This window comes from Salmo trutta, chromosome 22, assembly GCF_901001165.1.
Source record: "Salmo trutta chromosome 22, fSalTru1.1, whole genome shotgun sequence".
In the NCBI taxonomy this organism is placed as follows: Eukaryota; Metazoa; Chordata; class Actinopteri; order Salmoniformes; family Salmonidae; genus Salmo; species Salmo trutta.
The window spans coordinates 17,739,738-17,857,221 of NC_042978.1; the positions used below are offsets into that span (position 1 = coordinate 17,739,738).

The following is a 117,484-nucleotide window of genomic DNA, read 5'->3' on the forward strand; positions in this document are numbered from 1 at the left end:
GAGAAGCCACTGCAGGGCGGAGTGATCCGTCCGGACCACAAACGGCAGGCCCCCCAGGTAGTACTTGAAATGGCGTACTGCTGCCACGACAGCCAAAAGCTCTCTCCTTGTCACGCAGTAGCGTTTCTCTGCCTTATCAAAGGTTCTGCTGTAATAAGCTACTACGTGTTCCCCATCAGGACCACGCTGAGCCAGTACAGCCCCCAAACCCTCATTGCTTGCGTCGGTGTCCAGGATGAACGGACGGTTCGGGTCTGGTGAGGCCAGGACAGGAGCCTCCATCAGGGCACGTTTGAGGGCCTCAAACGCCCGCTGGTGCTCTTCGGTCCACTGAAAAACAGTGTCCTCCTTGAGAAGGTGGTTCAAAGGAGCCGCTACCCCCGCAAACCCCTTCACAAACCTACGATAGTAGGATGCCAGCCCCAGGAAGCTCTTAACCTCTTTTTTTCCCCCTGGAACTGGCCACCCCCTCACAGCCTCTACTTTGTCTGGCATCGTGCTGATGCCCTCACCACCCAGCTGATGCCCCAGGAACGCCACCTCCCTTTGCATGAAATGGCACTTTCCCGGATGTAATTTTAGCCCTGCCCCCGAGATCCTCTCCAACACTCGCCTAATTGCCCCCAGTGCCCCCTCAAACGATGTGCCGTGCACCAATATGTCGTCTAGGTACACAACACACTCGTCTCTCGGAACCCCCGCCAGCACTCTGTCCATGAGCCTCTCAAAGGTGGCAGGAGCATTACAGAGCCCGAAGCACAGCACCTTGAACTGCCAATGGCCCCTATCTGTGGAGAAGGCCGTTTTTTCACGTGCCCCTGGCGAGAGGGGCACCTGCCAGTAGCCACTGCGCAGATCAAGGGAGGAGAACCACGAGGACCCTCTCACGTGGTCTAGCGACTCATCAATCCTCGGTAGGGGATAAGAGTCTTTAGTGGTGATAGAATTTAGGCCCCTGTAGTCAACACAAAACCTAAGTTTACCCCCTTTCTTGGGCACCATGACGACCGGCGCGGACCATGGGCTATCTGATGGCTCAATGAAATCAGCCCGCAACATGTCAACAATAGCTGTGTCTGCTGCTTCCCTCCTGGCAAGGGGAATACGACGGGGCCGAATTTTAATGGGTCGGGCATCCCCAGTGTCTATTTCGTGCTGAACTAGGTGCGTTTGTCCTACCTCATCTTCCCCCCAAGCGAAGCTATCTTTAAAGTCCAACAGCAGCTGCTTTAACTGTCTCTGTTGTCCCTCATCCAGACCCTGACAGTTCTTCAGCCACACAGCCTCAACGGCGTCTATAGCTTCCTCCTTCCCCCCGTCGGGCTGATGGGGTGAAGGAGCCAGTGTGTTTTGGGCTACTGAGCTGCCTGTGCTTGCACCATGATGGGGAGTGAAGGCCGTCGCCGCCGGAGACAGCTGCTGGAATGGCACAACGACCAAGGGAGCAGCCGGGATGACCGGTGGAGTTTCTGCAAGCTTGGAGGAAGACGGAGGGACAGCCCTGCCCCCTGCTGGCCCTCCCGAAGTCGACATTCCCACTGTGGGCCCCCCCGACAGCCTCAAAGTGCCCGACGCTAAGTCCAACTGAGCCCCACAGTTTTTCAAAAAGTCCATTCCCAGTATAAAGGGGTCCTGCACCGCTGCTACCCATGCCGGACACCCCACAGTTCTCCCCCCCACAGTCACAGATAGCTGACACTTCCCTAACATGGGGGCTAGCTCCCCCGTGACAGTCCGTAGCTGGACAAGGGTCGGCTCCACCCGCACCCCAACAGGTAGTATGTCTGGTCTCACCAGGGTTACTGTAGAGCCCGTGTCGACCAGGGCCAAACATTCCACCCCCTCCACCTTGACGATGACATTACAGAAGTCCCCAACGGTGGTACGTCCCACCACAACTACCGGACTAGGAAACACGGCGGCAGCTACACCCTGGGGGAGCAGGTCCCCACCCTCTTGTCTGCGCTGCTGGGTACCTCTTTTGCTTACAGTGGGTTTGGGGTCGGGGGGGTGGGTCCGCGCTGCCCCCTGCGCGAGAACCCGCCGTCGTTTCCCTGGTGACGGGGTAATCTGCCACACTCCCGCTGAATGTGGCCAGGCTGGCCACAACCCCAGCATACAATAGGAGTTGAGCTGACACTGCGACGCTGCCTGGAGCCCCTCTCCATGACAAGCGAAGCAGTCTTGACTAGCCCGCACAACTCGTCGGCCCACTCTGGTTTCGTGACCCCTGGCACCCCAGCCACCGCTGCTCTCACCTCTGGTTGACTGGCGACTTCCACTCTCACTCCCTCACCCCAGATCAGCTCCCTCTTCCTGGCTATCTCCACTGCAGCCCGCAGAGATGGTGGGTCCGCCATCTGAACATGCTTACCCAGTTCGGTGGAAGAGAGCGCTCTAATAAAACTGTCCCGTGCCAGCTCGTCTTGCACCCCAATCGGCATAGTTGCATAAGCCCGCCTGGTCAGGCTCAGAATACCACTTGCCAACGCATTTAATGATTCCCCCTGAAGTCTCTTTTTGTTACTCAGTTCAATCCGCAGCATGTTGGGCTGCGTGTCGCTGCCGAAACGGCCCCCCAATGCCTCCACTAGCGCACCGTAGTCGCCCCTCTCGTCCGGGGCTAGCGTTAACAGGCATTCCGACGCCTCCTCTGCCAGGCTCAGGGCAAGCTGTAACGCTTTCGTCTCGTCAGACCACCTCCCGGCTGCAGCCAACAACTCGAATTGAGTGAAAAAAAACTTCCCATTTACCTTGTCCATTGAACTTTGGTAGTTTAGCCGCTACCGTGGCTAATGGCAATAGGCCGCCGCCATCTCTGTTTACATACGCAGGCCCCGCCATTTCCGCACCCGGTGACGTCGATATCCCCGTCGCCGTGACGTCTGCTCTCGAGCGGAGTGAAGGAAAACCCGCCAGTTCTGCCATCTTGCTGACTGACAATTTAACTCCCGCCATGTGGCTCTCCAGCTCATCTACGGCTGTCGCCGCCCGACCCTCCCGACCGGGTACCCCCGAGCCCACAACGGACACTTTGTCCGACTCTTCCTTAATTTTCTGCCTCGCCCCAAGCATCATGACCGTAGATGCGAGTTACGCTAAAGCCAACCCGGCCTATACTGAACAGCTAACTCGCCTAGTCTCGATCCCGTAGTTCGAAAGCACTTCTGACACCAATGTAATGACCCGGCTGGGTCATAAAAGGAAAAGAGACGGACTCCAGGTGTGCAGGTTAGAACACAGGTTTATTCCTAAACTGGGCTATTGTTGTGGCCACAGCCCACGCCGCTAAATACCGAACGTACACAATTACACCATGTCGGGTTAAGGGTCACCCCCATAAGAACAGATCAAGGCCCGAACAGAAAGAGAGAGAGAGATGAGACAGCAATCCCTATTTATGCATTTCCAAATCCCGCGGGATTACCCATCATACCCCCCACCCTTTCCCTCTGTCCTGACACATTCAACCCCTGCTAGTAGCCATGAGAACCATAACACACCCACGAACACAGAACACAATACCGGGTCGTTACATAATATTTAAAAACTCGAGCTTTGATAACAAAATAGATCAGTTGGTGTAGCACTTGCGAGGCATAGCTGAGCCTAAAAGGAAATAATTTGCAAATAATTTGCGTTTTTATTTTACTGGACTGATGGTACCTGCGTCTGATGGTCATGGTGCTTTCACGACAACTGGGAACTCTGAAAAAATGAGGTCAAATCATGACGTCAGTGAACTTCAGCTAGGAAAGTAGGAACTCCAGAAACATACCCGAGTTTCCGAGTTGGATTACAGTTCAAAGCGATTTTCCCAGTCGGTTCTCGTTTTTTCCGAATTCCCAGTTGTGTTGAACCCACTGAAGTCAGTGATTTCCAAATTCGCAGTTCACAGTTGTTTGGAACACGGCATTAGTCTCAAGTGGAGGGAGGGAAGAGAGCAGCAGAGGATCCGTGTCTCATGATACCTGCTCCCTCCTTCCTTTCTTCCGGTGAGACAGACCAGAGAGAGGGGACACAGTCTTCCACCTGATGGCGAAAGTCGACTCGCACTGCATCTGCAGGCACAAATTCATGTTGTTCCTATGACCAGAGAAAGTGAAATACTCCTCGATATTAAAATATACACGAGCTGTTAAAAACACAGGGCTATCGATACACTCGGCTACTCATTCATTGCAGCTGCAGCGCGAGTAGAAGTAGAGAGAAGCACGTTTTATGTTTTGTATTAGTGTTTAATAAAAAAACAGTGTTGAACAAAACTTAGATATTAACTCACTCATAAAAACAGCATCACTTTGCTATATTCTTTGACAGTCACTCGCTGGTAATAGTTTTAAAAGTTATGAAATCTCACATAGGCTAGTATCAAACGTAGCTATGGCCAGGGTCATGGACGCTGGTCTATGTAGGCATGGGTGATTTGAGCTACTCTGTAAAACATTATTTGTTGAATCTACTCAAAATATTAGACAACAAAATTACACATAATATTATTGAGTAGATCTTTTTGCTTGTTTTTATGAGTAGATAAGATGGAGTAAGATGTTTGGATGTGGTCAAATAAATTGAGTGAAGATTATATACATACAAATATTATATTAAGTTGATTGAAGTCAAATAGATGTATGAAATGGTGTTATTTTAACTGAATGATTAATCCATATGATATACTCATTGTTACATGATATATTCATTTAGACCAACTCATATTGGTTCACATTTTTACTTTGGTTTTACTCGATCAGATCACCTAAGAGAAAAGGTATCAGGACACCAGGAATCCTTAAAACCCATTTATTTAAACATCAACGCTTTGCAAAACAGTTCTTATTAAACAGTACAAAAGCAGTACAAAAACAGCAGCTATGATTATCAAATTATTAGTTGACAAATTATTTCAATCAGTAATTGCAGTCAACATTTCAGGTAGGTCCTGATTTCTGCAGGTAGGCAAAAGCGTAACATTAGGAACTAGAACACTAGCAATAATAGGATCTCTGATGGCAGAACCATCGGATTAGAAGAGATAGAATGTAACTCCACAGACTTCATAAGGACCAAAATATTCTCATAGTAACCATGGCTAACTACAAACATGGGGGCTCATGGAGGCTCAAATAGCTCGTGTTTGCACTGTGAGGTATTTTTCCAAATAAAATGTTGCCTACAGGGCAAAAAGAATGAAAGAAAAAGAGATGACAACCCCAATAATCATGTAATCTAAACACTTTTACTACTTTCTTCCTATAACATTTCTCTATTCACAAAAGCTGCAGATGGATTCCACCAATATTACTTTTGTAATATTTTTTTTAAACCATAAATGATCTAGTTTAGAGGCTTTTTTCAAAGTTCCCATAAAAGTTCCCAGTAGAAATCCGTTAAAAATAAACTACAATGCTTTGCAGGTAGATTTCAGTGATGCAGGTAGAATTGTGATGTTATAAGAACCATATCATGTAGACCAGGGGTGGGCAACTCCAGTCCTCAAGGGCATGATTGGTGTCACACTTTTCTCCATCCCTAGCAAACACAGCTGATTAATTAAACTGAAGATCATGATTAGGTGATTATTGGAGTCAGATGTGTTAGATGTGGCTGGGGCAAAACTGTGACACCAATTAGGCCCTCGGGGACTGGAATTGCCCACCCCTGGTGTAGACAGACCCTGGTAGAATTTTCAAAATACATGTGGTAAAATTATGGTACCTTGATGAAATCTCAAAATTGTAAAACTGATTCAAATGTCAGTATTTCAAACATCAACCGTATGGGAACAAAATTGACATGACATTTTACAATGAGATCCTTAATTAAAAACACCTATTTTGTATCTTTGTATACAAAACACAACACTAAATACCGTGGCAGTGAACCTTTAAATCACACTTTGAAGAATAAATGTGTCTTCCTTAACCTCTAACTTATTTAGCCTAGATCATTGCAGAGGACAGATCAGGGACAGGGTCCCAGAACGCAATGTGCTCGAGCCCCGCCTCTCGGTGATCATCCCCCGGTAGGCAGAGGCTGGTCCCAGCACAGATTCTGTGCCCCAGGTAGCTTCAACAACAACAAGAGGCAGGCCTGTGGTAGAGGACACTGTTCCTGACCTACTTCCAGAACAAATGAAGGGAGAGAAGAGTTTCAGAGGCTCCTCAGTGTTTAACTACAAAGGTGTTACAAAGTAACCCTGACATTCAGTCCATGACAATTGTCCTCTGGGCTGTCATTCTGCTTAAGAAAGGAATTTGTTCTTGGCTATCATCTTGACTGGGAGCTTTGATCAGTCCAGCTCCACAAACAGTTTCTGGAATGCCTTGAATGTGTACTTCAGCTTTTTGGGGTAGCTGAGATTCAGAGCATATGTCATGCCAAGAAGAATGGCACAAGCCTTTGCGACACTGCCCAGACCGGTGGTCACTTGGACACCCTCTAGGACGATGCCTATCTCCTCTGGACCATCACTCACCATGGCACCCTCCTTCTTGATCACATTGATTTTCATTACATGTTGTGCAAGGTCCTGCAGGACATCACCCCCTTCAGCTTCCTGTAAAAAAACAAACACAAAAATACAGACACATTCTTCCAATGTTGGGATGACCCTGATCTAGAATAAAATAACTGTTCTCATTAGATTGAATCTGTGCATGTGAAGGAGTGAAATCTATGCATTCACCGATCCAAGTGTCCTATATTACTACAAGGTGTACAGTGCATAGGTAGCAAAGCAGGGCCTGTGGCTTAAATTGCAGCACCAAACATCAGCGAGCTAAATATAAAACAGTGTATTTTTCCTGAAAATACTTTACTTGGAGTAGGACATGCAGCATGACCTGCAATCTGTGTCCAAGTGCTCCTCCCTGGTAATGGAATAAGGAGAGCAACTTACTGGTGTACTTGTCACGTCCTGACCAGTGAAAAGGGTCATTTGCCATAGTAGAATGGTCAGGGCGTGGCAGGGGGGTTGTTTGTGTGTTTTGGGGTTTGTTTGTTTCTAGGGGAATGTGTTCTAGTTTTCATTTTCTATGTTTCATTTTCCAGGTTTGGCCGAGTATGGTTTCCAATCAGAGGCAGGTGTCTTTCGTTGTCTCTGATTGGAAGCCATACTTAGGCAGCCTGTTTTCCTTTGGGTTTTGTGGGTGGTTGTTTTCCGTATAGTCTGTGTACCTTACGGAACTGTTTGTCGTTTGGTTATTTTGTTTAAGTGTTCTCTCAAAATAAATGAAGATGAGCACTATACACGCTGCGCCTTGGTCTAATCCTTTCGACGCCTGTGACAGTACTGGTCCAACATGGCCATAAACCTTGGCTGAAGATTCTTTGTGGTGATCCTCTGATAATCTTAATTTATCTGAAAGACAAATACTGAAATATTGTCAAGCAAGGTTCATAAGAGGTTTTTAATAGTGAAGCTATTTCATTTGATATTGTATTTTTTGACTGCTGACCAACTTAAGAGGTTTCAAACAGAGCAGGCCATCTGTCTTTCATGTCTTTAACACTGGGACACTGGTTGATGACTTCCTGTCTTCGTTGTGCAAATGCCTTGGTCTTTTCATTGATCACATTTGCTTTGTCCATCTTTTTTGCCTCTGTTACTATTTATATTCTCTCTTGTTCCAGACTGTCTGCGTTCTCTCCAGCTCGGTAAAGGGGGAGGTAGGTCACTTCTGCTCTTTTTGGCTTTTTCTTTTTTTTTCTGGCATATTAAATTCAACTTCAGGCACGCCAAAGCCTCCAAAGTTCCTTGAGACAAGCAGGGGTGATTTTTAGCATGTAAATCTTGGTGTGGCAAACTCCACAAAAATGTTTTAGATGCATGCCAACAAGGCCACTACACAACATAACACTAAACAATACATTAATTGCACTATAATGGTGACAAACGGTGCCCACAAACTGTTAGGGCCTACATAAAGCTGTCCCAAAAGCAGAGCTTTCTTTTCAGCACCATGGAGGGAATCCTTACCACCGCTACACCTGGCTATCAGCGGAGCCTTGTCTGGCAGCGAAACAGTTCATTTAGCCCCATTTACTGCCTTTTAAAAAACATAGCTGAAATGGCTGACTGGCTTAAACAAATGTGGTTTCTACTGACAATTGAGATGTTCAAACTATGGCATAAAGGAACGACAAGCGGAGAAGAGGCAATCCGTAATTTCGATTAAGACATTAATGAGCGAGCAAGGACAGACGTAGTCAATATAACTATTTGTTCAGCACTTCTGAAATGTACAGCGACAGAATTCAGAACATGGGCCGTTCTTACAGTATTCTCGATGTACACCAAGTCAGAACCGTAGGATAAATCAAGGGGGCATATACACAGAAAATGAAAGCTCTTACAATATTCAATGATTACATTTCTCTAAAATGGAATATAGTTTACAAGTGCACCACCAAGTCAGAACAGTACGCTAAGTTAAGAGGGAAAAAGGGACCAAATAATTAGGGTGTGGCGCATGGGCTACTAACAGCTTTCTACACAACATACTTAGTATTACTTTCTTAGCTACATTATACATATCTCCCTGTCATATTACATCATTACAGCATACAAGACATTTTTGGACTGGCCTTGTTGTTCTGTACTCACTTGAACAGGAAGGTGGTGCGACAGACCTAGGATAATGTTGTCATAAAATTTGCCATCAAAGTCTTCTAAGGATTTATGGCGCTTTGAAGACAACTGGGAACTCTGTATAAAAAACAGGGTCGAATCATGACGTCAGTGATCTTCAGGTCGGAGCTCTAGAAAGACGTCAGAGTTCCCAGTTGTCTTGAACTCACTGAAGTCTGAGATTTCCCAGTTCTGAGTTTCCAGTTGTTTTGAACGCTACAGAAGTCATGCTGGATTGACAGCATGGCCAATGTATTCAACCTTTTCTGGCCCATGGTGTTATATGTGAATGTTTATCCTTTTAAGCTTGGTAAAGAGACCCTTAAACACAGACTTGGACCACACACCCACACCACTGAATAGCAGGCTAGTGATTGCTTTGCAACGCTTGCAGTTAGCCACTGATTCCTTCCAAACCAGTCATTATTGAATTTGCGATTTCCAATGGCTGATGAGCACCGAAAACTTTATCTATAATTTCATGAAAAGGATTTGCCAGTAGATTGTCGTCTTGATTCATGAAGATGACTGCTTGTCTAGCTTGCTAACTAAGATTTTGAAAGTATGATGTTGGCAAGTCCAATCAAAGCTACGGTAGATATAACGTGATTTGACTTCATTTTATCTTTGGCCAATGACCTTTGAGAATCCTTGGATAGGCATTTCTAATGTAAATCTATGGCAGCACCGAAGGGGCTTGAATTTTAGAGCTCACCCCGTAGATTTTGTGGTGACATAGTGTCCCCATGAGTGACAGAACACTGAGCCAATCACGGCGCAACTAGAGAACATTACCAACTCCTACGCTCCCTATTTTTGGCTGGCTGCTCCACCACCACAGAAAACACTGAGCCAAGCTGAAACACCTGCATTTTGGAGCTGCCTTACTCAAGAAAGCAAAAAAGAGACCATGTTAGTATGCAGCTTTATTAACTCAATGTTGTTGTTTTTTTTATATTGTTTGCAAACTGATATGTGACACATATTAATACCAAAATAACATGCAACACAGCACAAAAAAATTCTATATGCAGACCAGTCAAAAGTTTGAACACACCTACTCATTCCAGGGGTTTTCTTTATTTTTACTATTTCTTCATTGTAGAATAGTAGTGAAGACATCAAAACTATGAAAAAACACTAATGGAATCATGCAGTAACCAAAAAAGTGTTAAACAAATCAAAATATATTTTATATTTGAGATTCTTCAAAGTAGCGAACCTTTGCTTTGATGACAGCTTTGCACACTCTTGGTATTCTCTCAACCAGCTTCACCTGGAATGCTTTTCTAACAGTCTTGACGGAGTTCAACCCTGTCCCTAGGGGTCCACCACCCTGCAGCGCCCCAACCCAACACACCCCACTCAGCTTTAGGATCTTACTGAAATATTAATTTGATTGGTTTTGGGTATGTTAGGCCAAAGATAGAGTGACAGCCCACAGGACAGCAGACCTCCAGGGCCAGGACTGAGCAGCCCAGCAGCTAAGGATTGCCTAAATAGGTATCTCCCCTGACGTGGGCATGTTTCAATACAGACCATATAAGGCATCCAGACCTTATGAAAATTGCTCAGTATACCCTTAATCTTGTAATACATTAAATCTAGTGATACTTAACTTGACATTGTGGGAAGATAACCAACCTTCCAATGAATGGCAATGCATTTGTTAGCCACTTCAAATGCTTGGTTACGCAGTATCTTCAGAGAACAGTCTCCAGTATCAACATTTCCAAGCAAACAAAACAGGGAGAACGGAGAATATGTAGACATGCTGAGAAAAAAGAAGATACTCTGCCAGAATTCAGCCAGCCTTCACAAGACCATAACATATGCAAATATGTCCTCTTTTGTGTTTTACACCTCCAGAAGATAATTACATTTTTGACTGCATGTAATCCAGTTTCACTGGCAGTTTCACTGGCATATGGTAACATTCTGTGGATGGTCTTAAACTGCAGTCATGTATTAGCATTCTAACATATGTGTATGTTAGAATGCTCCTCCAAATAGGATCGGACCTCCATTATGGCATCTGTTGAGGGATTCCTTCGTGCTGCATCCCCAGTTGCTCTCTCGTCAAACAGCATCCAAACAGCAGACGTTTGTGGCACTACTACTGGTGTTTCTGCTCCATCTGCTCCCTCTTCTTCCTGTTGCCCTGGTGCCCGAGCCAGCTGACTGCTGGGGCTGTCCCTCCCTGCTGCTGCGGTTATTCTTTGAAGAGCCTCATCAATCGCTCTGGCATCACTGAAGGCTAACTTCTTAAACCTGGGGTCAAGTGCAGCAGTTTCTGATAGCACATGATTATATTCCATTCTGTGGAACTTTCTGTCCATTGATGAACATAGGGTGTCCATCAACTCTGTCACATGTCCTGTGGTTACATTTTTTTACATTTACATTTTAGTCATTTAGCAGACGCTCTTATCCAGAGCGACTTACAGTAGTGAATGCATACATTTCATACAATTTCATACATTTTTTTTTCTGTGCTGGCCCCCCGTGGGAATCGAACCCACAACCCTGGTGTTGCAAACACCATGCTCTACCAACTGAGCTACAGGGAAGGCTTCTCTCTGGCGGCTGGCTGTGATTCGCTGCAGACCCTTACACAGGAGTATCATTTTTGAGGCTGTCACATAGCTGAAAAGAGAGAACAGTAACTTATTAGTTCAGGTTCATGTTTTGTCTACTGATACTACATTCTCATCTACTGCTCATATACATATATAATACTGGATTAAATAATGATGTAGTAACCACTTTTCCATCTACTTGCCATTCTCTGGCCACTCTCAACAGTTCCTCTGACAAGTTCTCTGAAGTGTGTCTGTCACTGAACTCAAAACAGTCCAGAAGACAGCTAGACATCGAAAAATCTTCAATGAAGTGACATGTAACCAACATGTAAGAAGTGGTTACCCTTGATGTCCAGCAGTCAGTGGTAAGGCAAACTGCAGTAGCTTTTTGGACTCTTTCCCACACTGAAGCCTGTGTGCTCTCGTACAGTTGTGGAATAAGTGATTTTGAAAGGGTTTTCCTGCTTGGAATTGTGTACATTGGATTTAGACTATTGCTATAATTTCTAAAACCTCTGTCCTCCACGATCGAAAATGTCTGGAAATCCCGTGGCAATCATTTTAGCCAATGCAATATCAATTTGGCCCTGTTTTGCTACAGACATAGACTTTGGCATAAACTGGTCCATAGAAGACTGCGTTGCTGTGGGTCGTGGAGTAGGCCTACTTGACTGAGTGGATACGCTAGCTCCACCACTATCACTAGCAGGCCCGCTAGTTTCTGGAAGCTCCCCTACAGCTAGCTTCACAGTTGGGTGCACAGTTCCCATATGCCGGTGTAGGTTGTGCGTAGAACCGGCTTTATATGAGATTTTGTTTTGGCAAATTCTACACTGTGCTCTAACATTGTCTACATTATTAAAATGCATCCAAATGCTACTGTGCTTCCGACTCATTTTCCAGCTGTTGTTTTCACAGCTGTCCTTCCTCTCTCTCCTCGGCTGCTTAGTGTGTGACTGTGAGTGAGTTGGCTCGGCCCTCCCTCACGCGTATTTGGTTCATTGGTTGACACTGCTTGTCTGATTGACAGGAACAACAGGTGAGGCTGTTAGTCTGAGCAGACAGTCAGAACAAATGTGTGTGCGCTTGAGCATTTAGGCCTATATTATTATTATTTATTTTTCATTCTTTGAACTAGTTTATTCTATTCATTTAAATATTTTGATTATTCATATCTTAATAAAAAAAAGAACCGACTCGTTAGCGAACGACCCGTCACTACTGTCAGCGTATTCCCATGCTAAAATTATGGGTGATTGTCGATGGCTGACAGGCACTACAATGAACAGAAATCAATCTCATTTGCCAACAAAAATAACAGCTAACGACCGTGCGAAACAATTTCCAAATGTTTTTGTAAACTAGCGAAAGTCAACAATCAACAGTCACTTCGAATCAGCAAAGCATATGAGAATGTCAGAACAGTTCCCACAGCAGCGGCAGATCACCATGACTTAAGTGGTAACAGGGAAGACTGTAGATAAACTTACCACAAAATCGTTTTGTTGAAATATTTCCAAAAGTTGTGATGATACAGAGCAAGTGCAGTGGCATCCAGGGAAAGTGTTGGGAAAATAATTTGGTGACATCTTGTGGTCTTAATGTGAATTACGGGGGGGGGGGGCTAGTTACCCCCTTCAAATCTCCTCATAGCACGGATATTAATGGTGACATGTGAAACACCATTTCCCCCCCATATTTTTTATTTATTTATTTTTTACCCCTTTCTTCTCCCCAATTTCGTGGTATCCAATTGGTAGTAGTTACAGTCTTGTCTCATCGCTGCAACTCCTGTACGGACTCGGGAGAGGCGAAGATCGAGAGCCATGTGTCCTCCGAAACACAACCCAACCAAGCCACACTGCTTCTTGACACAACGCCCATCCAACCGAGAAGCCCGCCGCACCAATGTGTCGGAGGAAACACCGTACACCTGGTGACCTGGTCAGCGTGCATTGCGCCCGGTCTGCCACAGGAGTCATTAGTGCACAATGAGACAAGGACATCCCTACCGGCCAAACCCTCCCTAACCCGGACGACGCTGGGCCAATTGTGCGCCGCCCCATGGGCCTCCCGGTCGCGGCCGGCTGCGACAGAGCCTGGACTCGAACCCAGAGTCTCTGGTGGCACTACGCCACCCGGGAGGCCCCTTCCCCCCATATTTTATTCAAATAATTAAAATAAGACAACTAGATTTAGCTTTAAAGTATTACTTACTAAATCATTTCTAAATAAAACTGATTAAATATATATTTCTACCCTCTTGTTTAAAACCTTATCCCATTAACTTCTACTGGGGTAACTGGCACCAAATGTTGCTTTTTTGTGTCAGCAATTAGACATTGTTCTTAGAGGGGCTAGTTACCCCCTAGTACCCTATTGATAACCCATTTATTTGTTTCTTTCTGCAAATCGTCCTCCTAAAAGGTAGGCTATATCCTATAGGCCTATGCAAATTGTAGCAAGTGTCTCTGTCATCATTCTTGCTACTTCAAGTTCAGTTGCCATACATGGGGGTCAGGTGAGTGTGTGGTCTCAATTAAATAGAGTAGGCTATAGCTTATGCATGGCGCAGAAGCACGAGGCAGTTATTTTGCCAAGAAATGTACTTCCTAAATACTTTACTGCCTTGCCTAAAAATAGGCCTAAATATTGATCACCCATGTTTCTCTGTCTGAAAATCTTCCCACTCCTAAAAGGTATTCTATAAAAACAGCTCAAGAAAAAGTGCAAGTCTCACCTACTCTGCTCTCTTCAAACTACATCTAGTAGTTTGGCAGATATATTGGCAGATATATATTGGCAGATATAGCTTAATATAAGGACCATGTGAGAATCTCTGGTAATTTCTGAAGTTATTTTTGCGCATTTGATATTGCCTGTAGGTCACAAAATTGCTGGAACCATGGCTGACAAGTGAGCTGCGTCGCATACGCCTAAAATAACACTGCGGGACTGTGGTTGGGTTCGGGACCAGTTTGTGTGGTAGCGGGTGGGAGTCAGACAGAAAACCAGCAGGTGTGGGCTTAGTGGGGTATGAAATGCACATGGAAAGCTGCGGATGAAGGCGGGAGCGGGATGAAGAAACTGTGCACCATGACAGTGGAGCCTGTAACTTTAGAGCTGTTTATTACTGTGTCAGTGTGAAAAGTAGTGAATTAGCTATAGATCAATAATGTTACATTGCCATACTGAGTAATAAAAACTCACATTGCAAAAATAATAGCTAATGTTAGCCAATTTTTGGCCAGCTCTATCTCTCTCTGATGGTACATCAACTGGCTAAAGTTAGCCAATTGCATTTACTTCTGTTAAAACGGGACAAAACAAAGGCTACAAAACATTTCCATACAAACAATTGCTGTTAGATAGTAATAATAGCCACCTCATATTGCTATCTGACAGATAGCTAGAGGCTGGAGCTGACTTGGCTGTGGTAGCTACTAGCTAGAGTATCTAATTCATTCACCTCAGTCGAGAGGGGATGAAAGGGAAAGGGGGATACCTAGTCAGTTGTACAATTGAATGCCTTCAACTGAAATGTATCTTCCGCATTTAACCCAACCCCTCTGAATCAGAGCAGTGCAGGGGGCTGCCTTAATCATCCACGTCTTCAGCACCCGGGGAACAGTGGATTAATTGCCTTGCTCAGGGGCAGCACAAGAGATTTTTACCTTGTCACCTCAGAGATTCAATCCAGCAACCTTTTGGTTACTGGTCCAACTCTCTAACCACTAGGCTACGAAACATTAGCTAATGTTGCATGTCTGCAAAATTAAAGCTGATCTACCCCACACGGTTTTTTGAACAAAAAAGGAATAATATGTTACATGTCAGATACAATACTAGCTCAGCACTGTGAGTAAATACTAGTTTTGTTTTTTTCTGTTTAGTTAAACAGCAGTTACCTTGCCAGCTACATCAGTCAACTAAAGAGTAGCCAGTTTCTGCTCTACTTGCTTTTACAACTCAGTGAAAGAGCTCAACACATACACACTAAACTATGCTCAACTCTCCCGTGCTGGTCCAGCCAGCCTTCCAGAAGCTAAGCCTTCACACAGCCTGCCGTTTGAACACTCCAAACAGGCTACCCGACCGCTCGGAGGCGTCCGCATGATCCTAAAGCACACCGTTGTCGATTTTTGTATCACATTGCAATTACAACACTGGGGGGACAAAAATACAATTTCAGAATGTGGGGGGGGACATGACCCCCCTGTCCCCAGTGAAAGTTGCACCCCTGGATTTCATAAAATATTTGTTTATCCAAACGTTTCGTTATTGTATAAGGATCGATTTACACAAAATGCTGGCTGTACAATATAGTTAGCTGGACAAAATGAAATAGACAGCACTGTTTTATCACGCTAGCTAGCTAGCAACGCGCTAACCAAGCTAGCAACAAACTTGCTAGCTAGTCAGCTCGCGTTGAACAATTTCAGTTGAAACTGGTCAGAGAGAGTTCTGGGTTCACTTATATGTTTTATTTGTGTTTTTTTATGTTTTACTTTTATATATGTTTTACTTCCAAACCATGTACATTAATCTTTACTAGCCCTGATGCCAGTATTTATTTATACAGCTCCCGTTTGGATAATGTCTCTTTGGTCCATTTTGATCATGGTTCTCGCAGCACTGACAGCTGTGTTGTTGACAATGACAACTGGGCCGGAGGTCCGAACCATTGAGGGGATCATGTGAAAAAAGCATTTGTTTTGATTGGTTGTTGCTTGCAACTAGTTGCACAAAGTTTAAAAGTTTAAACTGGATGCAACCAAGTTGCAGATGAGTTGCTTATTAGTTGCAGTGGGTGTTTCACGAAGCAATCAAGAAACAACTCAGTTGCAAGCAAATAAAATTGCAGCATAAGTGAGCTTGATATGTTTTTCTTTGTATTTCATTAGAGATTATGAATAAAAAAAGTGTTAACTTCATCTAACTTCACCATCCTCACATTCTTTATCTTTATCATTTAAATATAGCTATATTACAATGAACTTTGATGACCCCTATGAAAAAGATGTCACAGTAAAAATGACCTAGGTTTTATGGGTGTTATGATGACAACACTGTGACACTCTATCAATGGCTGTATATATGAATGGACAAAGCCATCGATCACGTGACACTATTCATTCCTATGTGAAGACTCAATAGGGGGATGAGGAGGAGAATACCGTGTCCGGAAGCAGATTCACCCTTCATTTTCTGTACTCAGGGTTCACTCATACATCATTTTAAGCTTTGTTTTACTATTGACAGTTACAACTCATTTTTAAATTGTATATCAATTTGCTCTCCTTAAATTTAAGTAATCGGATTTATTAGTTTCAGTCTCTGAATTGTTCAATCAAACTTTTTGCAACCGGCTCCTGATATCAGGACATAAAAACTACAATCTGTCTCCTGAATTAGCCTGACATGCGCACTAGGCCCGGTTTTCCTCGATTTTCCTTGGCTAAACTAGCTGGCTAGCTGAACTATGCTAGTTTTTGTCTTCATTGCCAAACATACTGCACCCCCAACTTCAAAACTCCTTTGCTAGTTATACAATCATATTACTAAGACATTCGCTGGAAAGAAACTTGATAATTCTGTACTGTTTTGTTGAATAGTCATTGATTTATATATTTTTATTTTACCTTTATAGGCAAGTCAGTTAAGAACAAATTCTTATTTACAAAGGCCTGACTGCTCAAAGACCTCTCCACAGTGTCGCCCTCCCAGAATGCAAAGAACCTTGGCGTGACCCTGGACTACACTCTGTCGTTTGCTGCAAACAACAAAGCAGTGACCTGCTCCTGCAGGTTCATGCTCTACAACATCTGTAGAGTATGACCCTCCCTCACACAGGAAGCAGTGCAGGTCCTAATCCAGGCACTTGTCCTCTCCAGTCTGGACTACTGCAACTCGCTGTTGGCCGGGCTCCCCGCTTGTGCCATCAAACCCCTGCAACTTATTCAGAACGCAGCAGTCCGCCTGGTTTTCAACCTTTCCAAGTTCTCTCATGTCACCCGCTCCTCCGCACACTCCACTGGCTTCCAGTTGAAGCTTGCATCCACTTCAAGACCATGGTGCTTACCTACGGAACAGCAAGAGGAACCGCCCCTCCCTACCTTCAGGCTACACTAAACCCTACACCCTAACACCTCGGGTCTCTTGGCCCTGCCACCCTGATGACAGGGAAGCTCCCGCTCAGCCCAGTCCAAGCTCTTCTCTGTCCTGGCACCCCAATGGTGGAACCAGCTTCCCCCTGAAGCTAGGAGAGCAGAGTTCCTCTGAAACCCTACCTCTTCAAACAGCATCTTAGAAATCCTCCTCACCTCGACCCCCCCCCCCCCATAGCGCTGACTCTACTGTACGTAATTGAGGAAAAATGTACTTTCTATGACTGTGATAAGTGGTTGTCCCAGCTAGCTATCTGAGATGAATGCACTTACTGTAAGTCGCACTGCATAAGCGCGTCTACTAAATTACTTAGATGTAAACATTTTAATCTGATGTACCCTTGAGAAACAGACGCCTCAAAAGTCCTCAACTGGCAGTTTCATTAAATAGTACCCGCAAAACATCAGTCTCAATGTCAACAGTGAATAGGCAACTCTGGGATGCTGGCCTTCTAGGCAGAGTTGCAAAGAAAAAGCCATATCTCAGACTGGCCAATAAAAAGAAAAGATTAAGATGGGCAAAAGAACACAGACAGTGGACAGAGGAACTCTGCCTAGAAGGCCAGGATCCCGGAGTCGCCTCTTCACTGTTGACGTTGAGACTGGTGTTTTGTGTGTGCTATTTAACAAAGCTGCCAGTTGAGGACTTGTGAGGCGTCTGTTTCTCAAACTAGACACTCTAATGTATTTGTCCTCTTGCTCAGTTGTGCACCGAGGCCTCCCACTCCTCTTTCTATTCTTGTTAGAGCCAGTTTGCGCTGTTCTGTGAAGGGAGTAGTACACAGCGTTTTACGAGATCTTCAGTTTCTTGGCAATTTCTCGCATGGAATAGCCTTCATTTCACAGAACAAGAAGAGACTGACGAGTTTTAAGAAGAAACTTCTTTGTTTCTAGCCATTTTGAGCCTGTAATCAAACCCACAAATGCTGATGCTCCAGATACTCAACTAGTCTAAAGAAGGCCAATTGAATTGCTTCTTTAATCAGAACAACAGTTTTCAGCTGTGCAAACATAATTGCAAAAGGGTTTTCTAATGATCAATTAGCCTTTTATAACGATAAACTTGGATTAGCTAACACAACGTGCCATTGGAACACAGGAGTGATGGTTGCTGATAATGGGCCTCTGTATGCCTATGTAGATGTTCCATAAATCAGCCATTTCCAGCTACAATAGTCATTTACAACATTAACAATGCCTACACTGTATTTTTGATCAATTTGATTTTTTTGCTTTTCTTTCAAAAACAAGGACATTTCTAAGTGACCCCAAACTTTTGAATGGTAGTGTAGATACAGAACAACAATACTTTTAACAACAGGGTCACGACTCTGGCAACCGAACGGATACGAACGAACGACCAGCGGTTTGGGTAGCAACCTTAGATTTGCATCGGGACTATATCTCGTGGAAGGATGAAATAGTGTGAATAAATTAATCAAAATAAAGTTTTTGATGAAAATATGTCATTATTTGAATATGTTGGTAATCCAGGGGTGCAACTTTGGTTTTAGAAGTGGGGGGGACATATTATATATATATATTTTTATCCAGTCGGATAAACACTCCAAACAGCCTAACCGACCGCATGTTTCTAAAGCATACCGTTGCCTCGTTTTGTATCACATTCCAATGACATAACTGGGGGGCACAAAAATGCAATTTCAGAATGTGGAGGGGATCCCCGTCCCCAGTGAAAGTTGTGCCCCAGTAGTAATCCATTGTATAAAAGTGATAATGCCCTAACAACACCCGTGCCATTATATCCTCCAAACACCGGCTTCTCAGGCACTATCACTTACGATTCCCCACATGGCAGCTTCTTGTCTCTGTATATATCAATGATGTCACTCTTGCTGCTGGTGATTCTCTGATCCACCTCTACGCAGACGACACCATTCTATATACATCTGGCCCTTCTTTGGACACTGTGTTAACAAACCTCTAAACGAGCTTCAATGCCATACAACACTCCTTCCGTGGCCTCCAACTGCTTTTAAATGCTAGTAAAACTAAATGCATGCTCTTCAACCGATTGTTGCCCGCACCCTCCCACCCGACTAGCATCACTACTGGACGGTTCTGACTTAGAATATGTGGACAACTACAAATACCTAAGTGTCTGGTTAGACTGTAAACTCTCCTTCTAGACTCACAATAAGCATCTCCAATCCAAAATTAAATCTAGAATCGGCTTCCTATTTCGCAACAAAGCATCCTTCCCTCATGCTGCCAAACATACCCTCGTAAAACTGACTATCCTAACGATCCTTGACTTCGGCGATTTACAAAATAGCCTCCAACATTCTACTCAGCAAACTGGATGTAGTCTATCACAGTGCCATCCATTTTGTCACCAAAGCCACATATACTACCCACCACTGCGACCTGTATGCTCTCGTTGGCTGGACCTCACTTCATATTCGTTGCCAAACCCACTGGTTCCAGGTCATCTATAAGTCTCTGCTAGGTAAAGCCCCACCTTATCTCAGCTCACTGGTCACCATAGCAACACCCACCCGTAGCACGCGCTCCAGCAGCTATATTTCACTGGTCATCCCCAAAGCCAACACTTACTTTGACCGCCTTTCCTTACAGTTCTCTGCTCCCAATGACTGGAATGAATTGCAAAAATCACTGAAGCTGGAGTCTTATATCTCCCTCTCTAATTTTAAGCATCAGCTGTCAGAGCAGCTTACTGATCACTGTACCTGTACACAGCCAATCTGTAAATAGCACAACCAACTACCTCATCCCCATATTGTTATTTATCTTCTTGCTCTTTTGCACCCCAGTATCTCTACTTGCACATCATCATCTGCACATCTATCATTCCAGTGTTAATTGCTAAATTGTAATTATTTCGCCTCTATGGCCTATTTACTGCCTTACCTCACTACTCTTCTACATTTGCACACACGGTATATAGATTTTTCGACTGTGTTATTGACTGTACGTTTGTTTATGTGTAACTCTGTGTTGTTGTTTTTGTCGCACTGCTTTGCTTTATCTTGGCCAGGTCGCAGTTGTAAATGAGAACTTGTTCTCAACTGGCCTACCTGGTTAAATAAAGGTGAAATAACAAATACAAAAATAAAATTGTTGCGAGCTATCTGACCGTTCAGAATCATAACACGGCCTTTTGCCTCAACCCGTCTATGTAGATAGGTGGCAAATATTTCAAGAGGTACAGGCAATATAGAAAAATACACATAGGCAATATTGTAGGCGTCACATGCTTTATAAACAGTATGCTTTATTTAATAGGGCTATTATATAAACTCAGCAAAAAAAGAAACATCCCTTTTTCAGGACCCTGTCTTTCAAAGATAATTCGTAAAAATCCAGATAACTTCACAGATCTTCATTGTAAAGGGTTTAAACACTGTTTCCCATGCTTGTTCAATGAACCATAAACAATTAATGAACATGCACCTATGAAACGGTCGTCAAGACACTAACAGCTTACAGATGGTATGCAATTAAGGTCACAGCTATGAAAACTTAGGACACTAAAGAGGCCTTTCTACTGACTCTGAAAAACACCAAAAGAAAGATGCCCACGGTCCCTGCTCATCTGCGGGAACGTGCCTTAGGCATGCTGCAAGGAGGCATGAGGACTGCAGATGTGGCCAGGGCAATCAATTGCAATGTCTGTATTGTGGGATGCCTAATAGGCTGACCACACCGCTCATGTCGCGTGCGCGAGCATTGCAAAATAATTTTAGAAATCTATGTTATTCCTATTTCTGACGCAGATCGCGTTGCAAGTCCTGCCTCTCCCATCTCCTCATTGGTTTATAGAAGCAAGTACCCACGTGCCATCTCCTCATTGGTTATACCCACGTGGGTGATTAAAAGACGAACTGTGTTGCCGGCTGTCGTGGTAATACTATGAAAGTTTAGATGCCAATCCCCATATAAGTTAAATGATGAAAAAGCCTGGAAGGAGGAGAGATGACTAGAAACGATTCGGTTGACCGTTTTTATGTGTGGATTAATTGTCGGAGTAGAGGACCTTGTGCATTTCAGGTAAAATAATCTAATGTTTATATTCCAGGACAAATTAGCTAGCAACAGCAAGCTAGCTAAATAGGACAAATTAGCTAGCAAGTGCAAGCTAACTAGCTAAATTGCCATAAAGGTTTAATGCTTTTCGACCTGTCCCCAAATTAAATGTCATTGGTTCAGAGTTTGTTTTGATATTTTAACCTGCGTGTCGTGATCGCGTTTGGTGTAGGGGGACAAAATACATTTATGCACGATAGCGCACGCACGCAGCCGGTTTGGGTTCCGTGTAAGACAGCGCTACAGGGAGACAGGACGGAGAGCTGATCGTCCTCACAGTGGCAGAACACGTGTAACAACACCTGCACAGGATCGGTACATCCGAACATCACACCTGCGGGACAGGTACAGGATGGCAACAACAACTGCCCGAGTTACACCAGGAATGCACAATCCCTCCATCAGTGTTCAGACTGTCCGCAATAGGCTGAGAGAGGCTGGACTGAGGGCTTGTAGGCCTATAGTAAGGCAAGTCCTCACCAGGCATCACCAGCAACAACGTCGCCAATGGGCACAAACCCACTGTTGCTGGACCAGACAGGACTGGCAAAAAGTGCTCTTCACTGAAGTGTCGCAGTTTTGTCTCACCAAGGGTGATGGTCGGATTCACGTTTATCGTCGAAGGAATGAGCGTTACACCGAGGCCTGTACTCTTGATGCCTGATCGATTTGGAGGTGGAGGGTCCGTCATGGTCTAGGGCGGTGTGTCACAGCATCATCGAACTGAGCTTGTTGTCATTGCAGGCAATCTCAACGCTGTGCGTTACAGGGAAGACATCCTCCTCCCTCATGTGGTACCCTTCCTGCGGGCTCATCCTGACATGACCCTCCAGCATGACAATGCCACCAGCCATACGGCTCGTTCTGTGCGTGATTTCCTGCAAGACAGGAATGTCAGTGTTCTGCCATGGCCAGCGAAGAACCCGGATCTCAATCCCATTGAGCACGTCTGGGACCTGTTGGATCGGAGGGTGAGGTGCCTTGGTGGAAGGGTGGGGTAACATCTCACAGCAAGAACTGGCAAATCTGGTGCAGTCCATGAGGAGGAGATGCACTGCAGTACTTAATGCATCTGGTGGCCACACCAGATACTGACTGTTACTTTCGCTTTTGACCCCCCCCCCCTTGTTCAGGGACACATTATTCAATTTCTGTTAGTCACATGTCTGTGGAACTTGTTCAGTTTATGTCTCAGCTGTTGAATCTTATGTTCATACAAATATTTACACAAGTTAAGTTTTCTGAAAATAAACGCAGCTGACAGTGAGAGGACGATTTTTTTTTTGCTGAGTATATATATATATATATATATAGTACCAGTCAAAGTTTGAACACACCTACTCATTCCAGGTTTATTTTTATTTTTACTATTTTCTACATTGTAGAATAATAGTGAAGACATCAAAACTATGAAATAACACACAGTTATTGGTAATGTATATATTATATATATATATATATATATATATATATATATAAATAAAACAGTGTGATACAAAATGTCTGGAACTTCTCTGTGACAATGCTGTAGATTCCTATGCTTCCAGCAGAGGGCAGCAAAGGTAAGCTATTTGGGACTGTTGGCGGTGGTGCATTGAGTGAGGGAACAATCTGTGGCGCCAATGACAGCCAAACCAAAGCTAGAAAGAGAGGCAGATGTAGATAGAAACTAGAATACAATTTTAAAAATGTTACCTTCATTTAACTAGGTAAGTCAGTTAAGAACAAATTCTTATTTACAATGACGGCCTACACCGGCTAAACCCAGACTACGCTGGACCAATTGTGCGCTCCCCAATGGGACTCCCAATCATGGCTGGTTGTATACAGCCTGGAATTGAATGGTGTCTGTAGTGATGCCTCAAGCACTGTGATGCAGTGGCTTAGACCGCTGCGCCACTCGGGATCCCCAAATCGCTGATCATGTTACTGTTCATACATTCTAGCTATACTGGAAATATAGAAATACAACATGACATTTTTATACAAAGTGCATCAATTTCATTAACTGGGAAATGTAATTTCAATTAAATTTAAAACAATTAATATTTTAAGTCAATTCGAATTCAAAATTGTCCAAACAGTCAAATTTCAATTCAATTCTAATTCCATAATTTGAAGATTTTTGAAATTCAAATAGAATTCACTCTAAATCCTCCACTTTATGAGTGAATTCAATATTTTAATTGGAATTTTAAATTAAATTGTAATTGACCCTAACCATGGTTAGCACCCTAAATCCAAATAAGATATTAGGATATACACCAAGCATACATAAACTGACCAGGTGAATCCAGGTGAAAGCTATGATCCCTTATTGATGTCAGTTGTTAAACCCACTTCAATCAGTGTGGATGAAGGAGCAACTCAATATTAGGAAGGTGTTCCTGTTTTGTTCACTCAGTGTATTTTGGGAATTTAAATGCATTTTCTCCTGTGCTGCAGATCGATAATAATAATTATGTGCCAGGCACCTGCACAAAGTGCAGAGGGATGATGATTAAATCATTTTTGCCATTAGCAAGTTTACAAAACTTTAGCAATAACTGCTCTTCCAAAAGATACAATGTACTGCTGTTATAATCAAATTCACATTTTACAAATATTTTAAGAACAGCGTAATCTTCGCTTAGTTTCTGATCATATTCTAATTTATCTGCAGAAAGCAAATGATGTCAGCCTTGTGATTTGGGCAATGAAGGCCCTCTAGCACATCCTGGCTCTGTTCCATTGTGACCTCTCTTCTAGCATCCAAGGTCTCTGTTACATTAGCATTTTCCTGCATATCTGAGACTTGGGTCCTGATGAGAAACATTGTCACTGCTGGCCACCAGGCTTCCCACTGCTTACACAAAATAGGAAACTGATCTGATACACTGCATGCTTGTCCTTCATAAGTTGTTTGGAAAGCACAGAAAGGGCGAATCTCTGCGCCAGGCAATATGTGTCGGCTATGAATTAAATTACTGGCTATTACCAGTTAGGATAATTAGACTTAGAATAATCCACATAAAATCTGCCACAATATGAACAACCACAATAGCTTTTAAAGATTACAAAATGTATGACATCTGATGTATATGTCTATCAATCGATACAGTATGAACACTTGTCTTTGGATGAAGCCATCAGACAATGACGAGTTAACAAAGATTATATAGCAAGTTATTCAGAAAATGAGACAACAAATCTGTACACCCAACAACAACCATACAGTATATACAAAACATTTTGTACACCTTTTCACATGTCAGAGGGGGTGCAGTCTGAGAGCAGGTGTATACTATTTACTGAATACACCAGAACGAGGATATCTGAACCCATAGGAAATTGTGTATGGTTTGTGAGTGATCACTCACCTGTACACAAGGTTTCTATATTTTTCGCTTCGTCATTCATGGTACTTTACATAACAAATCCATAAAAAAAATGTTTAACTAGTCAAATGTGTAGCAGCATTTCATGCTTTTGAATGACAGATGAGGTTGGAAGTATCCTGTAATGTAGTTTGCATTAGAAGTCCTTCTGTACGGTGCCCATTGTTATAGCTTGGCAGTGTAGTTTACAGTATAGACTACTGTTGAGTATCAATGTCTGCTATCTACTGTATGCAAGACCTCTACCTGTGTGGTATTGTGGTAGCTGGATCTCAAATCCGCTATAGTGGGAGAATAGATTCAAATTATATCAATTACATGTCCTCCTATGGGAAAACAAATAATATAATCTGTTTAAACGAGTATTTGCATTCAGCGAGCACCCTGTGATTATGTATTCATCAGTGAGGAGGGAGGGTGCACTGCAGAGAGACCAGTGGAGTTGTGCAGGGGTCATGTCAATAGGATTTTGGGACTTCTTTAACTATCATCCAGACTCTTCTGCACAAGATAGACCAATACACAAATAGCAATTGAGAAAAATTGGACTGTACCAAATCAATTTACTTTTTTGTTGTTGATACAGCCATTTACAGATAAAAAAAACGAAGTCTTAGTAATCTGTCTTGGATGAACCTAGTGAGTTGATTTCTGAACTGACAGGGATCAGTATCAAAAAGTCTGAAGTTATTCTGTCCCCGTTTAAGTCTACAAGTAAACAGAGCGGCCCGTTTTCTGTCTCAAATCATCTTCATGTTGAACTTACGGGCCCCTCCCTGTCCGCCACTGGCAGCAGGGCCATCTACCTTTCTGAAGGAGTACTCTACTGAGAAGTTATTCTTGTGCTGCCCCCGGCCCCGGCTCCATGCGAACAGCATCAGGAAACAGAAGACCACCACCCCAAGGAACAAGCAACACCCCATGGCTGTGGATATCAGGATTGTCTTGAGGTCCAAGGTGAACTTGAGGAAGACCTTGGTGTCGTTCAGATTGGTCTCGTTGAGGTCACCTGTGTAGTATGTGCGGTTGGCCATGAGCGCTGCGTCCAGAGGCAGCGCGCTCACGGTCAGCGTGGCAAAGTAGGTGGCGTTACCCCCGGCATTGCTGGCGATGCAGATGTAGGTGCCGCTGTCGGTCACCTGGGCATAGCGGATCTCCAGCGTTCCCTCAGGTAGGACGATGACACGTCCAGTGCTCTTGGTAGTGATCCGACGGCGCTGTGGAGATACCCAGAAGATGATAGGTGTGGGCTCTCCGTCCGCCCGGCACACAAAGGACACTACCTGGCCCTCCCTGGCAGTCACAGGCTGCAACTTCCTGTTGCGTATCTTGGGCTTCTGGCAGGTAAAGTGGTCAAAGAGGGCAGAGTCTGAGAAGGCGCTGAGGGCCCTGCCCTGCACCTCCATGGGTCCCGCACACACTGGGGACTTCCCTTCAAAGTTGAGGGTCTTCCTGCGCTGGAGGATCCAAAGCAGGCGGCAGTCACAGGACAGAGGGTTCCCATCTACACGCAGCGTCTCCAGGGTGTTGACGGACTGGAAGGCGCCCTCCTCCAGGGTTACCAGGGCATTAGTGGACAGGTTAAGCAGGCGGATCTGCCGAAGGCCGCCAAGGGCGTACGGCTGCACCGTCATCAGGTTAGTGTTGACCAGGTGTAGCTCCTTCAGCCGAACCAGGTCCCTAAGGGCCCAGGACTCCAGCACTGAGATGGGATTGTAGGAGAGATTGAGGCTGGTGAGGTGGGCCAGGCTGCGTAGGGCGGCTGTGGGCACAGAGGTGATGTTAGTGTTGGTGATGGACAGCCAAGACAGGTTGAGGCCCTGGAGGCTGTGGGGGGAGATATGTTCCAGGAAGGGCCAATGGTCGATCTCCAGACCCCGCAGCCCGCCCAGCTTACAGAAGTTCTGGTCATCCAGGGAGGAGATGCTGAGGTAGCGCAGGCGCAGAGTGACCAGGCTGCGGAGGTAGGACAGAGACTGGCTGGAGATGGAGGTCAGGTTGCACCTCTCAATGGTGAGCTGCCTCAGACCCACCAGGCCCAGGAAGGCCTTGTTGGAGATGTAGACCAGGTCATTGTCGCCAACCTCCAGGTTCCTCAGGCTCTTTAGGTCCTGGAAGGTGAAGTCCAAAAGGATGACGATCTTGTTCCCACTCAGGTCTAGTGTGGTAAGGTTAGTGAGGCGTGAGAAGGCGCCCATGGGGACCAGTTTGAGCTGGTTCCCCCTCAGCGACAGCACCCTCAGGTTCTGCAAGCTGGAGAAGGCATTGGGCTCCAGGACACTGATGATGTTCTCACTCAGGTCTAGCTCCTCCAGCCGAGGGTAAGAGAGGAGGTCGCCATGCTCCACCCAGCGAAGCATGTTCCCACTCATGTCCAGCAGGCGTGTGTCTGAGGAGATGCTGTCGGGGAGGGCAGACAGGCGCTTGCCTTGGCAGGCCACAGACTTGAGCTTGGCCATGCACTCACAGCGCTGGGGACAGCCTTGGCTCTGAGTGGAGGCCACAGTAGTCATCAGCAGCAGGAGCAGGCCAGGCCACCCCATGCCTGGACCGGCCGCCATGCCCCGGCTCTACCTCCGCACCACTGTGGCTGGATCAGTGCACCAGACACCTGTCGACAGGGAGAGAAAAAGAGAGAGGGGAGAGAGAGACAGATACAAATTAGTGCATCTCTATTCCCTCCAACAGCTGTGATCAGACACTGTAAATGAGTAAAATTACTATTACAGACTTTAATTACCTCTTTAATTAGCTAGTGCTCTGAGCCAGAGTCTCAGAGGATTACACACCATGGGAAACCTGGCCTAAGTTTCCAGTAAATTATTATTCTGTTTCGAGGCACGACCCCAGAAGATAATGAGTGAGAAGTTAATTTACTCATTATGAGTAGGTGAGAAACTGGCGTGATCTAAACATGAGTCTGTCTCACCGACTCATATTGTACCCTGTTTGTCATGCTCCAACATCAACCACACCGCTGGGCAGAAAATCTAGTGAAAATGACTCTTTAGTGTAGCTCTCAGGCAAGATCACACAAGGCTATGACCCAGCGCACAACACTATAATACTTCCATTACATCTCCACATTGTCTCTGTGAGGCTTGAGAGAACTCTGCCTGGATCTCATATAGCAGACCATATGCATCAGAGCGTTAATCCTTTCCTAAATACATCCTTTTCTCCAATTTACCAGGACAATACCTGTGACATGAAACATCCCAGGAATAACTATTGTTATTTACTGCTGCTCTTTAATCATTTGTTATTCTTATCTCTTACTTTTTTGTAGGTATTTTCTTAAAACGGCATTGTTGGTTAAGGGCTTGTAAGTAAGCATTTCACTGTAAGGTTGTTGTATTTGGCGCATGTGACAAATAACATTTGATAACGTGTTCCATAACATAATATTCATTGAATGTTGGGCTTACAGAGGAGTAAATGTATTAAAAACCCATGAGACCTGTCAATCCCATTAGTTTATGTACGAGGAAGTCCCAGAGCCATGTGCTGTGTGTCACCTGAGCACACAGATACTCGACTTACTACAGGCCATAAATGAACACAGTGAAATAATGAACCGAGCAGCAGATGTATGCCTGAGTATGTTTAAACATAGCAACACCCATGAAATATGAAAGCTAAGGTAACTGAGCTAAATGACTACCGCCCTGTAGCACTCACTTCCGTCATCATGAAGTGCTTTGAGAGACTAGTCAAGGATCATATCACCTCCACCCTACCTGTTACCCTAGACCCACTCCAATTTGCTTACCGCCACAATAGGTCCACAGACGACGCAATCGCCATCACACTGCACACTGCCCTAACCCATCTGGACAAGAGGAATACCTATGTAAGAATGCTGTTCATCGATTACAGCTCAGCATTTAACACCATAGTACCCTCCAAACTCGTCATTAAGCTCGAGACCCTGGGTCTCGACCCCGCCCTGTGCAACTGGATCCTGGACTTCCTGACAGGCCGCCCCCAGTTGGTGAGGGTAGGTAACAACATCTCCACCCCGCTGATCCTCAAAACTGGGTCCCCACAAGGGTGCGTTCTCAGCCCTCTCCTGTACTCCCTGTTCACCCATGACTGCGTGGCCATGCACTCCTCCAACTCAATCATCAAGTTTGCAGATGACACTACAGTGGTAGGCTTGATTACCAACAACGACGAGACAGCCTACAGGGAGAAGGTGAGGGCCCTCAGAGTGTGGTGTCAGGAAAATAACCTCACACTCAATGTCAACAAAACAAAGGAGATGATCGTGGACTTCAGGAAACAGCAGAGGGAACAGCCCCCTATCCACATCGATGGGACAGTAGTGGAGAGGGTGAAGAGTTTTCAGTTCCTCGGTGTACACATCACGGACAAACTGAAATGGTCCACCCACACAGACAGTGTGGTGAAGAAGGCGCAACAGCGTCTCTTCAACCTCAGGAGGCTGAAGAAATTCGGCTTGTCACCAAAAACACTCAAACTTTTACAGATGCACAATCGAGAGCATCCTGTCGGGCTGTATCACCGCCTGGTACGGCAGCTGCTCCGCCCATGACCGGAAGGCTCTCCAGAGGGTAGTGAGGTCTGCACAACACATCACCGGGTGCAAACTACCTGCCCTCCAGGACACCTACACCACCCGATGTCACAGGAAGGCCAAAAAGATCATCAAGGACAACAACCACCCGAGCCACTGCCTGTTCACCCCGCTAACATCCAGAAGGCGAGGTCAGTACAGGTGCATCAAAGCTGGGACCGAGAGACTGAAAAACAGCTTCTATCTCAAGGCCATCAGACTGTTAAACAGCCATCACTAACATTGAGTGGCTGCTGCCAACATACTGACTCAACTCCACCCACTTTAATAATGGAAAAATTGATGTAATCAATTTATCACTAGCCACTTTATATTATATACTTACCCTACATTACTCATCTCTTATGTATATACTGTACCATCTACTGCATCTTGCCATCTGATGTAATTAAATGTACCACTAGCCACTTTAAACAATGCCACTTTATATAATGTTCTCATACCCTACATTACTCATCTCTTATGTATATACTGTACTCTATACCATCTACTGCATCTTGCCATCTTGATGTAATGTATCACTAACCACTTTAAACAATGTCACTTCATATGTTTTCATACCCTACAATACTCATCTCATATGTATATACTGTACTCCATACCATCTATTACATATTGCCTATGCCGTTGGGCCATCACTCATTTATATATTTTTCTGTACATATTTGTATTCATTCCTTTACACTTGTGTGTATAAGGTAGTTGTTGTGGAATTGTTAGGTTATATGACTTGTTAGATATTACTGCATGGTCGGAACTAGAAGCACAAGCATTTCGCTACACTTGCATTAACACCTGCTAACCATGTGTATGTGACAAATAAATTTGATTTGATTTGATATGCACTCAACACACAGTGCTATAAATGTATGAATCAATTATAGACTGAAATGTTTCTACAGTTCCAGTGTAATGTAAAGTCCTTTGGGGGGGTTATTAGTAAGAATTCAGTGAACTCTAACACTGAGTTAGAGTCTCCTCACCTCTGACACAATATCATATGCACACCCAACCCCAACCCCCTCACACATCACACACACCACAGGGAGATGATCAGAGAGGAGCAGTGACACTCGAGAGGAAACAAAAAATGTCTGATGATGTTCAACTCCCACAAGCTGCTGTTTCAGATTACTTAATCATTCTTTTCATGTTCCTAAGATTTACACGCTCTACTTTCAAATGATCTCAAGACGTAGAGAATAAGTATACCCATTAGTCAACCTGTCAGCCTAAAACTGATCACTTATTCTGATCGGTTTAAAGGGAGAAATGTGTTTGTACAGTAGACTATAGCTTTGAAGAGACACAGGAAATAGTTTCAGATTACAGTAATCCTCAAACGCATGTGAACAAAACGACGAGTATAATAGGACATTTTTAGGGCAGCAGTTTGCAAATGCTATCTTGCCAGGCTAAATTATTTTTGGCAGGCTCGGAGGTCCTTTGATTTTCTTTCCTCGGCAACAGGACTTAGAGGCACATCGTTGCCCAAACCAAGTCATCCCAACAAAGCGCTCGGACTCACCTCTGGTTCAAAATAATCCACTTCTCACATATGTTATTGTCATTTCAGCTGAGTAAGAATACTCCCACCTATAGAGCCCCTCCACAGAGCACCCCTCCCAAAAGTCAAGAGTAAATAAACTCACAGGTCACGTGATCATACCTCCTTTGACCCCATATCTGGTGGCACTAACAAGCCCCCACCGACCAGCACATGGACCGACCCTGTACTGTTGTTCTGTAGCAGGTGGTGAGTGTGGGTTCTTACAGGACAATTAGCTCCAACACAGGAGGACTGAGCTGGGAGAGTTAGCTGGTGTGTCCGTCAGGGCTGGTCCCTGCAAGTGTCTCTTACAGAGCAGGTGTCAATTGTTAGAGTGAGGGGGAGTTGTTAGTGCTGTCTTAGGACGTGATTAATGGACTGACTATAACTTCTCCAACTGTCCACACAACACATACCAATTGCCATTTAAATGTTACTGCCTCGTCTTGGGAAGCCCATACACTATGTGTAATTGTGAATTAATAAATGAATGAGGTCCTTTACAGCAAAATAAGATTATGGTGTACTTGTCTTGTTAGCATATCTTTCTGTGTGTATTTACATGGTCCAAGAACATATTTTTTGCTCTGCGAGCAGAACCTTTGAAGTTTTCAAATTCATCAAATTTAAGCTGCACTGGTATGAACAACGGGAGTCTAATATCATAAGTCAATCCTCCGAACGTGGGCCGATGTAAAAACGAATGAATAAGATATGAAATCATTGCACTCATAGGAGGCACACGGCCAGACTGATAGTTCTCCCGTTTCTCCTACAGGGACCATACTATACAGTGCCAGCCAGATAAACACAGACAGACAGACAGCGGAGTGGGTGGACACAGTGACCCTGAACTCATCACTTCTCTGACCGGAGCCCAATTACCCAGCAGCCACTGGAAACACCCAGAGAGACTCCAGCAAAGTGTGACTTCTCAGCTCCAAAGTACCGAGCACAGGTTAGCAACAGAGACAGATTTAGAATATGGAGTGGGTTGTGTAGCGCAGGGGCAGGGCCCACTGTGACTGTGATGTTGCCCCCAACACCGTTCCCATCTTTGCTTCTCCTTGTTCACCTGTGTTTGCGTAATGGCTATTAGTGGACAAAATGGATGGCAAATTAAGCAAATGTGCTGATTAGACGAGCTGTTTCCCAAACAACGTCTGTCCGTCCTTTCTTTCTGATACCAGTTCATAGTTATGGAGTGTGAAGCCTCCACATTTTGAAACATGACAGATATTCAGAGAGGATCCGAGAGAGGGGGCTCTGCCAAATCAAGCACATTACTCACCATGGGTCAGTGAGTCCACTGTAATATAATGTCATGTAATGCAAGCAGCATCAAACCTCTCCACAGGAGAACTGAGGTAGTTGTTTATGTTACTACGGACTCTCATCCTTGACTACAGTAGGTGTTCTGAAAAAATAACAGGAAATTATTTCAGGAAAAAAAATTCAACCCACTCAATATCTCACACCTAACATAACAGGGTTTAATGGAATCAATGTAGTTCAATCCCTGAAACAAAGTTATTTCTCTGAATATCTCTCTCATACATCAGCAACTGGGCCACTGGGTTGAATTGACTTGGTGTGTATAATCCGGGGAGTTGCCGGAGTGATGATGATGATAATGTGTAGGCTGCTTAGCAATAGCTAGAGAGAGGTGTGGGTAGCGCTCTTCAGCAGGCAGCACATCATCATCTAATCTCTCCAGTGTTTCCACTGCAAGTGACGGACTTGTATCGATTTCAGCTCCACCACCATGAACACTCACACTTTACATAAGCATGTCCTCCTCAGTCTGAAACAGCACTCATCTATGAGGTACCATCAGTAGCAGTAATACCAAAGATATTTATAACTAACCCAAGATAGTTCACCTGTGTCGTTTACAGTGGGAGCAAATTAAGCATAGTGGGCAGAACAAAGCCAAGCACGAGCTAGAGAGATCATATTGAAGCATTGTGACCTGTATTTGCATATTTCCGTTAGGGAACGCCTCCTCTGGGAAGTGCGCACGTGCACAAACTCAAGTCGACCTTGCACTCCGACACATCGCAATATTTTGAAAATTTAGCAAAGCGTCAAGTCTATGAAACATTGTGCACTGTGTTCGTAACAGATTCTAGTTTTGGGAACAGAAAATGTATTGAGATCAAATGTTTCATTGATGAGATTATTTGCAGAATGTCGGCACCTGGCATAGCAGGCCAGCCTGAAGATTTATTCTCCGGGTGGGCTCTATTCCCCAGGATGCCACCTCGTAGCCCCATGATAGATCACTTCTGCACAACCAGCCTGGGCCCTGGGCCCCCCACAGCAGGCAAGGACACCCTTCCACCACTGGAGGACAGCAAGCCAGGGGCAGTCTGGGGGCCCAATGTGGACAGTATGGTGACATGGCAGATCGGGGAAAGATGGAAGTGGAGGTAAATAGCAAAAACACGTGTGTTTTTGTCCTCAGGCGATATGCAAAGTAGTGTTACTGATGTCTGCTCAGTCATGGATGTCATCTCATTATGTTCATGAGTCTTCAGGCTTTATAGAGGTACAGCTTTCTATTAAAATCATCAGGGATGACTTTCAATCATGTGGAGAAACCCAATGGCACACAGAGGACAGAGGTAAGACTTTGTCCAACATGCATATTTGATGACGAGGAAACGGTGGGGGCTTATACGTGAGGGGTTCTCAAGACAGCCGCTGAATAATTGAAAAAATCTCACTTTCCAGTCATGACCCACTGACACAGAGACAGTGACCTTACCTGGCTCATTAGACCCCCATCACTACCACCGCTGACACACAATAGATTATAGATGGGTGGATATGGATACTGTATGTATACTAGATCCATAGACAAGACAATGGTCCAGACCAGCCCCTTCACCAGCAACCAGGTGTTGGCTTTCCAATAAGGCCTGGGACTGAGGTTAGACCCTGGGACTGAGGTTAGACCCTGGGACTGAGGTTAGACCATAGTGTCATATGGATATTCTTAGTCTTTTCCTCCATTTCAAAGTTATTTACAATCAGAATATTGTGTAGACGATGATGTTTACATTGACTATAAAGGGGTATAGTTGCAGTAGGCCTACCTCATTGTTGGGTGGCAAAGGGTAAGCTGACACTTTCAATGGGCAGCATATCGCTCTGAGGTAAAGCTGGGACAACATGAGGTCCTTGACAAACACTTCCAAAACAATCTATCCCTCTAAGCAAAGTCAGTTCGAGCTAACACCATAGTTGTTGCTCAAAAGAACATTAAGTTACAGTAAATGTCACTCTCCAATGACCCACACTCCATCACCGTAATGCTACATGACATATCCTCTCGAGTCACACATCATGTCACGCCAATATGACTCAAAACAATAACATTTTCTCTCATGCAATAAGGGGTGTGTTCGTAAATTGCCTTCAGTGTCAGAGGGTGCTCTGGGCCATTTATAAATTCAGAGGGTTGAGACACTTGTGGCTGTGCTCTCCAGATGTGGGTGTAGGCAGGCGGGGTGAGTAGCGTTGCAGTCAGTGACAGAGGGTCGTATAGAGACAGAGGACTGAGCTTTGGTACAGTAAATAAGTCAGCCATGTGTGGCACCCGAGGCATGTGGGCACCGCCGCTGGCAGTAGGACTCTAAAATAAACATCTTCTCCCTAAAGCCCCAAGAGTCTGTCAACCCTCTCTGGGGACAGGCCCAGACCTGTTACACAACATCAACACAGATACAGAGATGGAGGGAGGACGACATGCAGATAATGCAACCCTACATCTTCATCAGAGGAAAAACAAGTAGTAGACTATATGAAATAATGGGGATATAGGTGTGTGTGTAGCTACAGTTGAAGTTGGAAGTTTACATACGCCTTAGCCAAATACATTTAAACTCAGTTTTTCACAATTCCTGACATTTAATCCTAGTAATAATTCCCTGTCTTAGGTCAGTTAGGATCACCACTTTATTTTAAGAATGTGAAATGTCAGAATAATAGTAGAGAGAATTATTTATTTCAGCTTTTATTTCTGTCATTGCATTCCCAGTGGGTCAGAAGTTTACATACACTCAATTAGTATTTGGTAGCATTGCCTTTAAATTGTTTAACTTGGGTCAAACGTTTCGGGTAGCCTTCCACAAGCTTCCCACAATAAGTTGGGTGAATTTTGGCCCATTCCTCCTGACAGAGCTGGTTTAACTGAGTCAGGTTTGTAGGCCTACTTACTCGCACACGCTTTTTCAGTTCTGCCCACATACTTTCTATGGGATTGAGGTCAGGGCTTTGTGATGGCCACTCCAATACCTTGACTTTGTTATCTTTAAGTCATTTTGCCACAACTTTGGAAGTATGCTTGGGGTCATTGTCCCATTCGCGTCCAAGCTTTAATTTCCTGACTGATGTCTTGAGATGTTGCTTCAATATATCCACATAATTTTCCTTCCTCATGATTCCATATATTTTGTGAAGTGCACCAGTCCCTCCTGCTGCAAAGCACCCCCACAACATGATGCTGCCACCCCCGTGTTTCACAGTTGGGATGGTGTTCTTCGGCTTGCAAGCATCCCCCTTTTTCCTCCAAACATAGCGATGGTCATTATGGGCAAACAGTTCTATTTTTGTTCATCAGACCAGAGGACATTTCTCCAAAATGTACGATCTTTGTCCCCATGTGCAGTTGCAAACCATAGTCTGTCTTTTTTATGGCAGTTTTGGAGCAGTGGCTTCTTCCTTGTTGAGCGGCCTTTCAGTTTATGTCTATATAGGACTCGTTTTATTGTGTATATAGATACTTCTGTACCCGTCCCCTCCAGCATCTTCACAAGGTCCTTGTTGTTCTGGGATTGATTTGCACTTTTCTCACCAAAGTACGTTCATCTCTAGGAGACAGAACGCGTCTCCTTCCTGAGCGATATGACGGCTGCGTGGTCCCATGGTGTTTATACCTGCGTACTATTGTTTGTACAGATAAACGTGGTACCTTCAGGCGTTTGGAAATCGCTCCCAAGGATGAACCAGACTTGTGGAGGTTCATAATGTTTTTCCGAAGTCTTGGCTGATTTCTTTTGATTTTTCCATGATGTCAAGCAAAGAGGCACTGAGTTTGAAGGTAGGTCTTGAAATACATCCACAGGTACACCTCCAATTGACTCATATTATGTAAATTAGCCTATCAGAAGCTTCTAAAGCCATGACATAATTTATTGGAATTTTTCAAGCTGTTTAAAGGCACAGTCAACTTAGTGTATGTTAACTTCTGAGCCACTGGAATTGTGATACAGTGAATTATAAGTGAAATAATTTGTCTGTAAACAATTGTTGGAAAAATTACTTGTGTCATGCACAAAGTAGATGTCTTAACCGGCTTGCCAAAACTATAGTTTGTTAACAATAAATTTGTGGAGGGGTTGAAAACAAATTTTAATGACTCCAACCTAAGTGTATGTAAACTTCCAACTTCAACTGAATATAGTGCACGGATATCTGGGAATCTTGCCGTATTAAAGCAGAGAAAATAGAATTTCCTCTTGTAGCCTCTGATTGCTATTAAGTTATAGTAGAACATCATTTGGAAAGTACTCTGTCATTGAAAAGCACTTTCATCAAGTACCAAATGTAATGACTTTGAAACATCCATTACTCCATGGTCCTTTATGATCATAGCAAGTGGCTTTTTGTCAAGCGCTCTGATTGTTTAAGTATTCATGGCATCCGTTCAACCACGCTGAAATACCATCATTCTATTTCCATTTCCTGTCGAGGAATTATAAACTAAAATATATTTAATCGCTTATTACGTGTGGCAGAATAATTGCTAATTATTCCAGGTAACTAAATCTTTAGCCAGAAAAAGACATGATGACATTGAGGATGAAGGAGAGGAGCTTTACAACTGCATAAGGCTGTCCATTGATTTCTATCAGGGGGCCAGAGTGCACTGTACAATGCAGGACTGTATAGATTGCTTGGAGGCAGGATGGTGAAGTGGCTGCCACAGAGTGAAGGTGAGTGTGAGCTGCCATCTTGCTTGGCATTCACCCTTCCTTGGCTGGCCTCACTGCCCTGTCAAGATCCATCCCTTCACCCGGGTTGGGCATTGCCTGTGGGATTCACTTGGCGTAGATGCAGAGATGGGGCATATGAGGCCACTCTAACACTTGATTACACACATTCACAGACTATCAGTCCCATCAACACTCACACTCACATTCACACTCATGCACAAATGCACAGTCCGCACCCTTATGACACACATACACACACACTGTATTTCCCTATGCCTCCATCTCCTGTGCAGTCAGCATGACTGTGACTGTTCCCTCTAAAGGTCAGGAAGAGTCCTTATTTGCAAACACATCCACATTGTTCTAATGAAGGTGGGTCTCTGGAATCCCAGAACGCCACAGAACACTCCCTCTGTGTTTCCTGTGCTCTGATTGGTGCAACAGACAGTGCAGTGACACGTAACAGGCTGTGTAATCCGGATGGGACCTACAGGCGTTCTGTGTCCTTCTCATCACCTCCATTAGGGTTTCTCTGACTCTCCGTCCTTCAGTCTATTGCTTTCACTGCTAGCAAATCAACCAGGGCAATTAAGCACAATTTACAGGAGTCAATGAGCATCCGAGAAGGTTACGGATGGTTCTTCCTTTAGCTTATGTCAGTAAAGTGAGAAATGTGAGTCAGATGGTGAGGAGTCAAACAGAGAGTCAGTAACATGATCTCATAGCTACATGCACATTTCTCAAACATCTATGATGATTGGCAAGCTAGTGTTTAGGCCATCCAATAATGCATTCAAAATCAAAACTCCTTGAGGAAGTGTTCTGCCAGAGGGAGCGATGTGTAAATTGAAAGTAATCCCTTTCCTCTTGCCCGGCCAAATGGATTCAAACTCATTCATCACTCAGAAGTAGTGGGAATGTTTAATAGGCCATGACATCTCCAGAAGAGAAGGTCCAATTAGATGCTGAAGTGAGAAGAGAGAGAATGCTGAGGTAGGTAGTTACAATGAGACAAGGAGACAGCTAAGACAGTGTAGAAATATGTCTGCTACTCATCCATTAGCTTTATCAAGCTCAGCCATCCATGCTGTGTAGGAGAAGACTACCTAACAGAGCAGACTGGTCTCATAGACTAGACGTAGCATAGTAAACGTAAATCCAGGACACTCAAATTACACTGATCAAAAATATAAATGCAACATGTAAAGTGTTGGTCCCATGTTTCCTGAGCTGAAATAAAAGATCCCATCCCTGTTAGTGAGCATTTCTCCTTTGCCAATATAATCCAACCACCTGCGTGCAATTGGCATGTTGACTGCAGGAATGTCCACCAGAGCTGTTGCCAGAGAATGTAATGTTAATTTCTCTACTATAAGCCGCCCCCAACTTAGTTTTAGAGAATTTGGCAGTTCGTCCAACCGGCCTCACAACTACAGACCACCTGTAACCACGCCAGCCCAGGACCTCCACATCTGGCTTCTTCATTTGCGGGATCATCTGAGACCAGCCACCCAGACAGCTGATGAAACTGTGGGTTTGCACAACTGAATAATTTCTGCACAAACTGTCAGAAATCGTCATTTGTGTGCTCGTCGTTCTCACCAGACTCTTGACCTGACTGCAGTTGGCGTCATAACCGACTGTTCCAGTTCCTGCCAATATCCAGAAACTTCGCACAGCCATTGAACCTTCCACAGGCCACAATCAACAGCCTGATCAACTGTATGTGAAGGAGATGTCTCGCGCTGCATGAGGGAAATGGTGGTCAAACTGACTAGTTTTCTGATCTACGCCTCTACTTTTTTTTAAGGTATCTGTGACCAACAGATGCATATCTGTATTCCCATTCATGTGAAATCCATTGATTAGGACCTAATGAATTTATTTAAACTGAACTGTAACTCAGTAAAATCTTTGAAATTGTTGCATGTTGCATTCATGTTGCATTCATGTTGCAAAACTAAAGGAAGGAGGGTGGGTGGTTGGTTGGTTGGGCATATAACGCAAACGTCTAGCTGCGTGTTCGAATCTCATCACGGACAACTTCAGCAGTTTAGCTAATTAGCAACTACTTACTACTTTTTAGGTACTTTGCGACTACTTAGCATGTTAGCGAACCCTTTCCCAGATCCTAGCCCTAACCCTTTTAGCTAACACTAACCTTAATCCTAACCTTAACCACTAACCCCCTACTCATTCCATGGAGTGCCGAGTGTCTGCGGGTTTTCACTCCTCCATTGTACTTGATTGATCAATTAAGGTCACTAATTAGTAAAGAACTCCCCTCACCTGGTTGTCTAGGTCTTAAATGAAAGGAAAAACCGAAAATTCGCAGACACTAGGCCCTCCATGGAATGAGTTTGACACACTTGCCTTAAAGTTGACGTTACCCAGCTACCTAACGTTAGCCACCTAGCCAAAGGTAGCCACCTAGCCAACATTAGGCACAACAAATTAGAATTCGTAACATCATAAGTTTAACAAATTCATTAAATGTTGTACATTTTGCAAATTCATAACATATCATACGAATTGTAATTCATACAAAATGGATGATGGACATTCACAAATTAACATACCATACAAAAAGTAACATATCATACTAAATGGAGTGTTTTGGATTTACATCCAGAATAATGCGAAATGCACTTAATACACGTTGAACAGAGCTATAGGGCATTTCCATCTGAAAGGACCCATGAGAACCAACATGTGAAATTCATAGGAGCATGTCAAATTGGACATCAAATGAAAGTTAAGAGTCTATATTTTGGAGAAATGAAGGTATATATACACATTTCAACCACTTTCCATACTAAATATTTGGAATAAGCAGGCTTTGATTTCTGGTCAAACAGATGGAAAAGGGGTCTTAGACAACATCTTACCAGAAATTCTGGTAATTTTTGTTTCATCAGACCAGAGGACATTTCTCCAAAATGTACCATCTTTGTCCCCATGTGCAGTTGCAAACCGTAGTCTTCCTTGCTGAGCGGCCCTTCAGGTTATGTTGATATAGGACTCGTTTTACTGTGGATATAGATACTTTTGTTCCTGTTTCCTCCAGCATCTTCACAAGGTCCTTTGGTGTTGTTCTGGGATTGATTTGTACTTTTTTCACCAAAGTACGTTCATCTCTAGGAGACATGAACACATCTCCTTCCTGAGCGGTATGATGGCTGCGTGGTCCCATGGTGTTTATACTTGCGTACTATTGTTTGGACAGATGAACGTGGTACCTTCAGGCGTTTGGAAATTGCTCCCAAGGATGAACCTGACTTGTGCAGGTCTACAATTCTTTTCTGAGGTCTTGGCTGATTTATTTTGATTGTCTCATGATGTCAAGCAAAGAGGCACTGAGTTTGAAGGTAGGCCTTGAAATACATCCACAGGTATACCTCCAATCGCCTCAAATGATGTCAATTAGCCTATCAGAAGCTTCTAAAGTCATGACATCATTTTCTGGAATTTTCCAAGCTGTTTAAAGGCACAGTCAACCTAGTGTATGTCAACTTCTGAGCCACTGGAATTGTGATACAGTGAATTATAAGTGAAATAATCTGTCTGTAAACAATTGTTGAAAAAATTACTTGTGTCATGTACAAAGTAGATGTCCTAACCGACCTGCCAAAACTATAGTTTGTTAACAAGCAATGTGTGGAGTTGTTGAAAAACGAATTTTAATGACTCCAACCTAAGTGTATGTAAACTTCCGACTTCAACTGTACATGACACAAGTCCAATTATCAAACTTACGCTTAACTGAGCTCTGAAGGATAATAATTTACTCTCAGTAAGATCTGTATTCCAGTGCTACTTGTACATACAATGCATTCCAACAGTGTAATAGCCTATTATAAGAGGGGAGTGATTTTGTCCTTATAATGAAGCCTCAAGGGGCCTGCGAAGAAAAAGCTAACCTGGCATTTACTATGGTAACCCAACCTGATCAGGTAGACTCTCAGAGTATGAAATTCAAATAATGTATTTGAAATATGACTGATGATGCGTTTCCCTCTTAAGTGACAAAGGATTTCACTCAGATGAATTAAACACAGAAGTTGTAATCCACAAAATCATGGCACATAAGGGAAATACATACTAACACTTCAAAATAAACAATTTACAATATGATCTCACTCACAACAGCCTTCCACATAGATTCTTATATATCTCTACTGAATTAAAAAGCTATTCATTGAGAGAATCGAAGTACCTTTGAAGTTAATGGTCTTACACTGCTCTATTTCCAACTGGCAGAAAGGTTTAATCTCCATAGAGGACCAGATGTCTGATTGGTATCAAGGTCGATTCAAAACAATTTCAAGCAAACTATGTCAAAAACATACTTTATAAAGAAAACCGAAGTGATGTGAAATCAACATCTTGTCCACTGATGGCACGTCTTGGGGAGGGGACTTTGGTTGTCAAGATTGAGTGGTTTGTGGGACACAGTGGTCCTGCAGCAGACTGGCAACCTGCAGCCCTGACCTTGGGTGAGGAGGGTGGGAGGAGGGGGAGAGAAGGAGGAAGGGGTAGAAGGTGGCAGAAGGGCAGAGTGGAGGAGTAAAGGGCAAAAGTAGAGACGGGAGAGAGGGAGTAGAGGAGGTGGGCATGGCCACAGGGGGCCCCAGGGGTCAACACTGCACCAGAGGGGCTTACAAGCTGGGCTCTCATCACCAACAACATAGAGAGCACCCGATATTCCAGCCCTCACCCACCTGAAAAGGTCACTCACAAGCTGCTGGTGCAGTAAGTCTCAAAAAGCAAAGCAGAATAGGTCACCTGATTCCCCTCATGCAGTAGCCTAATGCTTGTTAGCTCAGTGACAGGGCAACAGCATGAGATACAGAAGGCTATTTTAGTATATATTAGATTTTTGCTTGTTATTCTGTTGCACAACAATGATTCCTTATGGAGGATGTTATGGACGTACAACATATTTATTTAGCTTTGTCTTTGCTCTTCAGATAAAAATGTGATCCATAGAAACATTTTTTTGGGAAATAGTGCAGTTCAGACAATAACAACTACTACTACTGACCAATTATAAAAAATTGACACACACAGATCTGAGGCATACTGAGAAGGATTATGATATACTGTTATTGTGATAGAACATAGGACTGTGTTGTCCATATTTCAGCCTGGGTATGTTTGCCTGGTTTACTTCAGTGTACTCTGTTTAATCCTGTGGTGTTCTGGCTGCCCGGCCCACTCTGCCTCCTACACCCCTGGTAATCTCACCGCTTCCAAGACAGATGGCTGTTGGGTACAGCTGGCAGGCTCTCTAGGAAATTGAGACCACACAGAAAGCTGTCTAAACACCGGAACAAAAGGTTAAACATCCCAAATTGTTTCCCTGCTCTGCTGTCTGCAGCCTCCACTGCAAGGCTTTAGTGACAGGACAGTTTGGGAGAATTAAGTTGGAGGCAAAAAAATGTATCCCTCGGGGAGGGAACTCACCTGACCCAATCACAAGAGACATGTAGCACTGTGAGTCTGCGGGGAGATAGGTGTCTGATGTAAACTGTTTGAACTGGGTGGAGCCAAACGCACGTTTGGACTGCTGCTCTGACATTGCTCGTCCATATATTTATACATTGTTAATTTTACTTCGACTTGTGTGTATTGTGAAATTGTTAGATTTTACACCCGCAATAACATCTGCTAAACATGTGTATGTGACCAATAACATCTGCTAAACATGTGTATGTGACCAATAACATCTGCTAAACATGTGTATGTGACCAATAACATCTGCTAAACATGTGTATGTGACCAATAACATCTGCTAAACATGTGTATGTGACCAATAAAGTTTGACACATCCAGTCCAACAGGCAATTATTGTGATATAGTTGTAATAAAAATAGCATTTAGCTTTTTGTTTGTTCACCATAAAAAGAAGAAGAGGGTCCACTTCACAGACCAGCATTGATGTTATATTTTGCTATGAGGTAATGTTGTTGGGAAATTTGTTTGTTTAGTGAGTTATTCTCTGAGTGTTAATAATGTCTATTTCTTGATAAAGCCAAATAATGAGGTTTTCATGCCAATGCTATTTGGCAAGATTACGCTAATTACACTAATTGCTAATGCAATTAAGAGCCACAGAAAACATTGGCAATCTTTTTCACGGCGCATAGGGAGGAACATCTCTCATCACATCATAGATAATGAACTGGTAATACATCCACAGATATAATTACTACCCCATTGCACTGTATCTATAACATTCTTAGCCAAATACACAAACGAGGGGAGACGATATACCAGAGGAGAACCCATCTGATAAAAGGGCTTGAATTCAAATGAAGTATTTTATTTATTTATTAATTTATTTAACTAGGCAAGTCAGTGAAGAATAAATTCTTATTTACAATGACGGCCTACCAAAAGGCAAAAGGCTTCCTGTAGGGACGGGGGCTGGGATTAAATAAAAAATAAAATATAGGACAAAACACACATCACGACAAGAGAGATACCACGACACTACATAGAGAGAGACCTAAGACAACAACATACCGTGGCAGCAACACATGACAACACAGCATGGTAGCAACACAACATGGCGGCAGCAGCACAAAACATGGTACAAACATTATTTTGCACATACAACAGCACAAAGGGCAAGAAGGTAGAGACAACAATACATCACGTAAAGCAGCCACAACTGTCAGTAAGAGTGTCCATGATTGAGTCTTTGAATGAAGAGATGGAGATAAAAATGTCCAGTTTGAGTGTTTTTTGCAGCTCATTCCAGTCGCTAGCTGCAGCGAACTGAAAAGAGGAGCGACCCAGGGATGTGTGCACTTTGGGGACCTTTAACAGAATGTGACTGGCGGGTGTTGTATGTGGAGAATGAGGGCTGCAGTAGGTATCTCCGATAGGGGGGAGTGAGGCATAAGAGGTTTTTATAAATAAGCATCAACCAGTGGGTCTTGCAACGGGTATACAGAGATGACCCGTTTACAGAGTATAGAGTGCAGTGGTGTGTCCTATAAGTGCATTTGTGGCAAGCCTGATGGCCGAATAGTAAAGCACATCTAGCCACTCACGAGCACCTTCCCCTGCTGATCTATAAATTATGTCTCCGTAATCTAGCATGGGTAGGATGGTCATCTGAATCAGGGTTAGTTTGGCAGCTGGGGTGAAAGAGTAGCGATTAACGATAGAGGAAACCAACTCCAGATTTAACCTTAGCCTGCAGCTATGATATATGCTGAGAGAAGGACAGCGTACCGTCTAGCCATACTCCCAAGTACTTGTATGAGTTGACTACCTCAAACTCTAAAAACCTCAGAGGTAGTAATCACACCTGCGGGAAGAGGGGGATTCTTTTTACCAAACCACATGACCTTTGTTTTGGAGGTGTTCAGGACAAGGTTAAGGGCAGAGAAAGCTTGTTGGACACTAAGAAAGCTTTGTTGTAGAGCGTTTAACACAACATCCGGGGAGGGGCCAGCTGAGTATAAGACTATCATCTGCAAATAAATAGATGAAAGAGCTTCCTACTGCCTGAGCTATGTTTTTTATATAAATTGAGAAGAGTGTGGGGCCTAGGATTGAGCTTTGGGGTACTCCCTTGGTGACAGGCAGTGGCTGAGAAAGCAGATGTTCTTACTTTACACACTACAATCTTTGAGAAAGGTAATTAGCAAACCAGGCCAAAGACCCCTCAGAGACACCAATACTCCTTAGCCGGCCCACAAGAATGAAATGGTCTACCGTATCAAAAGCTTTGGCCAAATCAATAAAAATAGCAGCACAACATTGCTTAGAATCAAGGGCAATGGTGACATCATTTAGGACCTTGCAGTGACACATCCATAACCTGAGCGGAAACCAGATTGCATACCAGAGAGAATACTATAGACATCAAGAAAGCCAGTCAGTTGATTATAAAGCAAAGCAGTACGACAAAAACAACAGCACAGAGCTACACATAAACAAATGTACAGTCAATAACACAAAATAAATATACCTGCTGGATTACGTGCTCTGTGTAGAGTGTTGGGGCTATTTTGTAAATTACATCGCCGAAGTCAAGGATCGGTTGGATAGTCAGTTTTACGAGGGTATGTTTGACAGCATGAGTGAAGGAGGCTTTGTTGCGAAATAGGTAGCCAATTCTAGATTTAATTTTGGATTGGAGATGCTTAATGTGAGTCTAGAAGGAGAGTTTACAGTCTAACCAGACACCTAGGTATTTGTAGTTGTCCACAATTTCTAGGTCAGAACCGTCCAGAGTAGTGATGGTGGGAGGGTGCGGGCAGCAATCGGTTGAAGAGCATGCACTTAGTTTTACTAGCATTTAAAAGCAGTTGGAGGCCACGGAAGGAGTGTTGTATGGTGTTGAAGCTCGTTTGGAGGTTTGTTAGCACAGTGTCCAAAGAAGGGCCAGATGTTTACTGAATGGTGTCGTCTGCGTAGAGGTGTATCAGAGAATCACCAGCAGTAAGAGCGACATCATTGATATATGCAGAGAAAAGAGTCGGCCCAAGAATTGAACCCTGTGGCACCCCCATAGAGATTGCCAGAGGTCTGGACAACAGGCCCTCCGATTTGACACACTGAACTCTGAGAAGTAGTTGGTGAACCAGGCGAGGCAGTCATTTGAGAAACCAAGGCTGTTGAGTCTGCCGATAAGAATGCGGTGATTGACAGAGTCGAAAGCCTTGGCCAGGTCGATGAAGACGGATGCACAGTACTGTCTTTTATTGATGGCGGTTATGATATCGTTTAGGATCTTGAGCATGGCTGAGGTGCACCCATGACCAGCTCGGAAACCAGATTGCATAGTGGAGAAGGCACGGTGGGATTTGAAATGGTCGGTGATCTGTTTATTAACTTGGCTTTCGAAGATTTTAGAAAGGCAGGTCAGGATGGATATAGGTCTATAACAGTTTGGGTCTAGAGTGTCTCCCCCTTTGAAGAGGGGGATGACCGCGGCAGCTTTCCAATCTTTGGGGATCTCAGACGATACCAAAGAGAGGTTGAATAGGCTAGTAATAGGGGTTGCAACAATTTCAGCTGATCATTTTAGAAAGAGAGGGTCCAGATTGTCTAGCCCAGCGGATTTGTAGGGATCCAGATTTTGCAGCTCTTTCAGAAGATCAGCTGTCTGGATTTGGGTGAAGGAGAAGCGGGGGGGGGGGGGTTACTGCAGGGGGTGCTGAGATGTTGGCCCGGGGTAGGGGTAGCCAGGTGGAAAAATGCTTATTGAAATGATCGATTATCGTAGATTTATCGGTGGTGACAGTGTTTCCTATCCTCAGTGCAGTGGGCAGCTGGCAGGAGGTGCTCTTATTCTCCATGGACTTTACAGTGTCCCAAAACTTTTTGGAATTAGTGCTACAGGAAGCAAATTTCTGTTTGAAAAAGCTAGACTTAGCTTTCCTAACTGACTGAGTATATTGATTCCTGACTTCCCTGAAAAGTTGCAGGGGCTATTCGATGCTAATGCAGAACGCCACAGGATGTTTTTGTGCTGGTCAAGGGCTGGGGTGGGGTGAACCAAGGGCTATATCTGTTCTTAGTTCTACATTTTTTTAATGGGGCATGCTTATTTAAGATGGAGAGGAAAGCCCTTTTGAAGAGCTCTACTGACGGGACGAGGTCAATATCCTTCCAGGATACCCGGGCCAGGTCGATTAGAAAGGCCTGCTTGCTGAAGTGTTTTAGGGAGCGTTTGAAAGTGATGAGGGGTGGCCGTTTGACCGCAGACCCATTACGCACGCAGACAATGAGGCAGTGATCGCTGATATCCTGGTTGAAGACAGCAGAGGTGTATTTAGAGGGCAAGTTGGTCAGGATGATATCTAAGAGGGTGCCCATATGGTTACGGATTTAGGGTTGTACCTGGTAGGTTCCTTGATAATGTGTGAGATTGAGGGCATCTAGGTTAGATTGTAGGACGGCCGGGGTGTTAAGCATGTCCCAGTTTAGGTCAACTAACAGTACAAACTCTGAAAATAGATGGGGGGCGATCAATTCACATATGGTGTCCAGGGCACAGCTGGGGGCTGAAGGGAGTCTATAACAAGCGGCAACGGTGAGAAACTTGTTTCTGGAAAGATGGATTTTTAAAAGTAGAAGCTTGAATTGTTCGGGCACAGACCTGGATAGTATGACAGAACTCTGTTGGCTGTCTCTGCAGTAGATTGCAACTCCGCCCCCTTTGGCAGTTCTATCTTGTCAGAAAATGTTATAGTTATTTATAAGACTTTTGGTGGCCTTCCTAAGCTAGGATTCAGACACGGCTAGGACATCCGGGTTGGCGGAGTGTGCTAAAGCAGTGAATAAAACAAACTTAGGGAGGAGGCTTCTAATGTTAACATGCATCAAATGAGAGCGCCTGGGGAATGGGAGTGGTGCTGGGGGCTGCAGGGCTGGGGTTAACCTATACATCACCAGAGGAACAGAGGAGAAGTAGGATAAGAGTACGACTAAAGGCTAAAAGAACTGGCCGTCTAGTGCATTCGGAACAGAAAGTAAAATGAGCAGGTTTCTGGGCGTAATGTACAGACAAGGGTAAGGTAGGATGTGAGTACAGTGGAGGTAAGCCTAGGCATTGAGTGACGATGAGAGAGGTTTTGTCTCTAGAGGCACCATTTAAGCCAGGTGCGGTCACCGCATGTGTGAGGGTGGATCAAAAGGGCTAGCTAAGGCATATTGAGCAGGGCTGGAGGCTCTACAGTGAAATAAGACAAAAAATTACAAACCAAAACAGCAATAGACAAGGCATATTGACATTAGGGAGAGGCACGTGTAGCCGATTATTGACAAGTTTTTCCAACACTTTTGATAAGCAGGGGAAAATAGAAGGCCTTTAACAGTTAGAATCAGCTTTAAATAACGGATGCACCGCGACTGCCTTCCAAGCAATGGGAACCTCCCCAGAGAGGAGAGACAGGTTAAAAAGGTCAGAGATAGGCTTGGCGATGATAGGGGCATCAACCTTAAAGAAGAAATGGTCTAAACCATCTGTCATGACGTTGGCCTGTGGGTAAGGTTTATGACCCCCCCCCCATAAATACCTTTCTCCCTTCCCCTCTCTGACCCTACTGAAGGACTTGAATAGCCTGTGTTAAATATAGAGAGTCTGGGAACATCAAACAAATGGGGAAAGGAACCATATTTTGGTAATAAAACCAGTTGGAAATATGCTTGGGAACGTAATGAGTATGTATGTCAGTTCTGTTGTCATCTGAGACATTATGACTGATGACAGGATGACATAAACTGTACCTGAGAAAGTATACACCCTCTAGTTATCAGAGTCACATGGAATTGTTATGCAATTGAAATGTTTGATATTGAAATTGTTTGTTAGGAGATGGAATGTAATTTTAGCTTCCAAATGAGAGATTTGGGTTTTCATAAGGAAAGTGCCCTGCTTGATCAGTGGCCCACCCCTGTGAAGAGGAGGGGTTATAAACGATGAAACACATCCTTCCCCCCTCTCCACTATATAAGCCTTTGACGAAAAGATAACCAGGTTGTTCCAGTACGTAAGGTCTGCAGCCTCTACGTTAGAAGGACACACATGTCAAGAACAGAACTAAGCCAACCTCGGCGTGAGCTTTGGTTGTGAATGGTATGAACTTTGAGCTTATTCACTACAGAAGTGATACTTCCTAGCCGTTGAGTTAGCAGCGGCCGCTGTAGACGTGGGCTAGGAAAGGACGGACGACGGATCCAGTCTAACAAACAGACGAAGATACCACCACGTATCCAATTTACCACCAGAGACATTCTCCCAAGGACAGGAAGATCTGTTGGCCAACCCGGCCAGCATCTACGACCAATCTACCGAAGCGCAGCTCAGAGTAAATATTTATTGCATTTTCCTTTTCCAAATGGGCGGTAATTTAGAATGCATAAGATAATGTATTTACGATAGCATAGCTGCTGTTTCTTCGTTCCTAAGTCTTCCCGCTCTTTCATTCAAGCCCAACCCCCTTTCCTTTGTGTAACCAGCCATGATACAGGTTCCGTCCACCAGGACGTTTTCTGTATGACATCATTGGTATTCTGTGTATATGTAATTCTGTGTGATTAGTTTAGGTATTTAGTAAATAAATAATTAAACCCAATTTTGTATTGCTGATTCAACTTGTTAGCCAGGGTTCGTGAAGATAACCAAGAATTTACAACTTTCATTATGAGACTGAAAATAAGACAAGGGTTAATATTGACTGCTATCGATGTAAAATATTACTAAGTATTTTAAGAGTTTATTCGGAAGATAACGGCTCTATAAACGTTCTTCCGTGGTGCCCCGACTTTCTAGTTAATTACATTTACATGATTAGCTTAATCAGGTAATATTAATTACAGAGAAATAATTTAATAGGTTAGCATGTCATATCACTTAATCCGGCATAGCCAAAGACACATCTGACCCAGATTGTTTTTTGTGGCCAAGTTTAAAGAGCTCCTTTAGCACCTCTGACTCAGTGACCGCCTGCATGGAGAAACTTTGTAGCGGGGCGGGGGGGAAAGAGGGAGGAGCATCAGGGCAAGTCGTATTAGTAGGGGTGGGAGATAAGGAAATGTTGGACGGACAAGGAGGCATGGCTGAGTCAAATAGGAATTCTGACTTAATGAAGTGGTGATTAAAGAGCTCAGCCATGCGCTCCTTGTCAATAACAACCACATCATCAACATTAAAGGAGGAGGGTCTATTCTCCAAGTATTTAACCATTTTCCAGAACTTCTTGGGGTTAGACCCAGAGAGAGAACTGCTCCTTAAAGTAACTAACGTTGACCTTCCGCATAGCCTGAGTACACTTATTTCTCATTTGCCTGAACGAGAGCCAGTCAGGATGAGTATGCCGAGCCTTTTGCCAAATGGAATTCTTGAGGTGGAGTAACTGTCAGATCAGGGTCGAACCAGGGGCTGAACCTGTTTTTAATTCAAATTTTCTTTATGGGGCATGTTTGTTAACAATACCACTGAAAATATATGCTTCTATACCAATTTACAGAGGCCAGGTCATGAAGGAAGCCTTGCTCATTCAAGTGTTTTAGCAAGCATCTATGAATCAGGACAGGTCGTTTCACTGAGCAGCCATTACAAACATAGGCTGTAAAACAGTGATCCCTAAGGTCATTACAGAAAACACCTGACTGATATCTATCAGGATTGTTTGCGAGGATAACATTAAGGAGAGTAGCCTTTTCTGGGTGTTTGGAGTCATACCTTGTGGGATTGGTAGTAATCTGAAAAAGATGTAGGGAGTCCCATTGCTTTAGGACTTGGTCAGGTGGTTTAAGCATGTCCCAGTTTAGGTCACCTAGCAACCAAGCACTGAAGGTGTTCCTTGGTAAAGATTGCCACTCCACCACCTTTGGAAGATCTGTCTAGCCGAAAAAGGTTAAATGCTAACATCAGCGTTCAAAACACTCTTTCTTAACCACGTCTCAGTAATGACCAACACATCTGGATTGGAGCTGTGAACTCACACGTTCAATTGATACATTTTAGGTAATAACCTTCTAGTGTTAACGTGCAGAAAACACAGGCTTTTACAAGAGCAGAAATCAGTGAAGCAGATATCAGAGTCAGAACTGGGGATAGCAACAGTAGATGGGCCAGGGTGTACATGCACATTTCTATATATCAGCAGCAGTATTACAATCAGGGCACGGCAGAGGACAGGGAGAGCTGTCCTCATTTGAATGTGCATTAGATGGCAACAAGATCATATTGTACAGCAGTTTCATCAGGTAACTTGAATACAAAGCCAGCGAGAGGTGGTTAGAATAGGATGGGAGGCCAAGAGTCCGTGTAACCAATAGAGAGTCAGAGTTCCAAGTGTGGGAACGAACATAGTCTGTCCCACAGTTGGGTAAACAAGCAAGTTCATAGTCAACAAAGCACGCAGGCGGCATGAGGCAAATGGCATAAAGCACAATAAAAAATATATAACGACTTGGGGCTAGCCATAACTTCAGAGTCAGTGCAGCAGACAACGGGAGTAGGTGTCACACACACTTGGGAGAAACTTTTTTCGGGACAAGCTACAGAGAAATCAATCTAACACGATCTGATATAGCCTCTTGTTACAGAGGGAGAGAGGGTGAAGAAAATAGAGGTGTGGAGAGACTGAGTGACCATGAAGAGTAAACAGTTGATGAAGGAAAGTCCAAAGGAGGGGAGAATAATTTCAATTACAGTTAAGGAAAAAGAGAAGTCTGCAGGATGATATGGCAGAAATTACAAATTGATGGAGAGGAAGAGAAAAATAACTATTTTTCCTGAAGGAAAGAATGAGAAAAAAAACTAATCAAAAGAAACATAGTAAAGGAGAGAGAGGGTTTAAGGGAAGGTGATGAGGGATTATACAATTTGACAGAACCAGGGAAGAAGAGAGAGCAGAAAAAAGGGTTTTGCCGAAGTTGAGGCGCTGCGGAGAGTGCAGACGTATGTGATTGGATGGGTATTTGACAGGTGCTCTCTCCTGTCTCTCCGGTGTAAATCTCAGCATTAGAGAAATCCTACCCCACTGTGCAGTGGCCTTGCTAAAGTCTGCCTAATGCTCCAGGGAGAGTTCACACTGAACCGTGCAAATGACAGAGGTTCTGAGTTCTCCCTGATGAAAGCTTAGAATGAAAAAAGAGAGGGGAGGAAGGTGGAAGGATTGGAGAGGAGGGAAAGATAGCAGGGGACTCAGCTGCTTTTTTTAGAGCTTATGGGAGAAAGGGAAGGAGAGAGGGATGAAGAGGGACTTAAGAGGAGGGGAAGGAGGACTCAGCTGCTTACTCTCTCTCCCAGTATGTGATTCCTACCCCTGCAAGCTGGGCCGGCCTCCCTACAGGAATAGTACGATGTGAGATGTATCATGCGTTTTTACAATCATATGTCATTTGAATCTACAATATAGATCATTAATTATTGATTATTTGCCTTATAGAAAACGCCACCAAAAGGCCAACAATTGAGTTTCAAATTACAATGGCAACAGTCTGTAGCATGTCTAGCGTAATGACAATCAAAATTGAGTCCCACTAAACCTGTCAATTGAAATCAGAGTTAATTGTAATTTTACTGACCCTGGATTGGGGCAGATGCTAACATAGAGGTCCCATATTCACTTCATAGCTTCCCACAGGCTTGGGTAGGCAGCATGCCATGGTCTGCTCTGTACAATGAGGTCCCTGGGTAATTGGGTGCTGCACATCAAACGCAGATCTCTTCTGACACCACACAGGAACTCACTGGCTTCACTGGAGCTGGGATAAAACAGCATGCTATATAAACGCATGCAGGCAGTTAGTCTCAAAGAAACAGCACAGCCAAGCACAGAAACAAACAACAAACTCCGTGCCGACACACAGATAATAGGCCCCTTAGACAATGTTAACCCAGACACATCCACCAATCAGCCTTCACCACACCATGAAGGAAGAAAGGCCGCTCCTCATCTGAAGGAGAGGGGCAGGGAAGACATGCTAGATAGAGGATTGGAGAGGGAGATAGGTTCTGACAGTTTACTGCCATACAACTGGCCAATCTGTGAATCTGTGATGGTTGTGTATTTATTTCTAAGAAAGCTGAATAATTCATTTCAGCCAAATACATGCTGGAGTGGAGAGAGGCATCGATGCTGCTGCATCCATTTTAACTCCCATGATGAATTCATGAACCAAAGGCGCTCCGTCCTCTTAACCTTAAGAGTGTGGCAACCCAGTGCAGAGAGATGAGTATACCTGTCAAATAGAGAGAACTGTGAATGCCATCCAGAAACACACCCACAATGCATACCAAATGTTCTTCAGCCCTGCTCAAAAAGGCTCTGAGAGAGGAGACATGCACACACACACACTCACCAACAAAGTATTCCCCTCACTCGGTCTGTATACGGCAGTTAAGCTAGCAGTTAAGGGTGTTGGGCCAGTGATCAAAAGGTTGCTGGTTCGAATATCCCCGAGCCGGCTAGGTGAAAAATATGCCCATGTGCCCTTGAGCAAGGCACTTAAAACTATTTGCTCCTATAAATTGCTCTGTATAAGAGTGTGCTAAATGACAATAAAGCTAATGTATAAGCAGCCAGTGAACTCAAATTCTCATGTGAGTTAACATAAATATGCAGTGTGTGCACAGCATATCATAGATTCCAGTGCAGGCCTCAATACAAAGATAAATCCTAACCATATCTTTCAAGTAGTTCAAAGCCTGGATTCTCAGCACTGTATTTCTGATCAAACTTGCTCTGACAGTGAAGCTGAAGGATCTCACCATCAACTGTCACCAACATGTACAGACATTCAATATCTTCGTTCCAAACATCTAGATAAAAATGGAATAGGTCCCTTCCCCTGCAAATGTAAAAAAAAAAAAATATTTAAAAAAGTAGCAAATGACCTAAAAATACACTCCAACTCCTGGGATGCTTTGGGAGAGGAGGAGGAGGAGGCCTTTCTTCTCTTCCTCTTGCCTTCGGCTCTTCACATCACATATATATTAACCCTGCATAATGAAGGAAACAACTGGGTTTACAGTTTATCATTAGCTCCCCTTGATGCCACACTTTGCCACAGCTCTCAGAAATAAAATAGAATTTACCCGACACCCTGCTACTGGATAGCAGTGTCTGCTCTGCTCTCCTTCTGCTGCTGTATCCTCTGCCTCCTCATAAGATGATTTGATGAACTGACTCATTATTATTTAATGCTGAACGGCTAAAATATAGCCTGCTTCTGAACTGATACCATGATCCCCTGCAATAGACAGAGAGGCTGATTGAGGAGAGTGCGGGTGGATGACTGAGCTCCAGCACAATGTGACTGATCACCCATCTACACCTGTCACTCACTCCCCTGCTGAACGTTGCCAGTTCCAAGCTCAGTCGGCCCTGTAAACTATTAACTAACGTGCGTTAAATGCTCCATGTGAAAACCGATTGATCAATCTAATGTTAAATACTCCCATTTGCACAGAGCATCAATCGGTTTAAGGCTGGTTACACAAGACAATAGGGTTCTATTATGACTTATAGCCAGGGTTGGGGCTGTGTGTGGGCACATTTATACAATATAACAGCTATTTTGGGCAAACGCTTATAAATCAATCAAATTAAAGCCACCTGCTGGCAAGTGGTGGGCAGACCCTGGGCGGGGTAATCAAACACCTTGTGGACTCAGATCAAATCACATTATGGCACATTGGAACAACCAGCTCGTGGCTTGTTTGATGACTAGATGATTATTAATCTAATGACATAATTAAAGAGCTGGCCCAAAAAAATAGGTCCACACAGAGAGAGAGAGAGGAACCTGAACCATCGTCCCCAAAGGCCCAAGCAAATAGGTGTGATAAAACAGGAAGGCTATGGCCTATGAGTGATACAGCTACAGTAGTATAGAGCCTGTATAACTCACCCTGCTGCCCCCACAACCCACTCATGTACCATACTGGAGAGAGATCTGTTTTATGGCCAGAAAGTCACACTATTTCAAGTGGAGCTGCCAGGCCCAGAAAATACATCAAATCAAATGAGGTGGAGACTGACAAGTATATAAACTCACAGCCCCCTCCTCGTTAAACTGCCCACTAGGTGATTTAGCGGCTCTGCGGCCACACTCAGTTACACCTAAAGGTTCATGTTTTTAACTGCAAGCCTCTTACGCTTCCATACCTCTATCTTCTGCCATTTTGTTGACCTTCTGAAAATAACAGGATCTAAGTGTTTTATAGAGCTGTTTGGGAAGTGGACGATGTGAAAGAAATACTTGAGTGCCTTTTAGAAAAACGCTAGCAAATATATTGTTGATCAATAATTGAAATGAAATGTGATGGAAAACCAACAACTAATAACCTGAACAAAATGACTTGTTCACTCCTCAATAGATTCCAGGCTGTAGCAGATCACATTGACCATGCTACAGAAATAGCATATAGAAATGATAACCAGCTACAGCGCACATACCACTACTAATGAGAGCGTTCTCTCTCAGCACCCTTGTATAGACATGACTTGTTCATTCTCTTTCATGCCGAAACCCAAAAGACATACAAAGTAATACAAATCCCTGTTTCCGCCTCTCCTCTGTTCTGCCCTGCTATTTTAGTATCTGCGCTGGCAGATGCTCTGGGTGCTACAAAGGGGATACAGGCAAACTCATTAGCTCAGATGCCAAATGTAACTACATGGCAGGTTCAAGGACTCCAGGGAAACAGAGGAAATGCATTAGGGTTGGTGGAGGTGACAATTGGATAGGTGTGATATGATGATAGGATTGATGATAGGTCCACCTCTGATTGAACTGAGGAATATATTTACATTACATTTTAGTAATTTAGCAGACACTCTTATCCAGAGCGACTTACAGTAGTGAATGCATACATTTCATACATTTTTTCTCCGTACTGGTCCCCCGTGGGAATCAAACCCACAACTCTGGTGTTGCAAACACCATGCTCTACCAACTGAGCCACATGGGGAATATTGCCTATTATTGCAGAATAATCTTACTTATTAGCTTTGGTCACCAGCAGGTAGACATCATAGTACAATACTGAATCAAGTTACATAATGGTGCTAATTCCAATTACTACACTTCTATTACTACACTTTCAATTACTACACTTTCATAACAAGGCAATGTAGTATATGAAAGCCCTCACAAAAACGTGTGACAGGCTCTTTCAATGTTATCAATCTGTCTCTTCAATTACTTCTATAAGCTGTGATCCAGGTTTGATGTTCTTAAGGTACAATTGATGTTGCCAAGGACAGCCCTGCAGATTGGCAAGGACAGGTCATTCTGAACATTCATTATGCAACTGAGTGAGTGGGAGGTATATTTCAAGAGTGAACTGTCCAGCTGGACATTTTCACTGTGGCCACTGACATGCCACTAGTAGCCCCTGGGTTGTCCTCTACTTGTTCCCTCGTTCTCTACTGCAGACTGTGATAGTAGCAGTGCACTAAGCCTGATGACAGGGGATGCATGGGTTTTACTGGCCTCGTAAAGCCATGATGGAACACAATGAAGCTCGGCACTGCCAGTGCTGAGGAGATGTAATGTCACATTTGAGCACAGTGGACAGCTTTATATGCAACAGCAGGAGATGGCAAAGGACCGTAGGCATAATGGATACATTGCACTCTGATGCATTCTGGATGCCATAAACATTCATTAGGACATTTCGTTATGGATAGACAGGGTTATACTGTGGCTAGGTGCTGTTAAACACAATTGACTGAGCTGTGTAAGTCCAATAGCTACCAGTGCCCTTCTGTTTCTGAAGAACCAATATCCCATCCAATATCCCAAGTATAATCTCATCTCTCACGTAAAAAACATCAGGAAAACCAATAAAGACAGGCATCATCAGAAATAACTCCAGGCATATAGGCAGGCGAATTGGATAGGAGAACTGAACTGAGTTCCACCAGCAGTTATTGTTCCGCTTGTCTGTCTGTCTGTCTGTCTGCCTGCCTGACTCTCTCTCGGTCTGCGTGTCTAGGGAGGCTGGAAGCCCTAGAGGAGCTCCACAGTCAGTCAGTCCCACTAAGCCAGTCAGTCTGACTGTGGCAGGACAGGGAGTCATACAACACGTCCCCCTCACCGTGATACGCCTGCAGGATCGATCCTGGGGTGCAACCTTCTCTCAGCCCCATGTCCTGGTAATTAAGATCTAATTGTGTGAGGATGAGCATAGACACAGGCCGAGCGGGGCGGCACGGAGGAAGCAAACAGAGAAGACACATTTTAGGGACAAGGAGAGAATATCCACCTACAGAGATAACAAGATCAGATGTCTGTTTTCAAAAGGAGCTAGACAATCTATTGCTATCACTAGCCGGCATCCACCCGGTTACTCAACCTTGCATCTTAGAGGCTGCTGCCCTATACACATAGACTTGGAATCACTGGCCACTTTAATAATGGAACACTAGTCCCTTTCATAATGTTTACATACTGCTTTTTTCATCTCATATGTATGTACTGTATTCTATTCTACTGTATTTTAGTCAATGACACTCCGACATTGCTCGATCTAATATTTATATATTTCTTAATTCCATTATTTTACTTTTAGATGTGTGTGTATTATTGTGAATTGTTAGATATTACTGCACTGCTGGTGCTAGGAACACAAGCATTTCGCTACACCCGCAATAACATCTGCTAAATATGTTTATGTGACCAATAAAATTTGATTTGATTATCTGTTATGACTGCATAACCCCCAAACCTAATTTGACCTGAGGCTGATGTAGAAACAACAAACAGAGCCTCTGAGAGAAATAACAGAAGGGTTGGGATGACACTGATGTGATAGGAAACCGCTCAAAAGTCCACAAGGCAGGGAGTCAAAACAGGATGAAGAGACGGTATCCATTCACGTATCTATGACCTAATCTGTGGTTTGAGAACCTAATTAAATAATGCTTTTATGCCTTCAGTTAATTACAGGTGGGTGTCAGTGTCAGTACCCGTTCTTAGTTCTCTCTGTTCGGTGTCTATACTGGGTGCATGCCTGTGTGTGTGTGGCTTGTGAATCAGAGGAAGTTGGCTTACCCAGGACTGGAACTTGACTGGTGGTCCATCCACATTTGCAAACCTGTTCCTCGCTCAGCGTGTATGTGTCTGTGCGTCTCTGGTTCCGCGGTCTGTCCGTCCGGAGAGTGTGTGTGTGCTGTACTGTGATGTTGCTACTCCAGCTTCCTATAGCAGTCAGTGAGCCTCCAGCTTCCTATAGCAATCAGTGAGCCTCCAGCTTCCTATAGCAATCAGTGAACCTCCAGCTTGTAGCATCAGCAGCTGAGCCTGACTGCAAATCGCTTCGTTCCCCCTCTCCCCCTGCGCTACCTCCCTATCTATAGAGCATCTACTAACTCCCTCTTCCTCTGCAGATAAAAAGGCAACTGTAGTCTCTCTCCTCTCTCTGTTCTTTGTGTTCCAGACCCAGCCCCTGGATCCCAGTAGGCACAGGGCTTTGTGTCTAGGGGAGGATGGAGCTCTGCCACAGTGAAAGCCTGGACTGGTGGCGGTGTGCTCTTTCACTACAGGAGCATGCGAGTAAATGTGTGTATAAGGGAGAGCTACTGCCGCTACGGCTGCTGCTGTTCAGTGGAACTCATTATGCACTGTTGCTGCCGCTCCACTACACTGGCTGTTTAGCTTCACAACTTACTCTGATGGTCAATGAACTGCTTAGGGATCCTCTCAAAAGTCTAGAAAACAGGAGTCAAGGGTTTAGCTCATCCACAAAGCCCCCCCCCCCCCCCCCCCCAGTAAGCTCTGAAGCTGAGAATGAGGAGATAACTTTTGCTTTACCTCCAGGCATTTCACAGATATTTTATACTTAAACCATGCTGTTTAATCACAGAGGAAATTGGAGCCTGAAGCATTGTAGGAGTGTCATATTCAGGTGAACACAGACTGTACCCAATTTCACCCTCTACTGCTGGCTGACTTACTGTCCCTTTATTGTCACTTAGAGACAGCACTTCATGTGCACTGATGGAGAATCTCTATGCAAAATGAAGCAAATGCGAACACAGTTATATTATGTAAGGAACGACCCAATGATAATATGGAAGGGGTGATACTGTTTTTCTGTACTAGCACCACTCCTACTTAAAGTATTGGAATGTAGTTGCCCACCTACATGTTCATAATCATATTTCAGCCTCCATTATAATATTATCATGTTTCTGTTAAAATCTCCTATATTGTTCTGCTGTTTTATGGACTGAGGATGTACAACTGATCCTTAACAGAGTTTAAATGTTGCACTCCAGTCTCCTTTTTTTAGCTGATTTACTTAACAAAAGGTACATCTCAATAGGAGGTCCAGGTATCCTCATGACATGGTACAAGTGGGGGGGGTGGGCCTTTCCTCTTTTGTCCTGTACATGCTTCTCAATAGAGTGGTGAGGAGGTGTCTACCGTGTCTGGAAGAGAATTCATCACAAATGTTGTGTATTCAGTTCACTGAAACATCATTTTAAGCTTTGTTTTACTATTGACAGTACTGCTGATTTCGGAATTGTATACCGATTTTCTGTCCTTAAATATAAGTCATCTGATTTATATGTTTCAGTCTCTGAATTTTTCAATCAAACTTTTCACCGGCAGCACTGATATCAGGGCATAAAAACTACAATCCGACTCCTGAATTACCCAGCTGGCGCACATATGCTCTAGATCCAAGCTCGTTTTCCACGGTTTTCCCTGGCTAAACTAACTGGCTAGCTGAACTATGCTAGTTCTCGTCCTCATTGCCAAACTTCATAAATACTGCACCTTCAACTTCAAAACTCCTTTGCTAATAATACAATCACGTAACTAAGAAATTCGCTGTAAAGAAACTTCAAAATGATGTATTGTTTTGTTGTATAGGTTTGAGATATCTGTCGTAAGATGACGGCGGTGAAGGATATCATTGCTAACACAGATCTAAGTTCAGTTTTCAGATCCACCGGCATCATTGACGTAGGGTTAGCTGGGCGTTTCTGATTGGTCTTGGAACTGTGACAATGGGCACCCTCTCCCCGCTTGGCTCGATGGGATACTGTATGTAGGGATTTTGCCAACACATCCAGATATGGACAGTCTCGTACCCTTAACCTTTTTTCTACTGACTATCATATTTGTTGATTACATCTGACTTGTAATATGATGAGTAATCCAGGAATGTCACGAGTTAATTGACACAAAAAAAAACTCAAGAAAATAGCAACTCTACAGATCCCAATGACTACAATGAATGGGGTATGAGAGAATATTTTCTCCCTGTGCCGCTGACGGCTATTCTTGTCCGCTCATACAGAACTAATAAAAGGCCCAGTGCACTCTTTTTGCGAAAAATAATTATTACAATTCTGACTCATCAGGGTTATGTGTAGATGCATTTATCAACAACAACAGAAATCCATGAGTGTGTTTGTGTTACAAAGACAAAAGATTTTCTACTGTAAATAGGCTATTATATTGATGTGCTTATAAAGACAGTATGCCTACACTTCACCTAGCAAATGAAAATAAGCACAGATAGAACAAGGAGCACAAACATCTTTGGTACAACTTCAGCTGAGCCAGAACTATCATGGCATTCTATTCTATTTCTAAGGTCTATTCTAAGGGTTTGGCTGTCTAACTACACACTGACATGCACTGCTCTCTGGGTGAGGTTCTGTCTTACAGTCTCCAGTGGCTGATGAAGTCCCTTCCATCTATGTCATGTATTACAGGTTATGGACAGATGCAGTCAGGTGGCAGGAGGGGTGGAGTGCATGACACTCCATCCTGGATATGTCCTCCAGGAGGAAGCTTTGAATTGGTCAGTAGCCTACAGAGCAGTATGAGAAGAGTGCAATTGCTGAACTTGTGCTGATATTCTAAACAAAGTGTTCTGATAACTTTCAAGTGTAAGTTCCAAGTAGAATAAACCATACTTCACATAATACTGTAGAAGCAGTGTTCTGCTAATATAACAATGTGCAAATATGACACTTGTCTTTCATCTTCTATTGTCATATTTGCAATATTCACATCCGATATAGATACTGTAGCTATCAGCATTTTGTCTGAGGGTACATGTTAGTCGTCATCCCTTCATATGGTGTCCCATATAAGACAGTCCCCGCCCCCCTACCATTCAATAATAACAAAAGATGACGAAAAGTAATAGATGTGTCTTGTATAATTTTAAAGCTGAGTGCAAGGTCTCTCTCAGTTCAGACATCTGTATCAGCCTGTCTTTTAGTCCGGGGACTCCTTGACAAACCATCTCTCCTGTCCTCCAGCTGTATCAGCCTGTCTTTTAGTCCGGGGACTCCTTGACAAACCATCTCTCCTGTCCTCCAGCTGTATCAGCCTGTCTTTTAGTCCGGGGACTCCTTGACAAACCATCTCTCCTGTCCTCCAGCTGTATCAGCCTGTCTTTTAGTCCGGGGACTCCTTGACAAACCATCTCTCCTGTCCTCCATCTGTAGAAAAACAGGGTAGAGTTGATACACACAGCACTGATTACATTATCAGTGGTTGTTAGGTGAATTCCAGGGCAGACATGTGATAGTATTTTGACCTATGACCAGATCAAACCCGAACACCCTGAAGTAGGACTGAAGCCTGGCCACGTACTTGTTCCCAGTTGTCTTCAAAGTACCATATGCAACCAGCGGTGTAATGTTACTTTGCTGAATGCTTGTTGACATGTTAGCTAAAAAGACTGGTACTCAGGATAGAAAATACACCGATTTTATGAGAACAGGCATGTTGTTTTAACACTAGTAGCAGAGAAATCCCACGAATGCTAGCTAGTGCTAACTAACCTAGCCCTTGATCATGACTCCCAGGTCCGTTACAGTAAAGGCAGAATGCCGCCATGACCTGAGTTATCGAGATCAGGTGCTAACCCAAACAACATGCCTGTTGTCATAAAAGTAGCTAGCTACCTACCTTGCAAATCCGGTTTAGTTAACAATATCTTTGTCCGAGTTGAAATGATTTTGGCTAGCATTCGTTAGCTAGAATAGGGATCTTCTCAGCAAGCTGGCTAAAGTGACATACTATCAAACCTTAGTCAGGTGCAACGTTAGCTATGCAAATCTTCCTCTCTATGACATTACACATTAAGGAGGGGCTATGTATTTAGCTAGTTACATCACAGTATCATAGCTAGCTACTCACCATACACTAGTCACAGCCATCATGTTATACGTTTGTTGTATGCATTAAAACTATGCACCACTTTATGGAAGCCCATTTTCACTCCTATACTAAGCAAGTGTGCGCAGTAGCAGTGCGTGGGTAAAATCACCCGGGGAAGCCAATCCAGGAAAAAAGGCATATTATAACCTGTGTTGTGATAATTGCGTTGTTTGCTCTATAATCTGTTAGTTCATATGCCTTGACACCGCGATATATAGGCCTAAGGCAGAGACAATAAAAAGACAGTGGCAGAATAAATTCAACCACACCTTTGTTTCATTACAAAACCGGAGAGCAACATCTGTCCGGTGAAGTCCACGAAGCATATTGCCTGTAACAAACAGTTACATGACCTACAGCATGGTCAAGGAAGGTAATGTTTCCAACATTTGACTACTAAACAACTATTGATTTAGAACCACAGAGAGTTATCGCAAGTCGCAAAGAAAACAGGAGCTGCCTCCACTATTCCAGCACCATTTCAACATCATCTGATCACCTATGCTTAGTCTAACAACTAAAAGATATCAACAACTATTTAGTCCAATTAACGTAAGCTAAATATGATGTGCCTGTCCATGGTACTGATTTGTGTGTGTGTGTGTGTGTGCAAAAAAAATGTTGCCTCACCCTATTTGTAGAGAAACACTAATGCCATCCTCCTCTTTTATGTTGCCTAAATGGTCTATGACTGTCATACAGAACACACTTTTAGTTTTTGTTGTCCTAGACTACCTGGCTAAAATACTTTCTCGCTAGCATATCTTCCTTTCATGGGCAATGATGCGCCAGTCCAGCTAGTTAAGATTAGCATACCAGATCTATCTACATGTTAAACTTCCATCCTCTCAGGCCAGGGGCACAATGTATGAATTTATGGTTGGATCAGAATCAATGTTATAATCATTGGCCAGTATAGAGAATTAAGTAAAATCACAAGTCCAAACCCTTATTTCCATCCATGGCTAATTTAGGAAAGGGCTAGCTAGCCACTGGAGGACAACAACACAACGAGATGCAACAATTCAAGTTTTTTTCTGTCAATAATGACGTTTGGCTTGTGATATGATTGGTCTGAAGCCAAATCCAAACTGGCATCCTTGACACTTTTTTGGTTTGCCAGGACCATCACAGCTGAGCTCACAAAGTTTAGCTCAACGCTGATTGGCTATTCTTTTTTCATCAAGGGAGGCCAAATGCTTGCTGGCTTCCCTTGCATTCAATACTACGGGCAGCAACAATATCATACTCTTTATGACCATACAGCATCAGATACATTACATTCAGCCTTGTGCAAATTTAAGGACATTTATGAAACACAGACATGAAGGATACATTTTCTTTTTATGTTCTTATATACATTTTTGGGAGAAGCCTGGCTTCTCTTGGCATCCATGAATACACGTCACTGAGTTGCAAAAATAGATCTTTGGCCACGCACACCAGTGGAGGGTTTGGCGTCGAAAAACGGAAGCATATGCAAGACAGTACCTCAACTACATTAAAATATGGCGATGCATCTTTGATGTTATGGGGCTATTTTGCTTCCACTGGTCCTGTGACCCGTTTTAAGGTCAGTGGTATCATAAACTTTATCAAGTACCAGGACATTTTAGCCAAAAACCTGGTTGCCTCTGCCAGGAGGCTGACACTGGAAATGGCCATCTCAGTCTCTGGACTTGAAACCCATTGACAACCTGTGGTTTGAATTGAAGAGGGCAGTCCATAAGCACAGACAAAGGATATCAAGGATCTTGAAAGATTCTGTATGGAGGAATGGTCTATGATCCCTCCCAATGTGTTCTCCAATTACATAAAACATTTAAGAAAAAGGCTCAGTGTGTTTATCCTCGCAAGGGTAGGATGCTGGAGTACTGAAAACGGGTGCCAATAATTTTGAACCTTATCCTTACCCTAAATCTCTTTCTCTGCATTATTATAAAATAATACTTTCAATTTTGGGGGGGGCATACAATACAGCTCAGTATTTGTATCATTTTATACAGTCCTTTTTGCACATCTTTATCAAGGGTGCCCATAATTATGGGCATACAAGCACATTTCACCTTGAGTGAAGGTTTCTAATCAATTCAGTCAACAAGCACATACGGTACGTTCATGCCCGCCCACTCATTATTTTGTAATAGTCTATCTACTGGCCTTGAGCAACTTTAAGTACACTCACTCACAAACATCCTCCCACACCAAATACAAAAGACTGAGAGAAAAAGATGAGACAGAGAGAGAGACTGGTGTGAGAGGAGTGTTTAATAAACTGAGAAAACTCATGGGACTGTATAAGACAGATAGACATAGTGCACAAAAACATCAGAAATAGCCTGGAAATTCTGCTAACCAGACATCAAAAGTGGTGGGTATGAATGATGGTGGATTGCACCCAGATGCCCCTGTAATCACAGATAAGTGCAGCTTTTATAGTAAGATACAAATTCCAGTGCACGTGCCCATGTGTGCGTGCGCACGTTAGCCAAAACAGTGAGACTGCTGTGATCATCTGTATGTCTACCCTAGGGACGGTGCTGCTGTGCTGGGGTGGTAAACCGCTTTTGCGGCCTCACTGCAGCTGTGAAAAGGGCTGAGAAATCCTGCTGCTCTCTCACGCCCTGCGGACCATGCCGATCTGCAGTGGCACACAGCAACACACTCACAGGACTGGGGAGCTGGGTAAATGCTGTTATCCACTAGTGTTTATGTGATAGTTCAAACACTGCCACATCAGGCAGTGTTGGAGGAGATGATTCTCACTATGAGAAAGAAGGTCATGTTAACCCCGGTGTCCTGGCTAAATTCCCAATCTGGCACTCATACCATCATGGCTGTCTAATCATCCCCAGCTTACAATTGGCTCATTCATCCCCCTCCTCTCCCCTGAAACTATTCCCCAGGTCGTTGCTGTAAATGAGAATGTGTTCTCAGTCAACTTACCTGGTTAAATAACGGTAAAATAAAAAATAAAATAAAAAAATCAGGTCAGAGAAACACGTCTGATCAAATGTATGCCAAGACAACCATTCAAATGTTCGGAGCAGAGAGGTGCAGTATCCCACACCTGTGAATTGCCGTTGTCCCCTGCCTCTTGCATGAACTCATATTATACTGAACACATGTGTCTGCTCAACCACAAACCTCCCCTGCAGGTGCTCTGAACCTGGTGATGAATGATGACTTATGATTAAATGCATTTCTATAGCTCCTTGACTCTCAAATGCTCCCAGTTCCCACATCTGTGAGTTCCTCTGCTGCACCTCTGCTGCAGAATACTGCATGACATCACCATAGAGAATGGTGTGCAGAGTCATGGTGACAAACGTGCCAGTGGAGGGTGGGTGAGTGAGTGAGTGAGTGAGTGAGTGAGTGAGTGAGTGAGTGTGCATCACATGGTGGTGATGGGCTCCTGGGCCCGGACATGGTGACTCACACTGGCCTGAGCTGATGCTGGAGACCCTGTGGTCTGTGAGGGGGGAGGGGGGAGAGAAGGAGTGACGAGTGGGTGTACCCTGTAGCCTCCATAGAGACTAGGAGAGGGAGATGATATACGAGAGAAAATGGGAAAGATGGAATACGAGGGAAAGAGGAAAATATATGGAGAGTGGGAGGTGGATTGAAAGCTGAATGAAGTGAGTGCTGGAAGAGAGAGAGAAGATAGAGAGGATAGTCTGTGGGGAGATAGTGGAGTCTATGCAACCTGCAGCATCCACAGAGACTGGTAGCCTGCAGAGAGAACGGAAGGGAGGTCTGTGGATCCTGTACTGGCAGAGCAGGCAGTGCTGTGGAGGGAGACAGACAACGCTAGCTAGATGTACCCGCAGGCCTACACGCTGAAGGAGGGCACTACGTGGGCGGGGGCCATGTTTACTGGTGTAAATACAGATCCCTACTGGGAGACCGTCTCTCTGTGTGTGGATGTGATTGCACACACCGTTTACCAACAGCAAAGCCCTATCATTACTGAATAATTTGTACTGCAACTGGAGCACAGGGAGGATGAATAGGTTATACTGACTATGTTCTTATATTCATAATGAGGGTTTGCATGCAATTAGATGCTATTTTGTTGCAACTTATTATTTTAAATTGGAGTTTCAAATTTGTGAAGACATTGAGAGCAAAATATACTGTTCAACCCTTCAGATACCTTCAGATAGGCTGTTCCTACACAGGCATATAATCACAACTCTCTGCCAGCAGACCACATGTAGCAGCTGCAGATCAATACGCCTTCAGTCCTCTACTCTGTGTGTATGACACTGGGATAACGTCAAGCTTGCTCTTGTGAGACAGTCCCTAGCCTGGAATTGAGGGTCAAAGGCATGCACAAATGGCCCAACCTTATGACAGCAGCATTATGCCCCCATAGCAAGGACACATGGCACACACATTTTGGATTATGTAAAGTGAGTGTGGAAGAGATGAACAAATGATTGCGTCACAAAACTTTCACACATCGGGAAAGTTAACAGGTAAAATATGTGGTTGATGCTTCAGAGGGGGTGGTGTGTATGTGTTGCCTTCCTCAGAGCCTTTATAAGCTCCCTGAAGCACGTGAAGGGTTGTGATTTCCCATTCATGTGTAAATGTAGGCTACCGTACGCCAGTGTTTTCCATTGAGTAAGTGTATGAAAGTCTGAGTGGTTGGCAACAGCATGGAGGCACCATGTGGACTCATCAATCATCTCATAGCTTGATAAGTAAATTATTTCTCATTTAGAGATAATTATGTGCCCTTGCAGGGAAATCAAGTAATGCCAATTAATTAGAAAATACCCTAACATCCGTATGATTTGGTAACAAGGGTATGTGTAGACATGCACATACAGTACATACGTATCTGTGATTTACTGTGGAGTAAACGTGGAGAGAGAATAATTTTTTTTATTTTCCCTGCATTTCAAATTTGACATGGATCCTCACTGCAGACATATATATGATTTTGTTTCAATTATGTATCTAAAACATGACTACAGCTATACATTCACACAACAGCATGAAACATCCATCATCTACAATTTTAGCGGGAAACGGCTGACCCAGCAAATAAAGGTGGAGGTGAATTTCAGTCTGTAGCGCGTCCCCCGATAATGCTGAAATCTACAGAAAAGGAAGAGGAAGGCGAGGGGCTGGTAAATGAACTGCAGCAAATAATACAAACACACTGAGACCACCATGAGAAATAGCCTTGATACCTGGCTATATTGTATTCAACAAGGCTACATAGTAACTACCAGACAACCACTGGCATAAAGACCACATGGGAAATAGGTTGCACTGTTTTGGTCTGTGGTTCTCCAGTCCCTGTGGGTGTCAATAAGAGGGTGGATAGTGGCTGGAGCTTACTGGGTCAGTAACATCATCATCACACCTTGCCCCAGTCAGATACTGCCTGTCCCTTATCCCTGGCTTAAAACACAGCGAAACTTGGCTCTGGCCACTAGGCCAGCAAAGCCCTGTATTAGTAGTGGCTAACCCACTGGATCTCCTGCCCTCCTGCTCTGCTCAAGACAGTAGGGACAGATCCAACCGGACAGCCATGGCATTTAGATGCGCTAACATGGATTCTGTATAATGCCCATAGAGGATACACAGTTTCTCAACAAAGCCCCAGCTAAGGGAATTATACAAGTGGACAGTGCCTTCAGAAAGTATTCACAATCCTTTACTTTTTCCACATCTTGTTGTGTTAGATCCTAAATTAAAAATGAATCAAATTAAGATTTTGTGTCAGTGTCCTACCCTCAATATCCCACAATGTCAAAGTGGAATTTATTTTTTTTGAAATTTTTACAAATTAGTAATGAATGAAAAGCTGAAATGTTCTGACTCAATAAGTATTCAACCACTTTGTTATGGCAAGCTTAAATAAGTTCAGGAGTAAAACTTGCTGAACAAGTCACATAATAAGTTTCATGGACTCTGTGTGCAATAATAATGTTTAACATGATTTATTAATGACAACCTCATCTCTGTATGCCACACAATTAACTGGAAGGTCCCTCAGTAGAGCAGTGAATTTCAAACACAGATTCAACCACAAAGACAGGGAGATGTCCAATGCCTTGCAAAGAAGGGCACCTATTGGTAGATGGGTAAAAAAAAAGCAGACATGTAATATCCCTTTGAGTATGGTGAAGTTACTAATTACAGTTTGGATGGTGTATCAATACACCCAGTCACTACAAAGATATAGGCAAAGATTTATAACTAAAACAAGATAGACCACTGCCTGTTTCCAATGGGAACAAATGAGTCATCGTGGGCAGAACAAGCAAGGAGGTGGGAAGAGCCAAGCACACGCTAGCGAGATCCTATTGGTGCGTTCCAGCATGTATCTGCATATTTCCATTAGGGAACGCCTACTATGCGATGTGTGCATGTCCAATAACTAAATTCACCTTTGCACTCCTACACTGTGTGATTTTTTACAACTTTGGTGAATTGTAAAGTCTACAGAACTTAGTCCACTCTGTTCATAGCAGATTTTTGTTTTGGGAACAGAAAACTTTATTGAGAGCAAATGTTTCATCAATGAGAAAATGTGCAGAATGTCAGACAAAAATCCATCTGGTTCCATTTTCTCCCACTACCCGCCAGTGGGCTTCCTCTCACTGGTAGTGAGTGGAAACGCCAAGCGGATGCTTCACATTTATATATCCAGTGAAATATCTGTATGATTGTTCTATCTGTGATACAGGCGTCCATCCCTCCGGAGAGGAAGGAAACCGTTCAGGGATTTCACCATGAGGCCAATGGTGATTTTAAAACAGTTACAGAGTTTAATGGCTGTGATAGGAGATAACTGAGGATGAAATCAACAACATTGTAGTTACTCCACAATACTAACATAAATGACAGAGTGAAAAGGAAGCCTGAACAGAATAAAAAATATTCAAAACATGCATCCTGTTTGCAACACGGCATAAATTAAAACTGTAAAAAAAATTGGCAAAAAAATCAACTTTATGTCCTGAATACAACGCGTTATGTTTGGAGCAAATCCAAAAGAACACATCCCTGAGTACCACTCAGCATGGTGTTGGCTGCATCATGTTATGGGTATGCTTGTCATTAAAATAAATGGAATAGAGCTAAGTACAGGCAAAATCTTAGAGGAAAACCTGGTTCAGTCTGCTTTCCAACAGACACAAGGCCAAATATAAGCTGAGTATACAAAACATTAAGAACACCTGCTCTTTCCATGACAGACTGACCAGGTGAATCCAGGTGAAAGCTATGACCCTTATTGATGGCACTTGTTAAATACACTTGAATCAGTGTAGATGAAGGGGAGGAGACAGGTTAAAGAAGATTTTAAGGCTTGAGACATGGATTGTGTATGTGCCATTCAGAGGGTGATGCCTTTGAACGGGGGTATGGTAGTAGGTGCCAGGCTCACCGGTTTGTGTCAAGAACTGCAACACTGTTGGGTTTTTCTGTCAAGAATGGTCCACCACCCAAAGGAAATTCAGCCAACTTGGCACACACTACCGGTCAAAAGTTTTAAAACACCGACTCATTCAAGGCTTTTTCTTCATTTGTACTATTTTCAACATTGTAGAATAATAGTGAAGACATCAAAACGATTAAATAACATATGGAATCACGTAGTAACCAAAAAATTGTTAAACAAATCAAAATATATTTTATATTTGAGATTCTTCAAATAGCCACCCTTTGCCTGGATGACAGCTTTACACACTCTTGGCATTTTTCTCAACCAGCTTCATGAAGTAGTCACCTGGAATGCATTTCAATTAACAGGTGGGCCTTAAAAGCTAATTTGTGGAATTTATTTCCTTCTTAATGCGTTTGAGCCATTCAGTTGTGTTGTGACAAGGCAGGGGGGAATACAGAAGATAGCCTTATTTGATAAAAGACCACGTCCATATTATGGCAAGAACAGCTCAAATAAGCAAATAGAAATGACAGTCCACCATCACTTTAAGACACGGTCAGTCAATATGGAAAATGTCAAGTACTTTGAAAGTTTCTTCAAGTTCAGTCGCAAAAACCATCAAGCGCTTTGATGAAACTGGCTCTCATGAGGACCACCACAGGAAAGGAAGACCCAGAGTTACCTCTGCTGCAGAGGATAAGTTCATTAGAGTTACCAGCCTCAGAAATTGCAGCCCAAATAAATGCTTGACAGAGTTCAAGTAACAGACACATCTCAACATCAACTGTTTAGAGGAGACTGAGTGAATCAGGCCTTCATGGTCGAATTGCTGCAAAGAAACCACTACTAAAGGACACCAATAAGAAGAGACTTGCTTGGGCCAAGAAACACAAGCAATGGACATTAGACCTATGGAAATTTGTCCTTTGGTCTGGAGTCCAAACTTGATATTTTTGGTTCCAACCGCCGTGTCTTTGTGAGATGCGGTGTGGGTGAACGGATGATCTCCGCATGTGTGGTTCCCAATGTAAAGCCTGGAGGAGGAGGTGTGGGGGTGCTTTGCTGGTGACACTGTCTGTTATTTATTTAGAATTCAAGGCACACTTAACCAGCATGGCTATCACAGCAATCTGCAGCGATACGCCATCCCATCTGGTTATGGCTTAGTGGGACTATCCTTTGTTTTTCAACAGGACAATGACCCAATAGACCTCCAGGCTGTGTAAGGGCTAGTTTACCAAGAAGGAGAGTGATGGAGTGCTGAATCAGATGACCTGGCCTCCACAATCCCCCGAACTCAACCAAATTGAAATGGTTTGAGATAAGTCAGACAGCAGAGTAAAGGAAAAGCAGCTAACAAGTGCACAGCATATGCGGGAACTCCTTCAAGACTGTTGGAAAAGCATTCCTCATGAAGCTGGTTGAGAGAATGCCAAGAGTGTGCAAAGCTGTCATCAAGGCAAAGGGTGGCTTTGTTCAACACTTTTTTGGTTACTACATCATTCCATGTGTTGTTTCATAGTTTTCATGTCTTCACTATTATTCTACAAAGCAGAAAATAGTAAAAATGAAGAAAAACCCTTGAATGAGTAGGTGTTCTAAACCTTTTGAGTGGTAGTGTAAGTGTGGGAAGCATTGGAGTCAACATGGGCCAGTATCCCTGTGGAATGCTTTCAACACCTTGTAGAGTCCATGCCCCCAATGAATTTGAGACTGTTCTGAGGGAAGGGGGGGGGGTGCAACTCAATATTAGGAATGTGTTCTTAATGTCTTGTACCCTCAGTGTATATATGTAGACTAGAAACACAATAAAGCCATCTTGTCTTGCCCAAGGTTTTATTATGTATAGCAATGCCCACACTAATACCAAAGCAGCCATTGTAAAGTGATTTAGCTGTGCTCTTGGGTGACATGAGAACAGTGTGGACCTGAGCCAGCAACCCTCTGCTTAACGCCACACACCTCATCTGTCCTCATGTCTTGGCTGGAGCACTAACAGGGTTAAATGAAATGTAGCAGTGGAGGGGGGGTCTAGTAATTATTATGTCTAGCAATTATCAACAATGGACTTAACAGAGCTTCCCTGTGGCTCAGTTGGTAGAGCATGGTGTTTGCAACGCCAGCAAGGTGTGTGCAACGCCAGGGTTGTGGGTTCGATTCCCATGAGGGGCCAGTACAAAAAAAATAAAAATGCATGAAATTAAATGTATGCATTCACTACTGCAAGTCGCTCTGGATAAAAGCGTCTGCTAAATTACTAAAATGTAATGTATTTAAAAGATCAATGTGCAAATATTGTACAATCCAGATTTGCAAAGCTCTTAGAGACTTACCCAGAAAGACTCAGCTGTAATAACTGCCAAAGGTGATTTGAACATGTATTGACTTAGGGGGTGTGACTATTTATGTAAATGTGATATTTCATTTTCAATACATTTACAAACATATGTTTTCACTTTGTTATTTTGGGATATTTTGTGTAGATGGGTGAGAAAAAAATTATACTGTATTTAATCAATTTTGAATTCAGGCTGTAACACAACAGAATGTGGAATAAGTCAAGGGGTATGAATACTTTCTGAAGGCACTGTATTTGCCAACTGTACACAGTGTGCAATTCTAGGCAATTCACATTCACACACAGCAATTCTCTATTGAAACGAGAACATTTATTTGAATTCAAAAGGTCATTAAAAGCTCTGTAGTAAAGACTAGGTGTTGTGGGTAGTGTGCTAGATTTGAAGCACCGACAAGGAACAATGGCATACAGAAATGGATTATAATTAAATGAGGGAAAAACAGTCACCTTTCATTGGTTGTTTGTTTGAAATGCAAATTTGCAGCATGTGTATGACAGAATGATTATTGGGCCCCTGGCAGCACAAAACCACAGCATTATTAAAACAAACAAGCTTGACATTCAGCTCTATGGGAACGTTTCACCCCTTTCTCATTCCCTGCAGTTCTGCAACAGCAGTTCATTAAAACCTAATGGGAACAGCGATATCTTGGCAGGCTGGGGAGCACAGGCATGGCACAGTCAACATGAATTAAACTCCACTTACATTAACATAGGAGAACAGGATGAGGACCTCGCCATAGTTGCCAGGGCCCAGCTCACGCTGTCAACGCATGTTGTGATTGATTTGAGAAAAATATGTTGGCTGTACTGTCCTCAGAACTACACAGCTGCTTTGATTTCTTTCACTGGAATTGTAAAAAAGAAAAAAGTAATGGTTTTGAAATATTTTCCCTCAGCTTCTCCATTTTTATGGTTGATTATGTGCTACTGTAGTCTACACATCATCCCTTCAGCAATGTACTTATGACAGAGTTTCCCAAACTCAGTCCTGGGACACCCTGACTGCACGTTTCGTTTTTATCCCTAGCACTACACATCTGATTCAAATAAATCAAAGCTTGATGATTAGCTGATTATTTGAATCAGCTGTGTAGTGCTAGGGCAAAAAACAAAATGTACCAACCAAAGCTGTGTTTGGGAAACCTGTACTATGAGATAGGTGTTAAACCTGCTCATTGTCTCCTCCATGAACTAGGCTGCTGTGCTGAATGACCATGCAAATGAATAATACTCATCTAGCTAGTTATTAGTCCTCATCAGAGGCAGGTGAATCCGACAGGTTCAGGTAGACTAATGAGTGAGGAAGCTCTGATGCAGTCCTGCCGTGTAGAGAGAGAGGGAGGGAGGAGAGGATTTCCTCTTGACAGCTGTGCTGCCTGTCTCTGTTTGCAGCCTGCCTTAGAGTTGGCCTGTGTGCCACTAGGGCATCTAATGAGCAAAGACAAACACGCTGCCCACTACCACATGCTAGAGCAGGCCTCAGGCCAGCGCTCACAAACTGTCTGTCACGGCCACCCAGTTTACGCTCCACGAACAGGCCACGGCTGTGTATACATTGTGTCATCCCATTAAGCGAGAGTGAGTGTGTGTTTAGGCTGTATACACTGGGCTATAGTGTAGTATTTGTTCCCATAGAGACTTCCTAAATCTGAGCCTGGCATAAATCTGTCACTGTTTACACCAGGGGTGGGCAATTCCAGTTCTCGAGGGCCTGATTGCTGTCACAGTTTTGCCCCAGCCACATCTAACACACCTGAGTCCAATAATCACCTAATCGTGATATTCAGTTTAGAATGCAATGTGATTAATCAGCTGTGTTTGCTAGGGATGGAGAAACCGCATGGCACCAATCAGGCCCTGGAGGACTGGAGTTGAGTTGCCCACCGCTGGTCTACAATTTAAACCAACTGTTCCACTAACACCACCAAAGATAGAGTGGCAGGACAAATGGCCATGGCTCTTCCCAGACACGGGTTCTCTTCCTCTTTACCTGCTGTTAATGGGAAGACTGGTTGTAGCCTTCAGAAAGAGAAATAAACCTGCGCAGTGGTGTGTTTCATTCCATGTGTTTCATTCCATTCCATCTACTCCATTCCAGCCATTACTATGAGCCATCCTCCCCTCACCAGCCCCCACCGCACCACCGGTGACTAATCCACCCCCACTGCACCACCAACACCGCAGTCCTCCATCTTAACAGATGAAGTCTTCTCCAAAGACAGCGAGAGGGAGAACAGAGGCATTCGGGTCAGATATTGATAGGGCCCTCAAGGCACATAGGCAAACAGCCAGGAAGAGAGAATGCGAAAATGTGACTTGTGTGTGTTCGGGAAGAGAGCTTAAAGATTGAAGGGGGGAATGAGGGATGGTGTGTAACATGTGATTACAGTTTCAATTTGGAGCTGTCAGGAGTAAATAAGGAGTGCATGGGTGGAAGGAGATAGAGGGTGGGATTAGTGAACCCCGCCTTGCCTTCTGAGGCAGCTCTTTCCTCCCATTACTATCAAAGGAAGATAGCCTTAAAACTGTGTGGAACTGGAAAGAGATAAACACAATACAGATTTTAAAAGGCAAATGTCCAACTGATGGAAACGTATGAGCCAAGTGTGGATTTATGGAAGAAATATATTTCATGAGGACTGTATTGCGTAAAGGCACTCTGCTCAGTCCAGATACAAAGCACTCTCTCTTATTATCAGAGCTATAGGGTGCACAGTTAATGTGTTGTGAAATCTGTCGATGTCTTGTAATGTTTTTAAAATTGTATAATGCCCTTCATTTTGCTGGACCCCAGGAAGAGTAGCTGCTGCATTGGCAGCACCTAATGGCGATCCTTAATAAATACAAATAGCATCATACCTGCAATCAGCTTCTCAATTATACCATTCCTCCTCATTCTCAAGAACTTCTGTAGTCTGTAAAGAATCCTAAAAATTCTGGTCTAATATACTGCTCAAAAAAATAAAGGGAACACTTAAACAACACAATGTAACTCCAAGTCAATCACACTTCTGTGAAATCAAACTGTCCACTTAGGAAGCAACACTGATTGACAATAAATTTCACATGCTGTTGTGCAAATGGAATAGACAACATGTGGAAATTATAGGCAATTAGCAAGACAACCCCAATAAAGGAGTGGTTCTGCAGGTGGGGACCACAGACCACTTCTCAGTTCCTATGCTTCCTGGCTGATGTTTTGGTCACTTTTGAATGCTGGCGGTGCTTTCACTCTAGTGGTAGCATGAGACGGAGTCTACAACCCACACAAGTGGCTCAGGTAGTGCAGCTCATCCAGGATGGCACATCAATGCGAGCTGTGGCAAGAAGGTTTGCTGTGTCTGTCAGCGTAGTGTCCAGAGCATGGAGGCGCTACCAGGAGACAGGCCAGTACATCAGGAGACATGGAGGAGGCCGTAGGAGGGCAACAACCCAGCAGCAGGACCGCTACCTCCACCTTTGTGCAAGGAGGAGCAGGAGAAGCACTGCCAGAGCCCTGCAAAATGACCTACAGCAGGCCACAAATGTGCATGTGTCTGCTCAAACGGTCAGAAACAGACTCCATGAGGGTGGTATGAGGGCCCGACGTCCACAGGTGGGGGTTGTGCTTACAGCCCAACACCGTGCAGGACGTTTGGCATTTGCCAGAGAACACCAAGATTGGCAAATTCGCCACTGGCGCCCTGTGCTCTTCACAGATGAAAGCAGGTTCACACTGAGCACGTGACAGACGTGACAGAGTCTGGAGATGCCGTGGAGAACGTTCTGCTGCCTGCAACATCCTCCAGCATGACCGGTTTGGCGGTAGGTCAGTCATGGTGTGGGGTGGCATTTCTTTGGGGGGGCCGCACAGCCTTCCATGTGCTCGCCAGAGGTAGCCTGACTGCCATTAGGTACCGAGATGAGATCCTCAGACCCCTTGTGAGACCATATGCTGGTGCGTTTGGCCCTGGGTTCCTCCTAATGCAAGACAATGCTAGACCTCATGTGGCTGGAGTGTGTCAGCAGTTCCTGCAAGAGGAAGACATTGATGCTATGGACTGGCCCGCCCGTTCCCCAGACCTGAATCCAATTGAGCACATCTGGGACATCATGTCTCGCTCCATCCACCAACGCCACGTTGCACCACAGACTGTCCAGAAGTTGGCAGATGCTTTAGTCCAGGTCTGGGAGGAGATCCCTCAGGAGACCATCCGCCACCTCATCAGGAGCATGCCCAGGCGTTGTAGGGAGGTCATACAGGCACGTGGAGGCCACACACACTACTGAGCCTCATTTTGACTTGTTTTAAGGACATTACATCAAAGTTGGATCAGCCTGTAGTGTGGTTTTCCACTTTCATTTTGAGTGTGACTCCAAATCCAGACCTCCATGGGTTGATAAATTGGATTTCCATTGATTATTTTTGTGTGATTTTGTTGTCAGCACATTCAACTATGTAAAGAAAAAAGTATTTAATAAGATTATTTCTTTCATTAAGATCTAGGATGTGTTGTTTAAGTGCTCCCTTTATTTTTTTGAGCAGTGTATATTCCAGCAGCAGATGTGTCATAGAGAATTATACTCAGCAGGAAGGTCAAGTCATACAGGAGCTTAGAGAAAAAGGGACATGGGCTATTCCCAGCAACAGTTTTCTACAGAGCCAAAAATATATGGCTGTTTTTTCCGTAATACAAACTTCCTCTCAGCAACATGTGTATCCTTTATTTGAAAATGTTTGGTCAAGTGTCATACTGCAGCTATGGTACGAGATGCAACTAGAGGGTAACAATTGCTCATGCTGCCCACCCCTCCGGGGTTTATTTCAATTGTTAGAATGCTAATATCAATAAGCCTATTATGTTAAAAACTAGCAGAAATATATATATTTTTATTTAACTAGGCAAGTCAGTTAAGAACAAATTCTTATTTTCAATGACGGCCTAGGAACAGTGGGTTAACTGCCTTGTTCAGGGGCAGAACAACAGATTTTTCCTTGTCGGCTCGGGGATTTGATCTAGCAACCTTTTGGTTACTGGCCCAAAGCTTTAACCACTAGGCTACCTGTCCTAAACAGCAATGGTGTTGTGAGTGCCTCAGAACATGTAAACAGAAACATAAAGAATTGTGCTCAATGTGTTTGGGAAATGAATCATTTGAAATTCCAATGTGCTCTTAGAACAATAGACCACAGGCTATCTATATGTACTGCATCAGATAGCCTTAGCCTATGACATTTAAGGCTAAATATGCATGTTCTTTGTTCTGTAAAAGCTGTAATAGAAATGTATCGCCTTGATTATGGCTCCTAGTGTGTGTGTGTGTGTGTGTGTGTGTGGCTATGTGTGAAAATCTACCTGAGAGTAATGTAACGATTTACATGGATCAGCGAGGCCACACAATGGCCACCCACACAGTATGCAGATTGAGGCAGAGCCGAGACAAGAGGATGGTGGGTGGATTAGAAAGCGTCAGTGAGACTCTAATTTCTCTGTGTTTTACAGGAGGATTTCACACAAGGACAGGAATTCAGATGGACACGAAGAAGACACGCTCTACAATCTGCATTTACTAGAGAAATGGTATCACCGGGTGTACAGCTCTGAAATTGGTTTTTAGATTACATTAAAAGTTCTTCAGGATTGGTGGGTCCCCTGCAGTACGGTTGAGCTAACGTAGGCTAATGCGATTAGCATGAGGTTGTAACAAGAACATTTCCCAGGACATAGACATATCTGATATTGGCAGAAAGCTTAAATTCTTGTTAATCTAACTGCACTGTCCAATTTACAGTAGCTATTACAGTGAAATAATACCATGCTATTGTTTGAGGAGAGTGCACAGTTTTGAAGATGAAAAGTTATTAATAAACAAATTAGGCACATTTAGGCAGTCTTGATACAAAATGTAACAAATGCAATGGTTTATTGGATCAGACTAAAAATGTGGACATACACTGCTGCCATATAGTGACCAATATCTAAATTGTACCTGGGCTGGAATAATACATTATGGCCTTTCTCTTGCATTTCGAAGATGGTACAAAAAAAGACAAATAAACTTTTTTGTATTATCTTTTACCAGATCTGTGTTATATTCTCCTACATTCCTTTCACATTTCCACAAACTTCAGTGTTTCCTTTCAAATGGTACCAAGAAAATGCATATCCTTGCTTCAGGGCCTGAGCTACAGGCAGTTAGATTTGGGTATGTCATTTTAGGCGAAAATTGAAAAAAAGGGTACGATACTCAAGAGGATTTATTAAGTAGGCTTCATGAGAATGAGAAACCATCTCACTTGCAGAATGATTATTTTCTCTCTATGAATATACGCTGATACACACACCCATGCATATAACGTGCACTTGTCCTCACACACATGCACACGCTCCCATGCACTCACACATGTGCACTCACATGCAAGGCATGAATATCCCTGACTGGCTTTTTTTGTGAGAGAATGTGTACTGTAGAGCGTGCTGACCACTGCTACATTTCATTTAAGCCTGTTAGTGCTGCAGCCAAGCCATGAGAACAGATGAGGTGGTGTGGCTTTAAGCAGAGGGTTGCTGGCTCAGGTCCACACTGTTCTCACATCATCCATAAGCACAACTAAATCACTTTTCAATGGCTGCTTTGGTATTAGTGTGGGCATTGCTATACATAATAAAACCTTGGGCAAGATGGCTTTGTGTTTCTAGTTTATACACAGTGTACAAGACATTAGTTGTGTCTTGTACACTTGACACAACCATAGTTGTGTCAAGTTGGCTGGATGTCCTTTGGGTGGTGTACCATTCTTGATACGGGAAACTGTATGAAAAACCAAGCAGAGCTGCAGTTCTTGACACAAACCAGTGCGCCTGGCACTTACCATACACCCGTTCAAAAGCACTTAAATATTTTGTCTTGCCCATTCACCCTCTGAATGGCACACATACACAATCCATGTCTCTATTGTCTCAAGGCTTAAAAATGCTTCTTTAACCAGTCTCCTCCCCTTCATCAAAACTGATTTAAGTGGATTTAACAAGTGACATCAATAAGGGATCATAGCTTTCACGTGGATTCACCTGGTCAGTCTATGACATGGAAAGAGCATTCTTAATGTTTTGTACACTCAGTGTATATCAGCTATTGTATTGTTAGAGCACAGTGCTCTGAATGACACCAACCTCAGAAAACTACATTTCATAGAAGAAAAACATGAAAATAGCTGCCATTATGAAACCTCTCATTTCAACATTATTTTCCTTATTTGCAGCTTATGGTTTGTTTTGTTGTGAGTGAAGGTAGTTGGACTCGTTTTCATGACTAGTGGTTCAACAGTCCTGCTCAGAGCCCACTGCCCACGGCTTCTTACGTAAGGACCCTGGCTGAGTTGTCAAGTTCTGTTGGAGTCAGAGCACAGAAAAAGCCAGTCTGATGTCTCAAACTCCTCCTGTCTCTCTATGGGCCACAGTGCTTCAAAAACACACTGCTACACTCACCCTGATAGCTCCCTGGTTCTGAAGTCTGTAGTTTAAGTCTTAGTATCTGTCATCATTTTCCCATTCCAAAACAAATAGCACGACTGGCAGAGCATTAATTCTTTTCAAGATGACAAATACCAATATTGGGAGCACACAAGCATAGAGATAACATAGATTGTCTTGGCCTTCCAGAGTATATATCCATCACGCTTTTAGGGAGCCATAAATTCTCTCTTGGCTGCACAATGAAATAAATAGCTGTTATGTCAACTGCTAGCCAAGGCAAGATGAAAACTTAAACACAAGAGTCTTTTGGTGAACAAATTATGAAAGGAGATCTCTAAGCTACAAAGCAATAAGGCTGTGGAATATTTTATTTTCCCGATGGCATAGGCCTACGTCCTTTGAAATGATTGTCAGAAACAGAAGCTGTTTCTGCTTGCTTCACAGAGAAACATCCACACATAAATCTCACATCATCCAAGTTTAATTTCCTGTTGGCAGACCAATCAGAAATCTCATCTCCAGACCCTAGGGCAGTGAAAACCAGCTCTCGATGAGGTTATTGAAACATGAGTGTAACACTCCACTCCTCCACATGCTCTCCCCCAGCTCCATCAGATAAAACTAAGGCTATGCTCTCATCTCAAACACAAAACTTTGGGCTGTCACTGTGTGTACAGGGCCACAGGGGAAATCCATATTTGTCATGAGTTGAATCATTTATCGATTGTCTCCCAGCATCGCTCAGGCAACTGGGAAATGGCCAGTTCTACTTCCTGTGCACAGACAGAACAGGGGTTTCAGGTTTCATTAGTCATATGTATGGGATAGACATGGTAAACACCATCCAACTAAATGCTTACTGGCAGGTTCCAAAAACAATAAGAAATAATACAAAGTAAATGGCTCAGTAGAATACAATAAGTAATTTAGCATAAGTCTAATACAGGAAGGAACAATTTATAGTGCAATATTTAGACATGTTTTGGGAAGGGGGGGGATTGGGGGGCTAGTTTAAAAATGGCACAGTATTTAGAAATCATAATGAGTCTGGTAGTAGCAGTTGTGATGTGTGTAGCATTAATGTGTCTGTGTAGCATGAATGTGTGTAGCATGAATGTGTGTTGTAAGGTGCAGAGAATCAGAGCAGGTGGTCAGTCCAGTTCAAGTGTTCAGCTGTCTGATGGCTTGTAGATAGAAACTGTTCCGGAGCCTGTCTGCCCAACAGTAAGGGAGAGAACAGCTCGTGGCTGGGGTGTGTGGGGTCCTTGATGATGCTGCGAGCCTTAGTCAGGCACCTTTTCAAGTCCTAGGCTGTAATCATCACCTGCTTCAAGGAGACGACCATCGTCCCAGTACCCAAGAAAAACAAGGTAACATGCCCAAATGACTATCGCCCCATCGCACTCACCCTGGTGAGAGGCTGGTCATGGCCCACATCAAGGCCAACATGCCAGGCACACTGGACCCACTCCAATTATCCTACCGCTCCATCAGATCCAAGGAAGATTCCATATCCATCGCTATTCACCCGGCCATAACACATCTGGACAAGAGGAACACCTACAATGGGGAGAACAAGTATTTGATAACCTGCAAAATTGGCAGTGTTTCCTACTTACAAAGCATGTAGAGGTCTGTCATTTTTATCATAGGTACACTTCAACTGTGAGAGACGGAATCTAAAACAAAAATCCAGAAAATCACATTGTATGATTTTTAAGTAATTAACTTGCATTTTATTGCATGACATAAGTATTTGATACATCAGAAAAGCAGAACTTAATATTTGGCACAGAAACCTCTGTTTGCAATTACAGAGATCATACGTTTCCTGTAGTTCTTGACCAGATTTGCACACACTGCAGCAGGGATTTTGGCCCACTCCTCCATACAGAACTTCTCCAGATCTTTCAGGTTTCAGGGCTGTCGCTGGGCAATACAGACTTTCAGCTCCCTCCAAAGATTTTGTATTGGGTTCAGGTCTGGAGACTAGGTCTGACTAGGCCACTCCAGGACCTTGAGATGCTTCTTACGGAGCCACTCCTTAGTTGCCCTGGCTGTGTGTTTCGGGTCGTTGTCATGCTGGAAGACCCAACCAGACCTATCTTCAATGCTCTTACTGAGGGAAGGAGGTTGTTGGCCAAGATCTTGCAATACATGGCCCCATCCATCCTCCCCTCAAAACGGTGCAGCCGTCCTGTCCCCTTTGCAGAAAAGCATCCCCAAAGGATGATGTTTCCACCGCCATGCTTCACAGTTGGGATGGTGTTCTTGGGGTTGTACTCATCCTTCTTCTTCCTCCAAACACAGCAAGTGGAGTTTAAACCAAAAAGCTCTATTTTTGTCTCATCAGACCACATGACCTTCTCCCATTCCTCCTCTGGATCATCCAGATGGTCATTGTCAAACTTCAGACGGGCCTGGACATGCACTGGCTTGAGCAGGGAGACCTTGCTTGTGCTGCAGGATTTTACGGCGTAGAGTGTTACTAATGGTTGTTTTTGAGACTGTGGTCCCAGCTCTCTTCAGGTCATTGACCAGGTCCTGCCGTGTAGTTTTGGGCTAATCCCTCACCTTCCTCATGATCATTGATGCCCCACGAGGTGAGATCTTGCATGGAGCCCCAGACCGAGGGTGATTGACCGTCATCTTGAACTTCTTCCATTTTCTAATAATTGCACCAACAGTTGTTGCCTTCTCACCAAGCTGCTTGCCTATTGTCCTGTAGCCCATCCCAGCCTTGTGCAGGTCTACAATTTTATCCCTGATGTCCTTACACAGCTCTCTGGTCTTGGCCATTGTGGAGAGGTTGGAGTCTGTTTGATTGAGTGTGTGGACAGGTGTCTTTTATACAGGTAACGAGTTCAAACAGGTGCAGTTAATACAGGTAATGAGTGGAGAACAGGAGGGCTTCTTAAAGAAAAACTAACAGGTCTGTGAGAGCCGGAATTCTTACTGGTTGGTAGGTGATCAAATACTTATGTCATGCAATAAAATGCAAATGAATTACTTAAAAATCATACAATGTGATTTTCTGGATTTTTAGATTCCGTCTCTCACAGTTGAAGTGTACCTATGATAAAAATGACAGACCTCTACATGCTTTGTAAGTAGGAAAACCTGCAAAATCGGTAGTGTATCAAATACTTGTTCTCCCCACTGTACATGAGAATGCTGTTCATTGAATACAGTTCAGGATTCAACCCTACTGTTCCCTTCAAGCTCAGAGTCCTGGGTCTGGACACCACCCTCTGCAACTGAATCCTGGACTTCCTGATGGGCAGACTACAGGCTGTGAGGATTGGCAACACCACCTCCTCCACACTGACTCTTAACACAGGGCCCCCACAGAGGTGTGTCCTCAGCCCTCTACTGTACTCCCTGTTCACCCACAACTGTGTGGCTTTGCACGACATCAACTCCACTGACGACACCACGGTTGCAGGCCTGATAACCAACAACGACGAGTCTTCCCTATAGGCTGAGGTAAGTGAACTGGAATTGTGGTGCCAGGACAACAACCTTGCCCTCAACGTCAGCAAAACCAAGTAGTTGATTGTTGACTTCAGGAAGACTAAAGGGGAAGGTTAAACACTCACTCTGAATATTACCATCCCCGTCACTGCATCCTTAGTGTACAGTTCCAGGCTGTCAGGCAGAGATCATCTTAGGGCTGTAGGGGATGATGAACACAACCCTCACTACAGAGCCCTACACTACCTACATGCACCAAAGGCGGCATTAAAGCTAAAATAAAGACAGCACTTCTAAAAGCCTCATTTCACACCATAGCCTGCTGAATTTGCAAGATATCTAAATGAAAGTTTTCAGCACAAAATAAAAAGTGCCACTGACACGCCCATGGATTGATGTTTCAGCATTGTCTCAATGAAGAGTTCGGCGTTCGACTAGCCACGTGTGACGTGCACGCGCAGTTACAAGCCTGCTAGAGTGAGAGGCAGGCGGACGAGCAATATCCACCGTCGTAGTACGGCTGAAGCCTGAGCTGGAATAGGAAGCTAACTGAAGCTGTCTAGCTTTAGAAAACCCTGAGTAGATTGAGCTTCAGCTCTAGCATACCCCACAGGCGTTGCATTACCTTTGTTTATATTGCATAGAGCCCGTAGACTGAGGAATAGGGCACTTCATGACAAATGGTCATAAACTGACAGGCTATCGACATCAGTATCCACCCCATTAATATTGCATTACTAGCGTCCTACACCGGGCTGTCACATTGCACATCAATTAATCATATTCTATGTGAAGAAAAGAAAATAAGTGAGGGAATGAGATCTTCTGGATGATGTATCTCTACCCAGCTCTCCCTTCATCTTTCTGCAATACATTCTGGAGCGATGAGCACCTTCAAATCACTAATCCATAAGCATATACAGTACGAAATTGTAATCTAGTAACTAATTGGATTGCATTGCACTCTGTGGTGCTGCGTATGTTAATCAGTGTAATCCCAGCAAAGCCTGTCTAAACGCAGTTTAAAAATGGCTGTAGTTGGCCATCAGATTAATAGGAGCTATTTTGATGTTTGGATCCCGAGGCCAGAAGTTTTAAGCTACAAGCAAATGAGGTCTCTATACATTATTCATGGTGAAAGTCCAAAAAGAATGAAACAGTATTGTTTGAGGTACCTTTTTTATTTTACACCAGTTTAAATGTACAAGGGATAAAAAGAGCAACATGTCATAAGTTGTCCTCTCAATTATCTTGTAATAAAGTCAGCATGATGTATTCAAAGTGACACTAACTGCAGGTGTTATGGGCATACTGAATCAAAGAGTCTGTCCTCTACTCAAGCAAATGACAATCAGAACAGGCCATCTGGCCCTAATTGGGAAATATAGGGACTTAACAAGCCGTCTCCGCTCTCAAACTGTGAGCCTCAGTGTGTGCTACTGCGCAGCCCTTTGATACACAGACAGTTTAGACATTATCCATGCATTCATACTTCACTCATTAACTTGAAAGAATCTCAGTCTGGAATGTATGCAGCAGATGCAGTGTCCTCTTATGATCACAGAGTCAGGCTGAGGGGGAAAGGTGTTACTGACTACATTGGACCAGCTACTTTCAGAACTGAAAGTACAGCTAGACCTTTTATTCCTGTATGAAATCCACGTGCTTCTAGTGGCTAAGCCAAACCCAGACAGTCTAATGGCCTTCAGTGCATTTAGATTATTTTGATTTCAACCCAGTTTCTCTAGCTGGAATAAGGGAGACTGGGATTAAATCAAGGACACCGCCATCTTTGGTGGCCTGATTGTGAGTGACAAGGTCCTTAGGTAACCGTGCTAGTCATCTCTGGAGGGTCCCATTACGCAAGTGCACTTAAATCAACATTGATGGACGAAAATGTGAATTCTCTGCATTTGTCCCAGTCCTTTTTACCCAGCCAGTGCCATTCCTAGCCTCGGACTCTGTGTGCTCAGGGAGGACTGTCTCAGTCCCTCCTTACACCCAATAAAGCATTCACACAGATGATGGATGGCTGCTTAAATCCAAGGGGACTACTGGTCATTAGGGGGAGGTGAAGCCCTGTGTGAGAGAGGTGTGTAGGGAAAGAAGACAAAAATAGTGAGACAGGGAGAGTGAGTACCAGGACCTTTTTGTGGCCTGACAGTCACATTGTAATCCAGCAGATAATAGCCTACAGGTCAGAGTGCATGGGGCACAGGCAGCACCTGCTGTCAGTCAAGGTGACAATGTGCACATGGCTGCAGTGTGCTGTGCCAAGTTACAGGGGGCCTGAACAGTGCCTCTACATTAAGCATCCTGTATGGCAGTTAGTGTGGGCATCTGGATCATGTAAGACATAAAAACCAGTGCAAACACACAGTATGTAAACTGATTACCTTGTCACACTGTAATTCATTAGGGGGACAGTGTCACAAAAGCACACTAGAACAATTGCCCACATAACCTTGCACAGCTGAAACTATGCATGGACTTTCACACATGACCCTTCCCAGTGCTGTTTCAAAGCACATTGCAGTTGAAAGGCAGGGTGAGAGTGCTGGTGGTGTAAAGCTATGCAGACTCCATAGCTGACGAGAAACAGGTGGAGTCCCAGACTTAGCAGGCTCTCCTTCAAACACCCAGAGAGCCAAGGGAATCCCCAGGCACCAGAAACATCTGCTTTGTGTTAGGCATGCACTGCTCCCCTCATAGCAACTCCACCCCCCTATCCTCTCCCTACCAACATCCAAAAACAATCAGCTTTAAATTCATTTCAATTCTCAAGGTCATGTCTAGCTCTATTCTGAAGATCACTGGGGAAAAAGCCTAAGACATAGTAAAGCAATTGAAAAAGTTCTGCCAAACATCTGTTCAACCTACAGTATACATTTTTCACTATAACTAAGTTGAAGACAAATTTGGTTCTCGGTTTCATATTGCATATCAACGATGTCTACTGCATGTTAAGTGTGCACTCACAGCTCATGTTTGAGTCGACAGAAAATGTAGAGCGAAGACTCCCCCACTGCAGACGGCTGGCAGATGGAAACAGGCGAGCACAGGGAATACACTGAAGAGGCTTCAAGTGCTCTACACCACCTCCTACCCACCCCTCTTGCATTGACCACAGTCCTCTTCAGCCTACAGCTTGGCACCCTGGATGGGCATGTGCCCTTTGATGACCCCCTGTCCTGTCAGACAAGTACCTCAGAGCCTCAGTTAACCAAGCTTGCATTTTAGCAGGAACACAAAGCAGTTTAGATCTTTTTAGCATCATGTATATTCATAAGCGTAAAAGGTGATGGGCAAAGGTATGCGGCACGGTAGACTGTCAAAGTAGAGGTCAGCATAATGAGTGGATCCTTTATCCTGTGGGTGGTAGTGGCATCATTACATGCACTGAACAGTTCTGACAGCCAACCTAGAAACTAGCCACAGGACCTTGCAATTATATATCCATTGGAAATATAAACTAGTTGAGATCAGGCTACAAATTAATTAAGTAGAGCAATTTGTTATAATATGCATCCATGAAGTAGACTGGATGGAACAGGCCTTAGTGTACAAGTCATTCATGCAGCTCAACTAGGATCTTACTTAACTGAGACTTGGGGGGGGGGGGGGGGGGGTCAAACAGCAACTCACTGTACAGGTGTTACACATGAACCTCTTGTGTTTTCATACATATGGTGACAACCATCAAATCATCCACTTGTCAACACTGCTAGATGTTTCAGGATAAAACAATACAGTATTGCCATCTCCTGGTCAGTTATGACACTGCATGTCTGAAGCTATTAGCACAATAAACCTGCACATAAAGATGAATGTTTTATTTACTAAAGTACAAACAAGCAAAAGTGAACATTGGCACTGGAGGCTTACAGGTGGTGATAAAAGTGAAGGCGGAGCACCTAAGGAACAATAAATAGTACTGATGTCAATTTACAGGAGGGCCATAAGGCATAAACATGAATATAAATAGTCCAAACATACCAGGATTATAAATAGGTTGACCCTCATGTCTGTTAAAAAAAACAAGTAAATGTTTGTCACACCAGCTGTACCTGAAATGCCACCTTCCACTAGGCCATTTGAGGAACATTCTGCAAACAAAGCAAAAAGACAACTTTAGATTCAAAGCCAATCTATAGTCAGAATTCTTGCAGAATGATGAAAGGCCATTACAACAAGAAGGTCACTCTGTACCGTTTTAAGGTCGTCGATCACGACTACGCCCTTCTCTGAAACATCAATGTCACTTTCTGTGTCATTGCGAGAGTTATACTCCTCACTGTCAGTATCCACTGCACTCGGCTGTCAAAAAAAGAAAAGGTCTGGATTAGTCAAGTATAAAATCAATTCAATGTGCCACGGGAAATTGTGAAGGAATGAGTTTAATGCTTACATGCATTTTAGAGCCAATATACTACCCATGTAAGATGAAGGGTTAGGCCCATTCAAAGGAAACCCTAACAGGAGAACCCACCTCATAGTCAGGATCAACAGAAGGCTCCTCATCGGCTAGTTCCTGAGAGAGGGCCTCGGCCCATGTCTGCTGCTCCTCGGCATCAATGTCATCCTGCTTCCTCTTGTTGCCTTTCCCACAGAGCTTAGTGGGGGAGCCAAGCACCTCTGAAAAAGAACCCAAATGAATAGCAGAATACCCCCATACCATCTCAATGCTGTATATAGAAATCATGACTATACATGCCTGGGGATACGGCACAGCCGATGCTGGTGCACACAGGGTAGCCCAGGGCGCTCTGCAGACGGCGAGGCAGGATGGCCAACAGGATGCGTGTGGCTCGACGCAGACGCTTGCGGCCTGCTAGACAGTGGCGGGCTGGACTAGGATTGTCATCCTCTTCTGGAGCAACAAAAGCCTTCTCATCTGAAGGGGAGAAACCCAACAGCCACCAAAACCCACGGAGAGCACGCATCTGCAGATAGGAGAAAATAGGAAGTTAAATCACTGAGCTTTAAAAGCCATAATTCACATATCCAAGACAGATGCAAAGTGAGGACAGGTGCTTGTGGGACTATTGAAGTGACATTTATAGAGGCCAATTATGGCCACAAACTATTGAACCGCAACATCCCATGCCCAACATGTCAAATTCAAACTAACCAGTGAAGATAAATGAAGCTAGGGGCACATGCTTACCGCTAGTCTGACTGGCCAAAACTGTGACAGGCGACAGAGTACAGTGGTTAACACACTGTCTCTCTTCACCACAACTTTGTCCTGTGAAGGTAAAGTGAGTCAGTTAAATCCTAAATAAATTAAAAAAAAGTGTCAAGGTGTGCACTAGCTAGCGCATTGAGGAAACACTTAACGCAACTTCGATATGAAATGTACTTTCATAGCAGGCTAGGACAATTAACGTAGGTTAGGATACAGGTTAAGAAATAGGTTAGCGAAAATGCTGTCCTAACATGCTACGGAAGTCACTTCGTGTCGTTAAAGGGGTGTCCCAGAGCATTTCGTTAGCGTGCAGTCACTTTTGATGACAGATGCAACAGAAGCTAGTAAGCGTTCAAAGTTTCCCGCCGCAAAGAGTTCAAGATGTTAGCAAGTTAAAGACAACTTCAACAATAAAAGTTGCAGTCAAGTTCATCGGAGTACAAACATAATTTGCTCATATTACCTCAACACAGTCGTTGTCCTGTTCGATGGTGACGCCACATTCAGAGGTCATACTGGTCAGTGTGGAGACAGATTGGAAGGAAGTTGATAACAGCGGTATGTGATCAGTGTTCTTATGAACCCCGGAATAGCAGTAGATGAGCCAATCACCTCACACAAACAATTAGGCTAACTGTGACCAATTATCGAATTACTAATTAGCGAAATAATCAAGTATGGCAGCGTCTGTAGAAAGGTATGGGCCAACATCAGATAGGCCGACAATAGCCTGTCACATACAGTAGGCAAAATATGCCTTGTTCATATGCTAGTCGGAACTAAACTCAGAAATGTCAGACTTGCTAACTCGTTGAATGCGGCATGTGTATAACTAGTTAACCAGTTAGCAAGTCGGACATTTCAGAGTTCCGACTAGCAGATGAACACAGCATTACACAGGCAAGGCAGCCCAGTTCTAATCTTTTGCCCAATTAGTGACAAAATAACTGATCTGTCTGGTCAAAAGAACAATTAGTGGAATAATAATCAGAATTGGTCTGCCTGTGTAAACAGCCTAATGTTATTGAATGTGAGAATTGAGTAAATAGAATAAACTGAACGAAAATGACAACTACTAATTATAATATTTACAAGGGAAATTATTGCTTTGTTTTGTTTTTATTTTGTAAACAGTAAGTTGTTTATTATATTTTGTGGTGTCCATCCATCTGAACAGGGATAACCAAACTTGGTTAGAGCTTCCGCCACTAGGCAGACACGTCACATTTAAGCACACACTTGCCACGTTCAAAATAACTGGGACCTCGGTGCGTTCACGACAACTGGGAAATCGAAGACAAGAAAACAAGCGCCGACTGGGAAAAATTGTCATCATCCAGCTTTGGGTCTTCACCTGAGCGAAAAGCCCACTGGACCATCTCAGACCCCTTCACCCCAGCGTTCTCTCCTCCACAGGGAGAGATCCTACCCCTGTGCCTTCCTGGAGAATGAGCACTGGCCCGACCCGACCGCCAGAGCTGCCCTGACTCTGCCTCACCTTGCCAAGGTCACCAGACCATATGGCTTTGTCGCCCTGAGTCAGAGCCCTCAGATGGCAAACGAGGAGGCTCTGCTCTTCCAAGCTGGGCTCTGGCGCCTACACAAGGATAAAGACAGCATCCACCACACGACACAGGCCATTCACATTAAACCCAATGCCTCCAGACGGTCACCTACTGTCCAACGCCTGTCCATAGAATATAGTATCTCACAGACTGAAGCAGCGCCAAAGGAGGAGATACTACGAACCATCTCCTCAGGCTCATCCTTCCTCCACCTCCTCATTGAAACATTTGTATGAATATGAAAGCTGATCCTGAATTAATCTTTTTGTTGAAATGCCTTGAAGAAGCCTTTCATAAACATTCTCCTCTCAAGACAGTTCAATATCTCATGAAATCCAGAATACTATACTGTAGATCCCCGCTATGGCTAGCCTTACATCTGTATGTTTTATTTAAGGGGCGTATTCTAAACCTTAATCCTCTCAACTGAATTTAACAGAAATCCTAATCCACCATACACTATCATTAACAACACATATAATACCTGAATATATTCAATGGTTTATTACACTCTTCAGATGACAATTTAAAGTTACATATCATAAAAGGAGGATGTATTTCAGCAACTGTCACGACTTCCACCGAAGTCGGCTCCTCTCCTTGTTCGGGCGGCGTTCGGCGATCGACGTCACCGGCTTTCTAGCCATCGCCGCTCAATTCCTCATGTGTCCATTTGTTTTGTCTTGTTCCATACACACCTGGTTTTCATTCCATAATCACACTGCATGTATTTAGTCCTCTGTTCCCCTCCATGTCTTTGTGTGTAATTGTTTCTTGTTATGTGGGTATTGTCAGGCGCTATACTTTTGTTAAGTTCTGTGTTTTTTGGCACGCTTATGTTGTTATGTGCTGTCATTTTTTGACCGGAATTAAAGTGCGCCTATTTACAACATTCTGATCTCCTGCACCTGACTTCGCCTCCGTACACACCATTGACAGCAACTCAATCTGTTCCAGATGAGAGATTGCATGGGCCACATGTCCAACAGTCTGTAAAGCTGAAGTGCATGTTGTTCAATGTGTGCTGATGCAACATCGGCTGTATGTGAGGTAGGGAGACCCTGTTCTCTGTGGCTCTTAGCATATGAAGGGGCTCTTAAGAGAAAGGACACTACGGCCTAATGATGTTTACTCTGCAACCTTCTACTGATACTCATTATGCCTCCTCTCTCATAGATCATAAAGAGGAATTGTGCCTCACTGTGGAATAAAGATGAAAGATGAAACCTACTTCTAAAAACAGATCACAAACCCCTTTGTCTGAAGAGCACTTGACCTAATATTTTTCAATAATATAATGGAACAAGATATTCATTTTCAGAATAATGCTTACTGCAAATTAAGAAAGTATGGTAGCAAGATGCCTAGCGTTGTGCAGGTAAAGGTTGCTGGTTGGAATCCCTGAGCTGACCAGGTGAAAAATCTGTCAATGTGCCCTTGAACAAGGCACTTAACCCTAATTGCTCCTGTAAGTCGATCTGGATAAGAGCGTCTACATAATTGTATGACCTTACAAGCCTTATTGTTTAAATCTATTCATGCTAACCAATAGGCCTACAGTGTGCTATTATTATAACTGTATGAATTCTAATCCCTCTCTGCACTACAACAACCTTCCACATCCCAAAGACTGAATGTCCAAGTAGGGTTTAACGCCTCCTCTCCTACTCAGCCTCAGGTTCGGGCCAGTAACCTTTATGCTGTTTGACCCATGACTCCTGCATGCTTTGTTGACTATGAACTTGATCGTTTACCCAACCATGGGACTGATTTTTTTCCCCCCACACTCGCGACTCAGACTCTACTGGTTACATGAACTCTTGGCCTCCCATCCTATTCTAACCACATCTCGCCGGCTTTGTATTCATGTTACCTGATGAAATTGCTGTACAATAGGATCTTGTTGCCATCTGATGCACATTGAAATGTCATAAAAAATCAACACTGCAGAGCTCTCCCTGTCCTCTGCTGTGCCCTGATTGTATTACTGCTGATGATATCTGGAAATGTGCATGTACACCCTGGCCCGTCTATTGTTCTTACTTGTGCTCTGATTTCTTCCCCAATTCTGACTCTGATATCTGCTTCACTGATTTCTGCTCTCGTTAAAGCCTGGATTTTCTGCACTAGAAGGTTATTACCTAAAATGTATCAATTGAACGTGTGGGTTCACAGCTCCAATCCAGATGTGTTGGTCATTACTGAGACGTGGTTAAGAAAGAGTGTTTTGAACACTGATGTTAACCTTTCTGGTTAGACCCTTTTTTGACAAGACAGATCTTCCAAAGGTGGTGGAGTGGCAATATTTACCAAAGAACGGCTTCAGTGCTCTGTTGTCTCCAACAAGTCTGTCCCCAAACAATTTGATTTGCTGGTTTTAAGCATTAAGCTTTCAAATGGCTCTTTGTTGACTGTTGCTGGGTGTTATCATCCACCATCAGCACTGGCCTGCACCCTAAATGCCCTAAGCTCTCTCCTGGCCCCTTACACTAAGTCTGAATTTGTCATGCTAGGTGACCTAAACTGGGACATGCTCAAACCACCTGACCAAGTCCTAAAACAACTCCCTAAATCCCTCTCAGATTATTACCAATCCCACAAGGTATGACTCCAAACACCCAGAAAAGGCTACTCTCCTTGAACGAATCCTCACAAATAATCCTGATAGGTATCAGTCTGGTGTTTTCTCTAATGGCCTTAATGATCACTGTTTTACAGCCTGTGTTCGTAATGGCTGCTCAGTGAAACGACCTGTCCTGATTTGTCATAGACGCTTGCTAAAAAACTTGAATGAACAAGCCTTCTTTCATGACCTGGCCTGGCCTCTGTAAATGGGTATAGAAGCAGCTTGATCCCCTCTGTCGAAGATGCTTGGACCTTCTTTTTGATATTTTCAGTGGTTTTGTTAACAGACAACCCCCATAAAGAAAATGAGAATTAAAAACAGGTTCAACCCCTGGTTCGACCGTGATCTGGCAGAGTTACTCCACCTCAAGAGCACCATTTGGTGAAAGGCTCGGCACACAAATGCTCAGGCTGACTGGCTCTCGTTTAGGCAAATGAGAAATAAATGCACTCAGGCTATCCGGAAGGCCAAAGTTAGTTACTTTAAATAGCCATTCTCTCTCTGTGGGTCTAACCCTAAGAAGTTCTGGAAAACGGTGAAAGACCTGGAGAATAGACCCTCCTCCTCACAGCTGCCTATGTCCCTTAATGTTGATGATGGGGTTGCTACTGACAAGAAGCATATGTCTGAGCTGTTTAATCACCACTTATTTAAGTCAGGATTCCTATTTGACTCAGCCATGCCTCCTTGCCTGTCCAACATTTCCTCATCTCCCACCCCTTCTAATGCGACTAGCCCCGATGCACCTCCCTCCTTTTCCTCTGCCCCGGCTACAAAGTTTCTCCCTGCAGGCGGCCACTGAGTCCGAGGTGCTAAAGGAGCTCCTTAAACTTGACCCCCAAAAAACATCTGGGTTCATCATGTATTGTTGTCTTTGCCTTTTTCCCTTTGTCTGTGCCCAACATTGTTTGTACCATTTTTGTGCAGCTACCATGTTGTGCTGCTGCCATGTTGTGCTTCTGCCATGTTGTGTCTCTACTATATTGTTGTCATGTTCTATTGCTACCATGCTGTGTTGTCATGTGTTGCTGCCATGCTGTGTTGTTGTCGTAGGTCTCCCTTCATGTAGTGTTGTGTCTCTCTTGTCGTGCTGTGTGTGTTGTCCTACTTTCTTTTTTTTTTTATCCCAGCCCCCATCCCCGCAGGAGGCCTTTTGCCTCTGGGTATGCCGTCATTGTAAATAATAATTTGTTCTTAACTGACTTGCCTGGTTAAATGAAGGTTAAATAAATATATAATACAAGTCAGCCAGATAGCTTCAAATCTGTTCTCCATGATAAATCAAATAATCTCTGCAACCCTAGATGAACTGTACTGATGTTTGTCAAATAGAATTATTAATAGGCCTAAAAGTACCCACAAAATTAGAGTGATCATGATGACACACCTGATAAATGGAAAGTAATTGTATGAAACATGGGTCTGTCTCTCACTCATTCTATTAATCAGAGAGGGCTACTTCAGGGCTGCTCACTTAGCCTCAAGCATACACTCTGGGCTGCACAACCACGCATAGTGGCCTTGTGCGTATGAGCCTCTATCACAGACCTACGCAGAGGCTCACTCACTCATAAACATTATGCATTAAGTGTCTCATGATAATGAACACACACACGTTGAATGTCCGGGTAATTACAATAAGACAGTTGTAGGGTTGACAAAACACAGATCATAAACTTCATTATGCTTAATTGTTGTTTTTACTATGTGCTGCAAAATGAATTGCCTCCCGGGGATAAAAAAAGACTCTACAACATGCATTCACACGTGTTTTACCAAGAAGATGCATCATAAAGCAATTGGGGGCTAGCACATTGAAGAAGAAAAATGTGATTTGAGATCCAATCCATAAAATACAAAGTACCAGGGAGGCAGAGACCAAGTGTGTGATGGATCTAACTTAAAAGGAAAGTGAGAGAAAAAAAATAGTGTGTGAAGTTGGGTGTCTTTTTGGTGTTCTTCCTCATTTTGTAGTTGAGGTTACTGCATAAGTACTGATATGCCCTCACACAGGCACTACTTTTCCGGTACCAACCTCAGACTGCAAAGATCAGAACAGCAGATAATTACATTCTCACAAGAAAGAGAGAACGAGATAGACAGACAGACAGTAAGAGAGAGAGAGAGCGAGCGAAAGAGAGGGAGAGAGGATATTAACGTGAACCTGAGCAATAATATTAGAGACCTCAAGTTCCATTTGAGTTTGACAGACTGCTATTCTGAGTGAGAGACACCGTAACCAGGCAATGGATTGTGCAGCGATGGATTGTGCAACTCAGGGAGCAGAGAGACAGAGTGGACCCCCAGTGTTGCCTATCAAACAGCGCAGGTAAGACAAAAACATACAGTACAGAAGCTGCATAGCACTCAGATAGACTCTATGCAGCGTCTTGACAGTTCGTCTGAACCTTTAAATGTGAGCTTCGTCAGAAAAACTATCAAGACACTGCATAGAGTCTATCTGAGTGCTATTCAGCTTCTGGACTGTATGCACTTATTTTAGGTAATTAGTTCAAAGGACAGCAGATCAATTAATGAATCTGATTGTGTGTGTGTGTGTGTGTGTGTGTGTGTGTGTGTGTGTGTGTGTGTGTGTGTGTGTGTGTGTGTGAGCTCAGGAGTCTTTACTCGCGAGGCTCTAGTATGGGTTCCAGTGTGGACCTAGAGTTGGATGGGAGTGTCTCTAGCCCATTGGGACCCCATCAGCACCAGGGCTCTACCTGTACAGATGTGTTCTCTGCAGCCACTGATTGCCATGCACTCCAGTGTCCCATACACCAGCGCTATGGTGAGTACAACACACATCTCCCTTTATCAGACACTGAAGTATTATATTATCCAGTTGATTTCAATTATAAAATGGATAAGGATATAAGTTCTTTAGGCATTTGCTTTTTCCCCGCTGAAATATTAAATAAAAAGCACTTGTATTTTACCCTCTCATTTTCCTTCCTTGTCCTCTCTTGCCCTGCTTCCCTTTTCTCATGTGAATTGAATGGGAGGAAGTGACACCTGAAACCAGGCCTATGCTGATAAAGACCCGCCATAGCCACAACATTTATGTGTCCACATGTCTGTCACAAGCTCAACTGAATACAGTAGCTCCTGTCAAATATTCAATCTACGTATCCGACAACAGTTTGAGATAAACATTGGCTCAAATGTTTTCGTTGTTGCAGAGTTTAGTATTACTATTCTGTTATTTCTCTACCTTATTCTAAAGAAGTTCTCGATAATCATAGAGTCAAAGCGTGGAACTAGGCAATGACTTCTCTGGAAAGTCTATTACATGTTCTGTATTTCCCTTTATCTTTCAGACCCCTCTTATTGTCATCAAGAGAGGTTTTTCTCAGATAGCACCACCCCACCACCAGTGCCCAAGAAGAGGCTGGCTCGAACCCTTTCCCTACCAGGGGTCTATCTGTGTCCCCTTTCCCCACTACCCTGCAGTCACCAAAACTATGACAACCCTCTCTACATGATGGTCCCCATCGCAGGCACTCAGCCCCATGTAGAGAGAGACGAAGAAAGACAAGTCCAGAAGAGCCCTCTCAACTTGCAGCCGCTATCTCAACTGGATTTCGATACACCTGATGAACAGCTTCCCTACTTCTTCAGCAGTTTCTACAACCAGGGGGACATTTCTCAAGGTATTCAGCATCGCCACCTACTGTTCCTGAGGAGTATGGAACAGCGCATGGAGGCTGGGGTTCTCCTGATGAGAGTGTCCGGTGAAGGCGTTGCGTTTCAGCCCCAAGATTTCCTACTGTGTGAAAACTACCAGCCCAAGCAGATAGCAGGTTCACTGTACTACAGCCTGCATAGCCCAAAGTTTCCAGGGAGGATAATCGCAGCTAAGGTAAGGTTATGCTTATGATCTCAGGGTATTAGTGATTTAAGCGGCTGCTAGGGAGCCCTCGACCTAAATTATTTTAAATGTTTTTAGGAACTCTGTTGAGATTTAGAATAGTAGAATACACAAGGTGCAGTTTCACAATTAGTTTTGTCATTAGATTGTAAATTAGTCTGGCCAGGTATCTAAGCTTGTAGCTAGTAATCATGGTTTAATTACTGACAGGGCACGAGCCCAGGGACCCTGACCACCAGTGGGCCCCGTTGATTTTGTTAGTCTCTCTCACTCAGATATCATAAGTCATGGCAAAATGTGTAGAATTGCAGAAAATGTGTTTTTAAACTGCTCAAATATCTCTCCACCCTGTGGTAAAATTTGTGGAATTGCAGGAAGTTCGCTGTAAAACTGCAAATTTTTCTCTCTGCCCCATGGCACAATTTGTAGAATTGCATAAAATGTGTTAGAAAATTGCAAAATCTTCTCTCCACACCATGGCAAATTGTATATAATTGCAGGAAATTAACTACAGCAAAAACTCTCTGCCATCACGAGGGGGGGCCACTTAAATGTTTTACCCCTGCCCCCAAAAGGCAAGGTCCAGCCCAGCCTACTACTCTATGTGTAAACCAGTTTGTGCATCATGCTCAAGCAGTATTCCAAATCAAATCAAAGTTTATTTGTCACGTGCGCCGAATACAACAGTGAAACGCTTGCTTACTTACAGGCTCTAACCAATAGTGCAAAAAAAGGTATTAGGTGAACAATAGGTAAGTAAAGAAATAAAAACAACATTAAAAAGACAGTGAAAAACAGTAACGAGGCTATATACAGTAGCGAGGCTACATACAGAGACCGGTTAGTCAGGCTTATTGAGGTAGTATGTACATGTAGGTATGGTTAAAGTGACTATGCATATATGATGAACAGAGAGTAGCAGTAGCGTAAAAGAAGGGTTGGCGGGTGGTGGGTGGGTGGCGGGACACAGTGCAGATAGCCCGGTTAGCCAATGTGCGGGAGCACTGGTTGGTCGGGCCAATTGAGGTAGTATGTACATATGTACATGAATGTATAGTTAAAGTGGCTGTGCATATATGATAAACAGAGAGTAGCAGCAGCGTAAAAGAGGGGTGGGGGAGGTGGGGGGCACACAATGCAATTAGTCCAGGTAGCCATTTGATTACCTGTTCAGGAGTCTTATGGCTTGGGGGTAAAAAACTGTTGAGAAGCCTTTTTGTCCTAGACTTGGCACTCCGGTACCGCTTGCCATGCAGTAATAGAGAAAACAGTCTATGACTGGGGAGGCTGGGGTCTTTGACAATTTTTAGGGCCTTCCTCTGACACCGCCTGGTGTAGAGGTCCTGGATGGCATGCAGCTTAGCCCCAGTGATGTACTGGGCTGTATGCACTACCCTCTGTAGTGCCTTGAAGTCGGAGGCCGAGCAATTGCCGTACCAGGCAGTGATGCAACCAGTCAGGATGTTCTCGATGTTGCAGCTGTAGAACCTTTTAAGGATCTCAAGACCCATGCAAAATCTTTTTAATTTCCTGAGGGTTAATAGGCTTTGTCGTGCCCTCTTCACGACTGTCTTGGTGTATTTGGACCATTCTAGTTTGTTAGTGATGTGGACACCAAGGAACTTGAAGCTCTCAACCTGCTCCACTGCAGCCCCATCGATGAGAATGGGGGCGTACTAGGTCCTCCTTTTCCTGTAGTCCACAATCATCTCCTTAGTCTTGGTTATGTTGAGGGATAGGTTGTTATTCTGGCACCACACGGCCAGGTCTCTGACGCCTCCCTATAGGCTGTCTCGTCATTGTCGGTGATCAGGCCTACCACTGTTGTGTCATCTGCAAACTTAATGATGGTGTTGGAGTCGTGCCTGGCTATGCAGTCGTGGGTGAACCGGGAGTACAGGAGGGGAATGAGCACGCACCCCTGGGGGGCTCCAGTGTTGAGGATCAGTGCGGCAGATGTGTTGCTACCTACCCTCACCACCTTGGGGCGGCCCGTCAGGAAGTCCAGGATCCAGTTGCAGAGGGAGGTGTTTAGTCCCAGGATCCTTAGCTTAGTGATGAGCTTTGAGGGTACTATGGTGTTGAATGCTGAGCTGTAGTCAATGAATAGCATTCTCACATAAGTGTTCCTTTTGTCCAGGTGGGAAAGGACAGTGTGGAGTGCAATAGACATTGCATCATCTGTGGATCTGTTTGGGCGGTATGCAAATTGGAGTGGGTCTATGGTTTCTGGGATAATGGTGTGGATGTGAGCCATTACCAGCCTTTCAAAGCACTTCATGGCTACGGACGTTAGTGCTACGGGTCTGTAGCTATTTAGGCAGGTTGCCTTTGTGTTCTTGGGCACAGGGACTATGGTGGTCTGCTTGAAACATGTTGGTATTACAGACTCAATCAGGGACATGTTGAAAATGTCAGCGAAGACACCTGCCAGTTGGTCAGCACATGCCCGGAACACACGTCCTGGTAATCCGTCTGGCCCCGCAGCCTTGTGTATGTTGACCTGTTTAAAGGTCTTACTCATGTCGGCTACGGAGAGCGTGATCACACAGTCGTCCGGAACAGCTGATGCTCTCATGCATGCCTCAGTGTTGCTTGCCTCGAAGTGAGCATAGAAGTGATTTAGCTCGTCTGATAGGCTCGTGTCACTGGGCAGCTCACGGCTGTGCTTCCCTTTGTAGTCTGTAATAGTTTGCAAGCCCTGCCACATAAGATGAGTGTCGGAGCCGGTATAGTATGATTCAATCTTAGCTCTGTATTGGGGCCTTGCCTGTTTGATGGTTCGTCTCAGGGCATAGCAGGATTTCTTGTAAGCTTCCGGGTTAGAGTCCCGCACCTTGAAAGCGGCAGCTCTGCCCTTTAGCTCAGTGCGAATGTTGCCTGTAATCTATGTCTTCTGGTTGGGGTATGTACGTACAGTCACTGTGGGGATGACGTCCTCGATGCACTTATTGATAAAGCCAGTGACTGATGTGGTGTACTCCTCAATGCCATTGGAAGAATCCCGGAACATGTTCCAGTCTGTGATAGCAAAACAGTCCTGTAGTTTAGCATCTGCTTCATCTGACCACTTTTTTATAGCCCGAGTCACTGGGCTTCCTGCTTTAATTTTTGCTTGTAAGCAGGAATCAGGAAGTTAGAGTTGTGGTCGCAATTACCAAATGGAGGGCGAGGGAGAGCTTTGTACGCGTCTCTGTGTGTGGAGTACAGGTGATCTAGATTTTTTTTCCCTCTGGTTGCACATTTAACATGTTGATAGAGATTTGGTAGAACTGATTTAAGTTTCCTTGCATTAAAGTCTCCGGCCACTAGGAGCGGCGCATCTGGGTGAGTGGTTTCCTGTTTGCTTATTTCCTTATACAGCTGACTGAGTGCGGTCTTAGTGCCAGCATCTGTCTGTGGTTGTAAATAAGTTTGTGCAGTTTATGCATCATGCTCAAGCAGTTTATGCATCATGCTCAAGCAGTATTCATACTTGAGTTATGTGCGCAATGCAAAAGTCAAGCAGAATGCACCACAGCTGCACCAAATGTAAAAAACCACGATAAGGCCAAAAGCCAAAGATAAGAGATAATCAAGCAAAGGGCTCATTTCTAAGTTCTACCACAAGCAACAGTCATGTTCTGCACCATTATATAGCAAGTTTGGCAACCCCCGACTCCAGTGACACATTTCCTCTGAACTGTCACCGGGTGTTGAGCAACCAGCTGTACAGACTGTACAGACAACAGCAAACATACATGGCTTAGAAAGGCTTATTAGCATTAGGAAGAGTAGCTGCTGTTTTAGCAGCAGCTAATGGGAATCCTAATTTTAGATTAGGGTTCTTTTGTAAAACTGTGAATGAATCGGATATGACTGTACAATACCGTCATTTCCGGACTATTAAGCGCACCTGAATATAAGCCGCACCCACTGAATTTAAAAAAAAATATTATTTTGAACATAAATAAGCCGCACATGTCTATAAGCCGCAGGTGCCTACCGGTACATTGAAACAAATTAACTTTACACAGGCTTTAACGAAACACGGCTTGTAACAAAAATAAATAGGCTTTAACGAAACACGGCTTGTAACAAAAAATAAAAAATTAGCAGTAAGCTTTAGTTGTCTTTTTGCACTGAGTCAATTTCTCACGCTGCTGTTTCCAACGTCTTATCATTGACTCATTAAGACCAAGCTCCCGTGCAGCAGCTCTATTTCCTTTTCCAACAGCCAGATCAATCTCCTTCAACTTGAAAGCTGCCTCATATGCATTTCTCCGTGTCTTTGCCATGATGAGGGTGACAAAATGACTACCGTAATCAGAATGATGGGAAGTTTGAGAGCGCTCGATTAAATCTAAACAATAAACAAAAAAGTTGTTTGACCTTTACCCGTTCGGCAATTTCATTGGTCTAATGAAAGCTTCATGCCGCCAAAAAACTGAGCACGTCACAGAATGTGTTTTTTGGAAGAAAAAAATTTGAAAGCGGGAAAAATCCATATATTAGCCGCGTCATTGTTTAAGCCGCGAGGTTCAAACCCTGGGAAAAAAGTTGCGGCTTATAGTCCGGAATTTACGGTAGAGGAGAAAGTCACATTAAAAGTTGGTTAAGCCTTGATAAGGAAGTGAAAGGTTTTTGGATGTTCTAATTTCCTCGCTGGTTTCATTCCCAGGTAAGCAGTGAAGTTGGCCCCTTGTCTCAACCTACCTCAGTGCCGCCCAATGTCAACATCCAGCAGGTCATTGTATCTTTCCCATCATGCCCAGCACTGGAGAAAGAACCTGGAACCAAAAACACAACCACTTCAGACTCCTCACAGTCTGATCAGACAGGGACAGAATCACCAGATGAGAGCAGAATTGAGGCAGATCAAAGTCAAGCGGAGTCTGAGGAGAGCAGTGGGCCTACAGTTGCGTCACTATTGCTCAAGGGATATGCAGTGACAATTGAGAGAGACTTACCACAGGCTACTTTGGAAGACTTTGTACAAGAGGGAAGGTTCCTGCAGAGCTTTAAACCATTAGTGTATGAAAGGCAACTGAGTATTCTGCTACTAGAGTTAGCCTTGGGGTTACAACACCTGTGCAGTAATGCAGCCACCTGCGCTGAGCTGAAGGCTCAAGGCATCTTGCTGGTATGGCCAAGGGAGAGAGGGGGGGAAACAGAAGCAGAAGAAAGTGAAAGAAGTGAAGAAATTGAGTTATTGGAGAATGAAAAAGAGAAGATAAAAGGAGAGATTCAGGAGCTATGGAGAAAGTGGGGAACCCCTCGTGTGGCATTGACCAATCACATCAGTCACAGTGACCCCAGTCTCTTTCAGTCTGCTCATGCTGCTCCATCCATACAGTCTCAGTTCGGAGTGTTGCTAGAGTACTGCCTGTACCTCTCTGACAATGATCCCTCTCAACATACACAGAGTTCAGATGGCGCCCTCCAGAGCTCCCCATATCTACCAGGGCTTCTCCAGCTAGCCTCCTGGCTTCAGGATGGGAGTAGTGGGCTACAGATAGCAGACATAGTGGGGGTCCTGCAGGCTCTGCTCTGGGGTCCACGTGCTGAGCTCTTTAGGGTAAATCCCACCATGCCTTCCACTCTGCACAACTGGCTGTCAGTCAAGCAGGCCCTTCTGATGTTGAAGCTGGCAGAGAGAGGGCTAATCCAGGACCTGCCCAGTCTGGACTGGGAGCACTGCCTGTGTCTACAGTACATCTCCTTCACTGACTCTGAAACTGTGATGAGGGCCACAGCACGACTAGGACTCCACAACACAGTGGACAGGAAGTTGTGATTACTCATGTCTGTTTCATATCTGTTCATTGAAGTCCACTGCTTGAATTAATGATCCTCTAATCAAGGGTTTCCCAAACTCGGTCGCGAGGCCCCCCCTGGGTGCACGTTTGTTTGTTGCCCTAGAACTACACAGCTGATTAAAATAACTACTCAAGCTTTTATTTGAATCAGATGTGTAGTGCTAGGGCAAAAGACTAAATGTACAGCCAGGTGGGGTCCCAGGACAGACTTAGGGATACCCTGCTCTAATCTAATGTAAAATGTGGATGATTTGAAACGGTCATGTTGTCAGATTCTATCTTGAACATCTGGAATGCATAAAAGGTTTGCTTTTTTATTTTAAATTCCACAGCATTGCTTTCCACCAAGGATATTGAGCAAATTACATATCAGCTCCAAATCAAATGTATATGCACGGTGTTAAAAAATAAACTTTTCTTGGATCCCATTAGATCACAGTGAAGATTTTAAAATATCAACTTAGAGTGCATTAGGTTAAATTCAACACCGACTGATCGAGTTTAAACAGATGCTTCTACAACTCTGGTACGCGTGCTTACACACATTTCAATGCCCTTTCCCCAATCCCTACACACATAACCATAAGGCAAAAATCCACTCGTTAAGGTGAGCACTTTTATTCGGGCACTTGTTATAACATGCACATTTCAGTCAAGTGGATCAAAACTAGAAATCAAAGTTCATGCACACATTAAAATCAAATCAAAATAAAACATGAAAATCAACTTGAAATAGCCAAGAAAATATAACATGAATATGCAGCAGACATTTTCACCATAAATTGTACATCCTAGAGATGATTATTGTAGTGGATGGGGAAAGGGAAAATCAGTACTACACATGGAAATTAGTACAGTGTTTAGGAAACATTTCCCAGATTTAATAAGGATACATTCTTGGTTTAACATTACACACTAGTTCAAATGTCATTGTAATACATCACATCAAAGTAATACTATTTCACAGGAAACCTTGACCTTACTGAATTTTGATCATATTTATTTTCCCCAAGTGGTGAAGTGGGATGGGGAAGGGTAGGTAAAAGCTAACGTGTGTGTGTGTGTGTGTGTGTGTATGCATGCATTGGTTACATGTGTGTGATCCATTATTCATCGTCGAAGGAGTCTCGTTCGATGCTGTAAGCCATGAAGAAAGCATCGGGGCGGGTAGGGACGAGTGGATGACCCGGTCTCACAATCTCAAAGCCCAGGAAGCTGAAGGTACGCAGCAGAGATGCTGAAGAGAGAAAAGGACAGTGAGAGAACTGCCTCATAACAAAGCACATAAAGTATTAACAGAGGAGTTTGACTGGAAGCAGATACACACACAGTGACTTACCTCTGTCGTCTCGGTTCTTGTGGAAGCAGATGAAGACATGGTCAACTTGCAGCTTCTCTTCCGCACATTCCAGCAGGAGAGCGAAACTGGAGAGATTAAGTAAGTCAATGAGTTATGAAGGTAGTGCATTGCAGTCAGCAAGCAATAGAAACTAAGTCCATTTACCATGAAACAACATCAAACTAGCTGAAGGCGCAATATGTATCTTTGTGCGCAACCAGACCAAATTCACATAGACATTTGAGTTATAGAGCTGTCATTCTCATTGTAAGCAAGTCTGAGAAGCGGTAGATCCATTCTGTGCGCACCATTTCTATGCATCTCTGTACCAAAATGTCATTTTTTGCATCTTTTTAATTTCGGTTTTGTACACCAGCTTCAAAGAGCTGGATATACTATATTTTTGGTTAATGAAAAGACTTCAGAGCAGTTTAGATGGTACAATGACTCTCCACACTAGTTGTCACCTGAAATTTGGCAAACATTTTAGAATTTTACACAGCGGCAATGGCAGAGTGATTTCTGCATATTGCGCCTTTAAAAGAAAACAAAAACAGTCTAAAGTAAAACCAGAGAACAAGAGGTTGTACTTGCATTGGATCACTGACCTATCTTTGCTGCCCTCTGGCAGAGCTCCAGTGGGGATCTCGATGTAGATGTTCCCCCCTTTCAGCACCCCCCTCCAGACACAGTGCTTGCCCTCTGAGCAACGGGGCTCAAAGAGCAGGAAACGCACTCTGCCGTTGGCGGGGGGCGGCTCCTCAAGAACCAGCAACCGAGCATCCTGCAGGAGAATGGAGAAATTAGCAGGTATGAAGAGAGGTTTGATACAGGTAGCTTAACACCAGAGGATGAAGGAGAAAGATAAGAGAGTGGACTCACAGAGTAGAATAGCTTAGCTGAAAGATTGCGATCCCGCTGGTCATTCCCTCGCCCACCTGGGATCTTTAGGGGTGGGTGAGGGGCATCAGGAACACCACAGAGGCCCCGGACACGGGTTACTGCAACAGCGGGAACACCGCCTCGGACTGGAGGACACAGAAGAACGGAGCCATTATTCCTCAAGGATTCACTGACTATGAGCTAGCCTAACTGGAGACCAGGGAAAATGTCCCAGGCAGGAGACATTTTATTTGCTTTGTTGGCAATAAAGCATATTTGGTAACAGGATGTCCCAATGAGTTATGACAAAATTACTGCCTTCACTCCGGTTGATTGCTACCTTTGTAATTGATTCCCAGTTGACATCACTGATTAATCAGTAAGAACTGTCACAGTAGGATTAGCCTATGGGGAGAGATCACTGCTACTTGTGGCAAAAAAGGTGGTGACAACGTCAATGGAAAAATACTGAGAACAATTTAAGCTAAAAATGGGGGTGGTAAAAATAGTGTGTCGTTTTTGGCCTAATTCAAGTCTGCACTGAGGACAAAAACACCAACCTCTTACGTCATTGAGACATGTGCCAGATTACCCACTCAACCGATCAGCCATTTTGCTTAAGCCACAACGTGAGTGTGTGTTCTAGTTAAGATTCAGAATAAGCTTTTGTGTGGGGGTTGCGCTAGCAGAGGTAGGTATGCCAATTCTTAGAGGTCAAAAAGTGAACAACCCCCATTATGGGTGGCATACTGCTCACGGACGCGCTCTTACGCAAACACCACTCCAGCGTAATATGTGGAGCAGACATGTGAAAGCAAAGTAAGAAGCATTGTGTCAACCTTGGAGCTCAACCTCAGAGTAACAGTAATATACCTCAACCATCGTCAAGATGGCGTCATAGGCTCATCATTTGTACGGCATATTGACTGGAATCCCTAATAAGTGGTTCTAGTGAATAAGGTTCCTTTGGAAACTGCACGACCAGATCGCAAATAATAGCCAACTAGCATCCTTATGTCAAATCCCTGTCCGCATTCCACCTGCACGTTGTTCCCGCAGATTCAACAGCACTGCTATTCTATGCCAAGTTAAGCCTCTTCACAATACTCCTTAAAATCCCCATTACACTTTGCTACACAGTAGGCAATAGTCATGAAGAGGCTTAAATTGTGACCGCTGGCTTAGTCAGGTGGGAGATGAGTCTCCACCACTTGCGTAAGAGCCATTAACAGTTGAATGAATGTGATGTGGAAAAATACTGTCTCGCAGAAAAATACACTAGATATTCGGCCAAAGGGGAATAATTTAGAGGCATTCATGGACACCTAACCTATACTCAAATCACTTAAAATGGTGGGGAATAAGTTTCAAGAGGCCTCTTCATCTAGTAAACAGACTGCTGCTCAATGCCCCACCAACATAACAGAACATAAATAACAGAATTTTACACCCATTGGGAACAGACTTGACCAAAACAAAATGTGCAAATAGCTAGGTTGTTTTTAGCTAAATGACCTACTTTTAGAGACTGTACATCCTGTACTTTGGTTTTTAGGCACAAGTACTGACACGGAACTGACCAATAGGTAAGTTAGCTAGCTGTCACTCATGTTATTCTTAAACTAGGATAACAGTCAGTCAAACCATCAAGGCTTTTAATTGGCCAAACAAATATTGGTTAATAAATCACATTGAGTGTGAGTGAACAGATATGATCTTGATACCGGCAGGTGAGCAGCTAACAAGTGTTGAAGGGTTGCAAGTTAAATATTTGGTGTAATGGCTAGTAACAGTAGCTAGTATCCTTTTCATATACAGACCAAAATCTGTATTTAGTGAGTCTGCTCGATCATTAAGTGGGTGAATTGGACAATTTTCCTGTCCTGCTTTCAAAATGTAACGAGTACTTTTGGGTGTCAGAGAAAATGTATGGAGTAAAAAAAATATAAAATTTAGGAAACATTGCCTCTTTTTTTTTTTACTGGTAACATACCACATCTTGTCTGAAATGGGTAAAGACAACAACATGGCTGTGTGCCTATTGCTTTAAAACCACTAGCCAGCTAGTTAACGTTAACTAACATCTCCCAGAATATTCGACGAAATAACATGGGTCAGTCCATTTATTCCGTCATTATTGAAAAACATATTGCCGTACCGTTATATCGTTTGTTTCTTAATCTCACATATGAAGTAAGTAAACAGTACATTGTCGACAAAGCTAGTAAACATTAACTGGTAAACTGGCTAGCTAGTAGCTACCGAACACCTGTCCTTAGCCAAAAGCATCCGCAGAATGCTAAATGACAAATTGTTCGAAATAAACCGCAGCCAACTTTAATAACCACAATTATACAGACATCGATCAAAGCTAAATATAGTTATTCAACTTTAAGATAAATAAGTCAGTTTAGAACAATATTGTTTTACGGACTCGTTATTAGATACATAGCTAATATCCCCTGTAAAAAGAGTAAACAAGTGGCATATATATATGCTAACGTTAGCTGCGTAGGCCTCTGTGGCTAATGAATTAGCTAGCTATAAATTACTAGCTAAGTTACACTATCATAACTCACCTTTCACTTTCTGGGTTATTACTGGGCAGTTCGATAACTGGCATTGTATATATGGTTTTCTCTTTTTCTCTGACAAAACAGTGACTATTTAATATCGTCTTGCGTTTGGATTTAACCATAAGGCCAACGTCCAAGCCAGCAGATCCCTCTTGATTCTCTCCTCACCAAATTATTTTACGTAGGCTCAGGCTGCCAAAGCACAAGGGGAGGGCGGCTCGAGACAGAGGTCCCAAAGGAGAGGGAGTGTCCCAAATACATGACGTTTGATGAATTAAAGGTCCAATGCAGCCGTTTTTATCTTAATATCAAATAATTTCTTGGTAACAATTAAGTACCTTACTCTGATTGTTTTCAATTAAAATGGTCAAAAAGAAACAAAAATAGCTTCTTAGCAAAGAGCAATTTCTTGAGCAAGAATTTTGCTAGGACTATCTGGGAGTAGCTGAGTGGGGAGGGGAAAACTGAAAACTAGCTGTTATTGGCAGAGAGGTTTGGAACTCTATTTCTTATTGGTCTATTAAAGGTAGCCTAGGTACATAAAGCAATCTCCATTAAGGCTGCAACGGCATCATTTCCATTCTTAAAACTTCATCAGGCTAGGCCCCTTTTTTCTCTCCACTTTCTGTCTGAATGACGTGCCCAAAATAAACTGCTTGTTACTCAGGCCCTAAAGCCAGGATATGCATATAATTGGTACCATTGGAAAGAAAACACTTTGAAGTTTGTAGAAATGTAAAAATAATGTAGGAGAGTATAACACAATAGATACGGTAAGAGAAAATTGAAAGACAAACCAACCAGAATTATTTTTTCCAATGGCTGGTATAAGGGCATACTCAATTCTACCTCCCATGATGCAATTCCTATGGCTTCCACTGGGTGTCAGCAGTCTATGTTCAAGGTTTCAGGCTTGTAACTTGAATAATGAATAAGAAATAACAGTTTTAGTACAAGGACACCGGCTTGGAAATCCGTGTTTGCACGCACCAAGAAGACAAGACGCACCTGCTAAAATTGGTTTCCTGTTGAACATACTTCTTTCCGTAAGAAATATTATAGTTTGATTACATTTTAGGGTATCTGAGGAATAAATAGAAACACATTTTGACTTGTTGAAACTAAGTTTTCGGACTCCTTTCTTCGTATGTTGAATGAGTGGATTGCTCAAATCGATGGCGCCAACTAAACTGACTTTTTGGGATAATAAAGAAGGATTTTATCTAACAAAATGACACTACATGTTATAGCTGGGACCCTTTGGATGACAAATCAGAGGAAGATTTTCAAAAAGTAAGTGAATATTTAATCGCTATTTGTGAATTTATGAAACCTGTGCCGGTGTAAAAATATTTTGATGTGGGGTGCCGTCCTCAAACAATCGCATGGCATGCTTTCGCTGTAATAGCTACTGTCAATTGGACAGTGCAGTTAGATTAACAAGAATTTAAGATTTCAACCGATATAAGACACTTGTATGTACCTAAATGTTTAATATTCATAATTTTTTATGATTATTTATTTGAATTGCGTGCCCTCCAGTGTCACCGGACGTTGTCCCGCTAGCGGGACGCCTAGGCTTAAGATTAACTAGCTTTAATGGCAAGAAGGCGAAATATGCATACACCATTTTCCATCAGCATTTTCATATTTTTTGACAACTAAGGTTCAGAAAGGAAACACCAAGTGTACCTTTAACTATTTATTAGAAAAGGTTACAATGCATAGTCTTTGACACTCCCTGATCTGTTTCACCTGTCTTTGTGCTTGTCTACACCCGCTCTAGGTGTCCCCACCTTCCCCATTATGCCCAGTGTATTTATACCTGTGTTCTCTGTTTGTTTGTTGCCAGTTCGTTTTGTTCGTCAAGCCTACCAGTGGTTTTCCCCTTGCACCTGTCTGTGGCTAGTTCCTGTTTTCTAGTTTTCCTGGTTTTAACCATTCTGCCTGCCCTGAGCCTGCCTGCTGTTCTGTACCTTGTCACACCACACTGGATTATTGACCTCTGCCTATCCTGACCCTGCCTGCCGTTCTGTACCTTTTTGACTCTGATCTGGATTACTGACCTCTGCCTGCCCTTGACCTGTCATTTTGCCTGCACCCTGTTCTAGTAATAAACATTTGTTACTTTGACACTGTCTGCATCTGGGTCTTCCCTAAAACGTGAAAGTACGAACTGGCCATGACTGACCCAGCAGACTCGGACCAGCTCCGCAACTCCATCTCCTCCCAAGGAGCCACGAGGTGTTGCTTTGTGGTCTTATGGAAGGGTTCCAGACCTTGGCAGAACACCATGACCGAGCGTTGAACACATTGCTGGCGCAATTCCGCGGGTTGTCTGTTAGGCAGCCTACCACGATGGTACCCTCCCAGCCCCTCAGTAACCCGGCTGTTAGCAGCGCCGCTTCCCCGGCCACCCTGGAACCCCGCCTACCTCCCCTGGAACGCTTCGATGAAGAGTTGGGCACCTGTCGTGCGTTTCTCGCTCAGTGTTCCCTCATCATCGAGCTGCAGCCCTCCTCCTTCCCCTCGGACCGCTCTAAGATAGCGTACCTCATCATCATGCTGATGTCAGGGAGGGCTCTCGCCTGGGCTATGACAGTATGGGAACAACAGTCGGCCGCATGTTTCAGTCTGGAGGAGTTTGTGGCGGAGGTTTTCGATGCTCCATTGTCTGGGAGAGAGGCTGCTCGGAAGTTACTCCGGCAAGACTCCCGCAGTGTGGCAGACTATGTGGTGGATTTCTGCATGTCGGCAGCTGGGAGTTCCTGGAACCTGGAAGCGCTGTTCGACATGTTCCTGCACGGAGTATCGGAGGAAGTAAAGGACAAGCTTGCAGCCCGGGAACTACTGACGGATCTCGACTCGCTCATCGCCATTACCATTCGGATCGATTGGCGACTACGGGAACGAAGGAAGGAGAGGAGATTCGATTTCACTCGCCCGCCCAAGGATTCCACCTCGCCTCCGAGGTATCCCGGAAGTCCCCGACAGCTCCGTTGCCGAGAGAACCTTAGCCTACCCGAGTTCCCCCGAGAGTCTCCGAAGAGTCAACTCACCTCTTCCCGAGCCAATGCAATTAGGCACAGCTATACTGTCTCCAGCCGAACGGCTATACAAGCTTCACACTAAGAGTTGCCTGTATTGCGGGACTACTGGTCATTTTGTCTCCACCTGTCTACTAAAAGACCAGGCTCACTGGTAGGAGCAAGTACTCTGGTGGGCCATACGGTGAACATTTCCTCTCCCCTTACTCGCACCCCTTTTCGTGCCATTTTGCTGTGGGGGAAACAGTCGTAATCTCTCTGGGTATTCATCGACTCTGGGGCCGACACAAGCTTTATGGACGCTACCCTGGCGTCCGAGCTGGGCATCCCCACTCAGCCCCTCTCCATTCCCATGGATGTTAGAGCACTGGACGGGCGCTCTATAGGCCAGGTCACCCACAATACCACCCACATCAACATACTTGTGTCAGGGAACTGCCTGCCGTTCTGTACCTTTTGGACTCTGATCTGGATTACTGACATCTGCCTGCCCTTGACCTGTCGTTCTGCTTGTCCCCTGTTCTAGTAATAAACTTGTGTTACTTTGACACTGTCTGCATCTGGTTCTTCCCTAAAACATGATAGTCTTGGCATTAGGGCTCTGCTCTTTCAGGGTAGCTCACTGCCAGAGCAAAGCATCATATAAATATGATAAAATAACTACAGGCAGTGAGCACGATATACCAAATTCCCTGAAGAAAGAAACACAGAACCTAGACAAGTAGAGGCTGGGGTGGTGGGTATCAGAAAACAGCAAGTATAGTGAGCAACATGTAGTTAGAGCACCAATGCAATGGCAGCAAAAGACACCCGGCATCGAGGAAGCACGTGTAGAACTTGTCAACTTAACTAGACTACATCAGCATTTCCCAAACTCAGTCATCGGGACCCCAAGGAGTACACGTTTTGTTTTTTGCCCTAGCAACCCTGGACTACATGTAAGTAGAGTGAATCTAATTCCTCTTAAACGCAGCACGAGGGAGAGCTCGGTTTATTGTTTTGAAAGTGTATTGAAAAGTTTCTTATTTTTTGTTTTAACCTTTATTTAACTAGGCAAGTCGGTTAAGCACAAATTCTTACTTACAATGACAGCCTACCAAAAGGCCTCCTGCGGGGACAGGGGCTGGGATTAAAAATTAAAATATTTGACAAAACAAACATCACGACAAGAGAGACACCACAACACTACATAAAGAGAGACCTAGTAGCTCGCTAACTTTTAAATTTGGCTCAAATGACATTTTATTTGTCACATGCTCCAAATACAACAGGTGTAGACCTTACCGTGAAATACTTACTTACAGTCGAAGTCGGAAGTTTACATACACTTAGGTTGGAGTAATTTAAACTCATTTTTCAACCACTCCACAGATGTCTTGTTAACAAACTATAGTTTTGGCAAGTCGGTTAGGACATATACTTTGTGCATGACACAAGTCATTTTTCCAACAATTGTTTACAGACAGATTATTTCACTTACAATTCACTGTATCGCAATTCCAGTGGGTCAGAAGTTTACATACACTAAGTTGACTGTGCCTTTAAACAGCTTGGAAAATTCCAGACAATTATGTCAGGACTTTTGAAGCTTCTGATAGGCTAATTTACATCATTTGAGGCAATTGGAGGTGTACCTGTGGATGTATTTCAGCCAAGACCTCAGAAATAAAATTGTAGACCTCCACAAGTCTGGTTCATCCTTGGGAGCAATTTCCAAACGCCTGAAGGTACCACCTTCATCTGTACAAACAATAGTACGCAAGTATAAACACCATGGGACCATGCAGCCGTCATACCGCTCAGGAAAGAGACGCGTTCTGTCTCCTAGAGATGAACGTACTTTGGTGCAAAAAGTGCAAATCAATCCCAGAACAACAGCAAAGGACCATGTGAAGATGCTGGAGGAAACAGGTACAAAAGTATCTATAGCCACAGTAAAACGAGTCCTATATCGACATAACCTGAAAGGCCGCTCAGCAAAGAAGAAGCCACTGCTCCAAAACCTCCATAAAAAAGCTAGACTACGGTTTGCAATTGCACATGGAGACAAAGTTCGTACTTTTTGGAGAAATGTCCTCTGGTCTGATGAAACAAAAATAGAACTGTTCGGCCATAATGTCCACCGTTATGTTTGGAGGAAAAAGGGGGAGGCTTGCAAGCCAAAGAATACCATTCCAACCGCGAAGCACGGGGATGACAACATCATGTTGTGGGGGTGCTTTGCTGCAGGAGGGACTGGTGCACTTCAAAAATAGATGGCATATTGAGGAAGGAAAATTATGTGGATATATTGAAGCAACATCTCAAGACATTAGTCAGGAAGTTAAAGCTTGGTCGCAAATGGGTCTTCCAAATGGACAATGACCCCAAGTATACTTCCAAAGTTGTGGCAAAATGGCTTAAGGACAACAAAGTCAAGGTATTGGAGTGGCCATCACAAAGCCCTGATGTCAATCCCATAGAAAATTTGTGGGCAGAACTGAAAAAGTGTGTGCGAGCAAGGAGGCCTACAAACCTGACTCAGTTACACAAGCTCTGTCAGGAGGAAGGGGCCAAAATTCACCCAACTTATTGCTGGAGGCTTGTGGAAGGCTACCTGAAACGTTTGACCCAAGTTAAACAATTTAAAGGCAACGCTACCAAATACTAATTGAGTGTGTGTAAACTTCTGACCCACTGGGAATGTGATGAAAGAAACAAAAGCTGAATTAAATCATTCTCTCTACTATTATTCTGACATTTCACATTCTTCAAAATAAAGTGGTGTTCCTAACTGAACTAAAACAGGGAATTTTTACTAGGATTAAATGTCAGGAATTGTGAAAAACTGAGTGTAAATGTATTTGGCTAAGGTGTATGTAAACTTCCGACTTCAACTGTATAAGGCCTTAACCAGCAATGCAGTTCAAGAAAGAGTTAACAAAATATTTACTAAATAAACAAAATAAAAAATTATAAAATGTAACACAATAAAATATCAATAACGAGGCTATATACAGGGGGTACCGGTACAGAGTCAATGTGCGGGGGTACAGGTTAGTCAAGGTAATTTGTCCATGTAGGTATGTGGTAAAGTGACTATGCATAGATAAGACAGCCCGTAGCAGCATTGTAAAAAAAACTAATGGGGGTGGGGGGTTGTCAATTCCGCAACGCAGTTGGTATCAGTTGCTGGGACTGCTACTCTCTGTTTAGTGATCCTGCCGACCAAGGCCGGGTCTGAGGAGCTATTTGGCGTAGCAGCTAACATAGCTGCTAGCTAGCTGCCTATCAAGCTAGCAGGGTTTTTTGAGGGCTTGAACGCAGCATGCGAGGAGGTTTGTCAATGTGGCTGGGAGCGAGGATTGTCCCAGATTTGTGGCTGTCTAGATCTCTGCTGTTGTTGTTTTCAATCTGTAACCTGCCCTGTCTGGAACTACGAGAAGTAACAGCGTAACCTACATTGCTAGCCACCATGACAAAGACCTAAGCTGGCGGTAGTAATGTTGAGGACAGTGGTGTCTCTCTATCACAGGTGAAGGATCTTTTAAACGAACAAAAAGAGTTCTACAAGCAGTTGTTGCAACAACAAGAAAATAGCTTTAAGTGTTTTGTCCAAATATTGGTGGAGTCAGTTAATAAAAGAATGGACGATCTGACCAGAGAGGTCCAGGACCTGAAGAACAGTTTGCAGTTCTCCCAGGGTCAGGTCGATGAGTTGAAACAGGAGAACGGCAAGATGACAGCAATCTGTCAGTCTTTGAGAGAGGACATCAGTTCTGTGTGTGAATCCATGATAACAATGACGGAGAAATCTGATTATCTCGGGGGACAATCAAGGTGGAACAACATGGTTGTGGATGGAATTGCAGAATCTCCACATGAGACCTGGGCTGAGTCTGAGTGAGGGGAATGATCTCTGAGAAATTGAAGATGGACCACAGGAAGACTGAGGTGGAGTGCGCCCACAGAACTGAAAAATCCATCACCAGCCCAGGTGACGGGCCCAGGCCGATAGTGGTCAAGTTCCTGAGGTTAAAGGACAAGGTAGCTGTTCTGGAAAGAGCCAAGAACTTGAGAGGAACGTTTATCTTCCTCAACGAGGACTATCCTGAAGCTGTGAGCCAGAACAGGAAAGAACTGATCCCAGCCATGAAAGCTGCCAGAAGCCTGGCAGGGATGAGAGCACCAAGCCTATGGGTGACATAGCTTCAACCCCGCAGCACACACACCAATTGATTAATGGAGTGCTGAATGTATATTTTTTCCCTCTAGCCATATTATGTCTATCTCTGATAAGCTACTCAGGAAAGGGTTGAAATTAGCCCATATTAATATACAGTGCCTTCGGAAAAGGGTAGTACCTAGTCAGTTGTCCAACTGAATAGCATTCAACTGAAATGTCTTCCGCATTTAACCCAACCCCTCTGAATCAGAGGTGCAGGGGGCTGCCTTAATCGACATCTACCTCTTCAGCGCCCAGGGGCAGAATGACAGATTTTTACCTTGTCAGCTTGGGGATTCGATCCAGCAATCTAACGGTTACTGGCCCAACGCTCAAACCTTCAGACCCCTTGACTTTTTCAAAATGTTGTTATATTATAGTCTTATTCTAAAATGGATTAAATAAAACTATTTCCGCAGCAATCTACACACAATACCCCATAATGACAAAGTGAAAACAGGTTTTTAGAAATTTGTGAAAATGTATTTAAATAATAAATAACAGAAATACCTTATTTACATAAGTATTCAGACACTTTGCTATGAGACTCAAAAAAATTCAGCTCAGGTGCATCCTGTTTCCATTGATCATCCTTGATGTTTCTATGACTTGATTTCAGTTCACCTGCGGTATATTCAATTGATTGGACATGATTTGGAAAGGCACACAACTGTCTATATAAGGTCCCACAGTTGACAGTGCATGTCAGAGCAAAAACCAAGCCATGAGGTTGAAGGAATTGTCAGTAGAGCTGTGAGACAGGATTGTGTCAAGGCACAGATTTAGGGAAGAGTACCAAAACATTTCTGCAGTATTGAAGGACCCCAAGAACACAGTGGCCTCCATCATTCTTAAATGTAAGAAGTTTGGAACCACCAAGACTCTTCCTTGAGCTGGCCGCCCGGCCAAACTGAGAAATCGGAGAGAAGGGCCTTGGTCAGGGAGGTGACCAAGAACCCGATGGTCACTCTGACAGAGCTCCAGAGTTCCTCTGTGGAGATGGGAGAACCTTCCAGAAGGACAACTGTCTTTGCAGCACTCAACCATTCAGGCCTTTATAGTAGAGTGGCCAAACGGAAGCCACTCCTCAGTTAAAGGCACATGACAGCCCGCTTGGAGTTCGCCAAAAGGCACCTAAACCGAAACAAGATTCTCTGGTCTGATGAAACCAAGATTGAACTCTTTGGCCTGAATGCCAAGCATCACGTCCGGAGGAAACCATGCACTATCCTTACGGTGAAGCATGGTGGTGGCAGCGTCATGCTGTGGGGATGTTTTTCAGTGGCAGGGACTGGGAGACTAGTCAAGATCGAGGCAAAGATGAATGGAGCAAAGTACAGAGCGATTCTTGATGAAAACCGGCTTCAGAGCGCTCAGGACCTCAGACTGGGGTGATGGTTCACCTTTCAACAGGACAACAAACCTAAGCACACAGCCAAGACAATGCTGGAGTTGCTTTGGGACAAGTCTCTGAATGTCCTTGAGTGGCCCAGCCAGAGCCCGGACTTGAACCCGATCTAACATCTCTGGAGAGACCTGAAAATAGCTATGCAGCAACGCTCCCCATCCAACCTGACAGAGTTTGAGAGGATCTGCAGAGAAGAATGGGAGAAACTCCCCAAATATAGATGTGCCAAGCTTGTAGTGTCATAACCAAGAACACTCAAGGCTGTAGTTGCTGCCAGAGGTGCTTCACCGAAGTACTGAGTAAAGGGTCTGAATACCTACATAAATGTGATATTTCAGTTTTAAAATATATATAAATTACCAAATATTTCAAACTTGTTTTTGCTTTGTCGTTATGGGGTATTGTGTGTAAATTGATGAGGGGGGAAAAAACTATTTAATCAATTTTAGAATAAGGCTAACATAACATTTTTTAAAAAGTCAAGAGGTCTGAATACTTTCTGAAGGCACTGTATGTAGCCTTAGAAATAAGGTTCATGAAATCAATAACTTGCTAACATCAGATAACATTCATATATTAGCCATTTCTGAGACTCACTTAGATAATTAATTTGATGATACAGCAGTAGCAATACAAGGATATATATAATCTACAGAAGAGACAGAAATGCTTATGGGGGAGGTGTTGCTGTGTATATTCAGAGCCATATCCCTGTAATACTTTTGTAATTCAATCTTATATCAAGTGTTATTGAAGTGTTGTAGTTGCAGGTTCATTTGTCACATCTAAAGCCTTTCTTTTGGGGTGTTGATGTAGGCCACCAAGTGCTAACAGTCAGTATCTAAATAATGTGTGAAATGCATGATAGTGTATATGATGTAAACAGAGACATCTACTTTCTTGGGGACCTGAATATTGACTGGATTTCATCAAGCTGTTCGCTCAAGAGGAAGCTTCTCACTGTAACCAGTGCCTGTAATCTGGTTCAGGTTATTCATCAACCTACCAGGGTGTTTACAAACACTACAGGTACAAGATCATCCACATGTATCGATCACATTTTCACTAATACTGTAGAACTTTGTTCTAAAGCTGTATCCATACCCATTGGATGCAGTGATCACAATATGACGGCTATACCCAGGAAAGCTAAAGTTCCAAAAGCTGGGCCTAAAATAGTTGATAAGAGATCATACAAAATATTTTGCTGTGCCTCTTTATGTGGATGAAGTTAAAAATATTTGTTGGTCTGATGTGATTAATAAGTAGCATCCAGATGCTGCACTTGATTAATTTATGAAATTGCTTCTTTCAATTATTGATAAACATGCACCTGTTAAGAAACTGACTGTTAGAACTGTTAAGGCTCCATGGATTGATGAGGAATTGAAAAACTGTATGGTAGAAAGAGATGGAGCAAAAGGAGTTGCTACTAAGTCTGGCTGCACATCTGACTTACTGCAAATTGAGAAATTATGTGACTAAACTCAACAAAAAGAAGAGGAAACTGTATTATGAAGCCAAGATCAATGATATAAAGAATGATGGGAAAAAATGTTGGAGTACAGTAAATTCAATTATGGGCAGAAAGGCTAATTTAACTCCATCTTTCATCGAATCAGATGGCTTATTCATCTCAAAACCATTTGATGTTGCCAATTATTTGAATGATTACTTCATTGGCAAAGTGGGCAAGGAAATGCCAACAACGAACAGTGAGCCATCGTATTTATGCATAAAAAAACTAATAATGAAAGAAAAGCATTGCAAGTTAGATGTTACTTAAGATGTTAGATGTTAAGTTAGATTTTGTAAAGTTAGTGTGGGAGAGCTGGAAAAATTGTTATCGATCAATAATGACAAACCTGGCATTGACAACTTAGATGGAAAGCTACTGAGGATGGTAGATGACTCTATAGCCACTCCTATCTGTCATATCTTTCATCTGAGCCTAGAGAAAAGTCTTTGTCCTCAGGCCTGGAGGGAAGCCAAAGTAATTCCGCTACGCAAGAGTGGTAAAGCGGCCTTTATTGGTTCTAACAGCAGACCTATTGCTGACAGCTTTTAGAAAACTTTTGGAAAAAATTGTGTTTGACCAATTACAGTGCTATTTCTCTGTAAACAAATGTGTTATGGCTTTTCAAACTCAGCCATATTGTGGATTCAGAGCTATCTAGCTAATAGAACTCAAAGGGTTTTCTTGAATGGAAGCTTCTCTAATGTCAAACATGTAAAGTGTGGTGTACTGCAGGGCAGCTCTCTAGGCCCTCTACTCATTTCTATTTTTACCAATGACCTGCCACTGGTATTAAACAAAGCATGTGTGTCCATGTATGCTGGTGATTCAACCATATACACATCAGCAACCACAGCTACTGAAGTCAGTGAAACCCTTAACAAAGAGTTGCAGTCTGTTTTGAAATGGGTGGTAGGGAATAAACTGGTCCTGAACATCTCTAACACTAAGAGCATTGTATTTGTTACAAATCATTCCCTAAGTTCTAGACCTCAGCTGAATCTGGTAATGAATGGTGTGGCTGTTGAACAAGTTGAGGAGACTAAATTACTTGGTGTTACCTCAGATTGTAAACTGTCATGGTCAAAACATATAGATTCAACGGTTG

At 43.6% G+C, this 117,484-nt stretch overlaps 3 protein-coding genes, 1 long non-coding RNA gene and 1 pseudogene across 7 annotated transcripts; 1 reads left to right on the forward strand and 4 right to left on the reverse strand.

The window, feature by feature from the left end:
- Positions 1–23,287: 23,287 nt before the first annotated feature.
- On the reverse strand, positions 23,288–72,414 carry LOC115158256 (leucine-rich repeat and immunoglobulin-like domain-containing nogo receptor-interacting protein 3). 4 transcript variants are annotated; one of them, XM_029706987.1, is made up of 3 exons: positions 72,132–72,414; positions 60,730–60,931; positions 23,288–27,434 (listed from the first exon to the last, which is right to left on the reverse strand). In XM_029706987.1, the coding sequence occupies exon 3, from the start codon at positions 27,382–27,384 to the stop codon at positions 25,564–25,566; it is 1,821 nt and encodes a 606-aa protein (XP_029562847.1). In that variant the 5' UTR covers positions 27,385–27,434; positions 60,730–60,931; positions 72,132–72,414; the 3' UTR covers positions 23,288–25,563. The 4 variants fall into 4 exon arrangements, with proteins under 4 accessions (XP_029562847.1, XP_029562848.1, XP_029562851.1 ...); XM_029706988.1 differs by lacking the exon at positions 72,132–72,414 and adding an exon at positions 61,404–61,549; XM_029706991.1 differs by lacking the exon at positions 60,730–60,931.
- Positions 72,415–83,521: 11,107 nt separating this feature from the next.
- On the reverse strand, positions 83,522–85,961 carry LOC115158257 (uncharacterized). Its single transcript, XR_003868650.1, has 2 exons — positions 85,339–85,961; positions 83,522–84,438 (listed from the first exon to the last, which is right to left on the reverse strand). It is a non-coding gene; the product is annotated as an uncharacterized LOC115158257 (long non-coding RNA).
- Positions 85,962–86,177: 216 nt separating this feature from the next.
- Positions 86,178–88,142, reverse strand: org (oogenesis-related gene). Its single transcript, XM_029706992.1, has 7 exons — positions 88,011–88,142; positions 87,527–87,607; positions 87,074–87,302; positions 86,849–86,994; positions 86,569–86,676; positions 86,427–86,465; positions 86,178–86,273 (listed from the first exon to the last, which is right to left on the reverse strand). The coding sequence occupies exons 1-6, from the start codon at positions 88,059–88,061 to the stop codon at positions 86,445–86,447; spliced, it is 636 nt and encodes a 211-aa protein (XP_029562852.1). The 5' UTR covers positions 88,062–88,142; the 3' UTR covers positions 86,178–86,273; positions 86,427–86,444.
- A 5,534-nt stretch (positions 88,143–93,676) lies between these two features.
- peak3 (PEAK family member 3) lies at positions 93,677–101,832 on the forward strand. The gene is made up of 4 exons (XM_029706997.1): positions 93,677–94,067; positions 94,357–94,526; positions 95,056–95,597; positions 100,267–101,832. Exons 1-4 carry the CDS (start codon positions 93,985–93,987, stop codon positions 101,380–101,382), a joined length of 1,911 nt encoding a protein of 636 aa, XP_029562857.1. The 5' UTR covers positions 93,677–93,984; the 3' UTR covers positions 101,383–101,832.
- A 166-nt stretch (positions 101,833–101,998) lies between these two features.
- On the reverse strand, positions 101,999–106,419 carry LOC115158262 (ornithine decarboxylase antizyme 1-like; annotated as a pseudogene).
- Positions 106,420–117,484: the final 11,065 nt, after the last annotated feature.

Bases quoted from the DNA above. Each gene is read 5' to 3' on its own strand.
- LOC115158256 (XM_029706991.1), bottom strand. From the start codon at position 27,384: ATGGCGGCCGGTCCAGGCATGGGGTGGCCTGGCCTGCTCCTGCTGCTG.
- org (XM_029706992.1), bottom strand. From the start codon at position 88,061: ATGACCTCTGAATGTGGCGTCACCATCGAACAGGACAACGACTGTGTT. The intron at 86,677-86,848 runs GTGGGTTCTCCT...TTTTTTTGACAG, and splicing joins CTGTTGATCCTGACTATGAG to CCGAGTGCAGTGGATACTGA. The intron at 86,466-86,568 runs GTACAGAGTGAC...CTTTGTTTGCAG, and splicing joins TGATCGACGACCTTAAAACG to AATGTTCCTCAAATGGCCTA.
- peak3 (XM_029706997.1), top strand. From the start codon at position 93,985: ATGGATTGTGCAGCGATGGATTGTGCAACTCAGGGAGCAGAGAGACAG. The intron at 94,068-94,356 runs GTAAGACAAAAA...GTGTGAGCTCAG, and splicing joins TTGCCTATCAAACAGCGCAG to GAGTCTTTACTCGCGAGGCT. The intron at 95,598-100,266 runs GTAAGGTTATGC...TTTCATTCCCAG, and splicing joins GGAGGATAATCGCAGCTAAG to GTAAGCAGTGAAGTTGGCCC.